Source organism: Megalobrama amblycephala, unplaced genomic scaffold, assembly GCF_018812025.1.
Source record: "Megalobrama amblycephala isolate DHTTF-2021 unplaced genomic scaffold, ASM1881202v1 scaffold373, whole genome shotgun sequence".
NCBI classification, from domain to species: Eukaryota; Metazoa; Chordata; class Actinopteri; order Cypriniformes; family Xenocyprididae; genus Megalobrama; species Megalobrama amblycephala.
In genome coordinates this window covers 63,405-166,961 of record NW_025953350.1, presented here as the reverse complement: position 1 = coordinate 166,961, position 103,557 = coordinate 63,405, and the positions used below count along the sequence as shown (strand labels likewise).

At 37.2% G+C, this 103,557-nt stretch overlaps 1 protein-coding gene across 1 annotated transcript; it reads left to right on the top strand.

The window, feature by feature from the left end:
- The first annotated feature begins 13,276 nt into the window (after positions 1-13,276).
- Positions 13,277-96,365, top strand: LOC125261225 (DNA polymerase zeta catalytic subunit-like). The gene is made up of 3 exons (XM_048179841.1): positions 13,277-13,861; positions 70,314-70,503; positions 95,571-96,365. The coding sequence occupies exons 1-3, from the start codon at positions 13,723-13,725 to the stop codon at positions 95,647-95,649; spliced, it is 408 nt and encodes a 135-aa protein (XP_048035798.1). The 5' UTR covers positions 13,277-13,722; the 3' UTR covers positions 95,650-96,365.
- The last annotated feature ends 7,192 nt before the right edge of the window (positions 96,366-103,557 follow it).

Here is a 103,557-nt window from a genome sequence, read left to right as displayed (position 1 = left end):
TTCTGACAATATAGTTTTACTGTACATTGACATATGAGAAATGCTTATCCCAAGAATAATTATTTTTATATGCTGTCTTAACTAATAGCCTATGACAGTTTGTTCTGCATGTGCATTTCTTTTTTCCGGTATATAGCTTACAATATTATAATTTCTATTAAAATACATGATTAAAGTGTTTGATAATAGGCCATAGCTTGCACTCTGAATTAATCTTTTAATTTCGAATTTGGTCTTTTAATTTAACTGTCTTTAATGCATCATGCATTTTTTTGTTTTGTTTGTTTGTTTTGTTTTGTTTTGTTTTATAAAGGATTTCTATGGGGGACAAAACTCTGTAACAATATGTTTTACTTGGATAATGCTGTCATTATCTTAGCAGTAGTGTTTATGACAGGAGAAATGTGTTGATTAGTTGTCTCTGGTTGTCATTTTAGGACATTAAGCCCAGGCATTTTCAAGTTAAGCAATAGCACATCTTTTAATGTCAGTTGATTGGCTAATAGTGTACGTTATCTATTGTTAATCTCTATAATAAAAATGTATAATTCAGATTTTGATCTCCATATCCATTTACATATATTATATATATCTTCCAAGGGGTTTTTTCCCTCCTAGGACTTTTCTCCCACGCTGGGTTTTCTCCTAGGGGGTTTTTTCCACCCCTGGGAGTCAGCCGACATTGGCTTAATGTAGCACCATCTTGTATATGTTACATATTACCACGCTTGTTTGTACAGCTTATTTTTAACCACTTCCCTTTTTTTTTCTGTGCTTCTAATATGTAAAGCTGCTTTGAAACAATTACCAATTGTAAAAGCGCTATATAAATAAATTTGACTTGACTTGACTTGACGTTAGGTCATGTTTTCGTCAACATATATAAACAAAATTAGGAATGAAGAAATATTCAGCGATTTTGAGGTGCGTTAAATGTGTTTTCTTTTTGCTCAAAACAAAGCAAAAACACTAATTTACAGAACTTCAGACAATTTACAAAATAACAACTGGCAAAACTTACTTCAGACGTCACGGCGCAGACGTCACGTAGCTTCTCACGTAGCTTCTCACACGGTTTCTCAGGCGAGAAGGGGGGCGACGAAAGTGTCACGCTTCTTATCACACGTCATTGGTCATGGCTTCTGCTCACGGCAAGGTACGCGACGATCGACACAACTGATTGCTTAGTTAGCATGGTAAATAGAGAAACGACACCTCATATAAATAGAGAAACGACACCTCATAAAGTAAAAAAATATACTTTCTCAACTACGTCGCCGCCATCGCCGCCGCGCACTTTGAGCGCAGCTCCAACACGTGACCGTGACATTTAACATCTCATATCTGACGTCTGACGCCTGAATACTATGGGATTTTGGCCAGACGGCTGGCGTGCGTATACACGTTAGTTCTCCTCTCAGTTTGCTTAGCAATCATCACATTTTGTTGAAGTCACCCCTCATACCACTGAGCGGTACGGTTCGGTTCGGTACGGTACGCAATTTTTGCCGTTTCCATTGTCAAAAGTTGTGAATGGTACCCTAATTCCGAACCGTACCGTACCACTTTTTTGGGACCCTTTCGTTGGGGTACCAAGCACAACAGTATACCGTACCAAAAGGGTGGAGCTACACTCTGCAGAACTTTGACTGGTTGACAGAGAATCGTCACTTGCGCGTGCTACAAGGGGAATGACAACACAAGAGGCGCCACACAAATGTTGTTCAGGCAACGCGTGCATTAATTATCTTCACTTCATGTAGGCTATATAACAAAACAAAATATAAAACATAACCCTGCCTCTTTTCGTTTTTATTTAAAAAATATGAAACCTATTAATGTGTGGTTCAGGCAATATGTGCATATGTACTCTGATTATCTTCACTGTATGTAGCCTATAATAAAATGAAATAAGACAAAACAACCTTCTCTTTTTGTTAAACGTCAGTTTTAATTATCAATAATAACCATTATAAATAAAATATGAGAAGCTATACAATAAGAAATAAAGACAAGCAAACAATTCAGTCAAACGTACAGCGCACTACAACGGTAAAGTTAAATAAATATATAAAGTAAAACTTCACTTTCCCCTCAGCCAAAACGATTTGCCCGGGAACAAATTATAAATTAATGAGACCAAAGATTGCCCGTTATACACAAGATGAATGATATCTTGTTTTTAACCACTACAGAGACATCAGAGCCAGCGGCAAATGTCAGAAGGACTAGCCGAGGTACAGCTGCTCTCGGCTGGGTACATGAGCACCGAGCGCCCGGTGATCGCCTGGATCTCACAACTCCGACAACGTCAGATCAAATTTTCAAATAGGCGCTATCTTTATAAATTAACCACAGATTTGAGATTTAAACAACTACTTTCTCGCCTGAAAAACTTTTACAACTACATTTCATGACACAGTAAAATAGTTTTTAAATTACGCGGGTTTTCTCCTCCGCTTGCTGGTAGGTGCTGCTGCATGGACGTCTGAACTTTGCGATCTTGGTATTCTGAAACGCCGAATGTTGGCGTGCAGCAAGCAAAGCTCGTCTTCTTCTTGTGACAGACAGCCTCAAGCCGATAAGCAAGAACAAGATTTGATGTAGTATGTCCTCCATTGTTTACTATATCGTTTTCTTCTTCGCGCGAGAATGACGTCGATCACTATTTTCCGGCTACACCACGCCTATCAAGTAAGGGTACTGTTTGCGGTGGAAACGCAAGCCTGATCAAGGTGTACCGCTCCGAACCGTACCGAACTGTACCGAACCGAACCGTATCGCTCAGTGGAAACGAGGCATTAGTTAGCATCGTAAATAGCAAAACGACACCTCATAGTATAACTGTAATTCGCCTTATTCACCTCGAACGTTCTAAGGAGCTTGAAGGGTACACCTATCACTTCCGAGAATTCTCGCGTTGCGATTTCTTTTAGCGGCAATGGCTCGTCACACAGGAAAAAATCCAACAATGGACAAATCTTTTACCGTTTTCCAGAGGATAAGGGACTACGTCGAGAGTGGATAAAAAATATCAGAAGGCATGTCACTGGCATAAAGTTGGTTTGACGTCAGACGTTTGATATTCGCAAATTTAAGGACTGTCTCTAAAGCTACATCCGACATTGGTATGCATGATTCTAACTTCAATAACATTTGAAGGGAATAATTAACAGCCATAAAACCAGCTGTAAAGTGTTAATCTACATGTCAGCTATGATGCACACCTTTTATATTTTTAATATTTATTAAAATAAACTCAAATCATGTGTAAATATGGCTATTTTTCACTACTGTATATACGCTCATACATAAATATGCCATAATTTAATGCTCAATAACATTTGAAGGGAAGAATTAACAGCCATAAAAACAACTGTAAAGTGTTCATCTACATGTCAGCTACGATGCACTTTATATTTTTAATATTTATTAAAATAAACAGTCAAATCATACGTAAAAATGGCAAGATTCGTAGTCCACAAAGTTTCCATTGCTGCTACTGATTGATAGTACTGTATTGGAGTCCAACTTCCGGGTTTGTGTACCCCTCAACGGCGTTCGAGTTTTCAAAATGGCCGCCAGGTGAATAAGGCGAATGACACTCGAGATTGAGCGAGTGAACCGCTGTAGAGGCGGCGCCACGCTCGGTGCGTCATCGACAGTTATATAGTGTTAGGGGAGGGGCTATGCTCGGGGGACGATGTGCGTCATCAGACCCCCGTTATAGCTCCGCCCAAAAAATCCTGAGCAGAGACTTGGTGAAAAACTGTTTAACGCTCTAACTTCACAATTAAGCATTACACAATTCACAGACTTTGTAATGTGTTTCAGCAATACATTTGTAACATTTATAAAGTGTTTAGAAAGAATTCTCAGAATTGACTTTACAGGGACTTTAAGATTATCTGGTCCGAAAACCAGTCTGTATCTTGTGTGACCACCATTTGCCTCGCGCAGTGCAACACATCTCCTTCGCATAGAGTCGATTAGGTTGTTGATTGTGGCCTGTGGAATGTTGGTCCACTCCTCTTCAATGGCTGTGCGAAGTTGCTGGAATTGGCAGGAACTGAACACGTGGTCATATATGTCGATCCAGAGCATCCCAAACATGCTCAATGGATGGCATGTCCAGTGAGTATGCTGGCCATGCAAGAACTGGGATGTTTTCAGCTTCCAGGAATTGTGTACAGATCCTTGCAACATGGGGCTGTGCATTAACATGAGGTGATGGTCGTGGATGAATGGCACAACAATGGGCCTCAGGATCTCGTCACGGCATCTCTGTGCATTCAAAATGCCATCGATAAAATGCACCTGTGTTCGTTGTCCATAACATACACCTGCCCATACCATAACCCCACCGCCACCATGGGCCACTCGATTCACAACGTTGACATCAGCAAACCGCTCACCCATACACGTTGTCTGCCATCTGCCCTGTACAGTGAAAACCGTGATTCATCCGTGAAGATAACACCTCTCCAAAGTGCCATACGCCATCAAATGTGAGCATTTGCCCACTCAAGTCGGTTACGATGACGAACTGCAGTCAGGTCGAGACCCCGATGAGGACGACGAGCATGCAGATGAGCTTCCCTGAGACGGTTTCTGACAGTTTGTGCAGAAATTCTTTGGTTGTTGCAGCAGCTGTCCGGGTGGCTGGTCGCAGATGATCTTGGAGGTGAAGATGCTGGATGTGGAGGTCCTGGGCTGGTGTGGTTACACGTGGTCTGTGGTTGTGAGGCCGGTTGGATGTACTGCCAAATTCTCTGAAACACCTTTGGAGACAGCTTATGGTAGAGAACTGAACATTTAATTCACGGGCAACAACTCTGATGGACATTCCTGCAGTCAGCATGCCAATTGCACACTCCTTCAAAACTTGCAACATCTGTGGCACTGTGCTTTGTAATAAAACTGCACATTTTAGAGTGGCCTTTTTTTGTGGCCAGCCTAAAGCACACCTGTGCAATAATCATGCTGTCTAATTAACATCTTGATATGCCACACCTGTGAGGTGGATGGATTATCTCGGCAAAGGAGAAGTGCTCACTAACACATATTTAGACAGATTTGTGAACAATATTTGAGAGAAATATGTACACAAAAGGCCTAGAAAAAATCTTAGATCTTTCAGTTCAGCTCATGATAAATGGGGGCAAAAACAAAAGTGTTGTGTTTATGATTTTGTTCAGTGTGTGTGTGTGTGTGTATATATATATATATATATATATATATATATATATACATACACTGTGTGCAGAATTATTAGCAGCTGATTTTCTGATCAATTTTTTTTCCAAGCACATTTTACCAATTCCAATCCACATCAATCTTAATAACTACTATTAATATTGTTTTTAATCATTTATAAGTGATATATAATTGTTCATGAAGGCTGGAAATGAAAAATGCCTTATATTCAGGTGTGCAGAATTATTAGGCAGGTTTGCTTTTACAGGCAAAATGAGCCAAAAAAAGAGATTTAACTCAGACTGAAAAGTCAAAAATTATTAAATACTCACGAGAAGGACGCAATACTAATGCAATACTAGAATTTGCAAAGTGAAAGCATGACCAAGGGAAAGCAAAATGCTCATGGGGTCAGCGGGGTCATACAAAATCAGGTGGAAAAGAAAAGACACATGTTAACTGCAAAAGATTGAAGAATTAAGGTGAAGAATTAAGTGTGAAACCATCAGGAACCCTTTAGTCTCCAGCGCCACCATTTTCCAGAACTGCAACCTACCTGGAGTCTCCAGAAGTGCAAGGTGTCAGGATCTCAGAGACTTAGGTTAGCTAAAGAATCCTAAAAAATGACCCGCTCTTAATAATAATCACAAGCTGAAATGTTGTGAAATACATGAAGACTGGGTTTTTATAGGCCTTATAGACAGACAGATTGAGAGTGACTCCTGAAGGACCAGCACCACATCCTCTTGTACCACTGTTTGAAGAATTTATCTTCCAAAATCTGGCAGTAAGGTGTGGGAGTTTACTTTTAGTCCCTCTCTTATCCTGAAAGTCCGTCTTGCAGAGATGGACTAAAAATGATCTTCCAAAACTTATGCCAGATTCTGGAAGATAAATTCTTCAAACAGTGGTAAAAGAGGATGTGGTGCTGGTCCTTCAGGAGTCACTCTCAATCTGTCTGTCTATAAGGCCTATAAAAACCCAGTCTTCATGTATTTTATAACACTTCAGCTTGTGATTCTTATTAAGAGCGGGTCATTTTTAGGATTCTTTAGCTAACTAACTAAGTCTCTGAGACACCTTGCACTTCTGGAGACTCCAGGTAGGTTGCAGTTCTGGAAAATGGTGGCGCTGGAGACTAAAAGGTTCCTATGGTTTCACACTTAACTCTTCACCTTAATTCTTAACTCTTTTGCAGTTAACATGTGTCTTTTCTTTTCCACCTGTTTTTGTATGACCCCGCTGACCCAGTGAGCATTTTGCTGTCCATTGGTCATGCTTTAACTTTGCAATTTCTAGTATTGCATTAATATTGCGTCCTTCTCGTGAGTATTTAATCATTTTTGAATTTTCAGTCTAAGTTAAATCTCTTTTTTGGCTCATTTTGCCTGTAAAAGCAAACCTGCCTAATAATTCTGCACACCTGAATATAAGGCATTTTTCATTTCCAGCCTTCATGAACAATTATATATCATTTAAATGTTAAAAACATTATTAATAGTAGTTATTAAGATTGATGTGGATTGAAATTGGTAAAATGTGTTTGGAAAAAAAATATGATCAGAAAGTTAGCTTGCCTAATAATTCTGCACACAGTGTATATATATAATTTTTCCCCCTCACTTAAGAGATGCAAATGAAGAAAGTTCTTTAAGCAACAATTACCTGAAAAAATATGTTCTTTTTGTCATTTTGGTTTTGATAATCCATTGCAAATAAAATTGACAATTTTTGTTCCTCCACTTTTCAGACCAAAGTTGCACCTCTGGCAACATTTATCAAACCTATGCACTTAAACTGTAATGCTTATGATTTAATAAATGATCTTACAAAAGGCACTCCTTTATTTGACAAATGCAGTTCAGTGAAACCCTCATGGCTAATGCTGTTGAAATGGAGGTCGAGGGGTCTATGAAGTGGTGACTCCAACTGGCAGAAGATTGAGAGGACAGACACAAGATAAGTGTTCCAAGTGTTCTTTGGGAGGCAGACACACTTTGTCAGTTTAAATCTTAAAGACCAATGAAGGGGTGGATTCTGGAATCCACTGCCGCTTCAATATATATCTTTCAAGTTATTAATCAACATTTATATTTCTGTTAAAATATTTGAATGACTTCTTCAATGTATGTTAAAGCATCTATTTTCCTCTGTACCTCTCACTGAGAGAAAAGAACATGTTATCAGTATGTTTTGGGAAAGTTTCCTGCTCAGAACAGAGCTCAGATCAACTTCAGCCTTGAAGAAGCTGTGAATCGTGTATGTGCGCTAAGTGTTCTGTGCAGGTCCCTTTGTACTGGACAACTGGCATTCTGCTTGAGACCAGCAGACACCATGTCATAACCCCAAAAGGACATCCGGTACCTAAATCCAGGGTCCCCCTTGTCATCACCGTGACAAAGGGAGATATGCTTCTTACTATCTGTCCACGTGCGGAAAATTTCTAATCTTGTCTATTTTTTCTTAGCCAATCAGAATCATTCAACCTGAAGTAATGACGTAGTTAGTTGACTCTGTTAGAGTATAGTTATTGAGAAAATGTGAATGTATGCAGAGCGGCCTACGAACTCCTTGGGAGACTTGAAGCTGGCTTCTGCTGATGAAACTGCAAACTATTCTTCATTAAATTTTTCTTCAATTTATTTTTTTAAAACTTTGACTCCGGGTCTTTATTCAACATATCTGGTTTCAAGGGTCCTAAACTGTTTATCCCCAATCACCAGTCTCTTTAAAAGGTTAGTTCACCCAAAAATGAAAAATTCTGTCATTAATTACTCACCCTCATGTTGTTCCTCACCCATAAGACCTTTGTTCATCTTTGGAACACAAAGTAATTTATTTTTGATAAAATCCGATGGCTCAGTGAGGCCTGCATTGCCAGCAAGATAACACTTTCAGATGCCCAGAAAGCTACTAAAGACATATTTAAAACAGTTTATGCGACTACAGTGGTTCAACCTTAAATGTTATGAAGCAACAAGGATACTTCATGAAGCGTCGAAGCTTTACAAATCTTTTGTTTCGAATCAGTGGTTCGGAGTGTGTATCAAACTGCCAAAGACACGCCCCCTAGCAGTGAACCATTGAAATATGAAAACCTTTACGTAACGAAGCCTCATTTACTGAAATCAAGTGACTTTGGCAGTTTGATACACGCTCAGAACCACTGATTTGAAACAAGAGATTCGTAAAGCTTCGAAGCTTCATGAAACAGTGTTTTGAAATCACCCATCACTAGATATTGTTGAATAAAGTTGTTATTTTGTTTTTTTGGTGCACAAAAAGTATTCTCGTAACTTCATAACATTAAAGGATTAGTTCACTTTTAAATAAACTTTTGCTGATAATTTACTCACTCCCATGTCATCCAAGATGTCCATGTCTTTCTTCAGTCGAAAAGAAATTAAGGTTTTTGATGAAAACATTCCAGGATTTTTCTCCATATAATGGACTTCAATGGGCACCAAACGGTTCAAGGTCCAAATGACAGTTTCAGTGCAGCTTCAATGGGCTTTAAACGATACCAGACGATGAATAAGGGTCTTATCTAGCGAAACGATTGGTCATTTAAAAAAATAAATAAAAAAGTTTCCGTTTTATAAGCACAAATGCTCACCTTGCTCTGTTCTGCGATGCGCGTTCATGACGTCACGTAATACACAATTACGTTGAAAGGGTCACGCTTGATGTAGGCGGAAGTACCGAGTCAGTAGCTGTGTCTCATTTAATTTAATTTAGAAGGCTGCATCCTCAAGAGGACGAATCCCGTGAAGCTGCTTTATTGTTGAAATGAACTCTTTTAACAATTAATGAACTCAACACAGTTATTGATCAGAACTGAATCAACACTGAATTGACTTCAGCTGATCAATGATACTATTTTCTTTTTAGAGCTGCTTTACATCCAATTTTGTCCTCAGTTCACAAGGATTAATAATCTCTTCATTTATTTTGATCATAGGCCTTGCCTATGAACTCAGGTTTAGGACTTAAGGCAAAATAAATGTGAATAGGGCTCCATGTGTCGATCGAAGCAGATTCATAAAAATTGCTTCGATCAGTAACACTACAAAAAAAAACAGTAACACTACCATAGCCTGCATCACTACAGTACGTAAGTTAATTTGTCCCATTTATTAATTCTTTCATAAATTTATTAAACAGACTCATTTATTCATACATTGTGTAAGCATGACATGTGAAAGAGTATTTATATGGATTAATTATTTTTATTGCCTTTGTTTTTCATAGCACAAATTGATTTATTAAAGGTGCCATAGAATGCTTTTTCACTAAGGTGTCCCCTGAATGTGTCTGTGAAGTTTCAGCTCAAAATACCCCATAGATTTTTTTAAATTAATTTTTTTAACTGCCTATTTTGGGGCATCATTAAATATGCGCCGATTCAGCGTGCTTCCCCTTTACATTCTCCCGCTCCCCGCTCCCCGCCCCAAGCTCGCGACTCTATAATACGTTGCATAAACAAAGTGCACACAGCTAATATAAACATCAAAATGGATTTTTACAAAGTGTTCATCATGCAGCATACCCGATTATGTAAGTATGGTATTTATTTGGATGTTTACATTTGATTCTGAATGAGTTTGAGGCTATGCTCCGTGGCTAACGGGCTAAAGCTAACATTACACACTGTTGGAGAAATTTATAAAGAATGAAGTTGTGTTTATGAATTATACAGACTGCAAGTGTTTAATAATGAAAATAATGATGGCTCTTGTCTCCGTGAATACAGTAAGAAACTATGGTAACTTTAACCACATTTAACAGTACATTAGCAACATGCTAACGAAACATTTAGAAAGACAATTTACAAATATCACTAAAAATATCATGTGATTGTGGTGAAATACCGTTCATAGATATCTCTGCCCCGTGAGGAGTATTAATTGAGCGGTGTGTGTGTATATATATAAAGAGCTTCCACAGGCTAGTGTGAGATTGTGTCATCATTGCGTCATTGTTGCATCTGGGTTTCCGTTAGTCCGCCGCTCTATTCAAGGTAGGTGTTTGCTTGGCATGGCTATGGTTTAGCATTTGTATTGTTTGTTGACTGACTTTTCTGTGCAACTGATGTCTGTTCGTGGTTACTTTTATTACTGCTTAAGAGGGTTGGCTTCCCTGCGTTACTGCTATAGAATTCCTGTTTGAAAAGAAATCGCTTGAATGTACAACATTCAACCTTAATTTCTTTTCGACTGAAGAAAGAAAGACATGGACATCTTGGATGACATGGGAGTGAGTAAATTATCAGCAAAAGTTTATTTAAAAGTGAACTGTGCTGTGAGGGGCTGCTGCTCTCCTGCTAGGTATGTAAAGTGTATTTTTCATGTGCGTGCACGGAATGCTGATGAGTTTATTGGGTGTATGTGTGATGCGTTATTTTTCTGTTCAGTGAACTTTAAGGAATTGGTTTGCCAGATATCTAACCGGTAGTCCTGCTTGTTGGTATGTAAACCCACTTATGTCCCTATGCTCGTCCTGAAGGTATGTTATTTTAATGTAATTGTTTAATGTATTTTAGGCCTACAAATTGGGTGGGGTCTACCACTGCATGGCCTAGTCTCAACACTGCAGTTTTGCTTTATTTTGTTTTTTATTATTATTTTTGTTTTTGGGTTTGTTATATTTGATCTGCTTTTTTTGTTTGTTTTTATATTGTCATTGTGTGTTTTGGATTTATTCAGGTTTTTTTTTTTTTTTGGTTTAATAATCTTGTATTTGTACGGCTCTGTTCTTTGTTTAGTGTCATTTTTGTTTTTGATAGCCAAGTATATATATACATTTGAGCCCTTTAATATAATTTTTGTTTTCCTTTTGTAAAGATCAGTTAAATCTTTTGAATTGTGTTTGGTTTTGTTTATTGTGGTGAGACTCATAACCAGTGCTGTCCTGCCTTTGTATTTGGATTTTGTTGTTGTTGTTGTTGTTACTAACTTTTTTTTTCTTTCATCTCTTTGTAGGAGCCAGGGTGACCCGAAGTGGGCAGGCTGGCTATTCTTGGAGGGTGGAAATTCTCCTCTCCCAAAAGTGTGTGGTGTGGATTCCCTTGCAGTGGATTGCACTAAGTGTGTGTGCGCTTGTGAGATTTTGTGCACAGGGGATACTCAAGGGGGGCTGTTTGGAAGCCCACTGCTTAGCCTGCCCTACTCTGGGCGCACCCCAGCTCAGTGGCGAGAATTGTTGCTGTGTGGTGATTAATTTGTTCTCTATCCAAATATTAGCAGTCTGGAGTGGTTGGCTGCCACCAGCATTGCATTGCTATATGATTCCTTATTAAAACTATTTATTATGATCCAATAAAGTGTTTTTGTACATATCCATGTCTCATTGTTTGGTGATTGTGGGAAGAAAATCGAACTTGTGTGCCCTTAGTTGATATTTCCCCGGATGGTTAAGGTTGGGGTGGCATAGTCGCTACTTTGTATATATTTGAATACGAGAGTGCCCTCGTCGTGCCACATTTTATCATGGATCATGTCAGTTATTATTGCTCCATCTGCCATTTTTCACTGTTGTCTCTTATAACAATCAAGGATAAGGCAAAATAATAAGGATAACTAACAAGACGCTTCTAGCTTCGGGAGGGGGTTAAAGCCAAAATAACAAACAAAAGGAGTAAGCTAACTGGAGTAAGGGAGTCTGAATAACCTATCAAAACAAAACATCAAATGAACAACAAATATCTTACCTGACTGCCTCACTAACCAAAAACAGGGGAAAACAGGGGTTAGTAAAAACAAAAGGGCACCCACCTCCCTACTGCGTCTGCAACATTGATAATGGGGCAATTACACACTGCCACAACAGCAGATACAACAGGTGTCTCTTCAAGGAGCTTTCACAACAGCAAATACAACAGGTTTCTCTTAAAGAAGCTTTCACACCAGCAAATACAACAGGTTTCTCTTAAAGAAGCTTTCACAACAGCCAAGACAACAAAAGTTCTGGGAGGGAAGACAGGCCACACTCTCTCTGGGGAACAGCCAGCTCCCTCGGTGTAAATACAAGCTCCTCTCCATACTCTAACGAGGAACAGGTGGCATCAATTGGGCTCCTGTAAGAGGACAGGGAGGAACAGAGGAAATAGGGAAAAAACTACACTTCCCAGCAGGCTGTTGAGCATCAGAGAGACAGTGTCACATTCACAGAATTACAAAACAATAAACGATATACGTCCTGGGACGTAACACTTGCTTGCTTACCTACATAAAGTCTGTTGATTTTGCTGAGCACAGATCCAGACGTTAATACTGCCTTGTCTAATGCCTTGAACATGGGCTGGCATATGCATGAATTTGGGGGCGTACATATTAATGATCCCGACTGTTCCGTCATAGTCGGTGTTATATTGAGATTCGCCTGTTCTTTGTAGGTTTTTTAAACAAATGAGATTTACGTAAGGAGGAAACAATTGTGTTTGAGACTCGCTGTATGTCATTTCCATGTACCGAACTCTTGTTATTCAACTATGCCAAGGTAAATTCAATTTTCAATTCTATGGCACCTTTAAATGAAAATCAAAAAATGGCTGGGTCATATCAACACAAAGGCAGCTTTTACACCTTTTGACCACAAGATGTCGTTAGTGTGCACGGTGTTGAAAAGCTTCGCGTTTGGCACAGTTTGATAAACGCCTCAAACGCTTCAGAAAGCCTCAGTTTCCCATCACTAATATAAATGTCATTTATATAGATCAGTGAGATAAATGCAGCTATGCACACTCACACATAAAAAAATCCTCAAAACCAACAGGTAGTAGCACTAGTAGTAGTTTGGTTGGAACAACGTCAGATCATATAAACTGCCTCTCGCATCAGCATATCCGAGTAGATAATAAAATAAAAGCTGGCGTGGTCCGTCGTTTATTTTCATGTCGTCGGTGTCTGTTCGACCATTTTACGAACACATTTATAATTAATCTGAGGCTTTTAATGCGTTTTAACGTCCCTGATACTTCCGCCTAACACAAGCCAATCAGTGCGCTTATCTTCTTGTAAGCCAATCAGAAGGCGCATTGTATTTGGTCCGGACCAATAAGGGCAGAGACAGCGTGGAGCTTCCTTTCTCAGCAGAAGTGAAGTGAACTGGCTGACCCAGCTGCTAGTTGCAAGGAATGCTGCAGTGCACTCATAGACAGTGCACTATACGTGGATATGGGTTGGATGGGAATGATTACGGTTACCCAACAGTGTTGTGATCGTATTACAGAGTCGGGGGAGTGAACATTAGATTTTCTTTTAAATTGGAATACATGTTGTATTTGAAGAGTTTGGGTAGGAATTATAAGGTTGTGATCTTTGGGAATCATTTGCAACATAGGATTATCGAATGTTTGCGCTCCATGATTCTGGAAATCACGCGCTGTTCAAAGCCGCCTGGTTCACGCAGCTCTCTGCAGAAACACAAAACATCGGTGAACATTTAAGGAACAACTAGGATCGACTGCTACCGTTATCTTAATTTGTCAATAGCATCTCATGTTCGGTTCGGTTCTGCAGGACAACAATGTTTTCACTGAGGATCGTCACGGCGGATTATTACATGAGCAGCCCGATCAGAGAGCTGGACGTCTGTTATTCTGAATTCAGAGAGAACGATGTCAAGAAAGTGCCCGTGGTGCGGATCTTTGGGGCAACACCAGCAGGTATGCATGCATACATTTGTGTGTTCATGTTGCGTGAAAACTGTTAGTGACGTTATCGCCCGAGTCTTATATATCGCCTTATATATCGTTATCGTGTGTGTGTGTGTGTATATATATATATATATATATATATATATATATATATATATATATATATATATATATATATATATATATATATATGGAGTTATATGCAGTTTCTGGGCCTTTTTTTGTGCATGAAATAAGTGGGGAAGGAACACATTTCTTGGTGTTCTGGAGAGTATGCGCCATGTTGTCAACACGGTCTGACCGCCATGTGGACGTGTTTACTCCGACCATATACCTTAAAACCCAAACCCTATCTGTTGGCTATTCCTATGTTACATTTAGCACACAAACCAAAAACATGTATAATGAAAGCAGTAAATCGGTGTCGTGTCTGATTTTATAAATCATGTGACACTGACGGTCTTCGTTGTGGTTTAAGGAGAGAAAGACAGGTTGCAGGGAGAAAGACAGACAGGGTCATTGTTCTAGGGTCGTGATATTAAGTGTTTCTACAACATGCACGAGCATTTCTTGTTTCTTTACGGAGACGTTACTAATTGAAATGCTATACCCTATATTTCTTAAAGTCACCAATATATATGAACATGGACAAATGGACACTTTTTTTTTTGATGGAATTCTGCAGTGTTTATTAAAAATTATTTATCCATACACATCTTTTTTTTTTTTTTTTTTTTTTTAATAGATTAATGTGCCCTCGTAAACTTTAATTGAAATTATTTTCCCACCCTTTTTCCGATGACATGTTCACTGATGCAAGGGCCGGGCAACCTGTCACTCACATGAGCAGCAATAACAGAGGACACCGATCCAATCAATTCCCATTGGACAAAATCAAGCCCAGCATTACCCCATCCCCCATACCCCCCCCCCCCTTTTTTTTTTTTCCTTGTTTAAGAAGCCCCTTCAATTCATTTTATGTGACGTCACATCCTTATAGGAATGCCCACCTGGAGGGCAAAACAAGGCTTTCCTCCATTGCCCGCCAGACTTTTTAATTTATTTATTTTTTAATACTAGGTTTGTGTTAAGCACTGATGTAGAAAGACAGTGAAATTAAAAGACCAAATTCAGTATACACCTTATTGATGATGATGTTTGATGATAAGCGGCTTGTGCGCTCCACTAATATAGATCATTAGTGCGTGCGCTTTTGGTGTGAGGGTGAAAACTTGCGGGAATTACTAAAATTATGTACAATACAAGTACTATTTAACCGAAGCAAATGAGACGAGCGAGAGAAAAGATACGGGTGTGCATCACAGTTCGCCGTCGTAGAGCTGATGTTTTTGCTAGGGTTGCCAACTTATGGAAGGGAAAATATGGGACAATTGTGGTTCTTTATAGGAAAATAAGGGACACTCAAAATATTTGTACTGTACCACACAGTGTATGTCATTTCAGTATCTGCAGTTAAGTATGTGTATAAAAGATGTAGCCTATAAGGTTCTCAAACATAAACACATTTGGGTAATTGTGTCAAAATCAACCAAATTTCAGAAACTTTCCCTGCTCACTTTTTTTTTTTTTTATTTCATTTAAGTTATTTATTTATTTTTTCTGAAGAAAGACAAACATAAATTAAAGCTGCAAGCAGCGATGAAAGGGCCCTCTCACCCGGGGCCGCTGCTACCTGTTGGCCTTAGGAAAACCAGTAAATAGTGGGTGACATGCATGTAAGCGAGTAAAATGCAGGAGAAATATGGTAAAGTCATTCCGACGTGCCACTGAATATTGCCATCTAGATGTCTTTAGGCCAGGACTATTATCAAACGTGAAGTTTGGAGCAGATTGGACATTGTATGCCTCAGTTACAACAACTTCCTGTTTCGTGGCGTTAATCGCATACTTTAGCACTAAGCTAAGTGTTGCATGATTTAACGTGTTTTTAGCATGTTTGGTACTTCATGGCATATTTAAATGTAATTCTGGGAGTGAATTACAGTGCAAAGTAGGGATGCACCTAAATTATTATTATTTTTTTTTTTTTTTTTTTGTGGCCGATACAGATTTTAACAAACAATTACTGTCCGATACCGATATTTGTCACTTCCTCTCTTATTTGAAATTTTGTCATCAAAATGGTTAGTATTTTGATCATGTTTTAAATAAGCAAAGTTCAAAAACACCTGCATTAAAATATACTAGCAGGTTTATTGCTGCATAATCAAATAATTTTTAATGAACATGGATTGAATCCATTTAACATTCAGCATACCTACATGAAGACAACAGAACAAAGATAAATGTGAAATAAACAGTGCTTTTTAGGTAGGTTTAATAGTTTTCAGGTACAGAAATAAAGTAAACAAATGTAAAATAGCACTGCATATTGTTAACTGTATAAATTAAATGCATATTAATCCTTTATTGTAACAGACTTTATTGTGATTAATCTTCTAATTTGTTTTTGTATATGTTTTAATATTTTTTTGTAAGCCCTCTGGGGTCTGAGGATTTTTGGGGCCCTGAGAAGTTTTGACATGCCCTGACATTTGTGCTTTTTTCAGTTGTTCATAAACATATTAATGACAAAAGTTTCATTACACCATATTTAGCACAAACCAGGCTACTGTAGCAAATTAGCTCAAAATAAATATGAATAATTAATCATAACTAGTTATAATTAATTATTAATATTTTAATCAGTTAATAAAATTAACTTAATGTAATAAAATTAATATTACAATCAATTAACCTGTTGTTCAATGAACACACAGTGTTAATTGTTTATTAATTCTAAGAAATGTTCATTTCCAGGTTATGGGAAATAACAATCTTATTCTACTAAAAGCCTGTAGTCAGGACCGACATGAATAGGGACTCCCGTATATGAGCGCAAAACACGGACAACCTTACGTGTGACATGAACAAGACTTTATTAACTAGACTAAATACTTAAACTACTCTAACATTCACACACATACATGCATACAGTTTACCAAGAGAGAGAGGGCTAAAGCAGAGTACAGGAAGCAAGAGGTTACAGCATTGTTGTACATTTCAGCAGATCAACAGCCTTGAGCAAACCATCAGTTTAGTTTTAACAGGCCCTTCTTTCAAAGGGGTAAGGATACTCAATGTATCCGATAATGAGACTGAGTTTGATACTTGCATGTCTCTCCAAGTTGAATTAAAACTGTCCTGATGCAATTTGTGGAGGCTCCCGTTGAATCTTTGCTGATATTGTCTTGATGAAAGAGAACCAGTTGGATTCAGAGGATCTTTGGTGAATGGAAGGTCTAGGCCGAGGCCTGGCACAAGCTTGGGGTTCCTTAGAAGCTCCTAGCTTCTTACAGCATCATCTTGACATCAGCATTTGTCAGTAAAAAAAGAAGAAGAGGAGGACGAGCAGGAAGAGAGGGGGTTCCTTGTGATCAGTGAATATAAGGGGTGAAGATGTCACACCCTCTTGAGGTGTCTGAGCCAATAAGGAGTTCCCCTTTCAGAGGGAAGTTTTACGAGTCTTTGTTCTGTAGCAAGATATTAGCATAAGACACTGGATTGGATGAATGAGAGAATAACCTTCTAGCTTCCTATAATTCTAACATGTCACAGAGTTAGTAACATGTAACATAAATTACCAAATAGGAAATTAAAGTTGGAGTCCGTAGATACCAAACATGCTGCCAATGTGATCTCAGTTAACTATACATTTGCAACTATGGAACATTAATACCAAAATAGTTCAAAAGAGAGAATTAATACATAGAATAAAGCCTATAAAAGGGAAAGTCATGAGATGGGAAAATTGGATACATGTTTATACATTTCCCAAGTGGTTATATAGAGAATACATAGGATTAAGAGAGTTTATTTGTCCTTCTCAGGAAGAATGAGTCACTAGTCTCTCCAGAATTCTTCTGGATCATAAAAGTACCATATAACTGTAACAGGACACCTAGGTTGGCCTGTGTGCTAGCAACATTGGGATGCTGGTTACAGTTTTAGGGGGATGAGTTCAGAGAACTTTGATAGTGAGAGTGAGTTTATGGGTAATTCATTAAATACAATGAATAATTGTGTGGCTGATTGGTCCAGACGTTACACTACAATAATATGTGAGGAACATGTATGTACATGTTTGTGTTTTTTTTTTTTTTTTTTTTTTTTTTTTTTTTTTTTGAAGGAATAACATTTATGCGTGGTTATTGAAAAAACAAAAAACTTAAGTCACTGAAATAAGGCCAAAAAAATATATTAAATCTGTGTCCACATGACTTCGGGGTATTGGAGGTTGTAAACTAGAGTTTTTGTTTCAAAATGATGTAAAAATTAGCCTGCCTACTCGTTCATATATAACAATACATTTATTTACATTTTGTAAGACACTTTTTGTCAGGAAACACAGTATGCATGGAGGCGTGAATCATCATGAATAAGAGAAGACAAAGAACCTGAAGAACCTGAGAAGACAAAAGATTTGCATAATGACCTGCATATTAATGAGCTCTTTCAGTCAGGCAGGCTATGTGAAAAAACCTTCTGTGATCATGCTGATAACAGGATTAATGTCCACTCTTGACAAAAAAAAACATTTTTGTGATCTCATGCACGTATTATTGCACATCATGTGAAGAAAATTTTGTATAGGCCTATGTTAAATTACAGTACCAGTCAAGATTGGACACATTACTATGTTTTTTAAAGAAGTCTCAAGTCTCTAACCAAATAATGGTTTTCTATTGTAATATACTTTAAAATATAATGTATTTCTGTGATGCAAAGCATCTGAACATTCCTACCTCTATGGCATTTCATATGGGCTACTATATGTTATATTATATAGCCTAAATGTTAATGTGCAGTTGACAAACTATACATCATTAAGATCTAAGACTCAAGCTTCACATTTTGATCTCTGTTTTACTCTTAAAATCTTATATTGACCGTAACTTCTTAATATGCTTAAAAGCATGCACGTTTGGAGAAATATTAATGGATTCTCATATGTTTGTCAATTTTCTATACAGAGTAATATTTATTCAATATTTATTGTCATCACTATGAGCGTTGGATACTGTGTTTTCAATTCATACTTGCAGCCGGAGGGCGCTCTGTGCACATTTAGTCCACAAATGCCTCCTAAAGAAGAACAGGCCATGTGACATTCCAGGAACTAACAGATCACTAACCATGTTTTTAACATACACCCTTTTCAAGACAATAAATAGTCCATTCAGAAACCGAGAAATTTGACACTTTAAGGTAAGGAGGCTGATCTCTCAGGTTGACGCGCGAGCTGGCTTGACTGAAGTTTTCGTGAGGATTTATAGTTTATGGACTGTTTTGATTTCGGTAATTACATCTTGAAAGGCAAAAGCATTGATGGCATCTATAAAAGAGATATCTGATATAGAAACGAAAGTGATATTGCCTCACCCAGTGGAGGACGCACGAGAGGAGATCTGTGCGTTTAATTGGTATGTGTATTCTGTAATACTTAATTTACAATGCTTATCAGTGGCGTGCACTTTGATCGTGAAAGTGAAAGTGCCTTTTGCGGTCGCATCGCGGTGCTCCAGTGTTCCCGATGTGAACGTGAGCTCCAGTCCATTACAATTTAGAGCGGTTAAGGCCCACTTCATTTCCCGCGTTCCGTTCAGTCTCACGCGAGCCTTTCAGAGAAACTCCTTTGCCCATGAGTGCGGAAAGACCATGGGAAAGACAGGTTCGGCGCATGCATATGTGCACCGTCCGTTGTCATAACAGTGGCGCGTCCGTGGCGGCCTGACAAATTCTTATGTTTCACCATGAAACATGGGTTTGGCTTGATTGACAGACGCTAACGTTCGGGCATGATTTATGTACCATTGACCTATCCTAAAACGTTAGCATGCTGTGATCGATGGTTTGGAGATCGCGTGTTTCTCCGTTCGAGAGCGCATTTCCTGTTCACATCCATGACAAAACAGCTGATTATTTACGAACGGATCGCTTACAGAAACATGAAAATGGTCTCATTTGAAAGAAAATATCTTAAGCTAAAAGATGATATAGTGTGACTAATTGAAGCAGCCCTTATCAAAAGTGCGGGGGTCGACTTCTATCTTTTCAAAACTGCGGGGGTCCTGACCCCCCTGTCCCCCGTGCCAATGGCGCCCCTGTGTGTGAAATCCACATTCAAACCAAAATATCTGACTTCCTGTTGGTCGGAGCTAATGACTGTAAATTAGAAAGTTATCCAGCTTAATGAAAAGAATACGTGTACCGAGTTTGGTGACTGTAGTTTAAACTAACCCCCCACTTTTGTCAAAAGATGGTGCTATAGAGGCCCTCCTCCCCACCTGTTTCTACGGTTTTGCCCATGTCTACTGGTTGACATCTCGAGTTTCATGCAATTTGAAGCATGCCAAGCATCTCAAAAGCATCCAAAATGAAAATTAAAGTTTGATGCATTGCCATTGCAACAGTGTTTGAGTAATCACAATTCTTTTCAAAGGTCTACATTCACCGTGTCTTGACATTATTCTGATGAAGTTTGAAGCAAATTGGGTAAAAATAAGAGGGTGATCTCAAAGCATTTTTAAAGTGACAAACTTCCTGCTGCCAATTGGTGGCACTATAACTTTGACTATAATTTTGACTCACAATAGTCACATCCATGATCAGCATCCTATAATGAACACACAGGTGAAGTTTCATAAAAAGCAATCAATGTATGCAGACGTTATAACACATTTCCTGTTTCCCTTTTCTTGCCATAAATTCGTTGCCTCGCCATGGCCAAACCGTTCGAGATATCAAAAATACGCTGGCAATTTAGCATCCTCAACGTCTTGACTTCAAGCTGACCAAGTTTGGTGGTGATCGGATTAGTCTAGGAGGAATATATCAAATTCCAGAGCATGCGTTTTCCAATCAACCAATAATAGCCGAATTCCTGTTGACGTATAACTTAGAGCATGAAAGTTGGACCAAGTATATGGACCAAGTTTTTAGACACCATTCAAGGGGGCGCTGTTGAGCCCCCCTGCCAAGCCCAGGTACCAGCTTCTGCCCGGCCCTGATGGCCGATGATTCGGACCCGTGTGCAAAATTTCTAGCGTTTTTGAGCACATTAAGGGCCCCAAAAAACCCCAAAACATAAAAAAAATTATAAATATAGCTGCAAGCAGCAACGACGGGCCAAAGCCCGGTGGCACCGGCACCACAGTGGCTTCAGGGCAACTGTGCACGGCAGGCAATGTGCATTTAAAACGGTTACACATAACAGGACTGTCAAATTCACACCACATTTACTGCAGCAGCTGATGCTCCTATGATCACAAACCACAACAGCCACATCCATGAAATCATTTAAAATTAGATGAATTTCATGTTATAGAATGTCATGGGTCGCTTTGAAATGAGTACAAAGTTTTCTTTTGCAGCTCAACATTTTCTAAGTCTATGTTAATCTAAGTCCAGTATTTGTCTTAAGGTTTTTATTATATATTTTTCTAAACCATTAAAAGTGTCACTGACCCCCCCCCCCCCCCAATATTTTAAACGATAAGAATAAAATCTATACTGTGACAGAAATTAGTACTTGATAATCTCTTAATATATAAATTTAAATGTAATACTAACCAAAACTATTTATAGCAAAATTATCATTCTCTCTTAAAAATATTATACATTCAGATGAATTTATTAAAGGTCTTTTATTAACAAAATTATTAAACTAATTATATAAAACTATATAGTCAGTGAACTACAAATGAACTGGTTCTTTGCCTTAATTTTTGCCTTAATTTTAAACAAATTTATAGAAGAGAAGGCCTAAGACATTTCCTATCCTATAATGCAGAGAGAGAGAGAGAGAGAGAGAGATCAGTAAGTTGCTTCAGAAGATTCAACACTTTAAATAAAAAATAAAGTCTATTAGTCTTTTATAATGTCTAAATATATGCATCCAAAAAATACTCACTGAATATAATTATACCTTTAAACAGTGTTTAAAAAGTTTTGTAAAAACTGTTGTTTTCTCAACAATGTTTAAAAATGGGTATTTGCTGCCCTCTAGTGCCTATTCTATATATGACATTTGAATATTATTTGAATTATTTCAACCAAAGAGCAATTATCTGCCTAATTTTAACTTGCACATACTTATTGAAATGAAAAATTGAATTAAAATGTGCTTATTTATATTATTTGTATTATTTTTATATTGAAATAAATTATGTATAATTCTGTGGTTAGTAACAAGTCTTTTCCTGTTTCCCTTTTTGTTCTTATATTAAACTGTTGCCATGGCAACACCCTTCAAGATATCCTATAATTGTTTGCATTTTAGCATCTTCAGTGTCTTATCATCATGTTCAGAAAGTTTGGTGGTGATTGCATGAATCCCCTAAGAGGAGTAGTTAAAATTTCAGAGCTTGTTTATTCAAAAATTCCACATTAGCGGATAATGGGGAGTGTGGACGTCCGCGAACCCTCCTGATGACGAAAATTACGCGATGCGAACGCCAAAAGTATACCTTGGTGTTAAGCCCATAATAGCTGGCCACCAATCCACCCAGGCCCATGTGCACGTGCATACCCAGAAGCTACGCCACTGTCCTGGTTGTATTCCTGCGTGCGTGTCAGCTGCAACTGTGACTCTTGATTCGGGTATGTGGCGACGATGTGTTACGTAACACGATGTGTTACGTAAAAGAGGATTGTCTCGGGGGGGGGGCCCCCCAGTGTTCGGGGCCCTGGGCTGCAGCCCATGTTGCCCATTAGGATAACGCGGCCCTGATCATAACATTTCAAAATCATCCCTTGTTGTCTAAAACAATAGTTATGACTGCTGCATATTTACACTTAAATCGATGCTAGTACTTTGCGCTTTACTTCAATGTATTGTACATTCGGTCTGCGCTGCCCAGTGCTTTAAGCAGCTTCACTAGATTTTTATAGCTGGTCAGTTAAATAAAACGGGCAGTTTGCCAAAGTTGTAGGCTAGGAGGTAGTTGTGTGCAAGCAGTTTTTATTATATTTCTTACTGTGGTATTGTAATTTCAGGGATGAAAAAAAATTACAGACATAAATGAAATGCGGGACACTTAAGTCTTGCGGGATGCGGCACAAAGCTCCCAATTTCGGGACTGTCCTGCAAAATGCTTAATGTAGGTTAAAAGGCTTAATGTATGAGATATTGGAGGACCAAATTCACTACAACTTATAAGCAGCCCATATGAACACAATTAATAACACGTTAATTCACTACACCTTATATATAAGCAGCCCACTATGAACACAATTTATAGCACGTTAAGCATTTTCCTAGAAAATAAAACACAGTTATGAAGAAAACGCTAATACATAAAGACACTGATATTAAATGACCAATAAAGATATTCAGACAAGCTGGTCAGGTCAAATATTAAGGCAACGCGCTTTCAACGTTCAGCGTTTTCCACTTGTAGAAAACCATTATAAACGCTTAAGATTATATTGTCCTTCCATTTTGTTTATGTTGCCATTATTGCAGATGCTGTTGATGACAAGGAAATGTGCGAGAAAATGTAGTTTCTCCCTGGTTGTTGTTTTAGTAGGATTAAGCTATGTAAAGTGTTAATGTCCCAGCGACGCGGCTGTAACGCATTGCTTTCAATGAGAATTGAGAAATATTTCATGTCAAACCTCCACTGAGGCAAAGGGCATGGGAATTTTGTCTTCATGAAAATCGCATATTGGTGTATAATTTTGTTATCATGTTGGTATATTTTCAATTTGAACAGCATAAAGTGACTTCTGATTCCAAAAAATTTCTCAATATAAAACAATACCTAACACCTAACAGAGCCAGACGAAAAAGTCAGTAATTTAGATGTTGTTTTGGTCTTTATTCACATAAAACAGAGTAAAAAGCAAAATGACGGGATTGAGACCATGAGCGGGAACTCGTATCATGTTGGAGCGCTAAACAAGAGGCTATAAGGTTTAGAAATTTAATGTTTAGCTTAAAATATATATGTACAAATAATAATAGTAATTTAACGAATGAAAATTAATCAATGTCATTTAAGCTGGCTCTTGAAGCGAGTCATTCTATTGATGCCAGAGGAAAAGGCACTAGAGGGTGCTTTAGCGTCTGTGTGTATGACGCAAAACACTGGAAATTAAATTTAGCATTTTTACATATTAAATAAGTTGTATATCATTTGTTATTTTTAATAAAATATTAATCTCACATAAAGAAAATTGGCTTGTATCTGCTAATTCTATTCATCAGTGTTAAAATAAAAAACAAAGAAATCGCATTTTCCATATTTAATTTCTGGTTTAAAAAAGGAAAAACGAATGGACACAAAAGTACACGGACCTGATTGGTCAACCAAACATTAAACGGTGCCATCATAGTCCTTTGCTGTGATGGATTTAACGTGTTTATTGCAACTACATTTAATCTCTTTTAAATTTATTTAATCTTAATCTCTATCTCTTTCTCATCAAACAGCCAGACTAACGAATGGCTTGAGACAAAAATCGAGGCAGAGCCTGTAGAGGCTTTCTTCTGTGTGTCCATAAATTCGGCAATTTACGCATGTTTAGCTCAGAAATATTATTATCTCAGATATAATAATTTACTTCGCACCTGCACTCACAACTACCTAATAACCAACACCTTTGACACACTGCCTGTTTTATTATTGCTGACCACCATCGTAGTTTGTTCACAGCACATCTATTAGAGTTCTATTATGATTTTTATTCAGCCAACAGAAGGATATCATATTGCCGTTATCTCACAGAATGTTTCAGTGATTGACTTTAATGAAATATGAATTTGACAACGATTTTAAGGTGAACTTGTTTGAGTTATATGAATAAAACCCTGAAATAAGACTTTGTACAATAAACCAGAGATGAAAGGTTTTCTGCCCGAAAAATGCTTATTGTGGCTTAATGTAGGTGATATTGGAGGAGCAAATTCACTACACCTTATAAGCAGCCCACTATGAACACAATTAATAACACGTTAAGCATTTTCCTAGAAAATAAAACCCAGGTATAAAGAAAACGCATAATGCATTGACACTGATATTAAATGACCAATAAAGATATGCAGACAAGCAGGTCAGGCCGAATATGAAGACGACACGCTTTCAACATTCAGCGTTTTCCACTTATAGAAAACCATTATAAATACTTACACTTATGACATGCTGTTGATGACAAGAAAATGTGCAAGAAAATAGTTTTTCCCTGGTTGTTGTTTTAGTAGGATTAAGCCACGTAAAGCGCTAATGTCCAGCGACACGGCTGTAATGCGTTGCTTTCAATGAGAATTGAGAAATATTTCATATCAAACCTCCACTGAGGCAAAGGGCATGGAAATTTTGTCATCATGAAAATCACATATTGGTGTATAATTTTGTCATCATAACAAATGTTGGTATATTTTCAATTTAAACAGCATAGCATAGCTAAGTAAGTGACTCCTAATCCCAAACAATTTCACAATATAAAACGCCTAACAGAGCCAGACGAAAAAGTCACAGTAATTTTTAGATGTCGTTTTGGCCTTTATTCCTTTATACATGCAGGCTCTTGAAGCGAGTCATTCTATTGACGATAGGGGAAAAGGCACTAGAGGGTGCTTTAGCGTCTGTGTGTATGACGCAACACTGGAAATTAAATTTAGCATTTTTACATATTAAGAAACAAGTTTTATATCATTTATATTATTTTTCAGAAAATATTAATCTTGCATAAAGAAAAATAGCCTGTATCTGCTAATTCATCAATGTTAAAATAAAAAACAAAGAAACCGCATTTTCCATATTTCATTTCTGGTTTAAAAAACGAAAAAGGAATGGACGCAAAAGTACACGGACCTTGAAAGTAGGTCCGTGTAACGCTTCACAATTCAGTTTTCAGAGCATACAATACATATGCAAAAATAAAAAACGTTTTTTTGCATAATCTGTTAGTTGAGATCATGAAGAAGCCTTTCCGTGTTTGAGATGGCAGTATTGGTATATTTAAAAGCGTACATTTTGAGGTTGAAATCGGCTTGTTTTTCGGAGATTCTAGCACGCAGTAGGGGCGTGTCATGTCTGTGTGTATTTCCATACTGTGAAGCATGGCTACTTATTATGCAGTGCTCTGGCCGGCTCTAGCTGATATCAAAATTCAATGAAGAACCGTGGCCGTTACACCGAAAATGTTTTGAAGTACTTCTTCGACAAGCCGGATGCTTATGAACAAGCGCTCACTGATTCTGAAGACGATCTGAGCGACGATGAAAGCGGCATAATAAGACATTATCTCTCGGGTAACGCGCCAGCGCATTTTGCAGGATTTTTTTCACATTGCAGCAAAACAGACTTAAAATACTCCGTCATTTTTTGTCATAGAGACATAAGTAATATATCAATTGAAACTATAGAATGTCTTCTTTTATTTGTGTACACTCAGAGTAAAAACAAAATGTTGTGCTTTTTGAAAAATAAAGAAAACTAACATGATGCGTGATTTCTCGTCTCCCTCTGAACGAAGTCCAATCTGATAGTTCTCAGATAATGAACTGTAATTTGGTGAATACTAATCACAAAAAAATTATACTTATTTCTGAAAAAAACGTTGAAATGTCAAGTTTTAAATCATGTAAATCAAATCGAAAACAAATATTCTCTGTTTATGTAATCTGTATGAAAAAAGAGCCTTGTCAGAAGTCTGTGATTCAGCTCATTATCCGCTAATGCGGCCACGCCCACGGAGCCAGCGCTATTCAGACGCAAATTCAGTCAATACATGCAGACATCATTTCAATCGTGTATTTATTGCCTTGAAAAGTGTTTTGAATAGCCATAGTTAGCGATCTCTGGCCTCTGTTAGTTCAGTTAGTTCCTGGATTGCCTATTCTTCTTTAGCAGGCATTTGTGGACTAAAGGTGTACAGAGCGCCCTCCGGCTGCAAGTATGAATTAAAAACACCAGCGCTCATAGTGATAAAAAATATTGAAGAAATATTACTCTTCTGTATAGAAAATTGACATAAACATATGAGAATCCATCAATATTTCTCCAAATGTACATGCTTTTAATCTAAAAGCCTATATGAAATACCATAGAGGTAACATTGTTCAGACACTTTGCATCACAGAAATACATTAGGCTATATTTTAAAGTATATAATACCATTATTTTAAATTGTAATTATTTTACAGTATTGCTGTTTTTTCTATATGTTTGATAAACACCATCACAGAGGGTTTTTTCACAGCCTACCTGACTGAAAGGCCTCATTATTATGCAAGTCATTTCAGGTCATTATTATGTGATTCTTTTGTCTTCTCAGGTGAGAAAATTTCATTTCATGATTATAGTGACCAAAATGATCACGGTTATCATAGAATCCTGTTCAAAAAGTCCTAATGCTACACAATGAAATCAATTCACCAAGTTTTATGTGGAAAACTAGCAAATAACAAATAAAATTAGCATCAATATGTACTTTTTCTTTACATAAACATTAAAATAATAACATTAAAAATGATGGGCAGATTTTAAAGGAGTGTCTTGCAACATGTTATCTACAATGCACAAATTCAAATAGAGTTTTGTAAGCAGAGTGTCGTCACTCTGCTGCAGAATTTCAACGGCATCAATATCGATTCCATGTGACAATATTAGATCTAAAGTATGATTACAACAATGAGTGGGTCCTGACGCGTGTTGTCTAACACCAATGGAGTTTAGAATGTCTGTAAATGCCAATCCCAATGAGTCTTTTTATTATCTACATGGATATTAAAATCACCAACAACAAGGACTTTATCTGCAGCTAATACTAATTCTGATAGAAAATCAGCAAATTCTTTGATAAAGTCTGTATGGTGTCCTGGTGGCCTGTCTACAGTAGCCAGCACAAATGTCAACTTACATAATGTTACGTAAAGCACCATCACTTCGAAGGAATTATATTTGAAAGACTTCTGGCTGATACTGTAAATATTACTATAAATTACAGCAACACCTCCCCCTTTGCCTTTCTGACGAGGATTGTGTCGATAATCATAACCTTGAGGACTAGACTCATTTAAAGTAATGTAATCGTCCGGTTTTAGCCAGGTTTCTGTCAAACACAGCACATCTAGATTATTGTCTGTGATAATATAGTTTACAATAAGTGCTTTTGAAGAAAGTGATCTAATATTTAACAATCCAAGCTTTATCATTTGTTTATCATTTTTATCTCTTTTTTTTTTTTTATTTGTTGAACATCAATTAAATTTTTACCATTGAATGGGTTTTGGAAGTTTTTTGTTTTTACTAATTTGGGGTACAGACACAGTCTCTATGTGATAATATCTAGGTGTAAGAGTTTCTATGTGTTGGGATTTATCTGACTTCTGTAACGTGAGGCAGCTAGCAGATGGTCGGTTTAGCCAGTCTGTCTGCTTCCTGTCCTGGGCCCCAGTTTGTCATGTTTCAGCTCTAAGACTATGTGCCATATTACTAGAGAGAAGAGCAGCACCATCCCGGGACGCATGAATACCATCTCTTTTCAACAGGTCATTGTTAGTTAGAAGTTTTTGAAGCATCTAAAATACATTTTGGTCCAAAAATAACAAAAACTATGACTTTATTCAGCATTGTATTCTCTTCCGGGTCTGTTGTTCATCCGGGTTCACGACTCGGGTTCAGTGAACCACCGCGCACTGCTGACGTGTTATCTGGTGCGCCAGAGTTTCGTTTACAGTCTGAGGGAGATGCACGCTGTATTCAAGCTATTTTTTAAAAAATGGTGTCTATTCAAGCTATTTTTTAAAATGGTGCGCAAGCATGCATGTCGCGGATGTCCTAATCGCCAAAAACAACGACGTAAAAGTGCATTACCAACGCCGACAGATGAAAGGATTCAGTGGAATCGATTCAGTGGAAAGGATTCCGGAAGAGAATACGATGCTGAATAAAGTTGCATTTATTATTATTTTTGGACCAAAATCTATATAAGATGCTTCAAAAACTTCTAACTAACCCACTGATGTCACATGGACTACTTTTGATGATGTTTTTATTCAATGGAGGGCCTGAAAGCTCTCGGACTAAATCTAAAATATCTTAAACTGTGTTCCGAAGATGAACGGAGGTCTTACGGGTTTGGAATGACATGAGGGTGAGTCATTAATGACATAATTTTCATTTTTGGGTGAACTAACCAGGGTTCTAAATTAACTTTTTTGATCACCAGCCAATGTGGCTGGTAACGTTCTAAAGTTACCAGCCAATCAGAATTTCCACTAGAGATGTTCCAATACCCCTTTTCCATTCCCGATACCGATTCCGATACCTGAGCTCAGGGTATCGGCCGATACAGAGTACCGATCCGATACCTGGGTGTGTATCTGTGTGTGTGTGTGTGTATATATATATATATATATATATATATATATATATATATATATATACACACTACTAGCCCTGTATGAATTGATAGAATTATTTATGGTGTGCTTCAGACTTATCCCTTAATAAAACAAGAACAAAAACATACAGTGAACTAGAGTATTTTTATTATCTGACATAAATTTGTCAGTTATATTATTTATTTATTTTAAGTGAAAAAGAACTTCAAATGCAGCCACAAATCTAACACTGTAAACTGAAAAAGGTATATTAGTTTTCACAATATAACTTATAAAAACAGTGCAACAAATAAATCTAGTAATATAATTAGGCTATATAATAAAATAATCTCTTTAAAACTTGAAGTCCAGAAACAATTTTGTTAAATAAAAATCTCACGTTTTCGACGACTGACAGCAGCTGGTCATCCAGAACAATAAACCCGACAATTTTGTCGGTTATCTTTATTTGTCTTTTGAAAACTTTTCTCTTTGTTTGAATGAAGCTGGCACGCCTCATCCTTCTCCATCTTAAGCGCGTCAAACGCCCGAATTGCTCAATTCGCACCGCGTCATTCACGCGAATCGCGCCGCAGGGAGTCAATTCGCGTCTTTGCATTGACTTAACATGTAAATCACTCGCGCTTATCGCTTCATTCACGTCTGGTGTGAACGCACCTTTATGTAACCATCGTGTTGCGCGGGGGTGACGCGTCTTCAAATGCTTTATTAAGTTATTTGTGTTAAAGTTGCCAATACTTGTGCCACTCGAAATTGCAGCATTGCATATGAGACATATCGCCGTTTTACTGGTCTGAAATACTGCCAAACAGCAGACATACTGCTAGCGCGTTTTCACTTCTCCGCTGCTCTAAACAGTGGTTGCTTGTGGCAACACAGCACAACTTCCTGTGTTTGCATTCTGAGCCGCGAAGAAGAATTGATTTCCGATTTGCTGCGTTAAGCAAAGATAGCGGGCACAACTAGGTATTGTTTAAGAAAATGGTATCGGATCGGTACGTGAGTTTAAATACTCGCCGATACCGATGCCAGAAATTTTTGTGGTATCGGTGGTATTTCCGATACTAGTATCGGATTCGGAACAACCCTAATTTCCACTAGCCAAATCTTCATTTTCTTTTTTTTTCCCGGTGACAATTCACCAAATAAGAGAAATTATGAGTGCCACTGAATGCATTTGATCATTTTTATTAACATTGTTGGCATGAAAAACACATATAAAGTACAATGCATACAACAAAATATGCACAGAAAGTGCAAACATTTCATCTATCTATCATTTGAATCACATCATGGTCCTTTACAGCCTCAACTTTAAAATTATTAGTTCCCACCACGAAATTGCTCGTTTTGTTTTTTCTTTCACGTACATGCTAAGGTGACCAGATTTCTGAAATGGACATTTCCTATTTGAGTGGTCAAAATATAAACGAAATCTCATTTGTTATTAACTATTAATAAAAAAAAGGGGACAATACATTTTTGAATGTTTTTGTTTTTTAATTGTTCACTGTAAACCCTAATAAGTTGAGACTACTTTAATTTTATTATTAGGACTTTTGGTCTGGTTTTAATACAGTTCACCAAAAAACAATAACACTGTTAACCAAGCCTAACTAAAAAAGTATTACACTATTTTGAAAAATCACATTACAAAATTAAAACAACATAAATATGAGATAAGATAAATAAAATGGCATTTAACAAATATTTTTAACATTTATTATTGAATTTAATATTTTCATTTTCATGAGCTGTTTATAGGCTACTGTAAAGAAATTACAACTTTTTAAACGTTTAACTATTTTTAACTATTATTCTGCATTTTAGACTCATTTAAGGCACTAAGTAAGTTGCAAGTGTATTATTATTTTATTATAATTGTTTTATTTAATCATATCTGAGTGTACCTTCACCTCGTGATACAGTTAAGACGTGTGTGGAAATTGCTGCTTTGTGACTGAGGACGTTTAAATTGTCCAAAACAATCCCGCACCTTGTTTAAGCTCTGTTATAAAACACATAACCGTATTACTTTAATTTAACATGAATAGTATGTTACTACCTTAAAAGTTGAAACCAATAGCGATGTTTCTTTTGATAATCGATGATAATGGCACTCTGCTGTGGTCCAGGTTCTTCATGAAGTAGCGGCGCGCGTGCGACCAAGTGTAGCAGTGACAGTGTAGCTGCACAGCCCCCTCTGTTGGTGAATATAATCACTACACGATTGCTCCGATAACCAACAGGCTGCTGTATGTTGGTCGGGCTTTTTTGCAATGTATTTGCGGGTTATTTTGAACGAGCTATAAAACGGGGGCATCACCGGCCAAACTGGCTAGTAAGTTTTTATTAACACCCGCCAAAATGAATTTTAATCCGCATTTGGCGGGTTGGCGGATGTTAATTTAGAACCCTGGAACTAACCCTTTAACGCCTGGTTTTAGTTTTTCATTTTTGCATTTGCATTGTATAGTCTGAAAATGTACCTTGTTGATGCTTTTACACTTTTAAATGTCCTTTTAATGTTCGTTGGTTGAAGTTTGAGTAGAATAATGTCATCTCATTGTACCCAGTTAAAAAAAAAACGTATTATTGCATTCATAGAGCAAGCCTTTCACTGACTGTTTACAGCTTAACGGAAGTTACGCCCATAATTTGCGCAAAGCGTCATGGGGCATAGGAATACGGTGGATATGGTTCAACGAATTCCATAGATATTGGAATGTTATCGAGCCAGATCAGTCTTAAAAATAATACATTTACCAAACAAAATTCATAAATGCACAGCACAATTCACATTTATAAAATCTGATTTGTAAATTCAAAACACAATTCATAAATACACAAGTAAAAACAAACTTGTGCATTTCCCCAAATGCTCACACAAATGCATCTTAGCTAAATAAATTTAAAATGTTTACACAAATATGTCTACATCGAGTTCGCAAATTCATTTCCATCACACATTTATGAATGTTACATGTATTTATGGATCATTGAATCTGCATTTGCAAATCGTCACGCGCGTGGACTGCTTTGAATTTGTGTGCGGTATTTTTTTTTTTTTTAGATCTTCCTGGCCGGTTAAGATGTGTGTTTTTTTTTTTTTTTTTTTTTTTTTTGAGGATGTTCTGTTTAGCCAATTGCGGTGAGCTTTTAATCCAAATCAAAATGCTCCTTACTGAACAGACTCAAGAAGCTCAATGCTGCGCTTGTACCAGAGATTGTATATTATAGGGAGATGAAAGGGTCTGTATCTCTTACCATTGGAGAAAGCGTAACGGCTAACTTAATCACAAGCGGCACCTCTCAGCCTATCGTGTAATGGCAGTGACATCAGTGCCCGCCGTTCAAAACTCCTTCCCTGCGTACCGCCACGGCCGGAGCCTTAGAATTAGCCGTTATGCTTTTTTTGGCTAAAGGTTGCAGGCTTGCCTTCCAGTGGCTTTGACACAACATCTATTGTTCTATCTGTTAAACAGTAATGCAGCACATTTGCTGTTGGTAATGCCGTAATGAGTCCTACCTGTCGCAACATTCCCTAGTCTACCTTCTCTTAAAAAATGTATCAAGCTAAAAATCTACATATAGTTCCCAATGAAAGTATTGCTTAGTGTAAAACATGCTGAAGATTAGCGAACAGGCTGTCGATTAATTAAATGATTAGCTATTTCCCCACAAAAGCTGTTTAATCAGCATAGTGAAGCCTCTCATCCATTTGACATCCATTCAAAAAACAGCCTCTGGTCTCCTTCCCTGCGTACCGCCATTAGCCATTATGCTTTTTTGGCTAAAGGTTGCAGGCTTGCCTTCCAGTGGCTTTGCTTGTACTGTGCATTGTTACATGATCGGGTCCTTTTTATGTAAAGATTTCATTAAGAGAGATTTAAGCATGGAGGATGAAAACCTCAATGAGTAAGTAAAGTCGTTTTTTCATCCAATGGCATGTTCTTATGATTTAAAGGTTGTTTTAGTTAATGAAGTATGCAGTTTGCAGTGTTACAAAGTTGTTAGTCTATGCCAGCTCTCTTGTATTATAACTGCTATAACAGAGAGATTGCATTTTTAATGAAATAACTAGTGCACCAGGGGTCTCATTTATAAAACTGTGCGTAGGATCCCTACTAAAATTGTACGTACGCGCAAAAGCTAGATTCTGCGTACGCACAAAAAAAAAATCAGATTTATAAAACCACGCGTACACCAGAACCTGCGCACAAATCCCTTTATAAATCCCAGTCAGCGGAAGATTGTGCGTACGTGCATCTCCACCCTGTCTCCTCCCCGAAATCACCATATATGGAGCTTACGACGCCTAGTTTTACTATGCATAACCTCATCTGCATATCATTTCCATACATATTCCCATCCACGTGACACCACGGTTAACACCGTCAAATGTACAAGACATTGGAAAATATTAGATATGGACTATAAATGCAATTTGTGCCACACATTATATTGATAAAGAGGATATTGGATGATCTTTATGTTTTAGAATAAATATATCAAAATATCCATAAAAACAAAATTGTATAAAATACTTCAGATGAAGGTTTTAGAATAGAGTTGATTCATTCATTTCCACTGGCCAGATAGTATTTTAATAGTTTTAAACAATTCAAATCAAATTTATGCTGTTTTTCTGATAAGGTGAACATATGTTTTAGTTTATAGGCTATTTTTAGTGGAAACAGATCAGCCTACTTATTTATTGCAGTGTAAATACAATTGTCTGACTCGGCGCGTCACTGACAAAGTATTTTAAAAAAGCAAACATGTAAATCTTACCGTTTTCCTCAAATTATATCCTTCAAATGGTAATTGTTTGAAGATTCTTCACACGACACCAACACCTCCTGCAGCTGTGCATTATTGGACCTATTCAAACTGGACAACGGACCGTTCGACCACCGAATCCAGCAGTGTCTTCCATAATATCTAAGTTAAGTGTGCATCACTGATCGTCATTCTCGAAAAAAATATTTTGTCATAACATCTGCAGTTTAGTTTAAAGGGGAATAATAGTGCTCCCAGCGCTCCTGGCTTTCATTAAAGCAGCGTGTCACTGGAAAAGTGATCGAAAGTAGCACATCTACTATCTCAATTCATATCACTTTTGTCTCCAGAATGCGCGTACGCACGGCTCAAAATTTGCTTAAAGGTGCGCACATTCTCCCGTCAAGTTTGTTTTTATAGATCACAACCTCTGCGTGGGAACTGGCGTACGCACGTTTCCAGCCCCGTTTTATGCGTACGCACGCTTTATAAATGAGACCCCTGAACTTTTAAAACATAAAACATAATAGCAGATAATCCGTAGCATCCCTAGCTGATTGCGACGGTAACTTTAGAACCCACTGACTATAAACCGTATTTAAAATTACTCTGTAGTTTATCATATTTTTTTGGATTAGTAATCGCAGGATGAATGGGTGATAAACACAGTGTTCCTACAAACACCATTTATAATTTAAGAAGCTGACGTGGACTAACAACTTTGTAACACTGCAAACTGCATACTTCATTAACTAAAACAACCTTTAATCATAAGAAAATGGCATCAGATAAAAAAAAAGACTTGACTTACTCGTTGAGTTTTGTTTTCATTTGGGCTGCACGATTAATCGTAATCGAATCGAAATCGCGATTTGGCTTAGTGCGATTATGACATCGCAAAGGCAGCGATTTTTAATTATATAAATATGTACACATCATGTTAGTGAAGAGCTGCTCTGTGATCAGTAGTAAATGGTGCTCTGTCTGAGTGCACTGCATTAGAAAAAGCAACACGCGTCAAATATACAAACTTTCCAAACATGAGAAGCCTTTATGAACTTCTTTTCTAACAAAAGACAACATTTAATGTGTTTTTACTCCAAACTCACTTCATAACGTCAGTTGAGTGTTTGAAATTGCATTTTGATTAGTATTGGATTATAAATATACTTTATTATGGAAATAATAATAAATTTACAAAGAGTAAACCAGGGGAAATGAGATGAAGGCGCCTCCTTGATTGTCTCGTTAAGATGACGCTGAAGTGCGTTCCAAAAAGTTTTTTTTTTTTTTTTTAAACCCTACACCCTTCATCCATTCAACGCTCTCCACAGGGTAAACCCTTTGAAGGGATTAGGGCATAGGGATGAGCCCTTCCGAATGGAACGCAGGGACTGTCATATTTTGTTTTTCTGTGATGTATTGCGATATGAAAAGGGGAAAAAAAAAAAAAAAAAACCTCACTAGATGACTTGAATAGCTCTATTTGGAAAGAATTAATCATTCTAGGGTGATTGGGGTGATTTTGTAGGTGAGTAAAAACACAAAGAAAATAATGAGCAAATTACAAGCATATATCAATATAAACAAATTAAATAGTGCTTTGTATTTTTCTGGTAAGTCTAAACGCCATATTTTTCATATATTTTACCTTTATTCTACACCTCTGTTTCCTTTCTCTTAAAAACGCTCTGTTGAGTTCCTGGTTCTACAAAGCCCCTCCCTCAGAAATACGCAATGGGCTCAGATTGGTTAGCTGGCCCAGTGTATTGTGATTCGCTGTCCGGAATATGTTGTCATGATTCACGTTGTCCGGAAACGCCACGCCCCTTACTATTACGGGCAAATGTCGCATGTGCTTCGGTCAAAGTCCAATCTTTGCTTCGGTGGAAATGTAAATAATGGCGTAAATATTGCCATATCAATTTGAGCCTGAATCAGACCCAGATAGCAGTAATGATGAAGAGGGTCAAGCAGAACCTCTGTAAGCATGGCTTTTAAAGGTGCCATAGAATGGAAAATTGAATTTACCTTGGCATAGTTGAATAACAAGAGTTCAGTACATGGAAATGACTTGCAGTGAGTCTCAAACACCATTGTTTCCTCCTTCTTATGTAAATCTCATTTGTTTAAAAGACCTCCGAAGAACAGGCAAATCTCAACATTACACCGACTGTTACGTAACAGTCGGGATCGTTAATATGTACGCCCCCAATATTTGCATATGCCAGCTCATGTTCAAGGCATTAGACAAGGGCAGCCAGTATTAACGTCTGGAGCAGCACAGCTGAATCATCAGACTCTGTAAGCAAGCAAGGACAATAGTGAAAAATGGCAGATTGAGCAATAATAACTGACATGATCCATGATAACATAATATTTCTAAATGATAACATAGTCTTTCTAAATGTTTCGTTAGCATGTTGCTAATGTACTGTTAAGACTCTGAGGTCTGAGGGTATCGCCGGCGATACCACCGCAGTTTTTTTCTTACCAGTGTGAAAGAGACTCAAAATACTCCGTTAATGTTGCACATACAATTAAGAGTTATACACCATTTTAATCTGTGGAATATCATCTTTTATTTGTGTACACTCAGAGTAAAAACAAAATGTTGTGCTTTTTGTAAAATAAAGAAAACTAACATGATGCATGATCTCTCGTCTCCCTCTGAAGGAAGTCCAATCTGATAGTTCTCAGAAAATGAACTGTAACTTAGTGAATACTAATCACAAAAAAATTTGACTTATGTCTAAAAAAAACATTGAAATGTCAGGTTTTAAATCATGTAAGTCAAATCGAAAACAAACATTCTGTGTTTATGTAATCTGTATGAAAAGAGAGCCATGTCAGAAATCCGTGATTCAGCTCATTATCCGTTAATGCGGCCACGCCCACGGAGCCAGCGCTATTCAGACGCAAATACTGAGGCAATACTTGCATTCATCGTCTCAATCGTGTATTTATTGTTTTGAAAAGTGTTTTGAATAGCCATAGTTAGCAATCTCTGTCCTCTGTTCGGTTAGTTCCTGGATTGCCTATTCTTCTTTAGTGCTCAGGCATTTGTGGACTAAAGGTGTACAGAGCGCCCTCCGGCTGCAAGTATGAATTGAAGTATCCAGCACTCATAGTAATGACAATAAATCCTGAATAAATATTACTCTTCTGTATAGAAAATTGACAAACATATGAGAATCCATCAATATTTCTCCAAATGTGCATGCTTTTAAGCTAAAAGCCTATATGAAATGCCATAGATGTAACATAATTGTTCAGACACTTTGCATCACAGAAATACATTATATTTTAAAGAATATAATAGAATACCATTATTTTAAATTGTAATAATATTTCACAGTATTGCTGTTTTTTCTGTATGTTTGATTTACACAATGATGGGATTTGAATCATGATCACAGAGGGTTTGTTTCACAGCCTACCTGACTGAAAGGCCTCATTAATATGCAAGTCATTTCAGGTCATTATTATGTGATTCTTTTGTCTTCTCAGGTGAGAATCACCCATTATACATGAGGATTCACGCCTCCACGCATACTGTGTTTCGTGACCAAAGATGTTTTAGAAAATTTAAATCTCTCTATTGTTTTATATGAACAAGCAGGCAGCATAATTTTTTACCTCATTTTGAAGCAAAAACTCTAGTCTACAACCTCAAATACCCAGAAGTCTTGTGAACAAAGATTTAATATATATTTTTTGGCTTTATTTCAGTGACTTAAGTTTTTTGTTTTTTTCAATAACCACGCATAAACGTTATTCCTTCAAAAACACAAACATGTACATACATGTTCCTCACATATTATTGTAGCCTAGTTTGTGCTGAATACAGTGTAATGACACTTTTTCCATTAATATGTTTATGAACAACTGAAAAAAGCACAAATGTCAGGGCATGTCAAAACTTCTCCAGGGTCCCAAAAATCCTCAGACCCCTGAGGGTTAAATGTGGTTAAAGTTACCATCGTTTCTTACTGCATTCACGGAGACAAGAGCCTTCGCCATTTTCATTTTTAAACACTTGCAGTCTGTATAATTCATAAACACAACTTCATTCTTTATAAATCTCTCAGTGTGTAATGTTAGCTTTAGCCATGGAGCACAGCCTCAAACTCATTCAGAATCAAATGTAAACATCCAAATAAATACTATACTCACATGATCCGATGCATGCATGCAGCATGCCTGACGAACATTTTGTAAAGATCCATTTTGAGGGTTATATTAGCTGTGTGAGCTTTGTTTATGCTGTTTAACCCTCAGGGGTCTGAGGATTTTTGGGGCCCTGGAGAAGTTTTGACATGCCCTGACATTTGTGCTTTTTTCAGTTGTTCATAAACATATTAATGACAAAAGTGTCATTACACTGTATTCAGCACAAACTAGGCTACAATAATATGTGAGGAACATGTATGTACATGTTTGTGTTTTTGAAGGAATAACGTTTATGCGTGGTTATTGAAAAAACAAAAAACTTAAGTCACTGAAATAAGGCCAAAAAATATATATTAAAACTGTGTTCACAAGGATTCTGGGTATTGGAGGTTGTAGACTAGAGTTTTTGCTTCAGAATGAAGTAAAAATTATCCTTCCTACTCCTTCATATAAAACAATAGAGAGATTTAAATTTTCTAAGACACTTTTGGTCAAGAAACACAGTATGCATGGAGGCGTGAATCCTCATGTATAATGGGTGATTCTCACCCGAGAAGACAAAAGAATTGAATAATAATGACCTGAAATGACTTGCATATTAATGAGGCCTTTCAGTCAGGTAGGCTGTGAAAAAACCCTCTGTGATCATGCTGATAACAGGATTAAAGTCCACTCAGGACAAAAAAAAACATGATTTTTGTGATCTCATGCATGCACGTATTATTGCACATGATATGAAGAAAATTTTGTATAGGCCTATGTTAAATTACACTACCAGTCAAAAGATTGAACACATTGCCATTATAATGTTTTTAAAAGAAGTCTCAAGTCTCTAACCAAATAATGGTTTTCTATTTTAATATACTTTAAAATATAATGTATTTCTGTGATGCAAAGCGTCTGAACATTCCTACCTCTAGGGCATTTCATATAGGCTACTATATTTGTTATATTATAGAGCCTAAATGTTGATGTGCAGTTGACAAATTATACATCATTCAAAAGATCTAAGACTCAAGCTTCACATTTTGACTCTTAAAATCTTGACCATAATTTCTTAATATGCTTAAAAGCATACACATTTGGAGAAATATTGATGGATTCTCATATGTTTATATCAATTTTCTATACAGAGGAGTAATATTTATTATTCTATATTTATTGTCATCATTATGAGCGCTGGATGCTGTGTTTTTAATTCATACTTGAGCCGGAGGGCGCTCTGACCCTTTTGTCCACAAATGCCTCAGTAAAAGAAGAGGCATATCATGTGACAATCAAGGAACTAACAGAGGCAAGAGATCGCTAAATATGGCTATTCAAAACACTTTTGAAGACAATAAATACACGATTGAGACGATGTATGCATGTATTGACTGAATTTGCGTCTGAATAGCGCTCGCTCCGTGGGCGTGGCCGCATTAGCGGATAATGAGCTGAATCACAGACTTCTGACATGGCTCTCTTTTCATACAGATTACATAAACACAGAAGGTTTGTTTTCAATTTGACTTATATGTTTTAAAACCTGACATCTTAATGTTTTTTTTAGACATAAGTGTAATTTTTTTGTCATTAGTATTCACTAAGTTACAGTTCATTTTCTGAGAACTATCAGATTAAACTTCGTTCAGAGGGAGACGAGAGATCACGCATCATGTTAGTTTTCTTTATTTTACAAAAAGCACAACATTTTGTTTTTACTCTGAGTGTACACAAATGAAAGAAGATATTCCACAGATTAAAATGGTGTATAACTCTTAATTGTATGTGCAACATTGACGGAGTATTTTGAGTCTCTTTCACACTGATAAGAAAAAAACCACGGTGGTATCGCCGGCGATACCCTCAGACCTCAGAGTGTTAAGGCAGTCGCGAGCTCAGGGGTGGGGAGCGCGAGGATTTAAAGGGGCAGCAGCCTGAATCGGCGCATATTTAATGATGCCCCAAAATAGGCAGTTAAAAAAATTAATAAAAAAAAAAAATCTATGGGGTATTTTGAGCTGTAGACACATTCAGACACATTCAGGGGACACCTTAGACTTGTATTACATCCTGTGAAAACGTATTCTATGGCACCTTTAATGGACGTTTATGAATGTTAAGTATTTTTGTTTGCATTTGTGTCAAAGTGTTTAGATATGCTGTCATTTGTAAATGTTACTGCTGCCCCATAGTGTTCTGATTTAAAGCTTTACTGTAGCTGAATACATGACTGAGTAGTAGCATTTTTGTAAAGGTTTAATTTAGAGCATGAACGAGCATGTGGGTAAACACAACATAAAAGCCTGTAATGAAACATTGCTACTTCAACAAACATCAACAGAAGTTCGCCGGTGTGATTTACATAGAAGTTTGTTGGTTTAGAATTTAGCTAACTGGCTAGTGAAGCCAAACCGTGTTGGTCTTTGTTTACGTCCCAGAAACAATATAACTTTATAAACAGTAAAACATACTTACAGGTTGGTGCCAATAAACAGCAGCTTCTGCTTTTAAAGTGAGAACTGCTCCATCTTTCAGTAATAGCCTTTGTGTAAATCCAGCATTGAACTCGTGTAGATTCTGGAAGCTGTGTTCCGTAAAATGTGCAGCACACAAATTAGCATTATAATTGTCAGGAACAGAATTAAACATAAATTTGAAACATTGTTCCTGAAGTCCAGCACCCCTAGGAAGAAGACTTGTATGCACGCGACATGGCCTCGCCCACTTTTTTGCGTGTTCCTGTGGGCAGTGTTAATGTTTAATTGCAGGGTTTATGATGTCACCAACCCGGGAAGAAGCTTGTTGTTGTCCAAACCGGTCATTTTTGAAGGCATTAAACTGCCATAACTTTAAAAGACAGTATCTCCATTTGCATTGAACTTTCAGCGCTTTAACTTTGCAGATACTGTTTATGCTCAAGCAACAACATTACACACTAACTAAAGTTAAAAAAGTGAAATCGCAATGAACCACCCCTTTAATAATCCCTGTTGTATCTTTTTAATTTTTTTTTTTTTTTTTTATAACAACATACATTAATATTAACAACAGGCGAAATAAATTTAAAAATGGTCGTTGGTGGTGGCTGACAGACATGGTCATCCACACAAACAGTAAAAAGTACCCTACCCACATGATCTGCGAACCCAATACTGACAATAAATTACCTGCCACTCTCACTGTAATCATTTCTTGCCCTTTTTTGCAAAAAAAAAAAAAAAAAAAAAAAAAAAATTCTGTGATTTTCATAGCTTTGTAAGAAAAGATGCTGCTTTGTTAGACCTGATCATTATTTTGACACACATATTAATAATAAATAATGATCAATATTAGGAAGTGGCATTAAAAAGTTTATAGTTTTTCTATCATATACAATTGAATGCACCTAGCTAACAAAAACTTGCTTCAGTCTAAATAATTTTTACTTTGTTTTAGTTTTTCTCTTTCAGGGTTGCTGCACATTTTTTAAAGTCAAATTTAAGGCTTTTTAAGACCTGAAGAAATAAAAATTAATACTAGCCTATACATTATGGCTGTTATCAAATTAAATCATTATCAACAAAATCCATCTTTGCAATACAGAGGTGACACAGAATGAGAAGTGGCATTAATATATTTACACAGCATTTACAATTTGTCTACATAAATTTAATTCAATATTTAAAGGTGCTAAAGAGGATCTTTTCGTCGACCTGAGAAACCAAAGACTGTTAGTGAGTTTTTGAAATGAGCGCATGCGTAAGAACAACCCCCCTCCTTCACAGCTCATTTCGAGGGAGCGCCTCCCAAAACTCGTGCACGAGTATTGGAACACGAGTGTTTACCACCGGCATTCGCTGTGTCGTGTTAGTGGATTCATTTTGTCGGACTCACCGCAGGTAAGTCATAATCTGCAGTTGTTACTCCTGTCTCCTGACAAAAACATTGCATGCGGCGCCTGTAGAGTGTGGAAAGTTACTGGAGCGCGCAGCCACTCACGTCTCGCACAAGGAACGTCATGGCAGTGATTGACAAGCCAGAGGGCCAATCCACGCACGTCTTTCACAAGGAACGTAATGGCAGTGATGGACAAGCCAGAGGGCCAATCGTTTACGCGATGATCACGTAAACGATTGGCTGATGTTTTTAAGGCCCTACCTCGTGCACAGATGATGTATATTAATATTATTCCGTTCAGTGCACCTAATAAATAGTCTTTTATCAGTTAATAAAGACAATTTCAAGTAATATTGCAAAAATGTATAAAACAAAACATCCTCTTTAGCACCTTTTAATGTGTTTTTTTTTTTTTTTCTAATTTTAACTTAATTAAAATGTCACTTAAATATGAAACTAAACTTAACCGCCAGTAGGTGGCAGCAAGTCACTGTCTTAATGAGTGAGTCAGCCGATATGTTCAAATGACTGATTCATTCAGGAACGAAGCTCGGATTCATTCATTCTAAATGCGGATTCAGTCAGAATAACATTTTCTGTTGCACTGCGGCTTTGTTCTTCTGTTCATAATTTTGAAATTTTTGTTGGCGAAATAAAGGAAAAAACAATATTAACAATACTGTCTAAAATGTAACTCACATTGTTCATTTAACAATAAGTTGAAGGAACATTGCATTTGTGCTGATTTGGGAAAAACGACACTTTTGATCGAGTGATACTGTAAAACAACTACATCTTATAATATGATATAATGACAAAAAATCGTCGGGGCAAAACATACCTATGTATCTTGAATTTTGAGGGCATATAACTGCATGCATAGCTACATCACGCTGAATAAGAGTAAAGAAATAGCCTTTGTACTTGACTGTAGCTAGACAAATCCTGAGTGTGAATGTCAGAGAAGATGAGTTGACCTTTTTTTGATCATTATTCACACCCAGCAGTAATTCAGGAAAAAAAAAATCCCTGAATGCAAAAATAAAAAATAAGTAACCATTAGATTGCAAAGTTAGAAAGAAATTGTATTTTACACCTCATGTAGAATAAGTCAATTTTATTAAGGTTACTTTTCTTAAATAAGACATCCTTGATGACGTATGCAGCCTTCAGATGTGACCTCCGGAGGACACAGCCTCCGAAATGAGGCACAGCCCAGCAATAGGGGTTATGCGCAATCTAACTTCCGTATTCTGTAAAACAGATCAGATCAATTCCGGTTTAGGTCTTTTGTAGGTACTTCATGAAAAAATTGCTGTTTTATTCAAGATAACTTAAAAGGAGCAAGCAAAGATGAACATAACTGATGTCCCCCGGATATGCAGATTGATATTTAAAAGCTTTTTTTAATTTTTCTTCCTCACACTAATGTTTAGATATTTAATAGAATAAACAGGGTTCCCACTCGTCCTGGAAAACCTTGAAAACCTGAAAAACTGATGACAAACTTTCCAGTCCTGGAAAACGCATGGAAAACTAGAGAAAATGTAAAATGTCCTGAAATCTTGTTGTCCTTGAAAATATTTTTTTTTTTTATAAAGTTTTTCAGCTGAGAACAAAGAGTTTATCACTGGCCAAAAACAATTACTGTTAGTTGCAGAAAGTGCAATGTTCAGGAATGCTGAGATTTGATGTGAGAGTAGTATTTTCAATGATGATGTTTAGTTTTGTGTTGCCGCTTGCAGCAGTTAGCTATAACTGCTCAAATGTATGCAGTAAATAGTAATTGGTAAGCAGCTACCTAATTCAGTAACTTGCTAACTAATCATTTTTATGCAATATAAGGTCAATAAGAGATTCATTGTGCAGTGTAGCTGGCTTCATTGATTATAACAGGAGTTATCCCAACAGTGCAGAACTTTGAGTTTCCGCTGAAGTGATTGACAGCTGCATTGATTAAAAAGGGAAAATCTGTATATTAATAATTTGTATATATATTTGTATATAAAATCTGTATATATAAAAATTATATTGATTGACGCGGTGATAATCAGCATTGGACAGGACGGAAAATTCTAATGTCAAAATAAACGCGTAAATGCAGACTAATAGACCTGCCACATTCTATTACGTGTTGTTGTGGATGTCGTTGTTGTTCATCGACTTTGTCTTTGACTAACTATTTGAAAATAAATATTAAACAAAACATTAAAATAGTTCCAATATTTTTTGCTATGAAATGGACACTGGTAACGAGAACAATTTGTCATAATGTATGATTAAGAGCTCATATTAAAAACTGATTTTATAGTTAAGTCATGGCAATAATAATTACGGAAGCTTGTTTCTGCCGCTGAATAACACAAAAAAATAAAGGTAATTGCAACTTAGCTAAAAATTCTAAAAAATTCTTGCAATTGCAGGCTTTGAAGAGGGGAGAGAACAACCAATGAAGCACAGACATGGAGCACACTCATTATACAGAATAATGAATGTTAATATTTGAGCACGGAGAAAATGACAACAAACTCCCAAGCACCCTATATCTTTATAGGGTTTTTGTGTACACCCACTGCCAACACACTTTTATGTCCAAACACCATGCTAAGTGAATTTTGCATAATAGGTCCCCTTAAATGAATTTTTACAAAAGAGCAAAAAATAATAAATAAAGTGAGTGAAAAACAATGCACAGTGCTTGCGTCGATTGTTTACGTGAATACTCACCAAGGAGGACATTTTTGACACATTTCTGTGTGTATTTCACAGACATGCAAATGAAGACAAAGGCTGTTATGCTTGTCCGTGTTCCCCTTTGGAGCATGTGCACACAAAGCTGTAGCGAATTAAGTTCTCTTTCGTGGCTCATTGTGCTTTTAATATTTAATTTTTAATACAAAGCACATCCTGCTCTCTACTGCTGCACGGATTATCAGATATACAGACATAAATTTAACACATGTATAGGACATAAAAGGTCTCATAAATAGGACATAAAAAGCGAAAGTACCCGGTGAAGTGTTTTGAAATGTTTCTTGGCACAGAAGAACACCTGTTTCAATAAAAGGATATGTTTCAGTCCAGTCACTTTATTTATTTATTTATTTATTTATTTATTTATTTATTTATATTATAATATATATAATATAATATATATATATAATATAATATATACTTTTAAGCTACTGTTCTAAAGAATTTTTTTTTTCTTTGCCATTACCATAAAACAAGTTATGTAGCTACTTGAATCTGAACAGCCCTGAACATTCCCTTTGGCTGGTACAACTTTAAATATATTATTTTCTAAAATTATCATTAACTTGGGTACAACAAAGGAATTGTAATTGCCTGCTTTTTGGCTACAGAAAGCTGATCTCGACTCATGTCTTTTTTTTTTAATCGATCATTTGTTGGTAAGGGATGAGAGATCTGGCCAGCCAAATTCTGACCACTGGTCTAGATTATGAAATGTCTGCTGACAGAGCTCTGTATTTGCAGATGTGAACACAGAACTTCTTTTGCAGAGATAATAATTAATAGAATCTATACAATAAAAATGTGTGGATCGCGGTTATATCCGTGGGTCACAGGCGGATGAGAGATAAATCATGAATGTCTTGATTTTAATAAAGACACAAACTCTCATTTCATGGTAAAACACAATGATTGTGCATCACTCTTACTTTCATTTTCAAAAACATTGTATCTCTTCAGGGAAAACCAATAAAGGAAAACGGTTGCCTAGAGCAACTCCTAGTGGACATTATATAGAAAAACCTAGCCTATACATGAGAAATTAATACTAGTGCAACAGTTTTAACTAAATATACACAATGTACACAAACTTGACAAATTATTCTGAGAAGAGTGTTTTCCAAGTACCGTGTGAGAGCGTTTTAGTGAAGTAGTTAAACAGGACCAATCAAGTGTTGGGCATGCGATATGTAAAGGCTGTGAAACGCTATATGTAGGCTATATGATAATAAACTTGTAGCTAAAGCCTATATCCAGCCTTTGCTTGGGCTGATCGTATTGGCTGAACGTATTTAATGACTTGTGTCTGGTGTTCGGGAAGTTGCAGCATTTAGTAATTTATTTGTAATAAACACTTTAAATGGCCTATTATTGTTTTTTTGTTTTTTTTAAAGTGTTATGTTAAATTACGTTTTTGAAAACATTCACGCAGGGTGTGACGTCATATTGTGACTATTGCAGTGTGTGTAGAAAGAATTTGCCCAGTCCACTCCTGAGCGCAAGTCCACCTTCAGTGTTGTGTAAGGTAGGCAGGTTTTTGTGCTCATTTGTTTCATGTTGCTGTGCAGGATCTTTAATTGTATATGACAGTATAAACGGCTTAATAACCCTTTTATTTAAAGGCTTAATCTGACTGCTGTGGAGATGCGGCTTTATGTGTGCGCACTTTGGGTGCTGAAATTCCACACTGAAATTCAAGCCCTGTAACACCAACAATATTCATCTGGAGAAAATGAAATGAGTGGGTGAGGGTTTGTGGGTCAACTCACTGTCGGAGAGAGCATGAGAGAGTGAGAAAGCGCAGCTGGTATCATATATCTTTTCTGCAGAAAATTAGTATTGGAAGCATATCAGGTATTTCAGTAACGATATCGAAAAATTTTTATTTTGACACTACATTGCACTTAGTTTATTTCAGATGCCTTTTTTAAAAGACTACAATTGGAAAATGTATATATTATATATACATTTCAACCTGCCAAAGTGGCTAGTAAGAGTGACTGTGTTAAATGCCACTGCTGAAATACACCTGCATTTGACTGGTTGGTGGGTTTTAATATCAAGCCTATCAAGTCTTTTTTTGGCTGTTCTGTCTCAATCACACTCACAGGCAAACCTCACAACAATCAAATTTAACCTCTCACAGGCCAAGCCCAAAGAGCCACTTTGTCCGGAGCCACTTTGTCCGGGGCCAGGTGAAAAATCTGCCAGTGTGCTTGAGAGAGGAGGTCCTTGCGCAAGTGGGAGAGGCCAGGGCTGAATTATCTCCGTCAGCCACAATTTCCCTGGCCAGTTCGGGGCAATTCGTTTGACTGAGTGACCGCATTCCCTCACTCTTTAGTGTTGGTATAATCAGACTCGGTGGAGGAAATGCATGCAGTAGTGCATTTGGCCACGGGTGCACTAGAGCATCCACACCCATAGGTGCACAAATCTCTTGCTAGAGAGAAGAATGGAGGGCATTGAGTTTTTTTTTGTGCAAGGCGAAGAGATCTACGGCAGCTCGGCCGAACCTCTCCCACAACTTGCTCACTATCTGAGGGTGGAGAGTCCACTCTCTGTACAGGAGGTTTCCCTTGGACAGGAGATCTGCCCATGGCACCACCGTTGTGTTGTCTGATCGGATCAACTTGGTGGTTCCTTAGTAACTGCACAAAATGTTTCAGTGCCAGAAATAGGGTTGGACGATATGGCCTAAAATCAAAATCTTGATTAATTGAACATTTTACCTTGATTACGATTAAAGGATTAGTTCACTTTCAAATTAAAATTTCCTGATAATTTAATCACCCCCATGTCATCCAATGTTTGTCTTTTTCTTTTTTCAGTCAAAACGAAATTAAGGTTTTTGATGAAAACATTCCAGGTAGGGCTGGACGATATGACAAAAATGTAATCTCAATAATTTTTTCCCATATTGATCGATAACGATATATATTTCGATATATAAACTGTGTTAATGATGCCAGCTTTAAAAGAGTATCCCAACTATGACTGAAGCCACACAAATTTGAGGGTTTATCAATTACATTTTAAAGTATAGTTTATTAACAAAAACAGATTACACATTTGGCCTTAAATTGACAACTTACTAACTTAGCATGTGACTTAATTATAAACAAGCCCGAAATACACCGGGGCTACACATTTGCAGGCTGATCCTTCAGATTCTTACAACAGTCTAAAACATTTTATAAAAAGGCCATAAAGTAGACATTGTCATAATTCATCAACTCAAGTTCATTAGCAATCACTTGGCATAAATCTGCGCTTTTCATTAATTGAGAATCACTTTGAAGCAGCCTGTAGCGCTGTTGAGTGAGTATGTAGAACGCGCAAGAGCACTGCCTTGTGACATTGCAACATGCACGTGGGAATGTCAGTGGGAGTAAACCGTTCTGACGCACACATAACGAGCAGGTATGAAACGCATAGGGCGAGCGGAGATTTTTCACTAGTTAATCGATTGCGGATGGTTTCATTATCTTGGGCGGATACAAAAATATGAGAGGTTAAAAATAATAAAAGTATAAATGGGTCTCCATATATACTTGTGCAGCCTGCCCAAAGTCTATGTGTGGGAAGCACTGTGATAGGTTGGTTGTGTTGCCAGTTAGTTTCACTTTCGTCGCTGCTTCCACTCATTTTTGTTGTCCTTGTGTTGAGTTTTCTTTGCAAAGTGCCGTAGGAAATTGACTTTGTTCTTTGACGTGAACGTTTAAAGCTGCACACTGATTGGCTGCTGTCGCATATTTCTGCTGTATGATTGGCTCTTAAATGAATCCATATAGAGTAAAAATGCCTAGAGCTTATCATCATTGTCGACAAATATTTTATCGCGATTTCGATATGATATCGTTTATCGGCACAGCCCTACATTATTCTCCTAATAGTGGACTTCAACGGACCCCAAACCGTTGAAGGTCAAAATTAGTTTCAGTGCAGCTTCAAAGGGCTTTAAACAATACCAGATGAGGAATAAGGGTCTTATCTAGCGAAACGATCGGTCATTTTCTAGAAAAAATTAAAATGCATGCTTTATAAACACACATGCTCACCTTGCAAGTGCTTCCGCCAGACCGCCTTCCGTATTCTTCAAAATGCTTACGCTGCATGTCTTACACCTTTCCTATTCAACTTACAGAACTAACGCAGCGCCAGTTCCGCTTTTTCTGTAATTTGAATACAGAAGGCGTTCTGGCGGAATCTAGATATTTGACTTGTTTAAATATGGATATTTTTTTTTTTTATACAAACGCTTCGCTTCGCTTCGCTTCAGAAGGCCTTTATTAACCCCCCGGAGCCGTGTGGATTACACGTTTATGATAGATGGATGTCGATGGAAGCTTTTTCTTCAGCTCATACTCGTGGGTCCCATTCACTGCAGATGTGTCAGGATATTTATTAATATTTCTTCGATTATGTTCATCAGAAAGTCATATACACCTAGGATGGCTTGAGGGTGAGTAAAGCTTGGGCTAAAAAAAATATTTTAATTTGAAAACGCTGTGCATTTGTTTGCTGTTGTTGCTAGTTTGAGTTGAGAAATACATTTTCCCATTTCAGCTCTCCCCCACACCTTTCCCATTATCAGTAATCTGTGTGTGTATTTTCATTGAGAACCAAGCAAGAATTCTTCATATGACTCATGATACTACCTGTTGTCTGGTGGAAAATTACGAACAAAATTGCTATGGCCAAGTAAACTTGTCTACCCTTCGTTACTAGGTCAAGAGGCCTCAAAACACTTTTAGCTTTTAATAAGCAAGCTAATTCAAGTTGTTTTCTATAGGATGGATAAAATACTTCATCAATCTGTGCCGCAGTTCGTGTGAATATGAAAGCAACGCAGATTCGGGTGCGCACTTGTTCAGAAAGTAAAGTAACCTGCGCATGCGTTTTTGCTGATTGTAATGCATTTACTTAAATAAAACATAGCCCAGTGTGAAATTTTCCCCAAATCGTGCAGCCTTAAAATACTAGTGCCAAAGTTTAGTGAAGATGCAAGTGAAAGTGATCTCACTTCGGGGCTCACTGCTTGCGCGTTGTCTGTATCTGTGCGTTCACACTCCCATCGGCGAGAGCGCCAAAGTGACAAGTCATTTTTTTTTTTTTTTTTTTGGAAGGTGAAAGGGTAACAAAAGTACAAAATTACAATAATAATAATATTAATAATAATACAGGGTTACAGATTTCTACAGGCACAGTTGGAACATTTAAAGTACAATACAAGACATATCCCAAGGGTCAATCTATTCATTCTGAGTCGTTACTGTAATATGTCTAGAACTCTTCCCAAGGAGACAACCCATCCTCTTTGACACTATTTTCTGTATTAAGTCAAGTCAAGTAACCTTTATTTATATAGCTCTTTTTACAATGCAGATTGTGTCAAAGCAACTTTACAGTGATAACTGGTATATAAGTTTGGCTGCACAGCAGCTCTTAAAGAAAATGGTGTCAGTATCCATCTTAAGTAAATTCAGTATTGATTCATTCCGATGTAAGAAACAATAGTTATTAATTTAGTTAATTTATCTAAATCAGCACTGAAGTAAACAGTGATGTCATCATCCAGCTCAGTTCAGTTCGCATACAATGGTGTCAATGCAGGCAGATCAAAACACTGTTGTCAAGTGTCCCCAACTATGCAAGCCAAAGGCAACAGTGGCAAGGAACCCAAACTCCAACAGGTGACATCAGGTGGAAAACAGATGTTAAAAATGGAGAAAAAACCTTGGGAGAAACCAGACTTAGTCGGTGGCCCAGTTCTCCTCTGGCGAACAGTGCTTTATGATTCAGACAGCTATCATAAGTCCGATGGGATCGCAACAGTCAAAGTATTTATTCCAGTTCCATCCAGTTGAGGATCGTATTCATCACAGCGGTATGGACGGTTTGTTGAGGAACTGTGCCACTGGCTGTCATGTTGATGAGGCCTTCAAAGTGGATGATCTAGTTGACTCAATCTCTGCTGACACTTCAGGGCTGCGTTGTGGTCATGTCAAGGTGCAGGTCCTCGATCTATTAAGGTAAACCTCGGGATAAACAGAGAGACTAATATTAGCGTAGATGCCATTCTTCTTCTGATGTAACGAGTACATCTAGTGTTATAGGAAGTGTTCCTGGTTCCGGCTGACCTAATTTATGCAGCCTAACAATCCTTTAACGGATTTGAAAATATAAATTGATAATGTGTTATGTATGCCAGGTTAAAGAGATGTGTTTTTAGTCTAGATTTAAACTGACAGAGCGTGTCTGCTTCCCAAACAATGCTAGGAAGATTGTTCCAGAGTTTAGGTGCCAAACAGGAGAAAGATCTACTGCCTGCAGTTGATTTTGATATTCTAGGTATTATCAGCTGGCCTGAATTCTGAGATCGCAATAGACGTGAATAAATATAATTCATTAAGAGCTTGCTCAGGTACTGAGGAGCTAAACCATTTAGTGCTTTGTAAGTAATTAGCAAGATTTTAAAATCTATACGATGTTTAACAGGAAGCCAATGCAGTGTTGACAGAACTGGGCTAATATGGTCATATTTCCTAGTTCTAGTAAGAACTCTAGCTGATGCATTTTGTACAAGCTGTAGTTTATTTATCAAGCGAGCGGAACAACCACCCAGTAGAGCCTTACAGTAATCTAGCCTTGAGGTCATGGACGCATGAACTAACTGTTCTGCATTTTTCATTGAGAGAATATGTCATAGTTTAGATATATTTTTAAGATGGAAGAATGTGGTTTTACAGATGCTAGAAACATGGCCTTCAAATGAAAAATTGGTATCAAAGAGCACACCCAGGTTCCTAACTGACGACGAAGACTTAACAGAGCAGTCATCAAGTGTTAGACAGTATTCTAGGTTATTACGTGAAGAAGTTTTTGGTCCAAAAATTAGAATCTGTTTTTTCTGTATTTAGTAGTAGGAAATTACTGGTTATCCAATTTTTTTTTTTATATCAGCTACGCATTCCGTTAATTTTGTGAATTAAGCATAGATTCATATGAAGCAATTTCTATCGTTGCACTAGCACAGGCATAAATAAGTTTTGATAAATATCCTTTTTAAATAAGTCATATAATAATCAGTTTTCCCCATTTACATGCAAACCAATAAACTGATAACGCAACTGATTTATTAATAAATCGGTTCATTTCCTTGTAGTGACGTCAAAAATAATCATTTGCATATCTGACTCCGAGTATTGTATATATTATGTCAGTTGTGATGTTAAATAAAGCTTGCAAAATGTCAGCGAGAAACTTACAGCTCATATATTATTCTCTCATGCAGTTTCAGATGCAGTGTGTGGACTGAACCACTTCTGCTGCTGCATGAGAGATAAGAACACATTTTTAAAATTTTCTTGCTCACTCTGTCTGGATGCGTTTAAATCTGCACTAAGGATGCGTTTCTGTCACGTATAACACATGCGCACTTCAATAAGCCGACAGAAAGCAGGTTCCCTTTACATACTTCACTCATACTGCGGATGGGGAAAAACTCCTTTTTCTCTGATTTTCTGCCTTTTTCAATAACACAGTGTAACTGCACGGCCATTGTTTCGATCAGTGTAACTTTTTGAGCCAATGACGGCACGGCGGAGCTGCTCGAGCCTATGGCGATGCAGCGTGCCAAAGCATGCCAAAATGGGCGGAGCGTCTGGCTATATAAGTGAGCATTTCACCATAGGAAATCAGATCTATCTCCTTCAGTGACAACAACGCTTCTCTTCGCTGAACAGAGAGACTGAATGCCTTTGCCTTCTCTTGCTCTCTCACCAAACAGAACGCGCATCAATAAATTGTGTTTTTTATTAATGTGTTGCTATTATGTGCAGCAGAGGAAACGACAGTTGTTTACTGTATGTGCGCCGCATGTAGGCGGTTTTCTGCTGTTTGCGAGCAGCCTATTTTGAGGAGACATCTGATTGCCATTCACATGCCACTCTGATTGTACTCGCAAAGTGTGAATACACTGCAGGATCGCTCCTGCTCGAATCCAAGATAAATCATCAATACTATCATCTCTCACATGTGTTTTCTGCCTGGGCAAGCCCCACGCAGAGGCTGCGCTCTCTGGGACTTTGTGTTCTCATTGTGAGAACATAAGTCTGGCCTCTCTGCACTCACGGATCGCTTTCTTTTCAGAAAGTGGTTCCGCCCCACGCGCCCTCCCGTTCCCTTGCTCCCAGGAGCCTGCGAGGAGGAAGAAACAGTGGGGCAAAAGGACTCAGCGCATGGACACGAGTGAGCTCACGCTGGCTCAGAGCCATTTCCCCTCCTGTTCTCCCGCCCAGACCTCCATCCATCGGCTCAGGCAAGTGACATGGCCTCCTTTGGCGGTTCAGAGGAAGAGCTGCTTTATGACAGCATGTCATTGGCGGCTTCTGAAACAGAGGAGTGGGGCGGCGATTCTGAAGACCCCGCCCCCTTTGGAGCCCATGGACGGCAAGCTTTTCCGTGTCCTCTCTAAAGCCGTCGAGGAGCTCGACCTCCAGTGGGCGCCCCCTGAGGAGCCCTCACGCAGCTGCTTCGACGAGTGGTTCCTGCCCGGTCGTCACCAGCCCCCTCGTCAGCGCGCTGCTCCATTTTTCCCAGAAGTTTACGATGAGCTGACCAAGTTGTGGCACGCCTCCTGTTCGCCCGGCAGGCTCTTCCATCAAAGCCCTGTAGGACGACCTCCACACTTGCTGGGAGAGCCTATTCGTCTGCTGGCCAAGCAGCTTCAGCGCTCCACACCATGGCCATCCCCCAGGTGTTCCAGGCCAAACTTCTCTGGTCCACGGACGAGTCCGGCACTGACGCCCCAGCCTTCAGGGTGCTGCACAGCGCAATGGGTCTGGCCTTGCGTGCTACTAAGGCCACATCCCAGGCTATCGGGCACTCGATGGCCAGCCTGGTTGTTTTAGAGTGCCACCTTTGGCTGAATCTCACTGAGATTAAGGAAGCGGATAAGGTGGCCTTCCTGGACGCCCCCATCTCCCCCTCTGGTCTCTTCGGACACACTGTGGAGGGCTTCACTGAGCGCTTTGCCGCCACGCAGAAGTCATCCCAGGCCATGCGACACTTCTTGCCGAAGCGCTCCAGCTCAGCCGCTGCCCTGCTACCTGTGCCAACTCAGCAGCAGAGCAAACCGGCGCCTTCACCTACCCAGCCAGCACCTCCCCCGGAGCCATGTCAGCGATCTCGCTCCTCCAAGCGCCCACCCTTCCCCAGACATCATTGACCCCGGCCTAGGATCACGCTGGACCCGACACCTCCGAAGTCCTCCTGATCGGAAAGAGGAGGATGGGGCAATTTCCCGCTACTGCTGGACCACCCCCAAAGCTGCCTCGTTTAAGTCTCCCACCACCCCGTTCACTTCTGGGTGTTGGAGAAAAGATGTTTGTTGTGCACGCTGGGCCCATAAATGTTGCACTCACACCTACCGCTGTTCTCATGGTGAGAAAAATAAACATTTTCAAAAAGAGAGCAAATTTCCTCTTCCATCACGGTTCACAGGCCCTAACTCAGTGATCTGTCAACTGCCTTAGTCTAGCCCCTTGCCACGTGGGCCAAGGCCTGGCAGGTCAAGCTGGGTTCTGGGGATAATACATTGAGGTTACTCCCTGCAGTTCTCCTGGAGACCTCCACATTTCAACGGGGTATTTCCCACTTTGCTAAAAACGGACGACGTGCATGTCCTCTGTGCCGAAGTGATGGCTCTGATGGAAAAGGGAGCCATAGAAATGGTTCCTCCGTCAGAGAGAGAGATTTGGGTTTCTACAGCTGGTATTTCCTCGTCCCCAAGAGAGATGGTGGCCTCAGGCCCATCCTCGACCTCCGACTTCTGAACCGCTCCCTCATGAGATGGAATTTCAGGATGTTAACGTTGAAGCAGATCCTTGCGCAAGTTTGCCCCAAGGACTGGTTCTTCTCGCTGGATCTGAAAGACTCATACTTTCATGTCCAGATAGCCCCCCGTCACCTTCCTTTTGGCTGTCCCTAGCTCCGTGCACTTTTATGAAGTGTATGGACGCAGCTCTTGCCTCTCTGAGACAGATGGGAATCCGCGTTCTGAATTACCTCGACGACTGGCTCATAATGGCCCAGTCTCAGGACGAGCTAGCGTACCACAGATCCATGCTCCTCAGCCACCTGGAATGTCTAGGGCTCAGGATCAATTTTGCCAAGAGCTCACTGCTCCCCAGCCAACATATCTCGTTCCTGGGGGCCGTTTTCGACTCAGCCCAAATGAGAGCAATAGTCTTGCCAGAGCGCTCTCTGGCCATTCAGCAGCTCATGGCTTCTGTCAGGATCGGAGCCCGCTAATGGCTTCCACCTCCCCAGTTCTACAGCTCCGCCCAACCTGCGGTCGCTGAGGGTGTCGCACGTTCCATGCTGTCCCGGAGCAATGTCCCCTCAGACGAGTGGACGCTCCAACCCCAGATGGTTCTCAAGATTTGGGTGATCTTCGGGAAGGCAGAGGTCGAACTCTTCACCTCAGAAGACAACTCTCACCGCCCAATCATCATTTCAAAAGAACAGGGATGCGCTGGCCCACAACTGGCCCAGCCTCCTCCTCTATACTTTTTTCCTCTGATCGTCCTGATCCTTCAGGTCATCAGACGCGTCATGAAAGGCAATCACAGAGTTCTCCTAGTGGCCCAATCGCAGCCCCGTGGCCGATTCCCCTGAGACGGGACCTCCTCTCTCTGGCAAAGAGAACAATCTGGAACCCCCACCCCGAGTTGTGGGCTCTGCACCACTGGTCCCTCGATGGGAGCCTGTCAACCTCCCCGAGGATGTACTGAACACCATTTCTCAGGTTAGAGCTACGGCCAAAAGTGGTCGGTCTTCATCGCCCGGTGGGAAACCCAGAATGAAGTTCCGGTTGAGTGTGACATATCTTCGATATTGTCATTTCTCCACGAGCGTCTGGACAAAGGCCTCACACCCTCCACGCGATTGCAGCGTTTCATGTTCTTATGGCTGGCCAGTCAGTGGGGAAAAACGGCTTAGTCATCAGTTTCCTGAGAGGCTCTAGGAGGTTGAATCACCCTCGCCCTCGTACCATCCCTGTATGGGACCTCTCCACGGTCCTCTGAGCGCTCAAAGGCCTGCCCTTTGAACCGCTGCAGTCAGCTGACCGCTCTGCTACTGGCTCTAGCATCGGTTAAGCATGTAGGTGATCTGCAGGCCCTCTCCGTGAGCCCTGCGTGCCTCGAATTTGGGCTTAATGACTCAAAGGTCGTCCTGAAACCCAGGCATGGCTACGTTCCTAAAGTGCTCTCGACTCCATTCAGAGCACAGGTTATCACTCTCACGACGCTACCTCCGTCCGAGGACGAGCGTAAGTTGAGTTTACTCTGTCCTGTGAGGGCGTTGAGGACGTACATAGAGCGTTCTGCACCCTTCCGGCGGACCAGCTCTTCGTATGCTTTGGTGGCCGCACCAAGGGTCTTCCGGTCACAAAGCAGAGGCTCTCGCTTTGGATTGTCGACACTATCGCTCTTTGTTACTACTCTATGGGCCTAAATTGCCCCATAGGAGTACGAGCCCACTCCACTAGAGGAATGGCCTCTTCGTGTGCATGGTCTAGTGGTGTCTCTATTAAGGATATCTGTGAGGTGGCCGGCTGGTCATCACTGTCCACATTTGTCAGGTTTTATAACTTGGACGTCCCAGCGTTACACGACAGGGTCCTCTCGGCATGACTGAACGGCCTCCTCTCAGCCCATCAGCAATGCTGTAGTTATGTGTAACTGTGGGGGTGTGATGGCTTTGCCCCCATACTTATCCCCCAGGCCCCCTTGTCGTTCCCTCCCATGGCACGGCGTGATTGTATTCGTTCCCTATTCGCAGTATGAGTGAAGTATCTAAAGGGAATGTACTCTGTTACGAACATAACCTCGGTTCCCTGAGATACGGGAACGAATACTGCCTTTATTGCTGTGCCATGGAGCTGCATGATTTGGTGTCGTCGCTTCAGTCGATTGACCTGATTTCCTATGGCAAAATGCTTGCTTATATAGCCAGACGCTTCGCCCATTTTGGCGGGCTTTGGCGTGCTGCACCGCCATAGGCTCGCACAGCTCCACCGCGCCGTCATTGGTTCAAAAAGTTACACTGCTCGAACCAATGGCCGGGCAGTTACACTGCGTTATTGAAAAAGGCTTCAGTGAATTGGAGACAAAGGAGTTTTTCCCCATCCACAGTACTTATTCCCGTATCTCAGGGGACCGAGGTTACATTCATAACAGAGTATGTAATTGCGTTTACATGCCGCACGAAATTGGCATAAGAGCTAAAAAACTACCTGTTCTAACCGGTTTATGCTTAAGCCGTTTATGACCTTACTCCGATAAAAGAAAACGGGTTACCATGTTTACGTGACCACGTTCGTTGTTGGCTTATTGAGCATAATCTGCTTAAAACGTGCATGTAAACGCACTCAATGACATATATGGGCATTATCACACTCATAGTTGCGAATGCGACATGACTCTTTAACAAAAATCGATCAGCGGGTTTATGCAGGATTTATAAATGTAAATTTATGACTTTAAATGTTCCTTAGTTGAGAACATAGTGCCATTTTGTTTTCCCTTCCATTTTTCTTTAAGTATGATGTCTAGGGAGCACATGAAAAGTTTTTATAACAACACTTCAAAGTATAAAATTATGAATTTCAACAGATCTAAATTACTTTTTAAATTAATTTTACAGAAAGTATGTTAAGGCTTGAATAGTGTTCCCAACCACTAGAATGTGGAAATAACTTTTACTGATCAGACCCATTGTATCAGCTATATTCCTATTCCTATGACATTGCAGTTTCTTCCGAATTGTGCTTTAAAAAACACCCTAAAATTTGTCAAGGTCCTGGAATAGAATGCAAGCAATCTCCATCAAACATGAAAAAACAAGATTTTATTGAAATACAATCTGGTCATTAAAACTAGCTCAACAAAAGGAGCACATTCTCTTTTAAGAACCTCCTTTGGATTGTTCAATTCAAATCTCTTGTCCTAGAAGTGGGCACAAACAACAAATGCCACAATTACTTATTCAATTTGTTTTCTTTATTATGAAGACAAAATATTGTCTACGTTCATCAGTACTGTAAATATTGTGAATTAGAATATTTAGAACCAAAATAATTGTCCACATTGAACAACTTTCCTGGCAGTGTTTGCTTCCAAATCCTTCTTTTTTCTTCTGCTTCTCATTTAACCATCTCCACAGTGCATTTGATTTGCTAATGAGCTGTGCCATTTGACTTCCAGACTTGCTTTCTTCCTCTTCAGCACAGAAGTCAGCATCCTTTTCCAGAGATGTGCAAACTTCAACCAGTGTTTTTTTTTTTTTTTTTTTCTTCAGCTGCTGAATGTCTTCCTCAGCTGCCTTCCTCTTTTGACTACAGTTCATTGGCTTTTCTCTTCCTCTCCATCCAGATGGAGTCTGTGTCTTGATCTTGCAGCTGCATTTAGTAACTCTTGATTAAAGGCACATTCAAAAGCAGACACACTCTGTCAGTTTAAATCTAGACTAAAAACACATCTCTTTAACCTGGCATACACATAATACACTATCAATTTCTAATCAATTTCTAAATTCAAATCATTTAAATGATTGTAGGCTGCATAAATTAGGTCAACCAGAACTGGGAACACTTCCTATAACACCCATTGTATCCTTATCCTGAGGTTTACCCTAGGCAGCTGGATCTGGTCCATATGCAGATCAGATGGTGGACCCTGTACATAGACATGACCACAACACAGCCCTGAATGTCAGCAGTCCATGTCTACTAGACAATCCCCTGTGAATGCCTCGTCGCCTTGACAGGCATCGGCACAGGTCCTCCGCAAAGACCACAAGAACCAGACAGGTCCTCTGCACAGACCTGTAGCCATTTTTGGCTCCATACCGGTGTGATGAATCTGATCTTCAATCGAAAGGAACTGGATGAATATTTAAATGCTACCAATCACGACCTGAATTCTGACTTGTGATGCAGCCTGAATCATAGTCACACCATGTTCGTTTGTTGGCCATAGGAGAACTGGACCCTCGGCTGAGCCTGGTTTCTCCCAAGGTTTTTTTTTTTTTTCTCCTCCATTCCGTCACCTGATGGAGTTTGGGTTCTTTGCCATTGTCACCTCTACCTTGCTTAGTTGGGGACACTTAAAGGGGACTTTTTATGTCCCTTTTTACAAGTCTCAGGTGTCCCCAGAATGTGTCTGAAGTTTCAGCTCCAAATACCCCAATAAATCATTTATTATACCTTGTGCCCATTTTTTTTTTTTTTTTTTTTTTTTTTTTTTTTTTTTTTTAAGTCAAAGGAAAAACAAACATGTAGTTTTCGTGCATGTATCTTTAAAGTCAATGAGCTGCTGCTCCCCATCCCGCTTTCAGCAGTTAGCAGTGCGTGAACTGCAGCTGCAGAGATGCACGAGTATTCACACTGGAAGCGTTTGTACAGCGTCACAGCAGTGGCTCCAAGCTGCATATAAAGTGAGCATTTCTTTACAAAGACTACTATAAATTTGTTTTTATAAGTTGGTCATTTATAAACTTGATGGTCTTGAAAGTTTGTTAACATGGGGAAGTGTACAACACTCGCATATAAACGTAAAATAAATAAAAATAAATAAATAAAAGCCTTGTGTTATCCATTGCTGCACACGAATGAGGTATGCTTTGTGTTTTACATCATCTGTCGCTTGCACATGTTTACAAGACCACAAACTCAGGTTTGATTTGGGTATGCTAGAGCCTACATAGCTGTCTGTGTAATAACTAAAATAATGTTTATGTATCATTTTCTGGCCACTTTAGGTTTTTTTATAATACACCATACTTTAACCCAAACTAAATAATTAAAGACAAGTTTAAATGAGTAAATCTTCTATAAATATTTTTAATATTTTCTTTCCTGACATACTCCAATTCTTCACTCAAAAAAATTATACTTTGGATTTACTTAATTTTTTTATGTCGACAGGTTCCACGTAACTTGGTTAGGTTTCATTTAATTAACATTATTTCAGTTAACTTAAATTAATTACATAAGGTTAACTCAATGCCATTTAGTTGTATCAGGTTAACGGTCTTAATTTTGTCCAAAACTATTAAGTTTAATTATCCCAAAAATTAATTTCGAACAGAAATTAAAACATGTAATCCAGTTTAATTGATTAGTTTAATTAGTGAATGTGTTCTAGGGCTGCACGATTTGGGGAAAATGTCATATTGCGATTATTGAGGTCAATATTGCGATTTGCGATAGCGATATAATAAACAAATAGTATCATGAGTCATCTTGCTTGGTTCTCAATGAAAATGCACACACAGATTACTGATAATGCTGAAATGTGTATTTCTCAACTCAAACTATCAACAACAGCAAACAAATGCACAGCGTTTTCAAATTAAAATATTTTTATGAAATTAAATAACATCTTTGCATTACTGCAAACTTGTTATAATCCCATTTAAGATATTTGTTTCTTTACTAATCTGTAGTGGTTCAACGGATCACAAAGCTCACGGTTCGGATCACATCACGGTTATGACGTCACAGATCAGATCATTTTTCGGATCAGCACAAAAAAAAATAAAAAATTGGATGGGGGTAACTTAACTTTGCATTTATTACTTAGCCCACTTAAACTATTCTGATACCATACCCTAGTGAAAAAAAAGTATACTAAGTATACTTGCAGCAAGACTAATTATTAGTATATTCCAAGTGTGTTAATGATTAGTTCATTTAAAGTGTGTTATTTTGAAACAACTAATTTTGTACTAAGTATATTTAAGTTGAAATTAAGTAGTATTAAAATACAACTTTAAGTATATTTAGTATACTTATGTGTGCTAAATTGGAACAACTTCAAGTATACTTAGTACACTTTAAGTATATGTCTGTGTAGGGACTAATTACATGCTTGATTAGTGATATTAAAGTGTACTTAATTTGTGTTATAAGTATACTTTATTTGTGTTAAAAGTATATATTTTTGTTATAATATACGTTGTATTATAAGTATACTTTATTTCTGTTATAAGTATACTTTTATTTGTGTTATAAGTATACTTTATTTCTGTTATGAGTACACTTTGTGTTATAAGTACACTTTATTTGTGATTTAAGTACATCACAAAATAATTACGAGTGTCTTCAGAAAACACTACACTGAATATATTATTTTACAGGTAATAGTATATACTGTATGCTCAGTACCTTTGGCTTAAACATTACACACTTTGCAGTCAATAACAATATACTTTGTTATTACTTATACTTTGTATAATATAGTCAACATTTGAAGCGGATCAAAACCTTTAATCAAAGTTGTCCTAACTTTTTTGATCCACTTCAAATGTTGACTATTGTACTTTGAATTACATAATCTCACACAATACAGTTGTGCTACTATTTAAATACAGTTTAACACATTTTCCCAAAGTTGAATGCATTTGTTTTCAAGGCCATTAAAATAAATAAAATGTAACAACATCACTAATGAAGAGACATATTCATTGACAAATCCAATAGTTTTTATTTAAACTTAGATTCAGCAAAACTTACCATGTTTTTCATTAAAGAAAAAAAAAATATTGGACCATGGTGACCCTCTATACACAAATACAAATTACACATTATATTCCATTTTCTGATGAGCTTCTCATTGTGTCTGATGGCACAACGATGACCGCAGAGACTCGTGAAGAACAGCATCTGTTGACAGAATATACCAAAGATATAAGACAGCATGTTCAACTCTTTATTCACGTTTACAATAGTCTGTCTAAATCCTACATTGAACCAATACTATTTTTGAACAGTAAATGAGGATTAGCAGCAGGGAACTGTATCAGAATGGCATGTCGATATTGTTTTCGGTACATAGTCAAGCATAAAACAATTAATTATGAATTAATTGAATTAATGAATGTATGAATTAATATCGTACAGAATACGGGCCGATTTGACCAATCATATGAATGTTTTGGTGCTGCATACAAACGTGCCATAAACCACCACACAAAAACTCAAAAAGGAGATATCAAGCCGAAATATCGCTCTCCGTTTGTTAACGAAAATAAAATAAAGTTTGTTAACTGGTAGACTACAACTCACCTCCCAATAGCAGCACTTTTCTCCGGTTCTTTCAGGATCGCGTAGGCCATTAGATTAGCCGGTTGTCGTCGCCATCACGGTCAGTCTGTGATGTCACTTGATTGAACTGGTCAGAATCCCCAAGATTGAGCGACGTATTGCGCTTTCAGTGTTTTATTAAATAAATTATACATTGCGACATTATACTTCACCTGAGTGACTGAGCGAGGGATTCAGACGACGACCGTGACGTCAGCAGCTCTGATTGGCTGAAGGCAGTGAGCAACAAAATCTGGTCACAGACCAAGTTGAAGAGACATTTGAATTCCGATAAGTTTAACCACTCGACATATTTTTTCGCATTACTTGTGCTGCTGGTGTGTTGTTTAATATAGATTTGTGTGTACGACTGTAAAATGATTCTGCCAGTGTAAACTTAATAAACATTTACACATATTTGGAAATTGTATAGGCTACACTGCATATACTAAATGGGCTTGTAATGCATTCATACTGAAATAAATAAGCACAAGTAATATAATGAATTCCAAGGATGAAGAAGTAAACTTAAAAAATATACTCAAATTTAACATTAGATACACTACAACTTCAGGATATTAAATTATGTATTTTTAAAATATACTTTCAGTGCATTGTTACAATGATCATTTCCAGCACACTGTTAAAATATACCTCAAATATATTTTTATAAAGTGCAAATAAATACACTTTTAAAAAATAAACTGAACTTACACTTCAAGTATATTTTTCTAAAATATATTTTTTAGAAAATATACTAAAGTACAATTATTTTAAAGTGTGTTAAAAGTTGCATTGTGAAAATATGATACTAATATACTTTTTATATATTTAATGATAGTACATTTTTTGTTAGTATATTTGCAGTGTACTATAGAAAAAGGGAATATATTTAAAATACAATAAAGTATACTTTTTTTTCACTAGGGTAGCATAAACTGCTAGCCTAAATAATACATTATTAAAGGCAAGTGAACAGACTGTAAAAAGAACAAGTACTGTACACCAATTACAACAAGCATAGATAAATACTACATAAAGTTACAAATAAAGTATAAGGTCTAACTGTAGTATTAATTTTCATGCACAGAAATGTAATAATTAAATGTAAAATGACACTGCCCTAGTGAAAAAAAAGTATACTTTGTTGTATTTTAAATATATTCCCTTTTTCTATAGTACACTGCAAATATGCTAACAAAAAATGTACTATCATTAAATATATAAAAAGTATATTAGTATCATATTTTCACAATGCAACTTTTAACACACTTTAAAATAACTGTACTTTAGTATATTTTCTAAAAAATATATTTTAGAAAAATATACTTGAAGTGTAAGTTCAGTTTATTTTTTAAAAGTGTATTTATTTGCACTTTATAAAAATATATTTGAGGTATATTTTAACAGTGTGCTGAAAATGATCATTGTAACAATGCACTGAAAGTATATTTAAAAAATACATTATTTAATATCCTGAAGTTGTAGTGTATCTAATGTTAAATTTGAGTATATTTTTTTAAGTTTACTTCTTCTTCATCCTTGGAATTCATTATATTACTTGTACTATTTATTTCAGTATGAATGCATTAAGCCCATTTAGTAAATGCAGTGTAGCCTATAATTTCCAAATATGTGTAAATGTTTATTAAGTTTACACTGGCAGAATCATTTTACAATCGTACACACAAATCTATATTAAACAACACACCAGCAGCACAAGTAATGCGAAAAAATATGTCGAGTGGTTAAACTTATCGGAATTCAAATGTCTCTTCAACTTGGTCTGTGACCAATCAGATTTTGTTGCTCACTGCCTTCAGCCAATCAGAGCTGCTGACGTCACGGTTGTCGTCTGAATCTACTCGCTCAGTCACTCAGGTGAAGTATAATGTCGCAATGTATAATTTATTTAATAAAACACTGAAAGCGCAATACATCGCTCAATCTTGGGATTCTGACCAGTTCAATCAAGTGACATCACAGACTGACCGTGATGGCGACGACAACCGGCTAATCTAATGGCCTACGCGATCCTGAAAACCGGAGAAAAGTGCTGCTATTGGGAGGTGAGTTGTAGTCTACCAGTTAACAAACTTTATTTATTTTCTTTAACAAACGGAGAGCGATATTTCGGCTTGATATCTCCTTTTTGAGTTTTTATGTGGTGGTTCATGGCACATGTTTGTATGCAGCACCAAAACATTCATATGATTGGTCAAATCGGCCCGTATTCTGTACGATATTAATTCATAAAGTGTTTTATGCTTGACTATGTACCGAAAACAATATTGACATGCCATTCTGATACAGTTCCCTGCTGCTAATCCTCATTTACTGTTCAAAAATAGTATTGGTTCAATGTAGGATTTAGACAGACTATTGTAAACGTGAATAAAGGGTTGAACATAAAGTGTCTTATATCTTTGGTATATTCTGTCAACAGATGCTGTTCTTCACGAGTCTCTGCGGTCATCAGTGTGCCATCAGACACAATGAGAAGCTCATCAGAAAATGGAATATAATGTGTAATTTGTATTTGTGTATAGAGGGTCACCATGGTCCAATATTTGTTTTTTCTTTAATGAAAACATGGTAAGTTATGCTGGATCTATATTAAGTTTAAATAAAAACTATTGGATTTGTCAATGAAATGTCTCTTCATTAGTGATGTTCTTATATTTTATTTAATTGAATGGCCTTGAAAACAAATGCATTCAACTTTGGGAAAATGTGTTAAACTCTTTAAATAGTAGCACAACTGTATTGTGTGAGATTATGTAATTCAAAGTACAGTAGTCAACATTTGAAGTGGATCAAAAAAGTTAGGACAACTTTGATTAAAGGTTTTGATCCGCTTTAAATGTTGACTATATTATACAAAGTATAAGTAATAACAAAGTGTATTGTTATTGACTGCAAAGTGTGTAATTTTTAGTATTTGGAATAAGCCAAAGGTGAAGACACTCATAATTATTTTGTAATGTACTTATAACACAAAGTGTACTCATAACAGAAATAAAGTATACTTATAACACAAATAAAAGTATACTTATAACACAAATAAAGTATATTTATAATGCAACTTATATTGTAACAAAAAAATATATACTTATAACACAAATAAAGTATACTTATAATAAAAATTAAGTACACTTTAATATCACTAATCAAGCATGTAATTAGTCCCTACACAGACATATACTTAAAGTGTACTAAGTATACTTGAAGTTGTTCCAATTTAGTACACATAAGTATACTAAATATACTTAAAGTTGTATTTTAATACTACTTAATTTCAACTTAAATATACTTAGTACAAAATTAGTTGTTTCAAAATAACACACTTTAAATGAACTAATCATTAACACACTTGAAATATGCTAATAATTAGTCTTGCTGCAAGTATACTTAGTATACTTTTTTTTCACTAGGGTGTTCATTGTATAAATTTAATATAGATTAATCTTTGTTAAAGCTGTGTTTTGTTGTTTGATTTACATGACAGACAACAGCAGGTATTTATAGGTTGCTGTCACTTTAAGAGTAAGACATACATGCACGCACACATCGGACAGATATAGGCCTACATCCGAATTCTCACCTCGTTCAATTAAGAGATAACTGAATGTGTTTACATGAATACTTGCTGAGAGGGGTATTTTGACTGACATAATGCGTGTATGTGACCATCCAAGTGCACTGAGGACGCGAAAGAGAAATCAATTTGGAGTTCGCGAGCTATAACGCGCCTCTCTCTCTCTCTGTGCGCGCGAGCCTGGTATGTATGTATGTGCGTCATGTGCGCACCGATAACAGCGCTGCGTGCGATACCGAATTAAATCCTCTTTCCTCTTCAACCACTACTAATCTGGGTTTATAATCTTATAGCCAAAACATCGCCATATAACAGAGGTAGCGTTTTTTCTTGCCACCAGTTCAGTGACCGCATCCATCTTTACCCGTTCTCTGCGCTGCACACCGGAAAAGTCATGACCATGCGCGCCACACATGCCACTGCCTAAACTGAAACTGACTGGTCTTCTTTTTATTAGGGGTGTATAAAATGGGCAAACAGCTCTCAGACAATGGGTTGTTGTGTCCACACATGTATTTTTTTTTATTTATTTATTAACTTATTATTATTTTATTTCATAAAATCGCAGCATTTTGCGTCATATAATCGCACAAGCTTGACATCGCGATTGCGATATGATTAATCGTGCAGCTCTAATGTGTTCAAGAACAATTTTCACAACTTTTACAAAATCTTTACTCTGTAAAGACTTATAGTTAGGTGTTAGCCATAAGATGGTTTTATTCCATCTATGGCATGCCCAAAATAATTGTTTTTGTTATTAAAACAAATTTAATTGTTGTTAGCATGTCCTCAACCCAACAGTTCTACACTTCACCACAATGGTAACCCCAAAACTATTAACATAACAAACTTTTAAATACCAACAAAATATAACCGTAAACATTAAAAAGTCTCTCCATTTTCTCATGTTGCTAAAAACTGCTTAAAATAACACTTTTGCTGCGTCCCAATTTGCATACTATCCGTCCTAAATAGTATTCGAAAAAAGAATTAGTATGTCCCAAATCGTAGTATGTTGAAATGAGTATTCCAAAGATACCCGGATGGTCTACTTTTTCCGGTTAGAATTCGAAGTGCAGATCCGTGCACACTTCTAATCGCTAATATTACCCATAACACATTGCGCTGTGGACGAGGATTCGATTAGAACTACAAATACAAATAAAAAGTGTCAAAAAACTACAAACATGACAGATGTGCGAAACCGACGGTGAAGATAAAGTGGCTTGACTGATTAATAATCAGTATTTAACCTGACGAAAAGATATTTATTAAATGTTATCCACATATTTCATCTGCAACAGCATTGTGGGAACTTTTATAACAATGCATTTGGTCATTAACTTTTAAATGCATCATTATGCAAAGATGAGGAGAGTTCCCTGCATGAAAGACCCATGACTGGCAGATAAACGTGCGACTACATTTCTCTCTGAAACGGTAGGAAATTAAATTGAATTGAATGTTGAGGATTTTATCTGTGACAAGATGATTGACAGGCCAGTTTAAACAGTTACAGGTTGCGTAACTAAGTGACAGAACGTCCGTTAAAGACGTAATTATGACGAGGTAGTATGTCCCAAAGCTTCCATACTCTTCTGCTACACACTCAAAAGTATGTACTTTTTCTTTACAAAAACAGTACGTACTTTTAGGACGTAGTATAAGTAGGCGAATTGGGATGCAGCATTTATTTCAACATTTACTCTCCCAGATCAGCCCCTTTGCAAAGCATGATGGGCAGAGGTGGGTGGAGTATCCAAAAACTGTACTCAAGTTAAAAGTACAAGTACTTAGAGAAATATTTACTCAAAGTAAATGTGAAAGTAATAATCTTAATAGTTACTTGAGTAAGAGTAAAAAAGTATCCAAAAAAATCTACTGAAGTAACTATATATACACACAATAGCATGTTATTATTTAAATAGATCTTTAAATTATTATCATAATTAGATATCTTTGCAACAAACACAGAATGTAATCAAATGTATATTTCAGCAGGCGTGTGTAAACTGGTTAACTGTGTCAAAGCAAAGGCGTTCATTTTCAAGACGAACAGGTCGCTGGCGCCGCCATTGCGCAATAGGTACCACAAACTACCGCGGGACGGCGGATGTTCATTTCATACTCTCTGACCAATGGTAGCTTATTTAATGTATAAATTAAGATATATGTCTATAAAAACTGTAAAGAAATATTACATATTTTTGTTATAGTGACGTAATAATCTGTAATAATCTGGTTGTAAAATGTCGGCTATTGGCTGTATCATGAATTGAAATCAAATGAAATCGATAGGCCTACCTGTGGAATTGTTCACAGACAGCATACGCAGCTCAAATAATAAAGGCCTTCATCGCTGGCAAACAGTTGGATGCATTTGCAGATTTGCTTTTAATTGACTGTAGGTCCACTGCCACTTCATCCGCTCCGAGTGAGAAACCGTCAGTGCGTGGAGGAACTGAACAAATCCTTCAAAATGATTTGCGATTCAGTTTTACCAACTTGTTTGGTCAAGTCTTTGAACAGAATCGACTCAAAAGAGTGATTTATTTGTGAATGGGGCGTCGTTCATGAAAAAAGAGACAGCGCGCTTGGAATAAACTACGCATTTCTTAACATTTACAGTGTTGAATTAAAATAAAGTAACGAGAGGAACGACGCCAAACGTAGCAAATTAAAAGTACAGATTTTTCATTACAAATGTAGCTACTCAAGTTAAAGTAAAAGTACCCACATTTTAATCTACTCTAAAAAGTAAAAAGTTTCCAAAAAACTACTCAAGTACATGTAACGAAGTAAATGTACTTCGTTACTACCCACCTCTGATGATGGGAAGTGAAAGTCCTATTTGAGTCATGGTTGAGTTTACTTGATTGAAACATGTTATTTTAATATGAAAACAACATCAATGTCAAAAAGTAATTGTTTTAAGTCAATTTAACATGAAGCAATTAAATTTGAACCAGAAACCTAATACAATGGTGTTGAATCAAAATAAGTTGTTTAAATAAACAGCATCAAAAAAAATTATTTATTTATTTATTTATTTTTTTTTTTTTTTAAACACACTAGATATGCTTATTTTGTGCATTTTGAACACTTTGTGTGTGAAATCATTAGGGCTGGGTATTGATTCAATTACTATTCACATGCATTCAATTCGATTTCAATTCAATACCAATTATTTTGGATGTAGTATTTCAGTTATAGTCCGTTGCAAATTTTCTAGAGGAAAAAAATCTCTCAACTAATGCTGTAAACTACATATGGGAGTCAGTTGGTACTACTGTAATAATATTGAAGGTTAAATTAACTTTATATACAAACACTTAAATTACACTCCAATGATGTTTTTATTATTAATAAAGTTTGGAATTACAGTCATATTTCTACTCCAATTTGTTTTTCTGAAATATAAACATTTAAATCACGGCTGTCATAACTGATTTATTCAAACATGCATTAAATATTGAAGAACATTTAAAAATTATAATGAATATGTAATGGTGCATAGCTATTTATCAGAATGTTGCTTTCTAGAGTACACTTTTCTAGCTGACTAATGAATTTATGGTCACTGATTGTTTTTCTGAGGTAAATGTGACGTTACGTGACTTTTGTTTACAAGCTGTTTTATTGACGTCTTTCCGAGGTTGTAACACTGATTAAGCTGTTATATACTGTATATTTTAACATACCTTCAGATGTTTAGTCATATTTAAAGCGGAGGAGAGGATGTTCACATGCGCTCCGTGCTGCCGCTTCTTTAACTGAGGCACTAAAGCCATCTGTCACGTCACATTAAACAGCGCCAAAACGGTATTTATTTTTTGAATCTCATAATAAGATGGACGTCATTTGAAATCTGAGACTTTGCTTCATATCAAAAGTAACAAAGCACAAAGATTACTGTGATTTATTGGATGGGAGGCGCTACGTATTCTGCTCATTCATCAACTGAAAACAGACTAGACTAATCGACTCTTGTGAATCGATATTGCTTCGTAAAAATAAGAATCGGTAAAAAAAAAAAAAAAAAAGAGCGTACGCTCTGTTGACACTTGTGGTGTGAAACCAGCCTAACAGTTTTAACTTCTGATATATGGTTTTCTGAGCGCACCCATTCAAAGCACGTGCACAGAAAGCTGGCTGTCAGACGGTGCATCTTATGAGTATGAAATTGATTTCTCTTACACGCCTTATTGCACTTAAACTGTCAAATACATACAAGGTTGTCAAATACTTTTTTTTGTCAATGTTGCACACCCCTAATGCATATATACCCCCGTTTTACTGACCTATCAAGTTCTTAAAAGGAAAAAATGACAAAAATGCCCGTCCCTAATATGGTTGTATTGTTCTTGTATGCAGATTGCTTTGCTTGTTGGTTTTTATTGTTGTTAAATACCAGCCTTTCTGCAGTACCGGTAGTTTATTGTGCCTAATAACACTCCATAACTGCATTGCAGTTACTGCAATGCTTGGCCTCATGTGGCTTATTGCTTTCAAATTCATTGCACAATGCAGGATATTTAACAATGATGATATGGGCACAAATCTATTGTAGTGAAGTGTTGTGCTGTTGAACAGACTGCAAGAGTAGAATTTGCCTTATTTGTGAAGAAAAGTGCATTAAATCTCTCAAGCACCTTAATTTCAAAAACTTTTTCTCTTTTATCACTCCTATAAGGTGATGCTGATTCTGTTTCTCTCTTGTTTCTAGGCCAGAAGACTTGTCTTCATCTGCATGGCGTGTTCCCATACATCTACGTGCCGTATGACGGATTTGGACAGGAAGCAGATCGTTACCTTCGACAGGTGGCCTACAGTATTGACAGAGCCCTGAATGTCAGCATGGGAAACCCCTCGTCTAATGTGCAGCACATCTTTAAAGTGGTTCTGGTGTCTGGCATGTACGTGTAAAAGGCACGCGAGTGCATACTAGGGTTTGCTTGGACGGCTACTAGGGGTTGGCGATATGGCAAAAATATCACAATTTTTTTTTCAGGCATGATCACTATCCAGAATCTTATCATGATTCATTTTTCACATTTGGTTTTTAAGACTATTTTACAAGATTAGTTTTGCTTTTATTTTATTAACATTAAAGGGCACCTATTATACCCCTTTTTTCAAGATGTAAAATAAGTCTGGGGTGGTTGGCTTCTGGCCCACTTCCGATAAGAGAGCGGAGATTCAAGAGCTCATGCAACAAACAAACAGGACAATCTCAGGACTATATCTGAAAATGTCAGAAACTGTCAGTAATGGTGTTCAGTACCGAACCAGAGTCAGACAATGATGCCTACAGAGTCAGAGAATATATGCTGCATGGAGACGGTATAGTTCAGTTTAATCACGGTTATAAATTGTCATCTTGCTTTTGCTTTTATCCACTATTAGTACAAGCCTGTCCAAAACTTTACTGATGAGCTTTATGAAGTTTATTGTACATCACACAAAAGATGAAGCATCTGTTTTCACTCCAGAAAATCACCCAAGAAAATCAACCAAGGATGGTTGTATGGGGCTACTGTCCCTTAAACATTTTTATTTATTGGTTTAAAGAGTAGAAAAAATATTCATTAAATTATTTATCATTGTAGTATTGGATGAGTGACTCACTCTCACTGTCACACTCTCTCTCTATCACTCAAACTCACACTCACAATCCATCCCTTTATATACCTAAAATTGTGCCTGGAGAGTACTGAAGTGATTAATCGTTATCCACATATATATTTTCATTAAAAATAACTGTATAAATGAGTTCCAAATGACACTTATGTTTGAGCCCCACACTTTACAGTGCTCTAACATTGGATAGTTTGGACAAAAAGAACAGATCTTATTCAGAGGTGTAAAGAGTACCTGAAAACCATACTTGAGTAAAAGTACAGATAACTTGCAGTGAAAATGACTCCAATTACAAGTTACAAGTCACCAATTCGAATACAACTTGAATAAAAGTATCTGATCTGAAAAGTATTTGAGTATCTGATTTTAACAGTACTTTCGTTTTTTACTCATACTGAATGTGGGCTCAAAGATGCACAAGTCCTCAACATCTGAGAGACATGCCAGTGAAAATAAGTTGATTTGTAAGATGAGACATCACGTTTATTTTATAGTCAAAATAAAACTGAACACCTCAAAATTGCAATAAATCAAGGTTGACACAACAGTCTCTTAAACATCTACAAACTCTCAAGTCTCAGTTAAACTGAAATGCACAAAATGGCCATAAAGTAAACCAGTATCCTTCAAAAGGGTCTTTTCAATATAGCGGATAAAAAAAATGTTAAGTAAAATTAAACAGTCCAAGTCTTCTTGCACTGGATGTGCTGGTTTCGACCTCATCACCAGCTTCATGTCCTCATCTAATATATCAAACATCCACGATTCAGCAACTACCTGCTAATGCACTCTCATTCATGTAAAGTAGTGTTGTTGAAAAGTTTGGGTGAGATGTAGTACCTTCAATGCCCTTATATGACAATATCGCTTCTTGGATTCTTTATATAGCAGAAATAAACTGCTGCAGAAAAAGTTAGGTGCCACGCAAAATGTAATGTGTAATTGCATTACTCATCACAAATGTATTGGAGTAACTTGTTCAAAAATGTAGTCAAGTAAAGAGTAAAAGTTGCCAAGATCTTTGATACTCAGTAAAATTACAAAGTCTATAGCCAAAAAGATACTCAAGTACAGTAACTAAATACATTATACTCAAATACTTTACGCCACTAATCTTATATCTGAATTAAATGCAACTCTTGAGTTCTTTAGTTTGTGTATCGAACAATTAGTGGTACAGTCTTTGTAAGCTGTGTCTTCAATGGTTGGTTCATGCAGTTTTAAACAGTGGAGTATGAACCGAGCTGCCAGGGAACTCGGATCAATATAACTCAAAGGTGATTGAATTACAGTGAATAAGAACGAAATTAATATGTAAATGATTCAGAATGAGTATTTAACACTATCAACTTCGTCCACCGATAAATTGAGGTTAGGATATTTTCAATTCTGCACAGAACGTTATCCCTTGGCCAACGGTAATAATATCATAGTGATCACTGATTATGAGCAAGGTAACAAAATTGACAGTTTAACCCTTTGGTGGTCTTCGGGGTCTTGACCCGCAAATGACGTTTGTTAAAATAATTAAAAAAAAAAAAAATGTTCTCTTTGTCCAAATGGCATGACAGTAGAAAAATTTTTAAACTTTGACAAAAAGTAATTTGTATTGTTATAATTGTGTTTTCATAATATTTATATTTATTATATATTATATTATATTATATTATATTATATTATATTATATTATATTATATTATATTATATTATATTATATTATATTTTTATGAATCCAACTGAAAGAAAAAGAAAAAAAAAACTTGTGAAAAGATGTCTTTCATTTAGTCAAATAGCAAATAGTGGAGCTCTGCAGCCATCTTCTGGATAAAGTGATAATTTTTTACTTTTAAAACTGCATTTTCCAAAAGATGGGCAAAAATCTTACATTAAACCATGTCAAATTATCCATGTTATCACCATAAATGCAAGTTAGAAATGTGGGTCTTTTATAAAGTAAATTTTACATAAAAAGCTGTTTTTGTATAAAAACCTATTTAATTTTTTTTAAATTTATTTATATAAATTTAAAAGATGACATAAATGTTCCAAAAACTGCAAAAATGTGGATTAAAAACATGAATAAACGGAGTAAAATTACATTTGTTTAAAAAATATACTGTATATATATACATTTTGTTGTGTACACCCTAAACAAAGTACGCCAGAGGATTAAGGCAGTAACTTGTAAGCACCCAGCATAAGACACTTGTATATGTGAAAAATCAACAAGACTTTATTGAACTACTCTAACACACACACGCACACACACACACACACACACACACACACACACACACACACACACACACACACACACACACACACACACACACACACACACACATTCATACAGTGACAGGGAAATTGTGATATTGTTAACAGAGGATGAATGGAGTCCCAAATGTCTAGTGTTAAACACTATTTCTTTGACCGCAACCTGAGAGAATTAACATACTAGCAACTCAACCTTAGTTCGTTTGCTTAATAAGGGTTGTGCCAGTTCAGCAAGAATGAGGAGATTATGATACTTGCGTTTTGATGCTCCTGTGAGTGTGTTCTCTTTGTGACGCAGTTGCAGGAGGGAATCTTGGTGGCACCAATTGGCTGGCGGTCGGTCGTTGTTGAGTTCTAAGGGACAGCACTCGATGGTGAATGGATAGTTGGCTTTGCAGGGGAGGGAGCCTCGTGTGTCAGTTGCTGCGCAAGAAAGTTTTTTTGCGTCTCGATGAGTTGCTGGAAGCAATGAACTTTGAGAGGGTTTTCTTTGGCGAAGTTCACTGAAGGATCATACAGAAGAGTTGATAAGTTTTGAGTGAGCTCTTGAAGAGGTAACATGCAGGCAGGGTGATGGTAGAAGTCAGCACGATTCAAACCAAAAGCCAAGCCAAAAAGTGAAGCCAGACTGCTTATCATTGATTTTTAACCATGTCCATCTGACCCATGCTTCTGAGTGTTTCCACCAATCAGATATTGTTTTGGGTGGGTCCTACGCCCAGTTCTCATGTTCTTGCATGTAATTAGCATAATGTCCACATGGTCACGTGTGGCCAAACTTTTGAGAGTTTTAGTCAACACTTTAAGAAATCAACTTTCATAGTTAAAATGTGGTGCATACACAAATCTACTTTGCATCAAAATCACCCATCACACAGATACCAAATAGCATATTCTTCCCATAATTTGGGTAGGCTTCATAAGAATTTAGCTGTAATAAATGTTTAAAACACAGGAAGAACTCCACAGGTTATATCAAACACACATGGTATATAGGATATAATCAAGGCAACTACTGGTGATTAATTCATATCATTGGCAGCAATTTTGAGACTGTTTCTGTTAAAGAAAGTGAATTCATTGAAGTTTCTGCTGGTTTAAGAGAATCTGGAATGTCTTTGAAATGCATAGCTGGGCAGAGGTGGTGTCTTGGAGAATGTCACTGTGTGGGCCTGTGGTGATTTGGGCCTTGGGACGTCTCCGCAAGTCTCCGTTTCCTAATTAGGTTGTGGAAATTGCGTATTATGGTCAAAAGGTGTTGCTTAGCCATCTGGTCTTAAAGTTTGTGGAACAAAAGAGGGTCTCTTTTATTGATCAGCTCTTTTAATACAAACCCTGGTTTAAGATTAAGCAGGCATGGGAGAGCAGTCTCCCTCAGCAGTTAGTCAAGTCAAGTCAAGTCACCTTTATTTATATAGCGCTTTTTACAATGCAGATTGTCAAAGCAGCTTTACATTGATAACTTATACATAATTTTTGCTGCACAGCAGCTCTTCAAGAATAGTGTCAATGCAGGCAGATCAAAGCACTGTTGAATAAATGTCAAGAAAACTGTTGAAATGTCAAATGTCAAGTGTCTCCAACTAAGCAAGCCAAAGGCGACAGCGGCAAGGAACCCAAACTCCAACAGGTGACATCAGGTGGCAAACAAGTGGCAAATAGGTGTTAAAATGGAGAAAAAAAACCTTGGGAGAAACCAGGCTTAGTCGGGGAGCCAGTTCTCCTCTGGCGAACAGTGCTTTGTTACGAATCAGGTTGCTATCATAAGTCTGATAGGATTGCAACAATCAAAGTAATTATTTCAGTTCCATCCAGTTGAGGATCGTATTCATCACGCCAGTATGGACGGTTTGTTGAGGAACTGTGCTACTGGCTGTCGTGTCGATGAGGCCTTCACAATGGATGATCTAGTCGACTCGATCTCTGCTGATACTTCAGGGCTGCGTTGTGGTCGTGTCAAGGCGCAGGTCCTTGGTCTCAGCTGGATACGGCCCGGATCCGGTTGACTACGGTAAACCTCGGGATAAACAGAAAGACTAGTATTAGCGTAGATGCCATTCTTTTTCTGATGTAAAGAGTACATCTGGTGTTATAGGAAATGTTCCCGTTCCGGCTGACCTAATTTATGCAGCCTAATAATCCTTTAACGGATTTGAAAATATAAATTGATAATGTGTTGTGTATGCCAGGTTAAAGAGATGTGTTTTTAGTCTAGATTTAAACTGACAGAGTGTGTCTGCATCCCGAACAATGCTAGGAAGATTGTTCCAGAGTTTGGGTGCCAAATAGGAGAAGGATCTACCGCCTGCGGTTGATTTTGATATTCTAGGTATTATCAGCTGGCCTGAATTCTGAGATTGCAACAAACGTGAAGGATTATAATGATTTAAGAGCTTGCTCGGGTACTGGGGAGCTAAACCATTTAGTGCTTTGTAAGTAATTAGCAAGATTTTAAAATCTATACGATGTATAACAGGAAGCCAATGCAGTGATGACAGAACTGGGCTAATATGGTCATACTTCCTAGTTCTAGTAAGAACTCTAGCTGCTGCACGAGCTGTAGTTTATCAAGCGGGAGGAACAACCTACCCAGTAGAGCGTTACAATAATCTAGCCTTGAGGTCATGAACGCATGAACTAACTGTTCTGCATTTTTCATTGAGAGCATATGTCGTAGTTTAGATATATTTTTAAGATGGAAGAATGCGGTTTTGCACATGCTAGTAACATGGCCTTCAAATGAAAGATTGGTATCAAAGAGCACACCCAGGTTCCTAACTGACGACGAAGACTTAACAGAGCAGCCATCAAGTGTTAGACAGTATTCTAGATTATTGCGTGAAGTAGTTTTCAGTCCAAAAATTAGAATCTCTGTTTTTTTCTGAATTTACTAGTAGGAAATTACTGGTCATGCAGTTTTTTATATCAGCTATACATTGTTAATTTAGCGAATTGGTAAGTTTCGTCAGGGCGTGAAGACATATAGAGCTGAGTATCATCAGCGTAACAATGAAAACTAACGCCATGCATCCTAATGATATCTCCCAAGGGTAGCATGTACAGAGTGAAAAGCAACGGTCCTAGTACTGAGCCTTGCGGTACTCCATATTTAACTTGTGATTGATATGACATCTCATCGTTTACTACTACAAACTGATAACGGTCAGATAAGTATGATTTGAACCATGCCAATGCAATTCCACTAATGCCAACATAATTTTCGAGTCTGTTTAGAAGAATATTGTGATCAATAGTGTCAAATGCAGCACCAAGATCCAGTAACACTAATAGAGAGATACAACCACGATCTGATGATAAGAGCAAATCATTAGTAACTCTAATGAGAGCAGTCTCAGTACTATGGTATGGTCTAAATCCTGACTGGAAATCTTCACAGATACTATTTCTTTCTAAAAAGGAACGTAGTTGTGATGAAACTGCCTTTTCTAGTATTTTTGACAGAAAAGTGAGATTTGAGATCGGCCTGTAATTGACTAATTCTCTAGGATCAAGTTGTGGTTTTTTAATAAGAGGTTTAATAACAGCCAGCTTAAATGTTTTGGTACGTATCCTAGTGATAAAGATGAATTAACAATATTAAGAAGAGGATCTATGACCTCTGGAAGCATCTCTTTCAATAGCTTAGTCGGTACAGGGTCTAACATACATGTGGATGATTTTGATGATTTAACGAGTTTAGACAATTCTTCCTCTCCTAAAGCAGTAAATGAATTGAATTTTTCTTCAGGGACACAACAATGCACTGTCTGACACAAGACTGTAGTAGACGGTTGCATGGTTATAATTTTTTCTCTAATATTATCAATCTTGCAAGTAAAGAAGTTCATAAAGTCATTACTGCTGTGCTCTTTGGAAACATCAGAAGTTGAAGCTTTATTTCTTGTTAATTTAGCCACTGTATCAAATAAATACCTAGGGTTGTGTTTATTTTCTTCTAAAAGTTTTGAAAAATAGTACAGAAAGGCCTTAAAAACTGCTAGATCTGCCTCAGTCATTTTCTCTCTCCACGAAATACTTCTAGTTTTGTTTTCTTCCAGCTGCGCTCCATTTTTCTAACTGCTGTTTTTAGGGCCCGAGTGTGCTCATTGTACCATGGTGTTGGATTAATTTCCTTAATTTTTTTTTTTTAAACGCAAAGGATGAGTCTTTTTTATTATCTACATGGATATTAAAATCACCAACAACAAGGACTTTATCTTTATAAAGTAATTTATAGTAATATTTACAGTATCAGCCAGAAGTCTTTGAAATATAATTCCTTCGAAGTGATGGTGCTTTACGTAACATTATGTAAGTTGACATTTGTGTTGGCTACTGTATACAGGACACCATACAGACTTTATCAAAGAATTTGCAGATTTTCTATCAGAATTAGTACTAGCTGCAGATAAAGTCCTTGTTGTTGGTGATTTTAATATCCATGTAGATAATAAAAAAGACTCATTAGGATTGGCATTTACAGACATTCTAAACTCTATTGGTGTTAGACAACACGTGTCGGGACCCACTCATTGTTGTAATCATACTTTAGATCTAATATTGTCACATGGAATCGATATTGATGCCGTTGAAATTCTGCAGCAGGGTGACGACATCTCAGATCATTATCTAGTCTCGTGTATACTACATTTAGTCAAAGAGGCTAAACTGCCTCCCTGCCATAAATATGGTAGAACCATCACTTCTACCACTAAAGATCGCTTTATAAATAATCTTCCTGATCAGTTTCATCGCCTTAGCATACCAGACAGCTTAGAAGACCTCGATATTGCAACAGAAACTATTGACTCTGTCTTTTCCAGCACATTAGACTCAGTTGCTCCTTTGCGTTTAAAAAAGATTAAGGAAATTACTCCAACACCATGGTACAATGAGCACACTCGGGCCCTAAAAACAGCAGTTAGAAAAATGGAGCGCAGCTGGAAGAAAACAAAACTAGAAGTATTTCGCATTTTGTGGAGAGAGAAAATGACTGAGTACAGAAAGGCCTTAAAAACTGTTAGATCTGCCTATTTTTCAAAACTTTTAGAAGAAAATAAACACAACCCTAGGTATTTATTTGATACAGTGGCTAAATTAACAAGAAATAAAGCTTCAACTTCTGATGTTTCCAAAGAGCACAGCAGTAATGACTTTATGAACTTCTTTACTTGCAAGATTGATAATATTAGAGAAAAAATTATAACCATGCAACCGTCTACTACAGTCTTGTGTCAGACAGTGCATTGTAGTGTCCCTAAAGAAAAATTCAATTCATTTACTGCTTTAGGAGAGGAAAAATTGTCTAAACTTGTTAAATCATCAAAATCATCCACATGTATGTTAGACCCTATACCGACTAAGCTATTGAAAGAGATGCTTCCAGAGGTCATAGATCCTCTTCTTAATATTGTTAATTCATCTTTATCACTAGGATACGTACCAAAAACCTTTAAGCTGGCTGTTATTAAACCTCTTATTAAAAAACCACAACTTGATCCTAGAGAATTAGTCAATTACAGGCCGATCTCAAATCTCACTTTTCTGTCAAAAATACTAGAAAAGGCAGTTTCATCACAACTATGTTCCTTTTTAGAAAGAAATGGTATCTGTGAAGATTTCCAGTCAGGATTTAGACCATACCATAGTACTGAGACTGCTCTCATTAGAGTTAGTAATGATTTGCTCTTATCATCAGATCGTGGTTGTATCTCTCTATTAGTGTTACTGGATCTTAGTGCTGCATTTGACACTATTGATCACAATATTCTTCTAAACAGATGTCTTAATATCTGTGGGGTTCCTTTTAAAACAGGATCAGCCTTTTCAATATTAGCCAGAGCGCAATATTAACCCTCTGGGGTCTGAGGATTTATGAGGCCCTGGAGAAGTTTTGATATTCCCTGACATTTGTGCTTTTTTCAGTTGATTATAAATATATTACTGGCAAAAGTGTCATTACATTGTAGTCAGCACGAACTAGGCTACCATAATATATGCGCAACATGTATGTACATTTGTATTTTTGAGAGAATAACCTTTGTGTAGTTATTGAAAAAATAAACTTAAGTCATTGAAATATGGCCACAAAAAAAGTGTTTTCAAGACTTCTGGGTATTGGAGGTTGTAGACTAGAATTTTTGCTTCAAAATGATGTAAATATTATCCTGCCTGCTCATTCATACAAAACAATATATTGATTTAATTTTTGTAAGACACTTTGTCAAAAAAGACAGTATGTGGGAGATGTGAATCTTCATGAATAATGCTGTGATTCACACCTAAGACAAAGACCTGCGTAATGACCTGCATAATGACCCGCATAATGAGCCCTTTCAGTCAGGCAGGCTATGTAAGAGGACAAAAAAAAATCTAAGTACAAAGGTTTTTTTTGGTAGTTTGTTCAGAATATAGTTAACAATATAAATGAGACTCATTTTGAATAAATGAGGGCACATTTTGATAGAGATTTACCTGGAAATAAATCCTGTTCAAAGATATAAGTGAACATCACTTACCTGGTATGCCAAGGTGTTTGGTGTTTCTGCACTGGAGAAAAAAAAAAGGGGAAAAAAAAAAAAAACTTTCCTGCTTCCAGTCAATGATCTCACCATTATATTCATTCAGAATGTCCAGTGTGGGCCAATATCTGGTCACAATGATTCTCAAATCTGTGAGATAAAAGAAAAAACCCTCTGTGAGCATGCTGATATTATATAACGTTAATATAATGTCCACTCTTAACAGAAAACATGATTGTATAGGCATAAATTTAAAATTACAGTGCCAGTCAAAAGACTGGACACTTTATAATGTTTTTGAAAAGAAGTCGCATGATCATCAAGCCTGCATTTTTGATCAAAAATACAGGAAAAAACCCTGCAATACTGTGAAATATTATTACAATTTAAAATAATGTTTTTCTATTTTAATGTACTTTTAAAAAAATAATGTATTTCTGTGATGCAAAGCATCTTAGCATTCATATTACCTGTATGGTATTTTATATAGCTTAGGCTATTATATATAGAGCTTAAATGTTAATGTGCAGTTTAATACATTGCTAACGCATTTTTATTTCAGTATTTAATACGTATTTCAGTCGATTTCACTCATCTTATTACAGCAATATAATTTGGGAATAGCCATGGCAATTTATTAATGTAAGTTGTGTGTAGTAAACGAAACTGCACTTCTATCTGCCCCATTAATTCACACTGAGACAAACAAAACTTGCAGGATTCATATTCAAACATTTTTTTTGTGGTTTAATATTCACATACACGATATCGCGATTAGAATAAAGTACTTAAGAATAAAAAACAACTTGCCTTTCACACTCATCGGCTTGATAGCTGATCCTCGAAATGAAAGTGAAACCAGCTTTTCCTCTGAGGTAAATCCTTTTAGAATTATTACTCACCGCAGCTCAAAACGATGAAAAGTACACGAAACTGACTAAACTTGATGCATTTTTCCAAGCTGATGTGGGCGTTCGCTCTGTTGAATGAATGGCCTCAGAATTTGTGTCTGAATAGCGCGCCGCTCCGTGGGAGTGGCCGCATTAGCGGATAATGAGCTGAGCTGCCAACATCTGACATGTCTCTCTTTTCATACAGATTACATAAACAGAGAATATTTGTTTTCGATTTGACTTACATGTTTTAAAACCTGAAATTTCAACGTTTGTTTAGACATGTGTCTCATTTTTGTGTCATTAGTATTCACTGCGTTAGTTCATTTTCTGAGGGAGTATCAGATTGGACTTCATTCAGAGAGAGACTGTGGCTCGCACATCATGTAAGTTTTCTTTATTTTGCAAAAAGCACAACATTTTGTTTTTACTCTGTGTACACAAATAAAAAGACATTTCACAGATTAGAATGGTATATAACTCTTAATTGATATGTCCAAAATTGATAGAGTATTTTTGGTCTCTTTCACACTGGTAAGAAAAAAACCGAGGTGGTATCGCCGGCGATACCGCCGACTCCAGAGTGTTCATGAGGATGAAAACATCGAAGATGTGCATTCTCTGTGCCACGACAGACGTGGCATACACTTATATCCTTTGGCAACTTTACGCTCTTTCAATAGCTGTGGTCTAGTAAAAGCCTCAAAGGCACCAGGGCTTGTGAAGAGAATAAAAACATGGATCTTTAGGAAGTTTTATTCGTCCACATTCTGCACAACTTCCCATTCTTTTCTCCTCTTATCACTAGCAAAGCAGCAAAGATTTACATATTTTCTCTTGTGGCTCATCGACTGAAAATTACAACCAAAAGCTGCACAATGTGGCATCGTATATTCCGAGTTGTGTTGCGGGAAAAATAGCAATAGGACAGTGTCAGTAACTCAGTGAGTGCAACCTTTTGACGTCATCGACATAGAACGCAAGCAAAATGGCGCCGGCCATTGTCCATATGTCATTAATTTTTTAAATAACTTAGATCTTTCATGGGTTTTCTACTTCATATTTCAGTAAGAGACATCATTTACATTATATTAAGCCATACAAGTCTTAATACCAAGGGTTCCCTTTAAATAAAATAAACACATGTAGCTAATATAGCCTATATGCATGTGTGCATTATCTCTTCGGTGATGACATTCACTGTCAATAATTCACCTTGACAACTTTCTGCATCAGTGCACTTTATCTATGTTTGTTATTTGTTCTGTGTCAGAGGAATGTTCTTAAAACACCAATCAAAGTAATATCATACTTTGTTCTCTTTTTAAAGAACTTCAAAAGATGCGCTTGAATCATTCTCCTGATCCTTTTGAACAAGCGCGAAAAATGGCGAAAGCTTGCTTTAATCAGAGCTCTGGCATGACTGTGCTCAGCACATTACAATGCTGTAGTGGAGTTGTGATTGGTCAGTCGCTGTTATTTATAGTTTAATTATCATACAGAAAAATTTTAAATTTAGTTTACATAAGTTTTACATATTGCCAACCCCCTTAAATCGAGCTCTGATTGTAGGGTGGTTGTGTTCACACACTGCACACATTTATGTCACCATGTAACACCATGGACTTTGCATAATAGGTGCCCATTAAGGACACAGACAGCAGCAGTTATTTGGCAGGTATTAGGACGTAATGCACGGATCCTGTACTGACATGTTTCGGAATCCGATTTTCTCACAACTCCTTACGTTCACTAAAGATAAAACTGATTATGTTTACATAAATACTTGCCAAGACTTGCATTTTGAAGCCCAAAGTATACTTAGCTTGTCCGCGTTCCGCTCTGTCTTGGAGCATGCACACAAAAAGTCGCTTGACAGTTCAACAAATTGAATGTGATGAAGTATGTGATTTGATAACTTAAGGGGCTTTCACACACTGGGTGTGAAAAGAACTGTTATGGGAACTGTTATGGGAACTAGCCACCAGGGCTAGGGTTGCATTCGCTCTGCCAGTAGGAACTCTAAAGAGATGCAAGCCGTCACTTCGATACTGCCACTGTGGTTGTTGTGTGGAGCTTTTATTTTGATGGCACTGAGAATACCAGAGCCTGAGCACACAGCACTCCCATTCTAGCCTTCATTACTTTACGATCAGTTTAACAGTCCTGTCTAATACGTTATTAAATAGAAATGTTAAACAAGCGTTTGCTGTGTGGTTTATGCTCAATGTCGCTAGCTGAGCAAAAATGCATAATCATGTTTTGCTTGGTCTCTTCAAAGCCACATTGGATTTCCTCCTTAGCGTAAAGGTTGAGATGTTCATTGAGTTAGTTCATTAAGTAAATATATAGGCTATAAACATGTTTACAAGGCTTTTTAAAAATGGCGGGTACCGGTGTTTCACATGCATTCAGGCCATCAATGCACATTTGTCACAGGTAGTTCCTGTGCTGGGTTAGACCCTACTCTGAAGTACAGCTGCACGATTAATCGTTGAAAGATCACAGTCTTGATTAATAAATGACAATGATTTGTCTATGTCTGTTAAACCTTTTGACAAGTACAATTACAGCGAACATTTAAATCTGCGCTGGCTCAAGCTGCTGAGCAAGTGAGAGCAGTGGTCATGTACACGTATGAAACAGCTTCACAAACAGTCTTTTCAACCATAGTATTTAATATTTAAATAGTTATTCAAATAGTCTGCAAAGTTTCAAAGCTTAAAGTGCATGATAAATGTTATTTATTTTAGTTACTGTCTGATGCAGAAACTTGAGAAAATGAGGTCCAGGCCATGATGATGTTGAAGAAAAATTATTTATTCATTTCAATTAAATTTAGCCTCACACGCAAACTTCAATCAATAATGAAAATATTTAATAAAACCAAAAGGTAAAATAAAAATCAGAAATCGAACATCTATGATAAGAACATTCTGAAATCTGAGTATAGTAATTTGCAAGAAAATCATTAGGAATGGCGCCAATGAGACAGCAAGATGCCAGTCAGGATAGCAGGAAAGGGTATCAACTGAGAAAATGAGCCAAGTTTTATACCCTAAGATTGGAAAAACTTACATCACCCTTCCAGGTCTTGTTTGGATAGATAAGAAAGGTCAAAATGAACCTTTCCGTTGTTTTGGAGGTTTTAAAGAAATTCATTACATTTGATGATTTCCTGCTATCCAAACAGTCATTGGATAATTTCTATGGTCTTGTGACAATTGACATTATCAAACAGAGCACAAACACCCCAAAAATAGGCCCAAAATGGGTGGGTTAACACCTTCATCAGAACAATACAATAACAAGTTAACGTTTTTTTCAAAAATCCCCTTTCATTTGAATACAGAGATACAAAATATTATTGCAGAAAAAGTACATCATGTGATCCATTCTAAGAACATCTACGCTCTGGTAAAATTTTGGCAGGAACCCAACTCAACCACAAAGGTACCAAGCCCTCTTTTACCCAGAAAACTTAAAGTTCACTTGGAACTTCAAAGTCACAGAGTTCAACAGCTGAAAGTAACACAATGAAGATCAAAATAACAAAAAGAGCATAATATGGAGTAAATATGTGGTTTTACTTGAATCTAAGTGGTTATATGTGAGTAATTTAAGATTATATGAATACTTGAAATCATAAGTAGCATTAAAAATCATAACCAATAAATGATAAGTGATTAAAAATGATAAATAATGAATGATTAACAGAATATGAATAAATGAATATGCATAAATGAATATAGAACATTTTGGAATCACCACTGTCTCCAAAAAGAAAGAACTAATTCTGAACTGCCTGAAAAGAGTCGTTGGGAATTCCAGTCTTAATTCCTGCACAAAACTACTTGGGGTTTTTCACTAATTTGCATAATTCCAGCCTATGGTCTACTTTGACCCGCCCTCAAACACAGTAGTTATAGCTTAGGCCTAGATGAGGTTTGTTTGTGTTGTCAAAATGTCGAGAAACACTTTTGCGCTGCAAGAGCAAATCCACTTTGCATGCACTTTCAAAGGATGAGGACTTGAGTTGATACAGTAAAGCCAACGCCATTGTTACTGTTCATATGTCTGATTTATACTGTAGTGGTTTTGGATTAGCTTCAAATGTATGGTCTTAAATATTAATATTGAGTCAGATGATTCCTTACAGTATTTCAGGGCACCAGCCAAGGTGTCTCACCTTGACAATAAAGAACATTCATGGAAGATTGTTGACTGAATTACAATTATATAAATTGGAGGAAGTTCATCATCTGACCAATCTGAAGGATTTGTGAGATATCGTTAACTTGTAGAGCCTCTTACTGTATTATCAACACAAGGAAGACACAAGTGTAATAAATGGATTTAATTAACAAAAGGATAGACAAAAGTAACAAACAACTACTGAATGGATAAAGTGCAAAAGATTGATAAATGCAAGTGAATGAGCTGGATGTTACTATGGCAGTTACAAGTTAAACTTATGGAAAGAAACTATAGTTTCTCTAGAATAAATAAGTTAAACCTTATTCTGAATTCAACAAATAAACATTTATTAACTGAAATCTAATGCAAATTAGGTAATATACTGACATACACTAATGCCAAGGTCTCTGGAAAAAGGTTTGGTAAGTGATATTTACGTCCACCTGGTCGTGCTGAATTCGAGGATGGTTATGGACAGAAGAGTAGGAGACAACAGGGGCCCGTTCTTCGTACGTCGCTAACTCAGTTAGCTGGATTTGATTGTTGACGATTTGGCATGATCTTGGATCGTTTGGTTCTTCGAAGCTCATCCTAGACTTGCTGTCATAGCAACAGGTCCGTAAGCTCAAACCTGCTCGGGAGCAGGCTTATTTCATGTAAACAGGATTAGATTGCATCTTTTTAAGCGGAGGTGATGTTTAAAGTCTGTCCCAGCCTCTGCTACTTTCCCACAAGAGTACCCTAATGTAAACCAGGGACAATAATAATGATTTAAAAATAAATTTGCAAATAACACTATAATGCCATGTAGTGTCATAATATAGACACCGACAGTTTTACTCTGTGAGAGATTAATTCGTGAGGGAATAATTACGTAATATTTTTTTATTGGAGTTTTATACACATGATGTAGCCTACAGATGTCTATGCCATACATGCATTTGTGCATTTGAACTGTGACATATTATGGGAGTGGCTTGATGAAGCGCAGGAGATGCAGATAACTTGATCTTGACCCTTAAGAAACTTTAATTAATGCTGTCAAATATGCTTCAAAGGTAAATTAGTTGCTAATTACAACATTGAAATAAAAAATTGAATGTACAAATAATAGAAATTGTGAATATAGCCTAAATAATTGGGTAATCATGTAAAAAAAAAAAAAAAAAAAAAAAAAAGTGCACATTTCATTTATCTAACATTTATGTTGTTCTTCTGTCATTTATTCGCTTGGCTGTTTCCTTATAAATGTCTAGAAATTCATCAAGTTTTTCGTCAGGTGTCTTTTCTCATTCTATGATGTCATTACGTTGCCGTCTTGACTCCAGCCAATCGCTGCATTGCTGATCAATGTTTCTACTATCGATACATATCCCCTTTTAAGCCAACACATGAACGCGCAATTATCTCAGATAACTCAATCCAGCGATACTAATCATACACAACAGGTGTGTTCGAAGAACCCAATTAGCCGGATCATGATTAGCACGATGATATCATCTTGGATGTGTCATTTGATCTCGGATGTAATAAGCGACGTACGAAGAACGGGCCCCAGGTATGCAAACAGATGGTGGTTTATTGACAAACAGCAGGGTAGACACAGTGAATACAGGATCGTAGAATATGGATGTTAGAAGGTGGGTAGGCTGGAGGGACACACAGAGACGATAGGTGAACTCACATTCAGTAGATAACACATGGAGATGGGGGAAAATGCTGGAGTGGAATAATAGTCCTTGGAAACAACAGGGAACAGTCCTCTTCGTATAAACGAGACCAGACCACTGATTGAGGTGAGTGGTGTGTTTAAGTACTGCCGTGGTGATGAGTGGATGGCTTGCAGGTGCGGGTGATTACTGAGTGGTGGAGTGAGTGCAGGTGAGGGCCATGGAGGATGATGGGAGATGGAGTCCAGAAATGACGGGAACTGTGACAACGTCTTCCACTTGTTTAGCTGGGCAGTGTTGCAGTGGGAAGAAAGGAGTTAGAATCCATTTCACAGTCTTGAACATGCAGAAGAAGAAGCCTTAAAGAAGACTTGAAGGTTCTGCTTTCTGTGCAGATGATCCTTATTCTCTGGAACACGCAGATGGAAGGATCTTTAGATTCTGAAGTCGGTGCAAATCCGGTCAGTCTGGAACATGCAGATCTGGAGGATCTCTGATGAGAGGATTTTGAAGGTGGGGGCTAAGCTTGTCGTCATCTTAATTGCCGTTTTCAAACTCCCCAAATTCACTCCTTGCAGAACTTCCTTGTTTCTCTCTTTTAGAGCTTCGGAGTCTTGAGAGAGCAACTTCACAATTCTGTGGAGTTGGACTTAGCTTAGCACATCTTGGGACCGGAACCTTGAACCAGGACTGGAACAGGAACTGGAGCCTGGAGTCAGAATAGGAAACTGGAGCAATTCTCTGGCTGCGTTCCAGTTCGGTTTTTAAATGCCCTTCCCTCTCTAACTTCCCTCTGTCTCGTTGACTCGGATGTACGTCATTGCTTACGTTGCACGAGTGCCCACTTCTGGCGGAACCTTTGCAATGGGCTGAACTGGAACGTCCTAAGCCCTTGATCACTTGGAATCCGCAATGGAGCTGATTTATTATTTATTTTTTCCCCTTTAAATTTAATACAGCATTCTATATGTATATATGTGTGTTTTAAATCATAGAATTGTTTGTGGTAGGGTAAATTAAACGCGATATGCGGTGACGTCATAATCGTGTTGCATTGTGGGTTATGGAGCTGCCTGAAGTGTACATGTGAAGTAGACTCGCTCCCTCGGTTAAAATCGAGGGAGCGAGGGTCTGTCCATGTAAACTTCCCTCGTCCACTTCACGAAGTGGAACGCACTTCAAAATGGCGGCAGGGATTCCCCCGAGGGGAAGTGTGTAGGGAAGTTCGCGAGTCCATGTCTAAAACTGGAGTGGAACGCAGCCTCTGTCTCAGAGACAAGTCTTTTAACCTGTCCTGAGGAACAGGGAAATGCAAATTGTCACCTTTCAGTTCCAGTGTTTTGATTGGCTGAATCTGTCAGAGGTGGCCACTGGATGGCCCCCCTCTTGCATGAGGTTCATTTGCATAGCTTAAAGTTCATGTTTAGAACAATGTCCTTAAGGTTTTTCCTATGCATAATTCACTTTCCAAACCAATTTCAGATTTCTGTCCACTAGAGGTCGCTAGAGGCCTATTCAAAACAAAGGCGTAGCTTGATGACTGCAAGTTTGAGTGCGGAATCTTTGGACATGTGGTCTTCACATCACAGCCGGTGGAAACAATCGGGATAGGACTCAGGAATAAATCATGTTCATGGATGAGATTATTAATGTTACTGTAGTATGAAGCAGAGCAGGACCGAGTGTTGTGGGAGCTGAACAAGGCCGCTGGAGCAATTGCGCAACACATACCTCACGAGCAGCGGAACTTTTATTATTCCACAGTCGCCGGCGCTGCTTCCGCTTTTTTCCGGTCATGGGTATGAGGTAACACAGCTCTGTTTATGATATTAGAGACATTTGAGTGTGTTGAAAATGATGTTATAACACTACACTGTGCGTTTGCTCGGCAGCTGCTGCGAGACACTTGTTTGAGACACACTGTAGTAAGCTAGATCAATATTAGAATATAATATTAAATGCTGGATGGCTTGTGTTGATAAATGGCATGCAATTAATTTTAAAACGTATTGTATAATGGAGAAAATTCTGTATTACTGTTACTAAAAATAAAGCTGCATCTGATTATGCTATGTTAGCTATTTGACAAAATAGTGTTTTTCTCTGTGGCATGGTAAAGCATGGTCAAGAAAATTAGATTTAAACAATAAGACTAAACGTACAAAATAAAACCAGAAACCAAGGGTAACGCGGGTATGACGCAATAGACACGTCACTTCTCACACATCCCGGAGCCTTGGTTAAAATTGCAATTTTCTCACGATTTATAAATAGTTGGAAACATTTGGGATATTGAAAGTACTCAAGTGAACAAAATATATAACACTGGCCTAGTGGTTTTTGGATATTTTACTGCAAAAATCTTACATATTGCACCTTTAACCTAGGCATCGTGCTGAAAACATAGTCCAAATATCATTGGGTTATATTAAGGTATACATGAATGCATAGGTAGTTCAACAGGCAGGTTTGTATATTTTGCATGTACACAAACAACACTCATTAAGTATATAGAGATCTGATAATAGAAATGGAGAAGATTTGCTCCCTTTTGTCCATTGTGTGTCTATTTTTATATAGAAAATACAACTTTTGTTGCTGTGGAAAAACCTGTCTGGTGAGTCAGTTCACACCTCAGGTCCTAGGACTGAGGAACTGAGGCGAACAATGGGGTCAATAGTGATAGGATTAGTCTACTCAATGACATGTTAATGTCATCATTCTTCCTTTGCACAAATGGTCAGGGTGATTGTCTTTGCGGGCTTATCTGCTAGCCTATTTCCTTGTTTGCATCTCTTGGAGGTGTGAGTTTTGGGGTCCTGTGCTTTTCATTATGGCAGATGAAAGGGGACTATTGATGTAATGGGGGGTGTCTGCCTACCCTCATGTCTGCCTGCTGATCACCACAATACAAGTGCTGAGGAAGCTTCCAGAGCTGAAACTCAGATATGGTATTGGGCATTTCATTTCTGCTGTAAACAGTAGACCAATGGCAACAGACTGGCCATCTGACCAAACTGAGTCAGACAAATCCATTATCGAACCATTTCAGATGCTTTGATTAAAAGAGGTGATGCTGCAATGTACAGTATATTAAAAGAAAATTAAAGTCCTTTTTTTTTTTTTTTAGGGCTGTGATTAATCAAAATTTAGTTTCGATTTTGGCTTCCAATTGTGAAAACGTGATAATAGAGATAAAAAGATTAATGTGCCACATTAATTTCCTTTCCTTTACAGCTCCCCTTAACATGCCCACACTTAAAGGGTTAGTTCACCCAAAAATGAAAATTCTGTCATTACTCACCTTCATTTCGTTCCAAACCCATAAGACCTTCGTTCATCTTCAGAACACAAATTAAGATATTTTTGATAAAATCCGATGGCTCAGTGAGGCCTCCATTGCCAGCAAGATAATTAACACTTTCAGATGCCCAGAAAGCTACTAAAGACATATTTAAAACAGTTCATGTGACTACAGTCGTTCAACCTTAATGTTATGAAGCGACGAGAACCCTAGTGAAAAAAAAGTATACTAAGTATACTTGCAGCAAGACTAATTATTAGTATATTTCAAGTGTGTTAATGATTAGTTAATTTAAAGTGTGCTATTTTGAAACAACTAATTTTGTACTAAGTATATTTAAGTTGAATTTAAGTAGTATTAAAATACAATTTTAAGTATATTTAGTATACTTATGTGTGCTAAATTGGAACAACTTCAAGTATACTTAGTACACTTTAAGTATATGTCTGTGTAGGGACTAATTACATGCTTGATTAGTGATATTAAAGTGTACTTAATTTGTTATAAGTATACTTTATTTGTGTTAAAAATATATAATTTTTGTTATAATATACGTTGTATTATAAGTATACTTTATTTCTGTTATAAGTATACTTTTATTTGTGTTATAAGTATACTTTATTTCTGTTATGAGTACACTTTGTGTTATAAGTACACTTTATTTGTGATTTAAGTACATTACAAAATAATTACGAGTGTCTTCAGAAAACACAAGCAATATACACTGAATATATTATTTTACAGGTAATAGTATATACTGTATGCTCAGTACCTTTGGCTTATTCCAAATATTAAACATTACACACTTTGCAGTCAATAACAATACACTTTATACTTATGTATAATATAGTCAACATTTGAAGCGGATCAAAACCTTTAATCAAAGTTGTCCTAACTTTTTTGATCCGCTTCAAATGTTGACTACTGTACTTTGAATTACATAATCTCACACAATACAGTTGTGCTACTATTTAAATACAGTTTAACACATTTTCCCAAAGTTGAATGCATTTGTTTTCAAGGCCATTAAAATAAATAAAATGTAACAACATCACTAATGAAGAGACATATTTCATTGACAAATCCAATAGTTTTTATTTAAACTTAGATTCAGCAAAACTTACCATGTTTTTCATTAAAGAAAAAAAAAATATATATATATATTGGACCATGGTGACCCTCTATACACAAATACAAATGACACATTATATTCCATTTTCTGATGAGCTTCTCATTGTGTCTGATGGCACAATGATGACCGCAGAGACTCGTGAAGAACAGCATCTGTTGACAGAATATACCAAAGATATAAGACAGCATGTTCAACTCTTTATTCACGTTTACAATAGTCTCTAAATCCTACATTGAACCAATACTATTTTTGAACAGTAAATGAGGATTAGCAGCAGGGAACTGTATCAGAATGGCATGTCGATATTGTTTTCGGTACACAGTCAAGCATAAAACACTTTATGAATTTATATCGTACAGAATACGGGCCGATTTGCCCAATCATATGAATGTTTTGGTGCTGCATACAAACATGTGCCATAAACCACCACACAAAAACTCAAAAAGGAGATATCAAGCCGAAATATCGCTCTCCGTTTGTTAAAGAAAATAAAATAAAGTCTGGTAGACTACAACTCACCTCCCAATAGCAGCACTTTTCTCCGGTTCTTTCAGGATCGCGTAGGCCATTAGATTAGCCGGTTGTCGTCGCCATCACGGTCAGTCTGCGATGTCACTTGATTGAAGTGGTCAGAATCCCCAAGATTGAGCGATGTATTGCGCTTTCAGTGTTTTATTAAATAAATTATACATTGCGACATTATACTTCACCTGAGTGACAGAGCGAGAGGATTCAGACGACGACCGTGACGTCAGCAGCTCTGATTGGCTGAAGGCAGTGAGCAACAAAATCTGATTGGTCACAGACCAAGTTGAAGAGACATTTGAATTCCGATAAGTTTAACCACTCGACATATTTTTTTCCCATGTAACATTACTTGGGCAGCTGGTGTGTTGTTTAATATAGATTTGTGTGTACGATTGTAAAATGATTCTGCCGGTGTAAACTTAAAAAACATTTACACATATTTGGAAATTGTATAGGCTACACTGCATATACTAAATGGGCTTGTAATGCATTCATATGCATTCATGCATATGAATTTCATGCATTCATGAAATAAATAAGCACAAGTAATATAATGAATTCCAAGGATGAAGAAGTAAACTTAAAAAATATACTCAAATTTAACATTAGATACACTACAACTTCAGGATATTAAATAGGCCTAATGTATTTTTTAAATATACTTTCAGTGCATTGTTACAATGATCATTTTCAGCACACTATTAAAATATACCTCAAATATATTTTTATAAAGTGCAAATAAATACACTTTTAAAAAATAAACTGAACTTACACTTCAAGTATATTTTTCTAAAATATATTTTTTAGAAAATATACTAAAGTACAATTATTTTAAAGTGTGTTAAAAGTTGCATTGTGAAAATATGATACTAATATACTTTTTATATATTTAATGATAAGTACATTTTTTGTTAGTATATTTGCAGTGTACTATAGAAAAAGGGAATATATTTAAAATACAATAAAGTATACTTTTTTTTCACTAGGGAATACTTTTTGTGCCAAAAAAAAACCGAGTTTATTCAAAAAACTAACCCGTTAACATGCAAATCACAAAATCACGTAACTTGACTTCATAAAATGCATTCTATTGCGGGATGTGCATGATATTAAAAAGAGTGATTTTAAAAGTTTAAAAGAGAAGCCGTGCTCTTTCCCATGTGGCTTTCTGTGCGTGTGCTCCAAGACGGAATGCAACACGACAAGATGAGACCCGATATTAAGGTCTCGAAAACGAGATGAGATTTTTACACAGCACTTTTAAGAAATCCTCAATGACAAAAAAATAGTTTGCAGGTGCATTTGAAATGTTTTAACTATCATCTTGTAATGAATGTCATTTCAGTTCTACTTTGAGTATGAATTATCATATGCAGTAAAAGACAACAATACTCAAGCACTGTAAAAGATTTTGCCTCAAACTCAACTGACTGGCTTATCTCCTGTATGATTTCACATGAGTCTCTTCAGACCTTAGAACTGTACATCATTTTATGAGCTGCTTAACTTTCGAACTCCTAACTGAACTCCTTTCCACAAATTGATTATTGAAATAAAAACAGTATAAATAAAAATTAATAACAGCTTTCTCTTAGTCTTAAGTGCAAACAATCAATATTCAAAGTGCAAATAGAGACCATATTTTTCTTCAAGCATAATACAGAGCTAAAGAGCTAATTAATGGTTAATACTACACAGCCCAGCCTAAAATAGCTTCAATATAGGGAGATATTTGCATGCATCAGGGAGCCACTTTCTAAATGGGGCATTGAAATCATGTTTGAATGCAAGCTTGCATTTTACTTTGGGTTTCAATTTCACGATCACACATACTGTGTGAATGGAGCGGCGGTGCTGAGCATGCATTTTTAAAGATAAGACATTTGTCAGATGCTTAGTATCTGTTGTCCAACGAATCCTCCACCATGGTCTTGTCAGTCATCTCGTTCCTTACTCATCACATGGTCAGTGAACTTATTCCTACTGCTCTATGTACGACAGCTCGTGTTTGATGAGCTGGATAGGATTGAGGTAACTATTATCCAACTAAATTAAATGGTTTTTATTTCTATAAAAAGCAGAACGACAGTAAAGGTGTAATGTAAACGTGGCGGTGGCATGTTCTATCCTAATTTCACCCTCACACTCCATCATGGCAGTATCGCAAGACAGCTTTTTCACCTCGACGAGAAATCTTGTCACATTTTAATCTCACGAGATCTCGTCACACCCCTACCCAAAATAGATAAATATTAAGTCTTTATATATTAAACAAAGAAAACAAGCATTCTTAGAAGGACGGTTAGTATGTGGCAACAGTGGGGAAACTGTATATTCATGCAGTGTGTGCATGTCAAAGGATCAATTCCAGTTTTTAAGCTTGTGACATATAAATGCACACATCAACCCAATCATTTTGTGTAATTAAAGAAATATCTATAATTACACAAATACTGTACTATACTGTACAAAACTAATATCATGCAACAACACTATGGCACAGTTTGTGGACAGGAATATATCTCCTCCTGTTACCTTAGAACATACAGTAATATTATAGAACAAGAACAAACTGAAGTCGTATGATCCATGGCTAGTTAAAAACGTGGATTGGTGCCAGAAATAATCAACTAGTCTGTGCAACCTCTAGTGAAAAGTAGTGTTGTCACGATGTTGGAATGTCTAACTTCGATATGATATCTTGAAAAATATCGATATTCTATACCATTTTCAATAACACAGAGAAAACTGCTATATATACTGCCCTTATCTATTTATTTATTTATTTATTTATTTATTGTATTTTTTTTTTTAATGCGATCTCAGAATTTTTTGATAATTTAGCTTACATACAGCAGAGGGAGGCTTTTTTTTTAAACTTTGAACTAAATTTACAAAAAAGACAATGAACGGTCTAATAAAATAAGAACAAATAAGCAAATTTTAAACAATAGCACAAATAAATACAATAAAATAAAGAGACAAATTAAATAAACATGGCTTTAAGTTTTCAGGCAAGTCTAACAGTATAAAATGTTTTGTTATATATTATATCTTGTATATTAAAAGTATTATTCTACAGAAATTAAATAAATTAAATGTAAACACTGAATAGTCTTCATTGTAAAAATTAAATACAGATTGTTTACAATTAAAGTTACAAAACAAAGATTAAACAAAAGTTATTTTGTCAAGAGCAAAGAGTGACTTTCTTTTGTTCTCTAATGAACATGACACAGTAGCAGGTATATTAGACTGCTGTCACTTAAAGACCTTATACACAGATCCAGAATACTGTTACACATGCGTTTTTTTTTGTTTACATTCCAAAACTGGCTGTATTTACCTGAATATTCACCAAGACTGGCATTCATTTGACAGTTTAAATGCAATAAGCCACGAAAAAGAACTAAATTGGGTACTTTTGAGCTGTTTAAGAGGTATGATCACTATGATCACTTGATTATAGAACAAGTTGCGCATTCTTTTTGGTGTTAGCATGAAACCTGTAGGAATGAGTAAAATTATGCACAATAATCGCAACCCTACGCGAAAATTCAAGACCTGTAACACCAACAATATTCAACTGGAGTGAATGAGATGAGTGAGAGGAGGTGGGTGTGTGACAAACTGTCAGGTCGCCATCAGAGACGAGAGAACAAGTATGATCAGCTGGTATCTGTATTGGTATTTTTGACAACACTAGTGCAAAGACACAAACTTGATTACAAAGGTTATATTGGAGCATTTGCTAGTTCTTTTTCTCTTTTTTTTTCCATGTTGAAACGTCTGGACAAAGATCTGACAGTCCTCTCTCTCCACAGGCCTTTCTATGGATACCATATGAAGGAAAAAACCTTTATGAAGATTTACCTATACAACCCACAGATGGTCAAAAGGTGAGTCCTAGTATTTGTCTGGGTCTTGTAAAATCAAAAAGTACTGACGCTCTTGTGCCAAGTTGGAAAAAAAGTGCAGCAGTATCGTTAATGTTGGGTACAACTCAATTTGGTCTGACTGACAAGCGTCTGCTTTTGAGTTCACTTGAGTGAATGTTGTGTGCATGCTCTGTGAAGAATGCATTTAAATGGTCAAATGCACATCTTGGCCCAAATGCCACTTTTCATGAGGTATTAAAGTAAACATGCCGGTTATTCCTAATAGACTTGCCACTGTCAGTTTTGTCTTTAATATGAATCAGAAAAACATATTGACAAAAACACTCTTTGTACTATAATTGTGCAGATAACATGCCAGTGCCAATAATAGTTGTAGTTAGTTCTGTTGTTGCTTGTTGTTTTTGTGAAGGTGTGAATCAGAGGTCGCGTTAACCGAAAATTTTCCGTCATTGACGGAATTTTTTTATCAATGACGGAAAAATCTGAAGGCCGTCCGTCACGGTGACAGATTACACTCAGTGTGATCTACTGTAAATTGTAACTGTAATTCCCACCCCTGTCCAGTTGGTGGCGAGTGCGCTCCAATGTAGCAGCAGAGCAATGGATCCAGAACAAAAATAAAACTGGCAGGAATCTTTTGCTATGCGTTTGATACTGATAACGCACAGGCGAGTACCCAGAAGCTACAACTCTCTATCACGCCACATTAAAGAGCGCCAAAATCGGTATTTATTGCTTGAATTTCTTAATGAAATGGACAGAATTTGAAATCTGAGACTTTTGTTCCATATCAAAAGCAACACAAAGCGTTAAACCTATTGCGATTTATTGGATGGGAGGCGCACAATGCACTGTTTAATCATCAACTGAAAACAGCATATAGCCTACCAAGAGATCGATTGTGATTTACGAATCGATATTGGTCTCATGCATGCGCAAAACAGCAAGGAGACATTTTAATTGTTTATTAATAAAGTAATGTTTTCTGAATCAGTGTCGGCTGCAAAGATGAAGTTGATATTGACTCTCATCATCTCCTCATGGATGCGCTAGAGAGAGAATGCACTTCATTCGGTTTAGTCTACATAATCAGAGTAGCCTATTTCTTTTCGTTTTGAATTAATTCGTTTTCGTTAAAGTAGGTATTTAAAGCTTTCTGTAGATATATTTCTCATGTCTGTGACTGTGAGGCAAGCAGCCGCTGAGTTTCAGTTCATTTAGCTGACGCGTTCCAGTTCACGCGCCAGTGATCGCGCCCGCGCCTCCATGTCATGATTATATTGTCTGGTATATTTGCTTCTTATTTATTACATCCAGGCAATTGGTTAATGAAACATTGATTAAAATTAAGATACAATTTTTACCAAACGAAATTCACTTTAAAGAAAGGCTTTCTACAAAATAAAACTTAATGAAGTGTTTAAAATCATGTCTGACCTTCTCCATGTCTCCCGATATATTGCGCATCTTATGATGCATCTTTCTCATGCTGTTAACTTTTCATAATCAAATAGATGAATTTAAAATATAACATAGGACTATTTAAACATAAATATGAAACTACGTTTTCTTTAATAGCTACCATCGTAGCCTATAGTACAGTACAGAGAAATTTCACGTGTGAATTACCCGTCATTTTAATTTTCATATTTTAATTATAATAACACATTTAATTGCTTTTATTTTTGTTCAAATGTTATAATAACACATTTAATTGCTTTTATTTTTGTTCAAATGTTATAATAACACATTTAATTGCTTTTATTTGTGAACAAAAATAAAAGCAATTAAATGTGTTATTATAATTAAAATATGAAAATTAAAATGATGGGTAGTAATAGATTATGACGGAATTTTTACGACCCTGTCCGTCAAAATGACGGACAATGTTAAAGTCTAATACAACCTCTGGTGTGAATCTTCACTGGCATCACGATTTGTTTTAATTATGATTTCAAAACTGTTCTCAGTGCATCACAATTCACCTTGTCTCTCCATTTTTTTTTTTTTTTTTTTTTTTTTAATACACAATAGGAGTTGTCACAATACAATTTAAGTAGCCCTTTATTACTAATAAAGGGTTGCATTACTAATAAAGGGCTGCAGTGATGACGTATTTTTGTAGGCCAACTTGGAAGAATGACCCTGGTTCCCTTGACAAAAAAAGAATAGGATTTTTCCATTGGCTTTTGGATTATTGCAGAAAATAAGCTCTGTGTCCAACAAAATTATGATTCTTACATATTTTGTTCATTATAATCTTCACAAATGAACAACTTTTATGAATTTTAACGTCTAAATATTATCAGCAGAAGTAAAAAGCTAAACATGGACCATCACTAAGCTTCTGACAACTCTTTCAGTCTTTATTTAAAAAATATTTTTCCTTCAAATTTGAGTTGTAGTAGTTTGCAAGAGCTTGATTATAAACACAACGAGGCTATGAAAGTGAAATAGTGTGTAGACGAGTTTTCCTGTTCGGTGTTATGACATTTAATGTTCCTGACAACCTCTGTAGTCCCATTTAGCAGAGGTGAGATCAAGTCACTAGTAAGTCTCAAGCCCCTACCATCAAGTGTCAAGTCTCAAGTCGCACTGCACACAAACCAGGCAAGTCCTGCTAAGGATCAAGTAAAGTCATTGTACCAAACAGAAACAAGTAGAGTTTATATTCTTAATTATTGTAGTGAACAGCACATTCTAGGGCCCAGTTTATGGCCGGGCCCCTCTCTGTCGTAACAGCGGACAAAGGTTTGCTACATTTTGATTGGATCTTGGTGGCCTAACACAAACAAACTGTCCAACGGCATCAGATAAAGATGTAAGGACAACATCCAGACCTCTCTTAGAGGGCAAGAAGAAGACCTCTTATACCAAGCCTGACAAGGACAGGACTTCTCATTGGTCCACAGGCAGTTTCTGCCCTTCACCCATCTAGAGACTACCTCCTAAGGTTGGCCACAGACCCGCCATAAAAATTGGGTGATCAATGGGTGAAACAAAGAGAAATCACAAAGATCCATCCAAATCCATTCACAACTATGTTTGAAAACCTTGGAATTGATTCAAACTACACATCTATTTCATACTTATTCACAGAAATAAGTATTCTCAGTGACAGCTATTTGTAGTGCAACATCTGATACAAATTCAGCTGTTAATGTACAATTGAACGACAGTTCAATCTTTTTCCATCATGTTTAGTCTCTATTCATTTAGAATATTGCCAAAGGTATTCTGGTGGTGGTTTGGAAAGTGAGAAATGCACTGGTAAACTTTAAAGACACTGTAAAGACTTCCAACTTTGTGCTTTATGCAAATGAGTTCCACAGGAGAAAGAAGGGTGGGTCACCCTCTGTGTGTCCCCTCTGATGCCAGCAGCCAATCACAGCACTCGAATGGAGAAGCGCCAAAATGCAATCTCCTCCTCATCGGAAAGGGATAAAGGTACCCTTTCAACAGACACTCCTTGTTCTGAGTCTCCCATCGGGTGAGACACAACAGATACACGGTTCTGAGTCTTAACTCTGTAAGGAGTGAGACATTAACAGATATTGTTCTGAGTCCCGGCTTGCGAAGCTGAGACACAACAGATACATCGTTCTGAGTCTGCCCTGCAAAGGGAGAAGACATAACAGATATACCGTTCTGAGCCTCTGGTCCATCCAGAAGAGACAACAACAGATCCCATGATCTGAGCCTACAGCTTGTGAGGCAGCAACAGAGACGACCACGTTCTGAGCCTCTAGCTTGTGAGGAAAGAGACATCAACAAACACTACGTTCAGAGTTTCCGTCCAGTGAGACAGTAACGACATCTGCAACAAGGTTAAGCTCAGGAGAGCAAACCTTCACTTCAAGGTACCTTCGTCTGCGTGTTCCAGATTAAGGACCTTCTGCACCTACACCAGGGCCTCATCTGCGTGTTCCAGATTTTAGGACCCTTTGGTGCTCCAGGAGATCAGCATCCCACAGAGCTTCGTGTTCAAGACTGTTGAAACAGATTCTGGCTCCTCTCCCCACTGCACTGTCACCCAGCACAACCAGTGGAAGACATCACCATCATCGGACTCGACCAAGTGGAACGTAAATATCACTTAACCAAACCTCTTTCCAGAGATCTTGGCATTGTTGTATATTATCAGTATATAATTTCCTAATTTCCATTAGATGTAATATAGCTGATGTTAGTTAATAACAAATAATCTTTCGTTTATTTGTTTGGTGCATAATAAGGTTCTTCACCTTATTATTTTCTGAGAAACAGTTTATCTTTCCATAAGATAGTGTAACTCTTCCATAGCCACACCCAACTTAATCACTTGTATTCTATGTGTCTTATGCACTTTATTCCTTTATCATTCATAGTATTCATCTAGTAGTTGTGTTAGTTATTCTTGTTTATCTTTTTTGTTAATAAAATGTATTTTATTACACTTGTGTCTTCCTTGTGCTGATAATACAGAAGAGGTTCTACAAGTTAGTAATATCACCAATCTTTCAAATAAATCAGCTGACCACTTTACATTAATTTTAAATGAATGAAAAGCCCCTGTTAAGAGGGTTCTTATACTGCCAAGGTAAAAGACCTGGACTGGTGCCCTGAACTAGGAAAAAGGGGGAAGTGGTCATCTGATGTACTCATAATCACACCTTAAGTGACGTGTGATCTTAAAATCACAACGTCAGTGGTGATGTGAGTACCAATCCGTACTTTACTTCGCGTCCTTGGATGGACAAAGTAAAAATCACTACATTATATATTTGTACTGTAATATTAATAATAGTAGTAATAATAATAATAATAATAATAATAATAATTTATTATAATACATATCTAATTCGGAATTATTATAACAACAATTATAAGAAAATGTTGAAAATGAAAAAAATAAGTGAGTTAGTTTATCTTTGCTTACTCAGCCAAAAAAAAGAAAAAAAAAAAAAAAAGAAATGTCCTCCCACGTTTAACTGCTTAATTAACTGCTTTAATTATATTGGTTTTATAGTAAATGCCATGAGTTACTTTGCTTACTCAGCAAAAAAAAAAAGAAATGTCCTCCCACTTTCAACTGCTTTTTCCCCCCACCAAATTTCTTGTGTAAATATTTGTATGACCATAAAAAGATTTAACAACAGACATAAACTGAACAAGTTTTACAGACATTTGACAAACAAAAATGGAATAATGAGCCCCTAAACAAAGGGAGTGGGGGGCCCACCAGCTTCTTTAAGTACTACTGCATCTCATCCTCATGGACTGCACCAAATTTGGCATTTCTTGCTGTGAGATGTTACTTTACTCTTCCGCCAAGGCATCTGCAACACATCCAGGTGGACAAATGGTTACACGTGGTTTGGCACTGCAAGGACGATCAGCTGCCTTTTCTGTTTCCCTGTAGCGCTGTCTTGGGTGCCTTACATTACAGACATTGCAGTTTATTGCTCTGTTCACATCTGCAGTCTTCATGCCTCCTGTAGCATGACTATGGCATATTCCCACTGGTGATCAGGAACCCTGGGCATCTTTCTCCTGATGTTTTTCAGATTAGGTAGAAAGGTCTCTTTAGTATCCCAAATTGTAACTTAAGACCTTAATTGTCTTCTATCTGTAATCCCTTTTAAGGACTTTTCCACAGTCCAAGTGCAATAATTGTTTATGGTTCACTGAACATGCATGAAAGACATTGTTTAAACCCTTTACAAATAAGAATATGTAAACTTTATTTGGATATTACAAAATTATCTTTAAAATACAGTATGCTGAAAAGGGTACATTTTCTTTTTTTTGCTGAGTATAATTTCTATGAAATATCACCTACAGGGAAGTGACAGAAATGAACTGTTTTGCTGATAACTTCCAAAAATGAGCTTATTGAAATAACCAATTGTCCCAGTTTAGATGAAAACCAATTAACAGGCAACACAAGTAAACCACGTTTACAAGACTTTATTAATAAACGTTTACAAGACTTTATTAATAACATATTCTAACATGTCAGCGGAAAATTTACAGACTCATATTTTCCACTCATGCAGTTACAGATGCAGCTTTTCGACTGTACCACTTCTACTTTGGCTCCACGAGATGAGAACACACTTTTATAATTTCTTAAATCAAGAAAGAGTCAGAGTTTACGATCCGCTGTATGGACACTTTCCTGTCACATATCACACATGCACACTTTAATAAGCCCACAGAACGCAAATCAGGGTAAGAGGCAAAAATCTTGCTGTGTCGATTGGTTTATGCTTAAGCCATTTATGACATTTACTATGTTAAAGGAAAATGGGTTTACTTGACCATATGCATCGTCGGCTTAAGCGTAATCGGGCATGGATCTTAATTTTGTCAAGCCATTTTCTTCATTTAGTCAAGCAACTCTCAATTACTAAAATTTGATTTGATTCATGTAACCACTGCCATTTTCAAGACAAGGAAAAGCTTTAAAGGATTACTCCACTTTTAAATAAACTTTTGCTGATAATTTACTCACCTCCATGTCATCCAAGATGTCCATGTCTTTCTTTCTTCAGTCGAAAAGAAATTAAGGTTTTTGATGTAAACATTCTAGGATTTTTCTCCATATCATTCATTTCAATGGGCACCAAACGGTTGAAGGTCCAAATGGCAGTTTCAGTGCAGCTTCAAAGGGCTTTAAACGACACCAGACGATGAATAAGGGTCTTATCTAGCGAAACGATTGGTCATTTAAAAAAAAAAAAAAAAGTTTGTTTTATAAGCACAAATGCTGGCCTTGCTCTTTTCTCCGATGCGCGTTCGTGACGTCACGCAATACGCAATTACGTTGAAAAGGTCACTGTTGACGTAGGCGGAAGTATCGAGTCAGTGTTTACATTACAAATGTGCAGAAGGAGGATCGTATACACATATTCAAATGTCTTTGTGTCAGTTTATTGTTTAACCCTTTGAGCGGAACGTTCCCACATATGGGATGTTTATTTCTGTGCCCCTGGGCGTACGGTTCCACATATGGGATTTAGAATGTTCAGCGACGTCACATAACTGCTAGATTCAAACTGTGCTTTCGCGCTCTGGCTGCGAGACGGACGCGCGCTCTCTTGTCATCACAGCTATGCAGTGTTTTCAGCCACATAATGTTTCTTTTCAGGGTTTCAGACATTTAAATACGCATAAGCACCATTAAACAATACATTTGGAGTTTATAAAATACACACTGATGTCAGACGTCAGTGGAAGCATCAATAAACAGTGAATTCAAATGGAGAATACGAACCGACGTCATGCCGTGTTGCATGCCGGGCGGCGCCGCCATTTTGACAGGATCGCCCCCTACTACTTGCACTGAAATGAATACAGATACTTGCTTACCTTTTGTTTTGTTTCTGCCATTAAGTGGAACATTCACATTTTTAAGGGTATCGTTTTCAGGGAACAGAAGCTATTTTATAGCATCGCATCATAATTTTATTTATTTTTTAACTGAAGTTTTGTAGAATTTCGTTTACAATGTTCATCTGTTTACGTGTCGCACACTGGACGCTCGCTGCTGCTTCAGCCATCATATGAATATCCAAATAAAAGTATGTGTTCAAAACGCTGAGAAAAATCTATTCATTTATTTGTTGGAAACGTTTAAATGATGCTTAAACGAGCATATTGAGTAGGCCTACAACTGTTGTCATTGTAAATATTCCTTTCCACGATCCCAGAGAATCAGAGATTATGGGTCACTCAGCGGACAGACGGACACGAACACACTGTATTTTTATATTTATTTCAACAGATGACAAACAAAATATTTAAGATTAACAGATATGTACAGAATCTTGTGTTTGTCTCGGTGCATTAAGCGTTTCTTCATTCTTAAAAGCATTTGAATGTCCCCGTTCAAGTTCTACTAATTCACGAGCGGAGTGAGAGTCAGACT

Coding starts and splice junctions, on each gene's coding strand:
- LOC125261225 (XM_048179841.1), top strand. CDS start 13,723: ATGTTTTCACTGAGGATCGTCACGGCGGATTATTACATGAGCAGCCCG. Junction 13,862..70,313: donor CTTTGGGGCAACACCAGCAG/GTATGCATGCAT, acceptor TCTTGTTTCTAG/GCCAGAAGACTTGTCTTCAT. Junction 70,504..95,570: donor GTGGTTCTGGTGTCTGGCAT/GTACGTGTAAAA, acceptor CTCTCTCCACAG/GCCTTTCTATGGATACCATA.